The sequence below is a fragment of the Bubalus kerabau genome, chromosome 1, assembly GCF_029407905.1.
Source record: "Bubalus kerabau isolate K-KA32 ecotype Philippines breed swamp buffalo chromosome 1, PCC_UOA_SB_1v2, whole genome shotgun sequence".
NCBI lineage: Eukaryota > Metazoa > Chordata > Mammalia > Artiodactyla > Bovidae > Bubalus > Bubalus kerabau.
In genome coordinates, this window is record NC_073624.1 from 21116238 (window position 1) to 21260416 (window position 144179).

Genomic DNA, 144179 nt, shown 5'->3' on the forward strand with positions numbered 1-144179 from the left:
CAGTGATGCCATCCAACCATCTCATTCTCTGTCGTTCCCTTCTCCTCCTACCTTCAATCTTTCTCAGCAGAAGAGTCTTTTCCAGTGAGTCAGTTCTGTGCATCAGATGGCCAAAATATTGGAGCTTCAGTTTCAGCATCAGTCCTTCCAATGAAAATTCAGTACTGATTTCCTTTAGGATTGACTGGTTTGATCTCCTTGCAGTCCAGGGGATTCTCGAAAGTCTTCCCCAACACCACAGTTCAAGAGCATCAAGTCTTCTGTGCTCAGCTTTCTTTATGGTCCAACTCTCACACCCATATATGACTACTAGAAAAACCATAGCTTTGACTAGACGGACCTTTGTCGACAAAGTAATGTCTCTACTTTTTAATATGCTTTTAATCTGTTTTTAAATACGTCATAGCTTTTCTTTCTTCCAAGGAGCAAGAGTCTTTTAATTTCATGGCTGCAGTCACCATCTGCAGTGATTTTAGAGCCCAAGAAAATAAACTCTGTCACTGTTTTCAAGTTTCAGAGGTTCTTAAAAGTTTAAACCAAAACACTAATTTGAAAAGATATATCCACCCTCATGTTCACTTCAGCATTATTTACAATAGCTAAATTATGGATTCAATCTAAATGTCCATTGATAGATAAATGGCTAAAGAAGGGCATATTACTTGGCTAAAAGAAAAAATGAAATCTTGCCATTTTGACAACATGAGTGAACTTAGATGTATTATGCTAAGTGAAATAAATCAGACAGAGAAAGACAAACACTGTATGATCTTATATGTGTGTATTTTGTTGCTCAGTTGTGTCCGACTCTTTGTGACCCCGTGGACTTAAGCCTACGAGGCTCCTCTGTCCATGGGTATTCTCCTGGCAAGAATACTGGAGTGGGTTGCCAATTCCTTCTCCAGGGCATCTTCCTGACCCAGGAATCAAACCCAGGTCTCCCATATTGCAGGCAGATTCTTTATTGTCTGAGCCACCAGGGCCAATCCAACTTGTATGAGGAATCTAAAAACTCATAAATACAGAGAGCAAACTGGTGGTTGCCAGAAGGGTGGGTGGGGGGTTGGGCGAAACAGGTGAAGGAAGTTAAGAGGTACAAAACAGGTTATAAAATAAATGTCATGGGGATGTAATACATAGCATAAGGAACATAGTCAATAATACTGTAATAATTTTGTATGGTAACAGATGGTTATGAGACTTACTGTGGTGATCATTTTATATTTAAATGCCAACACATTATGATGTATATGTGAAACTAACATAATATTGCACATCAATTATACTTCAATTAAAAAAGGAAGATTTTCAGCAATACTTCTGCTTTGTATTAAATACTGATAAACATTCTTTGAAAGGCTGTACTAGAGCAGATTAAAATCTATAAATCAGTCTTTTTACCCACAGTTGCATTGAAGTCTAGCAATATTCATGACTCATAGATTTATTAATTTATATCATGAATTATTTTATTTTCTGGAGCGGGTTGCCATTTCCTCTTCCATGGGATTTTCTTGACCCAGGGATCAAACCCTTGTCTCCTTCATGTCCTGCATTAGCAGATGAATTCTTACCACTGAGTCACCTGGGAAGCTGGCAAATTTTGCCTCAAGTCCTAATAAATAACCAAAATTCCTTCTTATTTCTCTGACTTTGGAAAAGTATGAAAATCTGTTTTATATATTTGTGAAACAGTAAGCAATTCATCAGGTTTGAGTGAAAATAATCTTTCTGGCTCATTTTCTCTACTGGTATGTCCTAAAACCTTTGCATTATTCTATTTCTCCTCTATCTCTCTGCTTGAGGGAATATGCTCGCTCAACACTGACCCATTTTTTTCACTGTCTACTATATTCCCAGAACTGTGTTGGGTGAACAGGAGGCAGACATGATTAAGATACATGTCTGGCTTTCAAAGAGCTCTGACTGTACAGAAGATGGGGAAAAAAATTTTTTTTAAGGTGTGGAATTGTACAAGTCAAAAGAGAGATATTTGTGCTAAACCATCAGAAGCATGAAAAGAGAACAGTTCTGCACAAATGACTCTACCAGAAATCAGAAAGATCAGAAAAAAACTTGCTTTCTTTTTCCTGCCATGGCCTAAAAGATGGGCTACCTATAATACAACTCTGAAATAATTCTCCTTTTAAAAACCTTTCAGTGGTTTTCATAAAAAAATGACAATTATTGTTCTAGTCTTTACTTATTTTGTAATTTTATTTTTGCCCTTATCTTTTAATTTGTCTATTTGTATACATTTTATCAGGTTTCCCAGATGGCGCTAGTGGTAAAGAACCCGCCTGCCAATGCAAAAGACATAAGAGATGAAGGTTCGATCCCTGGGTCGAGAAGATCCCCTGGAGGAGGGCATGGTATCCTACTCCACTATTCTTGGCTGGGAAATCCCATGGACAGAGGAACCTGGCAGGCTAGGGTCCACAGGGTTGCAAAGAGTCAGACATGACTGAGGGAACTTAAGCACACATGCATGCATACATTTTATTATTCTTTCAACTTATTTTTGCTATTTATGCCCATGAAATTAATCTTTAATTTTCATGTTGTAGTTCTGTCCAAATTCAGAAATTAAGTCCGAATTAGAATTCACTTCTTGTGAGTTGAATAAATGAAGATAAAATGTGTCTGACTAAGGAAGCCTAAATATTGTAAAAAAAAAAATTGACATTCATAATCATTATACATTTATTTGTATTCAGTGAATCTCCAGATAATGCCCAATGTGACTATAGGGATAATTCACATCATAAAAAAATTTCAAAATTTTACCTGGAATAAATGATAAGCTTAGTATTGCAAAGAAAAGGTGAGAACTGAACAGCTGAATAATTACAACATTTCATTTAGCCACATTGATTCAAATATTTTAGTATGTATGAAAGAATAAACTGGTTAATCAGTGAAATAGAATAAATCATTTAGAAACAAATCTAAAATATATAATTTAATTTGTGATAAAGGAGTCACTTCTTATTAGCAGGGAAATATTGAATTGGTTAATAAATGATAATGGGACTATTAGAAGGCTACATAAGTGAGAAAAAAGTCAATTTAGGTATCAACTCATATAGCACACAATAGACAACAAAACAACTTGAGATGGAATTAAATGTAAAAATTCAAACCAGGACTTTTGCTTCCACACATGCAGGATTTCTTCAGCACAAAGGTCTCTCTAATGCAATCCCTTTGTAAGTCACACCCCTTTTCCCATTTCCCTAGCACCCATAGCCCCTGGAAACCACTCATTTATCTTCCATTTCCATGGTTTTGTCATTTCAAGAATGTTTTATGAAAGGAGTCATACAGTATGACCTTTTGAGATTGTACTTCTTTTCACTCAATGTAAAGTTTTCGAGATCCATCCAAGTTGTTGTTTGTATCAGTGCTTTGTCTGTCTTTATTCATGAGTAGTATTCCATGGTATGGATGTACCACAGCTAGTTTGATGGACATTTTGGTTGTTTCCAATATTTAGAAATATTGTTTTCTTTCTCTCATCTTCTGGGAAAGCAGATTTTGGAATTTAATTTTTAATTATCTGCAGATTTTTTGGTGTACCTCTTTGTGTAGTTTTTCTGTATTTTTAAAAACACTATAGGGACTTCCCTGGGGTCCAGTGGTTAACATACTGTGCTTCCACTGCGTGGGGCAAGGGTTAGATCCCTGGTTGGGGAACTAAGACCCTGCACGCCATGCGGAGTGGCCAAAAAAAAGCCCCAACAAAACACTGTGGAGAATAGATACATAAGAAGGAAAATATAATATTGATAAAAGAGTTATAAATGTCATAAATTTATTCAACATGCAAATTTAGCATACTTCCAATTCCTGTCCCTTCTTTCTCCCACTGGCCTCTCTTCTGATAAGTCTTTGTTCTTTGTTTCTGGAGCAGTTCATCTGATGAGGTCCACAAGTTACCATCTTCAATCATTTCCACGTTCAGATTCTAAACAGTAAAGAAAAGATAGAAATATTAGGAAAATTTTGTGATCTAATAAATGAATAATTTTTCATATTTTAATGATAAATGTTTGAACTTAGTATGCTTATTTATTTTTATTGATAAGGCTATTCTCAGTTTTTCCATGTTTTAAAGTGGAGAGTGGAAAGTCCCATAGCAAGTGTTGTATTGTCAAAGATGAACCCTGTCGATCAGCCAAAAGGAACATCTTATAGATCACATGTCTTGTGCAGTATTATATGGACAATTTTAGAGTGAAAAGTTGCCTGACTTTAACTTGTGTAAGTTTAGAAACATCTCAGAAAGGCCATGGGTGATAAATATATCACCACTGAGCACAGAAATGTAAACTAAATATTAAATGATTTAGCTTTTATATGTGGCAAATATGTGATTCATCCTCAAACAAGTCAACCTAGATACATGTAATTATATTTTACTTACATTTTTTCCTACTGTGAAAGTCTATAATACATCTGAGATAGTTCAATTCATAAATGATTCACCAAGCAGTTTTATAATATGGTAAGGGAATGCTCAAGAAGCAGCTTTACTCAAACAACAAATGTTTATTTATTTTCTTTTCATTGGCATCAGATTTTACTGTCTATGCTTTACCAGCACTGCAGGGAACACTGTACTCTTCAATGGTGAATTCCTCTGAAATGCAAAAAGAATGAGACAGAGTGAAGACAAGCATGCAGTAATAGGCACATGAGTAGTTAACTGTAAATAAACTGTGTAAGCTATGAAAGAAAGTATAAAGCATAGTTATAGAGCCAATAAAAGGACTTCTTTTGTACTAAGCTACTTGGGATTGTTTGGTGGGAAGTAACAGAAGGTTGGGCTTGGATACAAAGTTCACAAATGGATAACTGTCTTTCTGTAGGACACTGTATAGCTCTTTTTCACAATTATGTTTTTCTTATTGGAGTTGTACCTTCTGCTGTGAACCTTTTCTTTTCTAAGAAAGAGTTAAGTTGGAACACCACCAGCATGCTAAGATGCTGGTAAGTTTCTAGTTCAAAGTCATGAGCAAATCAAATAATTTCCTGATATTATTACACAGTTTCCTAAAATTTGTGACTCTCCAAGGCCCAGGTGAAAAATAGATCAAATTTTGGGTCTCATAGCACACATTAGTACTGAGAAGTATTTTTTTTTAAGTTATTGCTGCTCTTCTTTCCTTTCTAGAATAATTCAGTGTAGAACAAACAACTTCATAGGAGAATTTAGAAAGAACTGATCCCCTTATTGCTTTATGATCAGTTTATAAGAATGACTCTAATACTTGTTTGGGGACAAGTATTATGAATAAGATTATCCTGTGATCATAAACTCACTCTTTCTTCCAGTGAGAGATTGTGGAGTTTTCTTTCAGTTATGGTGACACTATCCTAGGTAGTCATCTTTTTCCTTTCAAGGCTTGGCATGTCTGACTCTCACTCACCTGTCTCATAGTAATCATATGCCTTTACAGTAGCTGGTTTTAAATTCTTTACTGCGATGTCTTGTTCCACTGAGAAGAAGAAACTCAGGATATGATGGGTCAGCTGGAGAGATAGGAAAACTGAATTGGAATCAAAGATTAACTTTGTCTCTCTTTCTTTAAGATATTATCAAACACTGTACTTATGCTATTCTCTGTACCAAAACCTATGGAGAGAACGAGATGGCTTTGGACTTGTATAATACATTCAAGGACAGATAAAAGAAGGGCAAGAAGACAATTCTACAGACAGTTAAATGTAGTAAATCAAGCCTGTTGACTTGGCCAGGATTCATTTTCCTCTATAGCTATTTTCTCCCCTTTCATAAATGAAATACCAGGGAGTTTTATAATACGGGCTTCCCTGGAGGCTCAGATGGTAAAGAATCTGCCTTACAATGTGGGAGACCCGGCTTCAATCCCTGGGTCAGGAAGATTCCTCTGGAGAAGGGAATGGCAACCCACTCCAGTATTCTTCCCTGAATTATAGTTAGTTAGTCACGACTGAGTGACTAACACTTATACCAGAGACTTTTGTAATATGGTAAGCTGTGTATGTGAAGTACATTCTTTGGAACCTGGGTTGGCTTGTTAGAACCTCTAATGGCTCTCCTGGATCTAGCAGAGTTACAGAGAATCTTACCTCTTCAAAGTAAATCAGGACATGGTTGGTGCTCACTTCAGTCCTCTGAATCTGAGCCATTTCCTGGAGCTGTAGACGCAGAGGATAAACCAAAGGGAATGAGATGAGGGACTTTTAGGCTGAGACAGTCTTCAGATATTTATGTTCTAAATGGCTTCTCGGAGACATCACACTCTAATTTGATCTCCTCAAGAATAATAGCAATAGTAATAAAAATAACATTGACTCAACACCCTCCCTATCTATTATCTACATATAGAGACAGGGAATTATCTTCTAACTATATTTTAAAAAAAAGTGGGGGGAGGTTAAAAGACATTTCTCCCCATCTTTTGAATCTAGCATAATTTTGATACCAGAAGCCAGTAAGAATAATGTAAGAAACAAAAAATATAGCCCAGTGTCAGTCACTGGAATAACGTCAGTCACTGGGAGAAGGAGACAACAGAGGATGAGATGGTTGGATGGCATCACTGACTCAATGGACATGAGTTTGGGTAAACTCCAGGAGTTGGTGATGGACAGGGAGGCCTGGCATGCTGCTGTTCATGGGGTCGCAAAGTGTCGGACACAACTGAGTGACTGAACTGAACTGAGTGTCAGTCATGATATTAAAAAAAAAAACAAAACACAACCATCTATAAGCAAATAGAATCCAGAAGTTTATTTTAAAAAATAAACACAATGACCAGGTCCCATTAGTCCTAAGAATGTAAAGTTGCTTCAGAATTTAAAAGACCAATGTGATTTATTATACTAATTAAAAATAAAATCACTGTCATCTAAAATACAGAAAAAGATTTGAACTAAAGCACAGGGCCCATTTGCTACAATAACTTTTGTAAATTATAATTGGAAACTTCCTTGAACCAATAACTCTAAAGCAAACATTTGTTCAATGATGAAGAGATAAAAAACCTTCTCTTCTATTTCAAGGAAAAGCTCAGAAAAAAAATTTAAAAATGAAGAATATATGTACATACATACATATGATGTAGTCTCCCTTTTCCTTTTTATACATAATGGAAAGATAATTCAATGCACTGTGCATTCCTAGAAGTCTCAAGGCTAAACATTATTAACCATGTTTATGATTTATATCTTATAGTTGAGGCCATATAACTAGGATGCCCACTGTTTGAATAATGGAAACACACACTAGAGACACAAGTTTGAGAGACCTCTTGAAGAACTGAATCAAAAAAATAAAATTTACAACATTTATTTGCCATGACTTTGCTATCTGTGAGGGATTTAGGGCTTACCTTTCTCACCGATGATTTCACAGGTATGAAGCCTGATACCATCTTCACATCAACAATGACCATGTTGGAGCTGGGTCGTTCCCCAGTGTAACTATGAAGTCAAGGTGTACGGACAAGGCAGTCAAACAAAATCCTTTGGACTTCATTCAAGACAGAAGTCTCTCCTTTTTTATTTCTAGTGTTTCCTATCCCTGGCTACCATTCAACTTCACCATCTACTCTATTTGCTTCTGTTATAGTTGTCTGGGGGGCTTCCCAGGTGGCACTAGTGGTAAAGAATCTGCCAGCCAATGCAGGAGACTAGTAAAGAATCTGCCAGCCAATGCAGCCAGTGTTTGATCCCTGGCTTGGCAACAAGACCCCCCTCGGGTAGGAAGGAAGTGGCAACCCACTCCAGTATTCTTGCCTGGAAAACTCCATGGACAGAGGAGCCTGGCGGGCTACAATCCATGGGGTTGCTAAAGAGTGGGACATGACTAACAGCTGAGCATGTAGTTGTTTGGAAAACTCATAAGAAGTCATACTCTGCAGGTATAGTGACATCATATTCTCAACATTAAGGCTTTTTGGTTAAGAGTGAAGAAAATTTTCTTTTGAATAAATATTGCAAGAATTTCTTATTCATTATGTATGACCCTGGACAGTGAAGATCCTCTGCATCGGAAAATCAATTCCACCATATTCTACAAAAGGTCAGGTATCAATTTACAATTTACCTAATATTGATGTGAATCTGGACTTTCCTGTGAGTGCTGACTCCATCACAGTTCTTGGGGAGAGTTTCAACTTTCAGAGAAAAGGGAGCTCTTCCTTCTTTCTTGGGCAGGATATTATATCTCAAGGATGTCTAAAACGAATGGGGGAAAAAAGCCTTTATTTTTGCACTCAATCTATTGCTTCTAGGTAATTTATATTTCCCCTTGGTACACGTTTCTTTCTCTGTTTTGGACTTCAGATCTACTTCTTGAGACTTGATCTCCGACTTGTGACACTTCTGGAACCCTGGCGAGTCTCACCTGGACGTACACACATCCCGACCCTGTCACGGCTGTGCTGTACTTCCCCGGGATCTCTGGCAAAGCCACCTCCTGCAGCAGTAGACGTTTGGCTTCATCTACTTGGAATTCTTCAGAGAAGGTCCCCGCAGACTTGACGGTGACAGTAGCTGCTTTCTCCCCTTTAACGAAAGTTGCTGCTCCATATTTGGAGAGTGCCTGGAGAGCCACCACTGTGTCCTGAAAAAAGATGGGTGCAGAAATTATAGGAGAGGAAGGTGGCCAAATCATACTGGATATAAACCATATCCATGCTACTCTCAGAGTTACCTAGTCATAAACATTGTTCATTCACTGAATTTCAAGTCTATTCAGAGCTCGTTATTCATCATGAACTATTCTAGGTTCTTTGTGTGTGTTAGTCACTCCATCATGTCCTACCCTGCGATCCCATGGACTGTAGCCCACAAGGCTTCTCTGTCCATGGAATTCTGTAGGCAAGAATACTGGAGTGGATAGCTATTCCCTTCTCCAGGGGATCTTCCCAACCCAGGGATTGAATCCAAGTCTCCCACATTGCAGGCAGATTCTTTACCATTTGAGCCATCTGGAAACCCTTAGGTACTTTGGGGAAATGCAGTTTCTTCATTCAAGTAGTTTACAATGTACATATGGGACGAAGACTCAAATAGTTGACATAAAGTAGAACACATTTCAATAATCTATACAGTTCTGTGTATTTCTATGAGCTTCACAGGTGGCAGAGTGGTAAATAATCTGCCTGCCAATGCAGGAGATGCAAGAGACTTGGGTTTGATCCTTGGGTCAGGAAGATCCCTGAAGGAGGAAATGGCAACCTACTCCAGTATTCTTGCCTGGAGAATCCCAAAGACAGAGGAGTCTCATGGGCTACAGTCCATGGGGTCACAAAGAGTCAGACATGACTGAGCATGGACACATGTAATATATACATTTCTATAACAATATTTGTTAGGAAAATTCAGAGAAAGAAGGAGTTGGAGCTAGTATACATAATAAGAGAAGGCTGTGAAGAAGATGAGAAATAAGATTATCTGTGAATAGTGAGAAAGACTTATGCAGACAGAAAAGAGGCATCAGGCAGTAATAGGGAGGGACATATTGGAAGTTAAGACCTGGAGAAGAGTGAGCCAATTTAAGGAAAAGTGAAGAGATCAGCCTTATTAGACAAGATTATTCATGTTTACTGAGGAGAGGAAATATTTTGGGCAAATTAATTTTAGGCTTTGGATGAAAAATTCCACAAAGCATGTGGGATCTTTGTTCCCCCACCGACCAGGGATGGAACCTGAGCCCCCTGCAGTGGAAGCACAGAGTCTGGACCACCAGGAAAGACCCTAAAGGAAGTAATCATATGAAAACACTACTTTAGGAAGATTGGTTACTTTATAGAAGAGGATCCACTAAGAAGAGAAAATATGAGAGATTGTATAGAGGACAGAGAAATAATCCAAGTATAAAATAATGAGGCTGAAACCTTTTTGGTGATGCAAGAATAAAATATAAATTAGAAACACTATTCACTTACTCAACTCTTAGAATATGGTTGTGTCTACATAGGTATTAGTACATTTATTTTTCTTCCTAGAGTCTTTTCACAGACCTGAGTGGAGCAGAAGCCCCCATTGGGGTTCTGTTGCTTGGTGAGCCATTTTACAATCTGTGTAGCCACAGACAGATCTTCTGAAGATGGGGCAGGCTGGGCAGTAAGATGGGCAAGGAGGCAGTAAGATGTCATTTCCACATCAACAGAAGGAGCCCGGTGTGGACTGTAGAGTTCATTAACTTCTTGAGGCTTTCTAGGACGTTGCCAGTGGATTGAGTCCTCTTAGAAATAAAAAAGGATATCATCTTCAGCTTAGAGAACATTTTCAAAAATCTAATTCATGAATGATCCCTGTAATTACAGCTCACCCAGTGAATGGACATACATGAAGTGAAGTAAAAGCCTCTCAGTTGTGTCTGATTTTTTGTGACCCTATGGACTATACAGTCCATGGAATTCTCCAGGAGAGAATACTGGAGTCGGTAGACTTTCCTTTCTCCAGGGGATCTTCCCAACCCCAGGGATTGAACCCAGGTCTCCCGCATTGCAGGCAGATTCTTTACCAGCTGAGCCTCCAGGGAAGCCCAAGATTACTAGAGTGGGTAGTCTTTCCTTTCTCCAGTGGATCTTCCCGACCTAGGAATTGAACTGGGGTCTCCTGCATTGTGGGCAGATTCTTTACCAACTGAGCTATCAGGGAAGCCCAGACATACATGAAGTGAAAGTATTATGTAATCACCAATAAACCTAATCTTTGCCAAGAAAGTACATTGAGGTTCCAGTAAATCACCTCGTATCTTTGTTTATTACATCCTTGTGTGATATTAGAAACTGGACTGTTTCGAGGCTTATAATGTGTGAATTGATAAAATCATCCATGTTACCTAGAGATGTTAGGTCAGTAATAATTAATCTTCTTATAATAATAAAATGGATATAATATAATATAAGCATGATGTGAAAGTGAAAAGTGAAAGTTGTTCAGTCATTTCCAACTCTGCAACCCCATGGACTGATTATATACAGTTCATGGATTTCTCCAGGTGAGAACACTGGAGTGGGTAGCCATTCCCTTCTCCAGTGGATCTTCCCAAACCAGGGATAGAACCCAGGTCTCCTGCATTGCAGGCAGATACAAGCTGAGCCACCAGGGAAGCCCAAGAATGCTGGAGTGGGTAGCCTATCCCTTCTCCAGGGGATCTTCCTGACCCAGGAATTGAACCGGGGTCTCCTGCATTGCAGGTGGATTCTTTACCAGCTGAGCTACCAGGGAAGCCCAAAATAGATGTGAATAAAATAGGGTCTCTCCCTTTGATCATTGGTGATTTTGGGAAGTCAATTCTTACCTTCTTTTACAGCCTCTTTGTCTAGTGACTCAAGCAGTTCCTTTCGTTTGGCTTGGTCTCCTGCTAGTGCGAAGGCATAGGCCAGTAATGCCTTGGTATAGACAAAACTTCCTTGGGCCTCTGAGGCAGATTGCCAGGCCCTTTCCAGGCAGAAGAGAGCATTGCGGACAACTGAGTGCTATAAAGAAGATAAAGACCCTGCTTCTGTTTTCCCTTGTTCCAGCCATTTACTTATTTATTTAATTGGGGGGGGGGTGGGGGTGGCAGGGAGGGTATAGCTGCTTTACAACGTTGTGTTAGTTTCTGCTGTACAGCTAAGTGAATCAGCTCTCCGTATACATATATCCTCTCCCTTTTGGATTTCCTTCCCATTTAGGTCACCACAGAGCACTGAGTAGAGTTCCCTGTGCTATACAGCAGGTTCCCGTTAGTTATCTATTTTATACATAGTAGTGTGTATATGTCAATCCACATCTCCCAGTTCATCCCACCTCCACCTTTCCCCTTTGGTATCCATATGTTCTCATTTTCCACATCAATCCTGTTTCTGCCTTGCAAAGAGATTCATCTGTACCACTTTTCTAGATTCCACATATATGCATTAATATATGAAATTTGTTTTTCTCTTTCTGACTTATTGAAAATGAAGGAAGACCTTAGGCTAGCTGAACCAGGCTAATGAACTGTCCCCTGGCTAGCCACAGATTAAATGCCCCAATGTGCTTGCCCAACACCACAGTTCTGACCAGAGGGTAATTTTCTTTGCAGCTTCCCAAGGGATCTATTGTCCTTTATGCTCCAGTGAAATATACTAATATTAAATAATGTGAAAATAACAACTCATTTTCCTCAGAGATTCATAGCTCCACGAGTTTCATCCTTACGTTAGAGGGAAGTACAGGTTGGGAGTGGCAGTACATACGGTGACAAGCAGCGGCATCTCCAGTAGAGCGATGGTGATATAGGCAGAGAGCGTTACCTCATCATCGACCCCACCCTGTAGGATCAGAGGCAGAGACACTCAAACACTCCAACAGCCATCACCCAGAGTCAGCTAACTCTAATTTCCCCCTTGGTTATCTTCACCAGAATGTATCTTTTCTAGGGCAATATTATTGTTTCCTCCGCTTCCTCCTTCATCCCCAAATTCTGAAATCTGTCCCAAATCACTTTCCCTCATTTTTAGTGACATAGTGGAGTTTTTTGGACATGCTGTTTTCTTAACCATAAGAAACACCTAATTTATTGTTAGGTTTCAAAAGCTTTTGCTTCTGCTGTCCTTCTCAAAGTTATATCACCAGGACTTGAGGAATCCATAGGAGCATCACAACTCATACATTTCACTCTTCTCAGGGACCAGAACAAATTTAAAGGCATCACCTTAATAGCATTGTTTAGCAATGATCCAGAGCGCTGGAAACAACCATTTTCCTTCTGCTTCCGTGAGAGCCAGGTAAGGGAGTCTGTGATGTGCGAGTCCTCCACAAAGATGTGTGACTGGGCTTGAGAAAAAGACTTGAGCACAAATGCAGTAAGCCTGTTCAGCAAAGAAGAGGAGGAGACCTGAGGATCATCTCCTTTTGAAAGCTCATTGTGTGTCACTGCCTCCAGATAGCTTCACAGTTCCGTGGAGAAAATTGGTGGTGAGATGACCCTTGAATACTGAATATACTCTTATTTGTCCAACAAACTTCTGAATCTATTTAAAAATCTCTCAACTTTATTGGTTTCTCCAGAGTTGATACTTTTTTTCTCATAAAATGTTTGTTGGAGACTCCAAGCCTTCCCACCACCCAAATTGCCATTTTCTGAATGATTTTACTACATCACAGTGTCTTTCTGTTCTTCGCCTCCTCTCCTTCCTGAATGCACAATATAGAAACTTCTTCCTCTCTCATTTCATATTGTGACAACTTATGCCTTATATTTCTGCTTGAGGGGACCCTAATTTTACTATTATCTATTGTAGTATCTGCCTGCAATGCAGGAGACACAGGTTCTATCCTTGGGTCTGGAAGATCCCCTGGAGAAGGAAATGGCAACCCACTCCAGTATTCTTGCCTGGGAAATCCCATGGACAGAGAAGCCAGGTGGGCTACAGTCCATGGGGTCCCAAAAGAGTCGGACATGACTTAGTGACTAAACAACAACTGTACCATCAGAACTGTACTATCAGAACATTTCATACATGAAATGGTGAGATCTTCCACTAGCAATGATGCGCATGTGGGTTTTAAAAGGATAACAAATTTCTACACAGTAAGTCCAGGTATCAGATAAGAGCTATTTCCAGTTATCTGAAACATCTTGGATCTACAGAGAGCATATGGAAATAATTATCTTACCAAGTGTTTCCCTGACTTCTACCATCACGATCCCCAAAGGTGCTGTAAGAACCATCACTGTGCTTATAGTTCAACTGTCTTTGGTAACCTGAAGAAGAAGAATGTTTGCATAGATTTAGGAAATAATAGAGACACTGGAGAAGGAATCAGGCTTTTCCTTAAAACTCATTGAGGAATCACAGGGAAGCTACTATTTTACTACAAAGTCTCCAAGATTTGATGATGCCATTTAATTCTGTGGTTGTATTGTGAAACATCTTGTTGGATGTCACAGCAAAGGTAATTACTAAATCTTAATTGAAGGGATGTAGATTTGAGTTCAATGGCGGAGATATTTAGGAAATCAACTAATGTTTTTCCTTTGGGGGTAATCTCTCACCACTGATGAGGTAGCTGATGGCTTTGGACTTGATCTTCTCAGTCAGCAGTCCTGTCTCATTTAGATAGTTCAGAACATAGATGTTAGGGGTGAAAAGGACCATATTCTGTTCTCCACAACCATAGGGCATCCGGAGAAGATTCTGAAGATTTTGCATTGCAGAGCCTAGTATATCACCTGAGGAATGAAATACAGAAAAAAGTTTAGAGGAACTCAGCTGATTGATGTTAGGGTAGGAAAATAGATGCCTAGCTAAGTGAGAAGCCAAATCATGTATAAAGGGGAGGATCAGAAAGCATAAGAGGTGAAGAAAAACAAGAATAGAAAGAGAAATGTGGGAACAATAAAGTAGATGTTCAAAGATGGGAAAACATAGTAAAAGACCAAAATGGCAGGATATACCTTTCTGATGAGTCACACATCTGGTAAAAAAGGATTAGTTTCATCTCTAGTAGAAAGCATCATTATCTAGCCAATATCTTGAAGGTGAGAGCACAAAGAGATGACTCTCCTTACTCTTTAGAGTATATCAAGGTTTAAGATGTAGCACAGCATCGATTCAGCCCCTCTTTCCCATTAGTACACAGTGTGGTTCTTGGTGCTTTCTCTCAGTCCAATGCCTAGACACAGGGACTTCATTAGGAAGTGATGATGAGACCCCATGCACTAGAGTTAAAGGGATGGACAGATGCTTCTTTTGGGATGGGAGACTCACCCAAAACTGAATATGTCGCCCTGGCAGAACCTTCAACCACATTTGAAGGAAGTTTTAATGACAACTTTTCAAATCCTCCAGTTTCTAATGAAACAAGACAAATACACAGAAGGGAGGGAAAAATGAGAGAAATGTTCTAGCTCTGTTTGCATTTTTTCCCGTCTCTATGATCAAGATCCAACATCACGTTTTTCTTAGTTATTATTTAATTTCTTTGATGCAATCCAAGTTTCTGCTAGAGCCACAATTCATCTCACAGTGAAGTTCATATTAATCATATATATTTGTGCTAAATCTCTATAGATCTCTGTATAAGCATATACCTTATGTTATACTTATTTCCTTCTTTTTATTGTTTATCTTAACTTATACTATAGCTAGTGGTTGTAAAAAAAATCATATTTACTCCATAAATATGTATTAAGTATGTGCTATGTACCAGCTTCTGTATTAAGTGCAGTGATATAGCAATTTTTGGAAGACATTTCCTGACATCATAATAAGTTCATTTTGATGGGAGTAATAAAATAACGAATTTTTAGTATGCTAGATACTGATAAGTTCTATACAAAAAATAAAGCAGAGTGTTTATATGAGTGAGCTAGTGAGGCAAGGTAAACCAGGAAGTGTAGGGTGTGGGGATAAAGTTGCCATCTAAATACTCGTTGATTAAAAAATCAGGTACTTCCCTGGTGGTTCAGTGGCTAAAACTCCATGCTCTCAAATCAGGGGGCCTGGGTTCAATCCCTGGTCAGGGAACTAGATCCACTTGCCCCAACTAAGACCTGGTATAGCCAAAATCAGAAAGGAACAGGGAATGTTAGGTCTGTGAATTAAGGTAAATTAGAAGTGGTCAAACAGGAGATGACAAGAGTGAATATTGACATTTTAGGAATCAATGAATTAAAATGGACTGGAATGGGCAAATTTAATTCAGATGACCATTGTATCTACTACTGTGGGCAAGAATCCCTTAGAAGAAATGGAGTAGCCTTCATAGTCAACAAGAGTCCAAAATGCAGTACTTGGGTGCAATCTCAAAAATAACAGAATGATCTCTGTTCATTTCCAAGGGAAGCCATTCAGTATTACAGTAATCCAAGTCTATGCCCCAACCAGTAATGCCGAGGAAGCTGAAGTTGAATGGTTCTCTGAAGACCTACCAGATCTTCTAGAACTAACACTCAATAAAGATGTCTTTTTCATCATAGGGGACTGGAATACAAAAGTAGGAAGTCAAGAGATACCTGGAGTAACAGGCAAATTTGGCCTTGGAGTACAAAATGAAGCAGGGCAAAGGCTAAGTTTTGCCAAGAAATTGCACTGGTCATAAAAAACACCCTCTTCCAACAACACAAGAGAAGACTGTACACATGGACATCACCAGATGGTCAATACCGAAATCAGATTGATTATATTATTTGCAGCCAAAGATGAAGAAGCTCTATATAGTCAGCAAAATAAGACCAGGAGCTGACTGTGGCTCAGATCATGAACTCTTTATTGCAAAATTCAGACTTAAATTGAACAAAGTAGGGAAAGCCACTAGACCATTCAGGTATGATATAATTCCTTACAATTATACAGTGGAACTGACAAATAAATTCCAGGGATTAAATCTGATAGACAGAGTGCCTGAAGAACTATGGACAGAGGTTTGTGACATTGTACAGGAGACAGGGAGCAAGACCATCCCTAAGAAAAAGAAATGCAAAAAGGCAAGATGGCTGTCTGAGGAGGCTTTACAAATAGCTGAGAAAAGAAGAAAAAGACAAAGGAGAAAAGGAAAGCTATACCCATTTGAATACAGAGTTCCAAAGAATAGCAAGGAGAGATAAGAAAGCCTTCCTCAGTGATCAATGCAAAGAAATAGAGGAAAACAATAGAATGAGAAAGATTGAAGATCTCTTCAAGAAAATTACAAGGGAACATTTCATGGAAAGATGGGCACAATAAAGGACAGAAATGGTATGGACCTAACAGAAGCAGAAGATATTAAGAAGAGGTGGCAAGAATACACAGAACTATACAAAAAAGATCTTCATGACCCAACTGCAATGGCGTGATCACTGACCTAGAGCCAGACATCCTGGAATGTGGAGTCAAGTGGGCCTTAGGAAGCATCACTGTGAACAAAGCTAGTAGAGGTAATGAGATTCCAGTTGAGCTATTTCAGACCATAAAAGATGATGCTGTGAAAGTGCTGTACTCAATATGCTAGAAAATTTAGAAAACTCAGCAGTGGCCACAGGACTGGAAAAGGTCAGTTTTCACTCCAATCCCAAAGAAAGGCAGTGCCAAGGAATGTTCAAACTACCGCACAATTGCACTCATCTCACACACTAGCAAAGTAATGCTCAAAATTCTCCAAGCCAGGCTTCAACAGTACATGAACCATGAACTTCACATCTTCAAGCTGGATTTAGAAAAGGGAGAGGAACCAGAGGTCAAATTGCCAACATCCATTCTATCATTGAAAAAGCAAGAGAATATCAGAAAAACATCTACTTCTACTTTATTAATTATGCCACAATCTTTGACTGTGGGATCACAACAAACTGTGGAAAATTCTGAAAGAGATGGGAATACCAGACCACCTTACCTGCCTCTTGAGAAATATCTATGCAGGTCAAGAAGCAACAGTTTGAACTGGACATGGAAGAACAGACTGGTTCCAAATTGGGAAAGGAGTATGTCAAGGCTGAAAATTGTCACCTTGCTTATATGCAGAGTACATCATGCAAAATGCTGGGCTAGATGAAACACTACTTGGAATCAATATTGCCAGGAGAACTATCAATAACCTCAGATACACAGATGACACCACCCTTATGGCAGAAAATGATGAAGAAATAAAGAGCCTCTTGATGAAAGTGAAAAGGGAGAGTGAAAAAGCTGGCTTAAAACTCAACATTCAAAAAACAAAGATCATGGCATCTGGTCCCATCACTTCATGGCAAATAGATGGGCAAACAATGGAGACAGTGAGACACTTTATATTTTTGGGCTCCAAAATCACTGCAGATGGTGGCTGCAGCCCTGAAATTAAAAGGCGCTTGCTCTTTGGAAGAAAAACTAAGACCAACCTGGACAGCATATTAAAAAGCAGAGACATTACTTTGCCAATAAAGGTCTGTCTAGTCAAAGCTATAGTTTTTTCAGTAGTCATGTATGGATGTGAGAGTTGGACCATAAAGAAAGCTGAGTTCCGAAGAATTGATGGTTTTGAAATTTGGTGTTGGAGAAAAATCTTGAGAGTCCCTTGGACTGCAAGGAGATCCAACCAGTCCATGCTAAAGGAAATCAGTCCTGAATATTCACTGGAAGGAGTGATGCCAAAGCTGAAACTGCAATACTTTGGCCAACTGATGCAAAGAACTGACTTGTTCGAAAAGACCCTGATGCTAGGAACGATTGAAGGCAGGAGGAGAAGGGGATGACAGAGGATGAGATGGTTGGATGGCATCACCGACTCAATGGACATGAGTTTGAGCAAACTCTGGGAGTTGGTGATGGACAGGGAAGCCTGGTAGGCTGCAGTCCATGGGGTCACAAAGAGTCAGACATGACTGAGTGACTGAACTGAACTGAATAGCCAAAATAAATAAATATATAAATAGTTTTAAAAAATCATAAGTGATGAAGACTAAGTAAATCAGGGAGTAAAAAGCAACACTTAGAACTGGACATGGAACAACAGACTGGTTCCAAATAGGAAAAGGAGTACGTCAAGTAGGTCACTAACATATAGAGAAAAACAATCTTTAATGAACCCTTAGAATTACCATCTAAACTTTCATCCATTCATTTAGAAAATGACTATTAAAATGTTTGCAGCCAAAGATGAAGAAGCTCTATATAGTCAGCAAAATAAGACCAGGAGCTGACTGTGGCTCAGATCATGAACTCTTTATTGCAAAATTCAGACTTAAATTGAAGAAGGTAGGGAAAGCCACTAGACCATTCAGGTATGATATAATTCCTTACAATTATACAGTGGAACTGACAAATAAATTCCAGGGATTAGATCTGATAGACAGAGTGCCTGAAGTAAAATAAACCCTGCTTATTTAACTTATATGCAGAGTACATCATGAGAAACGCTGGGCTGGAAGAAGCACAAACTGGAATCAAGATTGCCGGGAGAAATATCAATCACCTCAGATATGCAGATGACACCACCCTTATGGCAGAAAGTGAAGAAGAACTAAAAAGCCTCCTGATGAAAGTGAAAGTGGAGAGTGAAAAAGTTGGCTTGAAGCTCAACATTCAGAAAATGAAGATCATGGCATCCGGTCCCATCACTTCAAGGGAAATAGATGGGGAAACAATGGGAACAGTGTCAGACTTTATTTTTCTGGGCTCCAAAATCACTGCAGATGGTGACTGCAGCCATGAAATTAAAAGACACTTACTCCTTGGAAGGAAAGTTATGACCAACCTAGATAGCATATTCAAAAGCAGAGATATTACTTTGCCAACAAAGGTTCGTCTAGTCAAGGCTATGGTTTTTCCTGTGGTCATGTATGGATGTGAGAGTTGGACTGTGAAGAAGGCTGAGCACCGAAGAATTGATGCTTTTGAACTGTGGTGTTGGAGAAGACTCTTCAGAGTCCCTTGGACTGCGAGGACATCCAACCAGTCCATTCTGAAGGAGATCAGTCCTGGGTGTTCTTTGGAAGGACTGATGCTAAAGCTGAAACTCCAATACTTTGGCCACCTCATGCGAAGAGTTGACTCATTGGAAAAGACTCTGATGCTGGGAGGGATTGGGGGCAAGAGGAGAAGGGGATGACAGAGGATGAGATGGCTAGATGGCATCACTGACTTGATGGACATGAGTCTGAGTGAACTCCGGGAGTTGGTGATGGACAGGGAGGCCTGTTGTGCTGCTATTCATGGGTCGCAAAGAGTCAAACACGACTGAGTGACTGATCTGATCTGATCTGATCTGAAGGGAAGAGACTTGCTGGAAGAAGGAACAAAACATGAAAAGACACCAAAGATGAGAGCATGCTGGATGTGTTCCAAGATAGATTAGGAGACCAGTGTGATGAGACTAGGAAGAGCAGGGTGAGTAGAGGACAGGGTAAGAAGGTATGAAGTCACAAGGGTAGAAAGGCTTGGTAGGTGAGGTTGGAGACATGCTCTAACTTTGAGGGACATGGGAGACTCTTGGAATATTCTGAACAGAGGAGGGGCATGGTGTGAAATATGCTTTGCAATGATTCTTTTGCTATAGAAGAACAAGGGGAGATGACCAGGAGACCGGTTAGGAGGTGGCTGAGATGATCCAAGAGAGAAAGGTCTAGAGCAGGAGTGGACATGGTGAGAAGTGGGAAAATTCTGAATAATATTTAAAGGTAGAAACAACTAGATTTGGAATTGAATGGGTGTGGAGTAAAAGAGAAAGAATATAATTAAAGGACAACTCCAAAATTTTTATCTCCAGCAAGCAGAAGAATAGGATTTGCATTGCAGCAGCAGCATCTGAGATGAAGAAAACTGTAGGAGAAGCAGCGAGTCCTGCAGGGGTTCAGTTTTGAGGAAGCTAGTTTTGAGAGACCTCTTAGACCTTCAAGCCTACAAGTGGAGATGATAAGTGAACAGTTGAATACATGAGTCTCAGTTCAGGAAAGAGGTATGGACCGAAGATATATACATTTTGTTGTCTCTGATACAAAGTTATTAAAGTTCTGTGACTAGCTGAGATTATCAGGGGATACTTAAATAGAGAAGAGAGGCCATCTGTACACTAAGCATTGTTCTCAAGATGATTTTAGATAGTGCAGAGTTGAACATTTTAATAGTCATTTTCTAAATGAATGGATGAAAGTTTAGATGGTAATTCTAAGGGTTCATTAAAGATTGTTTTTCTCTATATGTTAGTGACCTAAAATTCTTCAAATAATTTCTTTAAACAAAAACATGAATACACTTAAACTATTAACTGAATAACCAGTAATACTAGTGCCACAAAGATATTTCAATATTTGGAAAATTGTGTAGGAAGAAGTTTGGGAAGCAAGGTGTATTGGAAAGAATCCTGTCCGATAGTCATCAGCTTTAGTCCTCATTATTGGCCAAGAATTTTTAGGTGAATCTCTTTAACTTTTCGATGCTCTCATCAGGAAAAGATTGTTCTCTATCAAATGTTCTTTGATTTGCACATGGGATAATATACTTCTTTCCTTTTTTTTCCCACCAGAGAAAACGTGCCTCCAAGGGCATTTCACGTCATATACTTTGGCAAGTGGCTTAACATAAAAATTTTATCTATTTCTGACACTTACCTGATGCACAGAGAAGTGTGTTGAAAGTTTCTTCTCTTTCTATTCCTTCAGGCTTTGTATTGAAAGAAGAAAATTAAGAAGAAAAGTTATCTGTATATATATGGAATCTAGAAAAATGGTACTGAGGAACCTATTTACAGGGAAGGAATAGAGAACAAACTTGTGGATACAGGAAGGAAGGAGAGGGTGGGGCGAATTGAGAGAGTAGTATTGACATATATATATTACTGTGTGTGAAATAGATAACTAGTGAGAAGCTGCTGTATAGCATAGGGAGCTCAGCTCAGTGCTCTGTAATGACTTAGAGGGATGGGATTTGGGAGGTGAGTGGAAGGGAGGATTCAGAAGGAGGGGATACATGTATACATATAGCTGATTCACATTGTTATGCAGTAGAAGCTAATACAACATTGTAAAGCAATTATTCTCCAATTAAAAAATGAATTAAAAAAAAGAGAAGTGATAATGTATCAGAGAAGAAGCAATCACTTTAGAAGAGAAAATGTTAGTGAAAGCTTGAGTTGTGGATATATTCATATTCATGGGAATGAAATGTCACTGCCACATACATGTTAGATAATGTGATTTCCATAATAAAGCTTCTGAGACTCAGAGAAATTAGACCTTCATACCTCAACTAGTAAAGGCTTGATAACGGTGTCCTTCTGTCCAACTTCTGGGAAGTGAGGCACCTTATTGCCACATAGTTCCTGAGACCGCAAGGCTTCTGCAGTAGCTGTGAAATTCACCTCTCCTGGGGAATAAAATTCTTAAGGAGTTAACAGTGATCCTATATTGAATGGTTTCTTTTTTTTAAGCCTCTCCAATATATATAATTGTTTTCCTTCCATTGATCATTGTCAAAGGAGGAGAGAAAAGCATGCATCTGAGTGGGAATGGAAAGCAATCATTACAACAAAAGAAGTAGGATTTGTGAACACCATTATCACTCACCCAGTGACTTTGGGGTCACAGCCCAGGACATGGTTCTCTGCTTGTTTCCACAGACACAGTGAGATTCTTCATTCTTTTCTACTGGGATGGCCAAGAAGGCAGAAGAGGCCTCCAGCTGTATGCTCACCTGTCCCCCATTCCCACCCACAAGTTGGACAAAGAACACAGGGAAAAGGTCAGTAATGGAGTGTCAGGGCAGGAGGAGGGAAAGACGCTTAAAGGAACAATGCATACTAATGAGAGGCTTTGAGAAGCTGTTCAGCCAAGGTAAATGCTGTCAGTATTTTGTAGTTTAGATGTTTGCCATAAGGACATTGAAAAACTGACGGAAATCAGGATAAATACTCAGGATTTAGGCTTGTGTCAACACAAGGAAGAAATATTTGGCAAATCTAATACAGTTATGTAAAGTTTAAAAATAAAATAAAATTAAAAAAAAAAAAAAAAAAAAAGAAATATTTTTCTTTTGTTAGGGTGAAAAAATAATCAGGTGGGAGTAATATCTGAATTCAGGAATACACAAACAAAATAGAGTCCTGGATGACTATAACCTTACCACCTTGGATCTGTTGGGGAGCTTTGTTCTTAGCACTTGAAAGTGAAAGTCTCATTCACTCAGTTGTGTCTGACTCTTTGCGACTCCCTGGACTGTAGCCCGCCAGGCTCCTCTGTCCTTGGGGATTCTCCAGGCGAGAATACTGGAGTGGGTTGACATTACCTTCTTCAGGGGATCTTCCCAACCCAGGGATTGAACCCAGGTCTCCCACACTGCAGACAGATTCTTTACTATCTGAGTCACTAGGGAAGCCCGGATGGTTGTAACCTTACCACCTTGGACCTATTGGGGAGCTTTGTTCTTAGCACCTATTCTAGTCCAAAATTAGGCCACATTGTATTCAATTATGATTTACTAGGAGATGACATGGGGGAGATTTAAGAAATGAATGGTGTGTTCCTTCCTCCTACCTTCACTTACATCCAGACAAGTGCCCTTACCCGAATGCAATGAGACAGATAGTTGAACACAGTGGCTTTGAGTGTGAAGGCTTCTCCTCGAACCACAGAATAGGGAAGAGTGAGTTCCAGGAAGAAGGGCTGGAAGGCTGTGAGAGAGACGGTGGGTGAGAGTCCAAGCCCTGCTGTTCCAGACAAGCAGAGGGCACTGGCCTTCCACTCCGTGATGGTGTCAGGGACCTTGATTGCCAACTCATGTTTGCCCCACATACTAGAGAGGGGAAAAAAGAAGATGAGAGTAAATGAATTCCTTTTCTTAAAAGCATGGACCACAGCTGACTCTAGAGCATGACACTTTAGAAACCCAGTGTGATAAATGCTAAACTTGATATAAAGTTTGGTGCTCCTAGAGAGGTCTCTGAAATTTTTTTTTTTTCTTTTTAGGGTCAAGCGTGGCTTTCTATTGTTTTAAGTATCTCAGGACTAAATTAGAAAAACAAAATTGCATTGTTTAGCTATGAGATAAATGAACTATGAATCTACACATCTATCAGAAAAGAGTGGGGCAGAACAGAAAGGACTGGGAGCCCTACGATTACACCAGAATCGTAGAGGAGGATTCAAATTCTCAGTTCCAAGCAGCACACAACTTACTCGAGTGGCATCAACTCCCAGATCCAGGTCTCAGGAAAATACTTCCGGATTGTTTCTTTCACTTTCATGGCTGAAGAGTCTTCGCTCGCACTCAATGGATAAACTCCCCTTGCATCTATACCTGCTGGAGGAGCAGCCATTCCATGTATGGGGACTGGTAGGCCTTGTGAACCTGCTAGACCTGGAGCTGTGGAGAGACAACAAGAGGGCTTAATGTAAGCCTGAGTTTTATCATCAATTTCTCAGAGCTGCCTTGTGTATCAAGTAGAACAAGGCCATACGCTCAGGGAATGTCTTTTATTAGAACAATTTACCCTACCACCTTCTTACTTTGTTTACTCATCTAGTTGTCTTATTGGAAGGTTAATCCTGCTGCTTCATCAAATAGTTTAGAGGCAAATGTATTTTTCTCTAGAAATGAAAACAAATGTAACTATCCCTAAGCTGATTTTTCAACTGGTGAAAGGAAGAATAAAGAGTAGTTTAACACCCCTATACCACTCAGATGGTAAAGAATCCGCCTGCAATGTGGGAGACCTGAGTTTGATCCCTGGGTCGGGAAGACCCCCTGGAGGAGGGCACGGCAACCCACTCCAGTATTCTTGCCTGGAGAATCCCCATGGACAGAGGAGCCTGGCAGGCTACAGTCTATGGGGTTGCAAAGAGTCAGATATGACTAAGTGACTAAGAACAGCACAGCACATATTGCTTATGGGCTTCCCAGGTGTCACTAGTGGTAAAGAACCTGCCTGCCAATGTAGGAGACATAAGAGACATGAGTTCAATCCCTGGGTCAGGAAGATGCCATGGAGGCGGGCTTGGCAACCCACTTCAATATTCAAGAATCTCATGGACAGAGGAGCCTGGCAGGCTACAGTTTATAGGCTCACAAAGAGTTGGACACGACTGAAGCGACGTAGCTCAGCACACAGCACAGGGGGAAACAGGATTTGTAGGCATCTCAGCATGCCTAGAGAAATGTCTCTGTTAGCAGCAGAAGAGAAAATAAAATCTTTTTGACTTTTCCTCTTTTCTATGTATACTTGAGATACACAAGGAGACTAACAGTATGTCTTCCAAAAGCTGAATTATTCTATTCTATTATTCAACTTGTCAGAATCACTGATTTCCATAAAAGAATGACAGAGCCAAATAATATCCATATAATCGTTCACATTTCTCAGATCCCTTGCAGGTAGGGCACTGTGATTTGTGCCACTTCCACAGCTCGCTGTAAAGTCATGTGCATATCTACTCCTTCTCCCCCAAGATAGTAATCTTGAAAGGCATGCTGGAGATGGAGTCACAAGAGGAAAGCTGAATGAATCTCCTTGACAATGATTGGTCAGTGTTCTGACCAATGGAGGTGTTTTGAACAGCTCCTGGTCTCACAAGAAGTTTTTGTGAGAGCATTAAAATAAACTGTTAGGTGCTTAGACTCTGAGATGTGGAGGTTTGTTTGCTAAGACGGTATAATTTATCTTATCTTGACTAATTCAGATACTGAAGGCACAGTAGATAAAGAGGATTTAAAGTACCAAGACTGTATTTAATTTTGATCAGAGAGAGATAGAGAAATTATAATGTTTCATTTTTTTTTTTTCTAGAGAAAAAAGTTATTTGAGGAAATTTTACCAAGAAATTGCTGCAGAGTCATAACATTCAGTACTTAAAAAATTGGGTTTTTATCCCAACCTAGCAAAATGTTATTTTTTTATTATTTTAGCGGATAAATAACTTTCACCCTTACCTCCATAGTTGATAGACATTCCTGGATATGGAAGCGGCTGACAAAAATGTGGCTTGTGGATTTTTGAGTTGGTAAAAATACTTAATCCTACAGACTGGAAGAAAAATAATTATTAAAGCATATTGGCAATCCAGTCTGGAGACTGGGATATTTTCTTACATCTGTATTATACCCTTAGTATTATACATAGAACTCATAGGATTATCGTGAAAATTCCACCCAATGGAGAAGAGAGGTATTTTATAAAAATGAAAATGGGGTCACAGAGAGTTCAGATCGTCCAGTTGATGAATGGGAGTTGGGATTAGAATCTACTTCTGATTCCTATTTCTGAATTTTGTCTCCTATATGCTTGGTGCCCCTTTAATTATCTTTTGCTTCCAAGAAACTGAGTGTTTTAGCTTTGGATGTTTTTCTTGCCTTCCTCCCCCTGCCTCAAACCACACATTAACTTTGTTGCAGAGAACAGTTTTCTGTTTCTTTTCATTTGAAATTGTAGGGTTGCATATTGGAGATTTTTCTTCATAGTCATTACACTTTGCTTTGTTTTTATTGGGAAATATGCCTTTGCCTGAATATCTGTGTTCAACTCATCCCTTTTGTGATTTATCCTTTCGTTTTTTTCTTTCTCAGTTTTAAGTATACTGAAACTCTGCATGCAAAACACCCATTCAGACATCCACAGTAGCTTGATTCCTTGATTTCTGCTACAGACTTCCTCCTTCTTCAATATTAGTCACAGTTAAATACTACTTGCTGTGCTCTAGAGCGCTCGGGAAGCTGTGGGACTCTGAGGCACCGTTGTCAGTGGTGCCAGTGGTATGGAACAGGGAGAAAGAAGTCAGAAAGCAACATTTAACAGTTAATAAAGAGCCTTCTTTTTCTCCCTCCACCACCAACTGATTGCGGAAGCTCCAGAAAAGGGTGGTTTAAACTGCTCTCAGCTAAGCTGCAGACCTCCACAGCAGTAGGACGCATGGCTTCCTCAAGGTATAGCGAGTGTTTTCAGTCCTTTTTGGTGGAGCTAAGATTTAATCTCACAACCCGGAAAAACGTCCTTTTCATAATTCTGCCTAACTGTAGTTAAAGATACACATTTGCTCTAACGTACCTAAGGCATGCTAATGTTTCTACTCCAAGTTTCGCAAATTCTTCTCTATGAACAGCTACTTTCAATTCACCTGAAATTTTACTGCACTGAAACTGTTGGCCGCAGTATTTTACTTTATGTATTCAGTCATTTGCGGATTCATTTATTGTGAAATGACTGTTACCGTGGTTGCCAACAGAGTATTCACTTTTTTTAAGGATGTCAGAGGCTCTGTGGGAAATGTTTGCTTTGTTTTTCTCACATATTGGAACCTCTGAGAATCACTGAGAGGATATATCATGGTGACAACTAGCTTTGGGATCAACTTGGTTAAAGTTGTGGGCCCTGAAAGTACACCCCTTGCTCTTAAAGTGCCAGAGAAATTCATGACTGACTGTCTGTGTGTGTACAAAGCTCTCCATGCCTCTGACCTTTCAATATTTTTCTGTTAATCATAGCTTTGTCTTTTGGTGGTTGAGAGGAAGATCAGATTCTAGAGCTTAGAAATCCATTTCTTCTCCATCTTGATGATGAGGTAGAGATCAATTTAGGTTGTGTTTTTAGGAAGAGGAATTACCTCAAAGATACTGTAAGCATCGTCATCACTGATGACCTGCTTTGGAATGTAAATGATTCCATTGTGAGTTATGTCTTCCGCGTTGATGCATTTTTCCCCATCTTCATTCATGGGGCCTCTATATCCCATGCTAAAGATTCTCTTTACTGATAGCAAATTATACACCTGCAAAGTAGAACAAAGGAAAAACTGTTATTTATTTTATAAAGTGAGATAATGTTCAATCTGGAGTTTAAGAGATCTTGGTGTTTATTTAACACTCCCATAGCAACATTATAAAACATGACACAGAAATCATGGAGCGATATCAAAGGTTATGGATCCCAATCCTGTTGTTGTACGAAAGAAAATAATGTATAAAGAAATCAAATTCATTGATGAAAGACTCAGAGGTCATTTAGCTTGAGTAAGTCTAAAACTCAAGTTTCTTTGTCTCCCAGCCCAAATGCCTACTTTTTTTTTTTGAATTTATCTTTTGAATTTTATTTATATTTATTGGTGTATAATTGCTTTACAATGGGGTGTTAGCTTCTGCTGTACAACAAAGCGAATCAGCTATATGTATATATGTATCCCCTCCCTCTTGGAACATCCTCCCACCTCACGTCCCATCCCACCCCTCTAGGTCATAGCAGAGCACCAAGCTGAGCTTCCTCTGCTTTACAACAGGTTCCCGCTAACCATCTATTTTACACATGGTAATGTATATATGTCAGTCCTAATTTCCCAATTTGTCCCACTTTCCCCTTCGCCACCCTGTCTGTCTTCGTCTCTATTCCTGCCCTGGAAATAAGTTCATCAGTTCCATTTGTCCAGACTCTACATATATGGGTTAAGATATTTGGTTTTCTCTTTCTGACATACTGCACTCTGTTGACAGACCCTAGGTCCAACTTTTAAAAGAAAGCAAAAAGATAGAGAGTACAGAGAAGCATTATGAAACAATAGAAGTCCTTCATATCCATCACCTAGAAACAACCTCTGTAAATACTTAATATATTTCCTTTTCCCACTTTATGTGATTACATTCTTACCAAGTGTTTTTTTTTTTTTTTTTCCCCAGTCTACTGCTTTAGGACCAAGTTTAACTCAGGAGGAAACTAGATGCAAAGGTAACCTAGAAATAAATTCATTCTAGTTCAGTTTTTGCCTAGTGCGTGCGTGCTAAGTTGCTTCAGAGGTGTTGGATTCTTTGTGACCCTATGGACTGTAGCCCACCAGGCTCTTCTGTCCATGGAATTCTCCAGGCAAGAATACTGGAGTGGGTTGCCATGCCCTCCTCCAGGGGATCTTCCCATTCCAGGGATAGAAGCCGCATCTCTTATGTCTTCTACATTGGCAGGCAGGTTCTTTACCTAGGAAGCCCCATCATAAGGCCACCTTCTCAGTCGTACAGTATTCAGGCTGTTAAAGACACACTGACTCCATGCGGACCTGTTGTCATTTCTTATCTAAGCTGCTACCATAGCCTCCTATTTCCACGCTTTCATTCTTGCTCCCATACTCTGAACAGCAAACAGGATCTTCATAACTAGGTAAATCTAAATCGTCGCTCTCCTGCTTTAAAGTCCTCACTGATATATCACTGCCTTTGCTGTAAATTCAATTCCTGGGTCGGGAGGATCCCCTGGAGAAGGAAATGGCAACCCGCTCCAAGTACTCTTGCTTGGAAAATCCCATGGACGGAGGATCCTGGTAGGCTACAGTCCATGGGATCACAAAAGAGTTAGACACGACTGAGCGACTTCACTTTCACGTTTCACTTTGCTGTCAATGCCTAATTCCACTCCAAGTTCACAGTCCTCCTCATGATTTTCCTGACTTTTCATTCCACCTAATGCCTGTACCATCCTTTTCTCTCACCACTTTATGTAAGGTCATTACCATTTCCTTTGGAAACACTGTTGTTCTGGCCTCAGGACTTTCATGCTGCTTTCATTCTTTGCATTCCCTGCCCCTGCCCCTGTTATCTGACAATGCAAGAAGATATCCTCAATCACTACATTAAAACTTGTTCAACTGTTTTCTTCATCTCAACATCCTGTTTATTCCTTAAATGATACTTACCAACACTTAGAACTACTATATGTTGATATGTTTTTGTTGCTTGCTTGATTAACACATGAGACTATGAATCTAAAATGGTCAAAGACCACATCTATTTTTCACCATTAGAGCTCTTATTCTCAGAGCACTATGTTGTAGTCAAGATGCCGTGGATATTTGTTAAATAAATATATGGACAATGAAGACTGTAAAACTACTGAACTCTTTTACAAGTTTTTCATTATAAGAAATGGCTTTTTTTTTTTTTTTTTTTTTTTTTAGCTGTGCTGCGCAGCATATGGGATCTTAATTGCCGGAGCAGGGATCTGAGATCCCCACAGTAGAAGCAGAGTCTGATCTATTGGACCACCAGGGAAGTCCCAAGAAACATGTTTAAAAGACAAGTTTGACTGGAATCTCTTTTGTCCATACTTAAAACAAGTTAAGTGCCTGGACTTTGAAGAAGATTTAAAAATTTGACATTTCACATACTATCTGGAATTGTGGTGTGTTAGACATAGCACTGAATAAAATTTGGTTCAAGTTCTACCTTTAAAATATATTTTTTGGTGCATTGTTTCTATAGTTGCTTAATCTAACTCTGCTGTGTTTTCTTATTTCATAAAATGAAGGTAATAATGCTCTCCTTAAGGAATTATTCATTTCTTTACTCATTAAAAATGTGTTGAGCATCTTTTACATGTGAGGACTGTGCCAGGCACAGATGAGCAAGACAGCTCAGTCTTTGATACATTGTAGCAGACAATGAAGTGAGATTATCTATGGAAAGCATCTTGTGCAATGTCTTTTTCAGAAACAAGTAGAATTCAAACTCTTATGTGACTTAGTGCACTATTCATGACACTCTAAAGAACTTGTCCTTTGCAGGTATAACTTTCAGCTTCCAGAAATGGTCATATCATGTGTGCGTTTTCTGATATCCGAGATTGAGATGGGACTCACTGACTGAGGTGAGAACTCAGCTTCAGGCTTCATTAGTAGGACACTCTTGTCCACAGCTCGGAGGCCACAGAGAGAGTAAGGAGCGGCTGTGATCTTCAGGCTGGTGTTTGAGGCTGGAAGGCCTTGGGCTGAGGAGAAGCTCAGATTTACCTGTAAGGAGGATATAATTATAGCAATGAATTTTCCAATTGTTTCAATCTTAAGACACTCTTCTACCCCAGGCTTCCCATGTGGTGCTAGTGATCAAGAATCTACCTGCAATGCAGGTAAGAGATGCGGGTTTGATCCCTGGACCAGAAAGATCCCCTGGAGGAGGGCATGGCAACCCACTCCAGTATTCATGCCTGGAGAATCCCATGGACAGAGAAGCCTGGTGGGCTATGGTCCATAGGGTCACAAAGAGTTGGATATGAGTGAAGCAATTTAGCACACAGCACACACCCCAGGAAAGTCCCTAGAATATATTTTGAATTCCTCATGAATTTTCAGATAAAACAAGAGACTTGCAAGAAATCGTGCTAATGGCCACCTGCTTTGAACTTCTCCATTAGACTGCTCAGGTTTTGTTATCATTCTCTGCTGTTAGAGATCCTTTGGCAGAAAGTTTTAGAAGCACTACCTAACAGTCTGTTAATGACCACAAGTTCCTTATTTTCCATCCTTCAAAAAGAGGCGATGAAGAAAAGGACTGGGCTTAAACAAAACACCCACCTTATTGGCAAAACAGTTTTCAATGTCGAGCTCCTCAGTATCTGCGATAACTTCTCCATTAGGTAAAATGGTATAAACAAGTAACTGGGCTATAGGAGCAATGTCCGATTCCACTCGGAAGGAGAAGGAAAATACCCCTTTTACTACAAAGTAAAGAAAGTTCAAGATAATAGATTAGGAAGAGGGAAGAGCTTCAGTTTTATAAAGAGGAGCCTCTCAAATTATTTTACTTATTTACATGTGGAGTGTACTAAAGTTACAAAAAGACTTGCCTTTATGCCCTTGTGCTTGCAGTGAAAGTGAAAGTGTTAGTCTCTCAGTCATGTCTGACTATGTGACTCCATGGACTGTAGCCCTCCAGGCTCCTCTGTCCATGGAATTCTTCAGGCAAGACTACTGGAGTGGGTTGCCATTCCCTTTTCCAGGGGATTTTCCCCACCTAGGGATCGAACGTGGATTTCCTGTATTGCAGGCAGATTCTATGCAGTAGTATTCAGTAAACATATGCTGAACCACTGATACTAATATTTTCCTTAAAGATGTAGATTACATTGTTAATTTCCTCTGCTTAAGAAGGAAAGAACAGTTCTATTTTCAGTTTTTTAAGGAATCTCCACACTGTTCTCCATAGTGGCTGTACTAGTTTGCATTCCCACCAACAGTGTAAGAGGGTTCCTTTTTCTCCACACCCTCTCCAGCATTTATTGCTTGTAGACTTTTGGATCGCAGCCATTCTGACTGGTGTGAAATGGTACCTCATGATCCAGCAATCCCACTGCTGGGCATACACACTGAGGAAACCAGAAGGGAAAGAGACACGTGTACCCCAATGTTCATCGCAGCACTGTTTATAATAGCCAGGACATGGAAGCAACCTAGATGTCCATTAGCAGATGAATGGATAAGAAAGCAGTGGTACATATACACAATGGAGTACTACTCAGCCATTAAAAAGAACACATTTGAATCAGTTCTAATGAGGTGGATGAAACTGGAGCCTATTATACAGAGTGAAGTAAGCCAGAAAGAAAAACACCAATACAGTATACTAATGCATATATATGGAATTTAGAAAGATGGTAACAATAACCCTGTGTACGAGACAGCAAAAGAGACACTGATGTATAGAACAGTCTTATGGACTCTGTGGGAGAGGGAGAGGGTGGGAAGATTTTGGAGAATGACATTGAAACATGTGTAATATCTTGTATGAAACGAGTTGCCAGTCCAGGTTTGATGCACGATACTGGATGCTTGGGGCTGGTGCACTGGGACGACATAGAGGGATGGTGTGGGGAGGGAGGAGGGAGGAGGGAGGAGGGTTCAGGATGGGGAGCACATGTATACCTGTGGCGGATTCGTTTTGATGTTTGGCAAAACTAATACAGTGTTTGAGGTTTAAAAATAAAATAAAATTAAAAAAAAAAAGAAGGAAAGAACATTTAGTAAGTCTCTATTTTTAAATTAAAAAAAAAGACATTAAGAAGTCAAGATAGAAGAACTTCCAGACATCGTTAATGATCTCTATGATCCAGTAAGCACAAGTTTTGTCATATGAATGTGCTTAGTCGCTCAGTCATGTCCAGGGAAGCCTGTCATATGCATGAGGGGAAGTCAAAGAATGCAACACAGTCTTTACCTTCAGGCCATTTACAATAGAGCAGAGATACAGGTTCAGCTGGTAAAGAATTGGCCTGCAAAGCAGGAGACCCTGGTTCAATTCATGGGTGGGGAAGATTTCCTGGAGAAGGGATAGGCTACCCACTCCAGTATTCTTGGGCATCCCTAGTGGCTCAGCTGGTAAAGAATCCGCCTGCAATGCAGGAGAACTGGGTTCAACCCCTGAGTTGGGAAGACACCCTGAAGGAGGTCATGGCAACCCATTCCAGTATTCTTGCCTGAAGAATCTCCATGGACAGAGGAACCTGGCAGGCTACAGTCCCTGGGATTGAAAAGAGTCGGACATGACTGAGTGACTAAGCACAAGCACAGGTACACATAATCATATACAAAATATAGTATGCCTCTGATTTTTATAATGCATCTGTTTTAGTTGTTTTCTGTGTGAATTACATAGTGTTTAATTCACACACCTTTAATCTTGTTCTGTCTGATCTTTGTAGCTTAAATTTATTTTAAAGCTATTGTCCTATACATCTATAGAATATTTGAGGGCAACTTGTGGACAAAATACACAAAACAGCAGGGTTAAAATAAACGTGAACTATTGGCTGATTCATGTTGTTGTATGGCAGAAACCAATACACCATTGTAAAGCAATTATCCTCCAATTAAAAATAAATTTAGAAAATGAATTAGTAAAAAAAAATTGAAGTAGTAAAACTAAAACCATATGAAATTGAATTTCTGAAGCAGGGTTAAACATAGGCAGGAATTAATTATTAAGAGGCCATAACGAATGCTTAAACAATAGAGTTCTTAAATTTAACAGTTTCCCAGAAATCCAAGACAAATGGAAAAACAACCATTTACATAGCTATTGTTAAAATAAAGTATGCTTTATCTTACGGAAAGAGACACTTCCTTCTCCCCATTTCACCTCTCAAGATACTTAATATACTATGTAGGATTTGCCTAAGGGTCCCATGGATGGAGGAGCCTGGTGGGCTGCAGTCCATAGGGTCACTGGGAGTCAGACGGGACTGAGTGACTTCACTTTCACTTTTCACTTTCATGCTTTGGAGAAGGAAATGGCAACCCACTCCAGTCTTCTTGCCTGGAGAATCCCAGAGACGGGGGAGCCTGGTGGGCTGCCTTCTACGGGATCGCACAGAGTCAGACATGACTGAAGCGACTTAGCTGTAGCAGCAGTGAAAGTTAAAGTCTCTCAGTTGTGCCCGACTCTCTGCGACCCTATGGACTATACAGTTTATGAAATTCTCCAGGCCAGAATACTGAGAGGGTAGCTTTTCCCTTCTCTAGGGGATTTTCCTAACCCAGGGATCAAACTTAGGTCTCCTGCATTGCAGGCAGATTCTTTACCAGCTGAGCCACAGGGGAAGCAGGAACTAATTTTGAAGAAATTTCCTCATGAGGAAATTTGGTTTTTGATATGCTATTGGGAGCAAACTTACCTGCTCTAGAAAAACCAATATAATGTTCAGTCCCATAAAAATCCATGATAAATGGAAAATTAGAGGGACTGTTCCATATTTGAGTACCTGAATTCAATTTTTTTAAGCAATAAAAAAATTTAGTAAGAGAGATTTTTATGTAGATAAGACATTTTATGGACCTAAGGAGAATCTATGGTGAGCAGGGTTTAGAGTGGTATGTCTTCATTATGGCCTTGGTTGTCTCATGCTGCTGGGAAAATGGATAGACTAGGAAAAAAAAAAAAGCTTTCATTTAGTGATACAGTTAGTAGAAATTTAATAACAAATGAATTTGAAATTCAAAGAATCACAAGATTTTAAGCACAATCTAAAAGTCATGAGTAATTATAAAGGTCTTTTTAATCCAGCTTTTTATGATTAGTTCAACAAAGGTGGTGAATAGTAGAGTTAGGAGATTAAATAAAAATCAATCTTCATTTGGAAAATTCTGAAGAATGTTGAAGTGCAATGCTGGCTTTGTGTTGTGTTGAACTGCTTAAATAAAAAGAGATAAAGGGCCACTAGAGAAATAGAGTGAAAAGAGACCCTTCTTGGCACACTAGTTTATCTTAAGCAAATTGAGACTTTTTTTTTTTTGGCTAGCAATTTTTCTACTTTACAAAATAAAGAAATAGTACTTAATTCTAAGTTCTTCCATTAGAATTTTTAATAAAGCATGGGATTTATTCAAACACATAGGCAGAAGAGTGTATAAAAATACAGCATCTTGAGGGCAATGACCATGTTTTATTAATGTTTTTATGCAAAGCTCCTATTATGAGCTATATCAAGATAGAAAGATAGACTCTCTTGAAGTATAGTTTTGATGGGGAAACTTTTTTTCCAAAAAATTTAACAGTTGTAAATCATAAAGAAATATCTTAACTTTCATTTATGAATTAGTTTAAGAATATGTATTGTGGGGGAGGAGCCAAGATGGCGGAGGAGTAGGACGGGGAGAACACTTTCTCCCCCACAAATTCATCAAAAGAGCATTTAAACGTTGAGTAAATTCCACAAAACAACTTCTGAATGCCGGCAGAGGACATCAGGCACTCAGAAAAGCAACCCAACTCTTCGAAAGGAGGTAGGAAAAAATATAAAAGACAAAAAAAGAGACAAAAGAGGGAGGGACGGAGTTCTGTCCCAGGAAGGGAGTCTTAAAAAGAGAGAAGTTTCCAAACACCAGGAAACCTTCTCACTGCCGAATCTGTGCCGAGCTTTGGAAGCACAGAGGGCAACATAAAAGGGAGAAAAAAAAAAAAAACAATTAAAAATCGCAGATTGTGAGCCCTACGGTAACTCCCCCAGCGGAGAAGCAGCGCAGACGCCTGCACACAGCATTAGCAAGCCGGGGCTGGGCAGGGAAGCGCGGCGCGGGCTGTGTCCCTTAGAGTAAGAATCCGGCCGAATGTCCTGAGCGCTATCTGAGCGAAATAATTTGGGCTAGCAAACCAGACTGTGGGATATCTACCACGTGAAAAGCCAGCCCTAACCTAAGACACCTCCAGACCCGCGCACAGAACAAAGGACTGAACAGAGATAGCCGGCTGCAGACCTTCCCCCTCCGGTGACAGGCAGCCAGAGCCGGAAGTTGGCAATCGCAGCCCCAGAGAGACACTATCTATAAAACTGTAAGCAGGCTTCTTTGCTAACTAAAACTTCATGGGGGTCTGGACGGTCAACATATGCCTGAGAAGGTGCGCTGGTTTTACACCCAGATAACCGAGTGGCGGGGAGGCGATAAGTTGCAGCATTGGCGCTCGCCAAACACCTCATCACCTGAGCTGCTCGGATCTGGGAAGAGCACAAAACGCAGGCCCAACCGAGTCTGCGCCTCTGAGGACTACCCGAGTGCCTGAACCTGAGCGGCTTGGACCTGGGAGCTCAGCCCAGGGCCGGCCTCTGATTGTTCCCGCGGAACAACCTAGAGCCCGAGCAGTGTGGGCAGGGAGGCTACACGCGCTGTGAGCGGGGGCAGACCCAGTGTGGCTGAGGCACTGCGAGCGCACGCCAGTGTTATCTGTTTGCAGCATCCCTCCCTCCCTCCCCACAGTGCGGCTGAACAAGTGAGCCAAAAAAAAAAAAAAAAAAAAATAGTGTCCTCCAGTGTCCCCTTTGTGTCAGGGCGGGAACCAGACACTGAAGAGATCAGCAAACAGAAGAAGCTATAACAGAGGGAAACGCCTTGGAAGCTACAGGCCATAGATTAAAACCCTGTGGTTACTACGGACTACATAGGAAGGGGCCTATAGATCTTGAGAAATATAAGTCGGACCAAGGAACTAGCCAAAAATGAACTGAACCCACAATACTCACAACAAAACCAGAGAAAGACCTAGATATATTTTTACTATTTTTACGATCAATCTTTCTTTTCTTTTTTTTAAATTTTAAGTCCTCTATTGTCCTTTAATTTTCACTTTTATAACTATTACTTTGCAAAAAAAAAAAAAAAAAGACCCTATTTTTTTTTTCTTCTTCAGCAAACTTCATATATATATTTTATAATTTTTTGACCGTGTTTTTTTTCTTTTTCTTCTTTTCTTTAACATTGTAGTTTTGAAATTCTAAACTCTACTCTAGATTTCTAATTTTAGCCTTTTGGTATATGTTATCAATTTTGTACCTATAGGTTTTTTTTAATAATTTCTGTGACTTTTTTTTTTCTTTTTTCCCCCTCTGTTTCTTTCTCTTCTTCTTTTATATAACATCGTATATCTGCAATTCCAAACTCTACTCAAGATTTTTAATTTATGCTTTTTGGTATTTGATATCAATTTTGTACCTGTATTTTCTTTATAATTTTTGCGACATTGTTTTTGTTGGTTTGTTTGTTTTCTCTCTTTATTTTTCTTCTTCTTTTTTTTTTAACATTGTATTTTTGAAATTCCAAACTCTACTCTAGATTTTTAATTTCTGCTTTTTGGTATTAGTTATCAATTTTGTACCTGTAGTTTCTTTATAATTTTCACGACCTTGTTTGTTTTTCTTTGTTCGTTTTTTCTCTCTTTCTTTTCCTTCTTCTTTTCATTAACATCGCATTTTTGAAAATCCAAACTCTACTCTAGATTTTTAATTTTTGCTTTTATGTATTTGTTACCAATTTTGTACCTTTAAGAACCCAATCTTCAGGACCCATTTTTCACTAGGGAACGAGATTACTGGCTTGACTGCTCTCTCTCCCTTTGGACTCTCCGTTTTCTCCACCAGGTCGCCTGTATCTCCTCCCTAACCCCTCTCTACTCTACCCAACTCTGTGAATTTCTGTGTGTTCCAGACGGTGGAGAACACTTAGGGAACTGATTACTGGCTGGATCTGTCTCCCTCCTTTTCATTTCCCCCTTTTATTCTTCTGGCCACCTCTGTCTCCTGCCTCCTTCTTCTCTTCTCTGTATAACTCCGTGAACATCTCTGAGCAGTCCAGTTGTGGAGTGCACATAAGGAAGTGACTACTGGCTAGCCCACTCTCTCCACTATTGATTCCACCTCATCTCATTTGGGTCACCTCTAACTCCCTCCTCCCTCATCTCTTCTCCATGTAACGCTGTGAACCTCTCTGAGTGACCCTCACAGTAGAGAAACTTTTCATCTTTAACGTAGATGTTTTATCAATGGTGCTGTATAGAAGGAGAAGTTTTGAAACTACCGTAAAAATAAGACCGATAACTGGAAGCAGGAGGCTTAAGTCCAAACCCTGACTCCAGGGAACTCCTGACTCCAAGGAACATTAATTGACAGGAGCTCATCAAACGCCTCCATACCGACACTGAAACCAAGCACCACACAAGGGCCAACAAGTTCCAGGGAAAGACATACCAAGCAAATTCTCCAGCAACAAAGGAACACAGCCCTGAGCTTCAAGATACAGGCTGCCCAAAGTCACCCCAAAACCATAGACATCTCATAACTCATTACTGGACATTTCATTACACTCCAGAGAGAAGAAATACAGCTCCATCCACCAGAACATCGACACAAGCTTCCCTAACCAGGAAACCTTGACAAGCCACCTGTACAAACCCACACAGAGTGAGGAAACGCCACAATAGAGAACTCCACAAACTGCCAGAATACAGAAAGGACACCCCAAACTCAGCAATTTAAACAAGATGAAGAGACAGAGGAATAGCCAGCAGATAAAGGAACAGGATAAATGCCCAACAAACCAAACAAAAGAGGAAGAGATAGGGAATCTACCTGATAAAGAATTCCGAATAATGATAGTGAAATTGATCCAAAATCTTGAAATTAAAATGGAATCACAGATAAATAGCCTGGAGACAAGGATTGAGAAGATGCAAGAAAGGTTTAACAAGGACTTAGAAGAAATAAAAAAGAGTCAATATATAATGAATAATGCAATAAGTGAAATTAAAAACACTCTGGAGGCAACAATAGTAGAATAACAGAGGCAGAAGACAGGATTAGTGAATTAGAAGATAGAATGGTAGAAATAAATGAATCAGAGAGGACAAAAGAAAAACGAATTAAAAGAAATGAGGACAATCTCAGAGACCTCCAGGACAATATTAAATGCTACAACATTCGAATCATAGGGGTCCCAGAAGAAGAAGACAAAAAGAAAGACCATGAGAAAATACTTGAGGAGATAATAGTTGAAAACTTCCCTAAAATGGGGAAGGAAATAATCACTCAAGTCCAAGAAACCCAGAGAGTCCCAAACAGGATAAACCCAAGGTGAAACACCCCAAGACACATAGTAATCACATTAACAAAGATCAAACACAAAGAACAAATATTAAAAGGGAAAAACAACAAATAACACACAAGGAAATTCCCATAAGGATAACAGCTTATCTTTCAATAGAAACTCTTCAAGCCAGGAGGGAATGGCAAGACATACTTAAAGCGATGAAAGAAAATAACCTACAGCCCAGATTACTGTACCAGGCAAGGATCTCATTCAAATATGAAGGAGAAATCAAAAGCTTTTCAGACAAGCAAAAGCCTAGAGAATTCTGCACCACCAAACCAGCTCTCCAACAAATACTAAAGGATATTCTCTAGACAGGAAACACAAAAACGGTGTATAAGTTCGAACCCAAAACAATAAAGTAAATGGCAACGGGATCATATTTATCAGTAATTACCTTAAATGTAAATGGGTTGAATGCCCCAACCAAAAGACAAAGACTGGCTGAATGGATACAAAAACAAGACCCCTACATATGTTGTCTACAAGAGACCCACCTCAAAACAGAGGACACATACTGACTGAAAGTGAAGGGCTGGAAAAAGATTTTCCATGCAAATAGGGACCAAAAGAAAGCAGGAGTAGCAATACTCATATCAGATAAAATAGACTTTAAAACAAAGACTGTGAAAAGAGACAAAGATGGTCACTACATAATGATCAAAGGATCAATCCAAGAAGAAGATATAACAATTATAAATATATATGCACCCAACACAGGAGCACCGCAGTATGTAAGACAAATGCTAACAAGTATGAAAGGAGAAATTAACAATAACACAATAATAGTGGGAGACTTTAATACCCCACTCACACCTATGGATAGATCAACTAAACAGAAAATTAACAAGGAAACACAAACTTTAAATGATACAATAGACCAGTTAGACCTAATTGATATCTATAGGACATTTCATCCCAAAACAATGAATTTCACCTTTTTCTCAAGCGCACATGGAACCTTCTCCAGGATAGATCACATCCTGGGCCATAAAGCTAGCCTTGGTAAATTCAAAAAAATAGAAATCATTCCAAGCATCTTTTCTGACCACAATGCAGTAAGATTAGATCTCAATTACAAGAGAAAAACTATTAAAAATTCCAACATATGGAGGCTGAACAACACGCTGCTGAATAACCAACAAATCACAGAAGAAATCAAAAAAGAAATCAAAATTTGCATAGAAACGAATGAAAATGAAAACACAACAACCCAAAACCTGTGGGACACGGTAAAAGCAGTCCTAAGGGGAAAGTTCATAGCAATACAGGCACACCTCAAGAAACAAGAAAAAAGTCAAATAAATAACCTAACTCTACACCTAAAGCAACTAGAAAAGGAAGAAATGAAGAACCCCAGGGTTAGTAGAAGGAAAGAAATCTTAAAGCTTAGAGCAGAAATAAATGCAAAAGAAACAAAAGAGATCATAGCAAAAATCAACAAAACCAAAAGCTGGCTTTTTGAAAGGATAAATAAAATTGACAAACCATTAGCCAGACTCATCAAGAAACAAAGGGAGAAAAATCAAATCAATAAAATTAGAAATGAAAATGGAGAGATCACAACAGACAACACAGAAATACAAAGGATCATAAGAGAGTACTATCAACAATTATATGCCAATAAGATGGACAACGTGGAAGAAATGGACAAATTCTTAGAAAAGTACAACTTTCCAAAACTAGATCAGGAAGAAATAGAAAATCTTAACAGACCCATCACAAGCACGGAAATTGAAACTGTAATCAAAAATCTTCCAGCAAACAAAAGCCCAGGTCCAGACAGCTTCACAGCTGAATTCTACCAAAATTTTAGAGAAGAGCTAACACCTATCCTGCTCAAACTCTTCCAGAAAATTGCAAAGGATGGTAAACTTCCAAACTCATTCTATGAGGCCACCACCACCCTAATACCAAAACCTGACAAAGATCCCACAAAAAAAGAAAACTACAGGCCAATATCACTGATGAACATAGATGCAAAAATCCTTAACAAAATTCTAGCAATCAGAATCCAACAACACATTAAAAAGATCATACACCATGACCAAGTGGGCTTTATCCCAGGGATGCAAGGATTCTTCAATATCCGCAAATCAATCAATGTAATACACCACATTAACAAATTGAAAAATAAAAACCATATGATTATCTCAATAGATGCAGAGAAAGCCTTTGACAAAATTCAACATCCATTTATGATCAAAACTCTCCAGAAAGCAGGAATAGAAGGAACATACCTCAACATAATCAAAGCTATATATGACAAACCCACAGCAAACATTATCCTCAATGGTGAAAAACTGAAAGCATTTCCTCTAAAGTCAGGAACAAGACAAGGGTGCCCACTTTCACCATTACTATTCAACATAGTTTTGGAAGTTTGGGCCACAGCAATCAGAGCAGAAAAAGAAATAAAAGGAATCCAAATTGGAAAAGAAGAAGTAAAGCTCTCACTGTTTGCAGATGACATGATCCTCTACATAGAAAACCCTAAAGACTCCACCAGAAAATTACTAGAACTAATCAATGACTATAGTAAAGTTGCAGGATATAAAATCAACACACAGAAATCCCTTGCATTCCTATACACTAATAATGAGAAAACAGAAAGAGAAATTAAGGAAACAATTCCATTCACCTTTGCAATGGAAAGAATAAAATACTTAGGAATATATCTACCTAAAGAAACTAAAGACCTACATATAGAAAACTATAAAACACTGGTGAAAGAAATCAAAGAGGACACTAACAGATGGAGAAATATACCATGTTCATGGATTGGAAGAATCAATATAGTGAAAATGAGTATACTACCCAAAGCAATCTATAGATTCAATGCAATCCCTATCAAGCTACCAACAGCATTCTTCACAGAGCTAGAACAAATAATTTCACAATTTGTATGGAAATACAAAAAACCTCGAACAGCCAAAGCGATCTTGAGAAAGAAGAATGGAACTGGAGGAATCAACCTACCTGACTGCAGGCTCTACTACAAAGCCACAGTTATCAAGACAGTATGGTACTTGCACAAAGACAGAAATATAGATCAATGGAACAAAATAGAAAGCCCAGAGATAAATCCACGCACATATGGACACCTTATCTTTGACAAAGGAGGCAAGAATATACAATGGATTAAAGACAATTCTTTAACAAGTGGTGCTGGGAAATCTGGTCAACCACTTGTAAAAGAATGAAACTAGAACACTTTCTAACACCATACACAAAAATAAACTCAAAATGGATTAAAGATATCAACATAAGACCAGAAACTATACAACTCCTAGAGGAGAACATAGGCAAAACACTCTCTGACATACATCACAGCAGGATCCTTTATGACCCACCTCCCAGAATATTGGAAATAAAAGCAAAAATAAACAAATGGGACCTAATTAACCTTAAAAGCTTCTGCACATCAAAGGAAACTATTAGCAAGGTGAAAAGACAGCCTTCAGAATAGGAGAAGATAATAGCAAATGAAGCAACTGACAAACAACTAATCTCGAGAATATACAAGCAACTCCTACAGCTCAACTCCAGAAAAATAAATGACCCAATCAAAAAGTGGGCCAAAGAACTAAATAGACATTTCTCCAAAGAAGACATACAGATGGCTAACAAACACATGAAAAGATGCTCAGTATCACTCATTATCAGAGAAATGCAAATCAAAACCACTATGAGGTACCATTTCACACCAGTCAGAATGGCTGCGATCCAAAAGTCTACAAGTAATAATTGCTGGAGAGGGTGTGGAGAAAAGGGAACCCTCTTACACTGTTGGTGGGAATGCAAACTAGTACAGCCACTATGGAGAACAGTGTGGAGATTCCTTAAAAAACTGGAAATAGAACTGCCTTATGATCCAGCAATCCCACTGCTGGGCATACACACTGAGGAAACCAGAAGGGAAAGAGACATGTGTACCCCAATGTTCATCGCAGCACTGTTTATAATAGCCAGGACATGGAAGCAACCTAGATGCCCATCAGCAGATGAATGGATAAGAAAGCAGTGGTACATATACACAATGGAGTATTACTCAGCCATTAAAAAGAATACATTTGAATCAGTTCTAATGAGGTGGATGAAACTGGAGCCTATTATACAGAGTGAAGTAAGCCAGAAAGAAAAACACCAATACAGTATACTAACGCATATATACGGAATTTAGAAAGATGGTAACAATAACCCTGTGTACGAGACAGCAAAAGAGACACTGATGTATAGAACAGTCTTATGGACTCTGTGAGAGAGGGAGAGGGTGGGAAGATTTGGGAGAATGGCATTGAAACATGTAAAATATCATGTATGAAACGAGTTGACAGCCTAGGTTCGATGCACGATCCTGGATGCTTGGGGCTGGTGCACTGGGACGACCCAGAGGGATGGAATGGGGAGGGAGGAGGGAGGAGGGTTCAGGATGGGGAACACATGTATACCTGTGGCAGATTCATTTTGATATTTGGCAAAACTAATACAATTATGTAAAGTTTAAAAATAAAATTAAAAAAAAAATATGTATTGCATACCCACTGTGTGTCAGGTACTAATGTGAGAAATGGTGTGTCAAAAATAAAAGACAAATATGTTCTCATCTTTATAATATGTATTCTTTATTTTTCTTGAAAATATTCACTCACCTTGGGTGAATGGACTTTTTTATCTTTCCAAATATGCTTTTGGTAATAAAAATTGCTTTAGTAAACTGATAGCCTATAATTCAAATGAACAGGAAAAAAGGGATGCTACTTATGAGATTTAGCCTGGGGATATGTAACAAAGAGACTAAACATACGTATCTTTGGTAATAGAGTATTTCTTGAAAAGTTAATTAACAGATATCAATGGATATTTATGATTCAAGAAAACCCAGAAGGAAAGTATGATCTAAAAGAGAGAGGTAGGAAGACAAGTGAGAGACTTGAAGATGATGTGTTGCTAGCATTTAAGATAGAAGAGGCCATAAACTAAGGAACGCAGGTCTTTAGAAGCTGCCAAAGGTGAGGAAACAGGTAATCCTCTAGAGTTCCAGAAGGAATTTCATTCTGCTGACACCTTGATGTTAGCCCAGTAAGACTTCTTTCTACAGAGCTACAAGATAGTAAATTTGTGTGGTTTTTAGCCAGTCAGCTTCCTACAGAAGCAATAAGAAACTAATACAAAATCATACAGAGTGAAATATTTCTTTGGTGATTATTTTCATTTTTCAGTTATTTTCTGCATTAAAAAAATTTAATAATAAAATGAATATATTTTACTTTAGAAATAAAATTTAAAATATAGAAACACTATAAAAAGGATTTTAAAAAGTACTAAAATGAACCAAGTATTCTTATTTTTAAAATCAGCTTCCCCATCTTTGGTTGATGGAAGAAAGTTGGTAGCCATTTGCTCTGATGTAAGAAATAGCTAAAGTGTTTAGGGCAATTTAAGAGAAAAAAAAAAAAAGAAATCCTGAAAATACTTACACTCTCCTTGTTTAATGGATAACACATGAGTTCCTGATTGAGCGATGCTTCCTCTTGCTTTGATCTGAAGACAGAGGGAAATACATTTATTATCATTTTAAAGGGTAGTTATTAAACTTACATATTTATAATATACAAATAACATATTTATAATTTACAAACAACAAGAATCTCACTAGTTCAACCCAAAAGTTACTTCTGTTTACTAAATTTCTCTTCCAATATTTTCCAGTTTGTGTAGTTTAAGTAATAAACTTCAAACAATATACTTTAAATAACAAACATGTAATTTTACAATGTTTTAGAATTTTCTTACTATTTACTACTTATCTTGGATATTAATATTTTAAATTTACATATTCTTTCAACATATATTTTAAGCATCTATTATATGCAAAGCAATACATAGTGAAGGGAGGTATAAAATATATGTAAGTATTATCTATTGCTGCCTTTATTTAAAAAAACAGCAAAAAATTAAAAGTATTTACACTCTCCATGTGTCTGGTACTGAAGTAAATAATTTTAAGATTTTTCTTTTTTTCTGGCAATAACTCTATGTTGTTGTTATTCAGTTGCTCAGTTGTGTCTGACTGTTTGCAACCCCATGGACTGCAGCACGCCAGGCTTCCCTGTCCTTCACCATCTCACAGAGTTTGCTCAAACTCACGTCCATTAAGTCGATGATGCCATCCAATCATCTCATCCTCTGTTGCCCTCTTTTCCTCCTGCCCTCAATCTTTCCCAGCATCAAGGTTTTTTCCAATGAGTCAGCTCTTTGCATCAGGTGGCCAAAGTATAGTAGCCTCAGCTTCAGCATCAGTCTTTCCAATCAATATTCAGGGTTGATTTCCTTTAGGACTGACCAATTTGATCTCCATGTTGTCTAAGGGACTTTCAAGAGTCTTCTCTAGCACAATAGCTTGAAGGTATCAATTCTTTGGCGCTTAGCCTTCTTTATGGTCCACCTCTCAAATCCGTACATGACTACTGGAAAAACTAGAGCTTTGACTATATGCACCTTTGTAGGCAAAGTGATGTCTCTGCTTTTTAATACACTGTCTAGGTTTGTCATAGCTTTTCTTCCAGGAGCAAGCGTCTTTTAATTTCATGGCTGCAGTCACTCACCTGCAGTGATTTTGGAGCCCAAGAAAATAAAGCCTGTCACTGTTTTCATTATTTCCCCATCTGTTTGCCATGAAGTGATGGGACTGGCTGCCATGATTTTAGTTTTTTGAATGTTGAGTTTTAAGCCAGCTTTCTCACTCTCCTCTTTCAGCTTCATCAAGAGGTTCTTTAGTTCCTCTTTGCTTTCTTCCATTAGGGTGGTGTCATCTGCATATCTGAAGTTGTTGATATTTCTCTCAACAATCTGGATTCCAGCTGGCACTTCATCCACGTTGGCACTTCACATGATGTACTCTGCATAGAAGTTAAATGAGCAGGGTGACAATATACGGCCTTAACATACTCTTTTTCCAATTTTGAACCAGTCCATTGTTTCATGTCTGGTTCTAACTGTTGCTTCTTGACCTGCATACAGGTTTCTCAGGAGGCAGATAAGCTGATCTTGTATTCCCATCTCTTTCAGAATTTTCCACAGTTTGTTGTGGAAAACTGTGTCAAAGGCTTCAGTGTAGTCAGTGAAGCATAAGTATTCAAGAAAATTAAATACACTAAAAAGCCTCTTGATGAAAGTGAAAGAGGAGAGTGAAAAAGTTGGCTTAAAGCTCAATATTCAGAAAACGAAGATCATGGCATCCTGTCCCATCACTTCATGGCAAATAGATGGGGAAATAATGGAAACAGTGACAGGCTTTATTTTCTTGGGCTCCAAAATCACTGCAGGTGGGTGACTGCAGCCATGAAATTAAAAGACACTTACTCCTTGGAAGGAAAGTTATGTCCAACCTAGATAGCATATTAAAAAGCAGAGACATTACTTTGTCATCAAAGGTCCATCTAGTCAAGGCTATGGTTTTTCCAGTGGTCATGTATGGATGAGAGAGTTGGACTGTGAAGAAAGCTGAGTGCCAAAGAATTGATGCTTTTGAACTGTGGTGTTGGAGAAGACTCTTCAGAGTCTTTTGGACTGCAAGGAGATCCAACCAGTCCATTCTGAAGGAGATCAGCCCTGGGATTTCTTTGGAAGGAATGATACTAAAGCTGAAACTCCAGTACTTTGGCCACCTCACGTGAAGAGTTGACACATTGGAAAAGATTCTGATGCCGGGAGGGATTGGGGGCAGGAGGAGAAGGGGACGACAGAGGATGAGATGGCTGGATGGCATCACTGACTCTATGGACGTGAGTCTGAGTGAACTCCGGGAGTTGGTGATGGACAGGGAGGCCTGGTATGCTGCAATTCATGGGGTCACAAAGAGTCGGACACGACTGAGTGACTGAACTGAACTGAACTGAACTGAAGGTAGCATTTCATGCAAAGATGGGCACAATAAAGGAAAGAAATGGTGTGAATCTAACAGAAGCAGAGGATGTTAAGAAGAGGTGGCAAGAATATACAGAAAGTGAAAGGAAAGTGAAGTTGCTCAGTCGTGTCCGACTCTTTGCAACCCCATGGACTATAGCATACAAGGCTCCTCTGTCCATGGGATTTTCCCGGCAAGGGTACTGGAGTGGGTTGCCATTTCCTTCTCCAGAGGATCTTCCCAACCCAGGGATTGAACCCGGCTCTCCCACATTGCAGGCAGATGTTTTACCATCTGAGCCACCAGGAAAGCCTCTAGAATATACAGAAGAACTGTATAAAAAAGGGCTTCAGTTCAGTTCAGTTCAGTTCAGTTGCTCAGTCGTGTCCAACTCTTTGCAACTCCATGAACCGCAGCACACCAGGCCTCCCTGTCCATCACCAACTCCCAGAGTTTACCCAAACTCATGTCCATTGAGTGTGATGCTATTCAACCATCTCATCCTCTGTCGTCCCCTTCTCCTCCTGCCTGACCTGGATAACCACAATGGTGTAATCATTCACCTAGAATCAGACAACATGGAGTGTGAAGTCAAGTGGGACTTAGGATGTGTTACTATGAACAAAGCTAGTGGAGGTGATGAAATTCCAGCTGAGCTATTTTAAATCCAAAATATGATGCTGTGAAAGTGCTGCACTCAATATGCCAGCAAATTTGGAAAACTCAGCAGTGGCCACAGGACTGGAAAAGATCAGTTTTCATTCCAATCCCAAAGAAAGGCAATGCCAAAGAATGTTCAAACTACACCACACAGTTGCACTCATTACACATGCTAGCAAGGTTATTCTCAAAATCCTTCAAGCAAGACTTCAGCAGTATGTGAACCGAGAACTTCCAGATGTTCAAGCTGGATTTAGAAAAGGCAGAGGAACCGGACATCAAATTGCCAACATCCACTGGATCATTGAAAAAGCAAGAGAATTCCAGAAATACATCTACTTCTGCTTCATTGACTATGTTAAAGCATAAATACTATCTTCAGTATTCAGGTGAAATGATTGACATTATTCTTTACAGATGAGATTAAGTAAATTACCTGAGGTCACATAACTAGGAAGCAATAAAACTAGGATTCTAACTTACTGTCAATTATTTTACTTTTTTTAGAATTACAAAAGTACTATATATAGTTTATGTTCCTATTCAGAATTTTCTACACATAAGGTTTTTTTTTGTTCAAAAGTCTTACTTGGGTAACTACCAGCTTTGAATATTTCTAATTTTTTGACATAAATAGGTATACTGACCCCAAAAGTATCATACCAATTTATAATATGCCTGTCAATATACGTTTCCCTATAGTCACACACAAGTTCTTGAACTTGTAAATTATTTAGAACTTTTATAGGAGTAAAAAGCTACTGCTTTATTTTTAAAATTTTCACTTCTCCCAATTAATGTAAAATTCAACATTTTTTCCTAAAGATTGTTTATACATTTTATTTCCTATTGACTGTTTTGATTTTTATCTTTTGTCTATTGATCTACTGAGTTCTATGATAAAACATTCTTTTTGACTAAATGTCGCCTAAGCGCTTTCCTCTTCTGTTCAATAATTTTCCAATGGAACTCAGAAAAAAATGAAAAAAACTTAAAGTTTCAGGGGAGACTAGACCATGAATGAAAAATTAAGGCATTAATTTGTTAGGAAGCAACTTCTTTTCACTCATAAACACAGAAACAAATTATATTGATATAAAGGGCATTATTTAGATACAAATTCTATCTTTTTAGTTGAAACTTCCCTGGTGGCTCAGTGGAAAAGAATCCACTTGCAGGCAGGAGACCTGGGTTCGATCCTGAATTGGGAAGATCCCCTGGAGAAGGACATGGCAACCCATTCCATTATTCTTACCTGGGAAATCCCAGTTACAGAGAGTCCGGCATGACTTGGCAACTAAATAGCAATCTTTTAGGGTTTATAGACTTAGGAAAAGCTACAGTGGCTTTTAGTCTTACCAAATAATAAAAGGTTAATTCCCTTTCATCTGTCAGAATCTGTCCATTCAGGATGTAGTACACCCGAATCTCCTGTGTTTGCCCACAGATCACAGTATCAGCCACAGGTTCAAGCTGAATGTAACTCTTGCTTGGGGAGAAAATATGACTTGCAGTGTGCATTGCTGGTATGTGAGATTCATCAAGCCACCTGCTATCAAAACAGTGGCTATTCTGTTTGTAAATGACCTAATGGATAGAATAAAGATCTTAAGTAAGTTATTTTTAGTAACATTATATATATATATATATATATATATAAACATTTTATATATATATAAAGTCACTCTGTCATTAGATGAAGATTTTTTAAGATCCACGCTTCCTTGATTTCATTATAGGCTGCCTTCCAAAATAAAACATAATCTATAAACAACTTTCCGTTAAGTTTATTTAAAGTTACACTGTATGAATTTAGTCACATTCACTCATAATTAAGATCAATAACTTTTTCTTAATACCCTTATGGTTGTACATTGCATAAGGACATTAGAATATTTCACACAAAATGAAAATAGTGGCTTACCAAAGAAACAATTAAAATCTAGTTTGTAATAAAGCTATAAAAATGTTGGATTTTCAAGGGACTATCAAGATGGTTTAATAAATGTCTCCTGAAACTAGATCATGTCATAAAGTCGAAAATGAAAGTTTTCTGACAGAGAATTTTTTGTGTCTTATTTTGTATTTAGATTTCCACTTACCCCAACTGAAATGAAAGAAGATGTGAAGTTACTGGTATCAATGGAAAAGTTCACCAAACCGTGCTCATTTGTAGTAAATCTGGCACTATACTGAAACATATCCACATTGACCACTACAGTCTCATTGGGGATTGGCTGATCCTTCTCATTGACTAGAAGAACCTAGAAGTAGAAAAGAGAAATAAGAAAGTGAAAACTGATTTCAGGTGTTATATTGCTATAACATTTTCCACTCTATTGTGTTCACTTCTTGACACCTTTTGTCCATTGTCATCTAATGAAGATCTTAGAATATAAAAGTAAGATTTATTTTCTGGGCTCTAAAATATTTTTCTTTTTAACATTTCTGTTTAGATAACTTATGAGCGTTTAATTGAGAACTGCCAACAGTAGATTCACGGTGTTACCTTCCCCAGTTTTCTTCATCTTTGTTGTTCTGTATCTCATTATAAGGCTTCTTTTTGTTTTTGTTGTCACTGTTTAGTTGCTCAGTTGTGTACGACCTTTTGCGACCCCATGGACTGTAACTTGCCAGGCTCCTCTGTCCATGGGATCTCCTGGAGTGGGTTACCATTTCCTTCTCCAGGAATTTTCCCGACTCAGGGATCAAACCTAGGTCTCCTGCTTGGCAGGTAGAGTCTTTACTGCTGAGCCACCAGTGAAGCCCTATATAAGGTATTTGCCTTTTAAGTTTTTATAATTTCTTTACTCACTCTAAATAAATGTTTGTTTTTATAATAAATTTTGCTTTTGTATAATAAAAGAATTTTGATGAATTTAAAAGATAAGTTTTGATATAAAAATTGGTTTTCCTAGAAGTCATATGCCCCCAAATATGTTTACATTGAAAAGAAACTTTACCTGCCCAAAGAAAGGAAGCCCACGTCTGTAATGTGAATTCACTTTCGTAAATTTCAGTTTGCTTAAGGTGTTTGTGATTTCACTTGATCCATGTCCGGTTAATTCCAACCCTGAAGAATAATTCAGAGAAGTTGAACTGTTCTGTATGTTCTATTCACCTCACCTCCTATCCCATCCCAGCTTCACTCCATTGTAACAAAAAAACGTCCATATACTCTTATTCTTTCATTGAGATCTATAATTCCTCAATTCTCTGGTTTCACAAATATCCTGCTTGTTCCATCCATGTTCTTGAGGAGATTTTCTCCTCATTTCCTCAGAGATCTTGCTCTGTCTTGCTCCTCCCCAGCAACCATATGGGAACAACTTCATTCTTCACACTGGCCTAAAAATATTCTTAAATTTCTGTCACAAACCCCTTCCCCAGCAAAAGCCTTCTTTTCAGCACATGGCGAGAAGTACAGCCAATACCCAGGACTTTTTCATTCAGTGAAGTGTGATCTGTATATTATCTCCATTATCGAAAGCCTTCCTTCTGTCAAAAGAAACCACTTTTTCATTCCCCCCAACTCTAACCCTATGTGTGCTCAATCACCTAGTCATATCCAGCTCTTTGTGATCCCACGGGCTGTGGCCTGCCAGGCTCCTCTGTCCTTGGGATTCTCCAGGCAAGAATACCAGAGTGGGTTGCCATTTCCTTCTCTAACCCTATGTCTTCTAGTTTTATTCTACCTATTTACCTAATCTTCTGACTGTAGTTGTTTCAGTTTTTGAGCCCCTCCTTGTCCACCTCTAGCCTCAATTTAGCAATGATAATTAACTTACTTTCAGAACACTTGCTTTTTCTCTTAGGACGATCTGAATACAGTAAGAATGGTTTCAGATTTACATTTTGAATCCTGATTTTGCTCAGACTTTTCTTTCGAGATTGTCCATCGAGTGAATCAACTGACATTTTGATATTCCAAGCTATGATGAATTGTCTTAGACAAATCCTCATCACCATAATTCTTTCTCATCTTTTCCTTATCTTGGTTAATGATATTTTCATTTCCCAGACCCCTAAAATTGTAGTCTTTGGGGTCTTTTTGGATAGTATTCTGATTTAACACATTGTAACATATTTTTCATCTAGCCTGTCCTTTTCATGCCTGCTAAAATTAACTTTTTTCCTGTTCTTATATATTTTTTAAATTGAAATAACAATAAAAAAATAAAAGTGACTATTTTAATCAAGTTTTTACTTTAAAAATATAAAAATATAACCAAAGCCCTCTTTTGCATTGTAAAATTATAATATATGCCATGTTCTTTTCTCTGAGTAGTCTAAGTAGTGTATGTTCTATATAAAACTACTAAATAGCAATTGGAAAATATTCAATAGCTTGAGGGGAAAAAACTAAAAAGTTTTACTCAAATGTTTTAAATCACATTTAGGATTGACATCCCTTTGAAGAAAAGTGAAATTTGTGTTTTTTTCTATGTAATGAAAACATGATTTTTAAAAAGTGGATAATATTCAAAATAGCATTATGATAATTCTGGGTATGAACTCATACTTTTAATAGCATTAACAGATTTTTTTTTTTTACTTTTTATCATTGCCTTCCCTTGTAATTAGCATTGTATGGTTCAGTTGCTATTTTTTTATATTTAAGAGTTCTGTTAAGTTAGCATTTTATTTGGAATTAACAATTATTGTATTTATATGAATAGTTTTTTTGGAATTAACTTAAAAAATAGTTTATTAGGTCATTCTCCTTAAATATAGCTGAAGATATCCAATGATTTCATAATAAAGTCTAATCTCTCTAGTATACAATTTACTTTTCTAAACACCTTAGCACCAGCCTACTTTTAAAGATTCCTTTGGGGCTGAAGACATTTGTTTTATGCTTATTATGCTTTTCTGGTGAACTGTTTCAAAGCGGGCTTCCCTGGCGGCTCAGATGGTAAAGCCTCTGCCTGCAGTGCGGGAGACCCGGGTTCGATCTCTGGGTTGGGAAGATCCCCTGGAGAAGGAAATGGCAACCTACTCCAGTATTCTTGCCTGGAAAAGTCCATGGACTGAGAGGCTCCTCAGAGCCTGGTAGGCTACAGTCCATGGGGTCGCAAAGAGTTGGGCAGGACTGAGTGACTTCACTTTCACTGTTTCGAAATACAATCCATTCTATTCAAATCTGTTTAAATGCTACCTTTTAGAAGTTTTTTTTTGGTCTATATTAGAATAACCTATCTCTCTTCACACTCATTGTGCCCTTATTTATTAACACTTCCTGTGAAAACTTTATGGTGCGTGCCAAGTCGCTTCAGTTGTGTCTGACTCCTTGCGACCCTATGGACCACAGCCCGCCAAGTTCCTCTGTTGATGGGATTCTCCAGGCAAGAGTCCTGGAGTGGGTTGCCATGCCCTCCTCCAGGGGATCTGGCAGGCGGTTTCTTTATCACTAGCGCTACCTGGGAAGCCTCCAAATTTTATTATGGTTATATATAATACATAGATACATATATACATAGCCATTTATATGTATAATTTCTTTTTAGATTCCTAATTCCTTGAGGGGAGAGACCATATCACTAACACAGACCCCCAAACTAGAAAGTATTTTACATGGATTGAATATTTGATAAATGTTCAACAAGTTAATACACATTTAATAATAATACAAACCTGTTCCCTCCTCTCTGACCTTGGCTTCCACTTGTAATGTACTCTCATATCCTTTTTGTTTCAGCTGAAGTGATTTAGCATTTACCAGTTGTGTGAAACAACCTTCATCATCTGCCTGAAAAGAAAGGAAGAGAAATCCTGGGTTCTCTGATTTGTGATTTAAAAAAGTCAGTTTTCAACCAATGACGATTTTGTGTTGGCCACAGAAGAAAATTTTACAGATGTTTTGTTCACTTTTTGGGTTCTTATCTTTTCCCCCAGGTGATTTGTTCACTAATCATTGCATCAAATCATTGCCAACCTTTGCTTTCTCCCCTCGCTTCTGAAAGTCTATCCCATTTCTGTCATATTAAACTTTTCTTCCTATGTGGCGCTAGTGATAAAGAACCTGCCTGCCAATGCAGGAGACACAGGAGATGCAGGTTCAATTACTGGATTGGTAAGATCCCCTGGAGGAGGTCATGGCAACCGACTCCAATATTCTTGCCTGGGAAAGCCCTTGGACAGAGGAGCCTGGTGGGCTATAGTCCATAGAGTTGGAAAGAGTTGGACACGACTAATGCAATGTATGACCAACTGAGAGAGTCATTTCCTAGGCAGGTTGATAGGGAGTCTAGGGGTCCCCAAGGAGAGAGGGGTCTGGAATTCTCAAGGAGGAAGAAAGGACAAACTTTTTTCTTTCTCCACATTCCTTAGGATTATATAACAATAATGTATCCTGCCTAAGGACAGTCTCTGGATTAAACCTTCTGTTATCTTAAAATGTAAATTATGGGAGTAGGTCTGATGAGGTCTTTACAACCTCCAGACATTCTTTGGATTCATTGGAGAGTACATAACTTCATTGCTAACACTAGCAAGCATGTACTCTTTCTGCCCCCTTCTGATGCCTATGTCAGAAGCTTTCTCTATCTCCTTTATACTTTAATAAAAGTTTATTACACAAAAGCTCTGAGCGATCAAGCCTTGTCTCTGGCCCTGGATTGAATTCTTCTCCTCCGGGGGCCAAGAATCCCGGTGTCTTCGCGTGATTCAACAACAACCTTTCACAACCTAGATAGCATATTAAAAAGCAGAGACATTACTTTGCCAACAAAGGTCCGTCTAGTCAAGGCTATGGTTTTTCCAGTAGTCATGCATGGATGTGAGAGTCAGACTGTGAAGAAAGCTGAGCGCTGAAGAATTGATGCTTTTGAACTATGGTGTTTGAGAAGACTCTTGAGAGTCCCTTGGACTGCGAGGAGATCCAACCAGTCCATTCTAAAGGAAATCAGTCCTAGGTGTTCATTGGAAGGACTGATGCTAAAGCTGAAACTGCAGGACTTTGGTCACCTCATGCGAAGATTTGACTCATTGGAAAAGACTCTGATGCTGGGAGAGATTGGGGGCAGGAGGAGAAGGGGACGACAGAGGATGAGATGGCTGGATGGCATCACTGACTCGATGGACATGAGTTTGAGTGAACTCCGGGAGCTGGTGATGGACAGGGAGGCCTGGTGTGCTTTGATTCATGGGGTGGCAAAGAGTAGGACACAACTGAGTGACTGAACTGAACTGAACTGAAGGCAACGTAGCTCAGTGTTTCCCAACATGCCATGGTATTTTGTAATTTTATCTCTTTGTGTACGTTGTTCCTTAAATATCTTTTCTTGCTTCCACTCTCATTGTGGCCAACAGTTACAGCTCTTCTAAACACAACTCAGATATAATATGTTCTAAGAATCCTCTGTAATGATCTCCACCTGAATATTGACTGTAGTTGTTCAGTGGGTCAGTTGTATCTGACTCTTTTGCCACCCCACAGACTGTAGATCGCCATTCTTCTCTGTCCATGGGATTCTCCAGGCAAGAATACCAGGTTGCATTTCCTTCTCCAGGGGATCTTCCTGACCCAAGATCGAACCCACATCTCTTGCATTGCAGGCAGATTCTTCACTGCTGAGTCATCAGGCCAGCCTAAATATTGACTAGGGATTGTTAACTGTGTTTTCTTGATATCTAGGACATTAATGAAAGCACATATATTTATTGACTAGATGATTTATTATAGAAATTAGATTTTGAAACTAAACATTGGGATCCATATTATAATAAAGATTTGTTTTCATTTTTTACTTGTTTGCATGATATTTATTGCACAGTAAAATTTAGTCGCACTTAATTTGGGCTTCCCTGGTGGCTCAGAGGGTAAATAGTTTGCCTGCAATGCAGAAGACCAAGGTTCCATTCCTGGGTTCAGAAGATTCCCTGGAGAAGGGAATGGTTACCCATTCCAGTATTCTTGCCTGGAAATATTTATTGCACAATAAATAAATATTTATTGCACAACTTTAATCAATTTAATTTACTTACATACAGATGTCATGACTCATTTGAAAATGAAAATGAATCTTAGTCTCCCTGATTTGATAAAGATTTTGACAGCTATATTTCTCTCATGTTTATCTTGCTTATCAGTATTCATCTTGACTTTCATCATCATGTTTACCACCTTAGCCTTTCATTCTGCAACTTAAACTTATAACTTGCTTTTCCACACCTGACAATGTCTGCTCACACTGCCTCACCCTGACCTTTTTTGTATTCTTCCTCTGAAATTAGTAATTCATACATTTCATTTCTTTTTTTTTTTTTACATTTCATTTCTTAATACATGTCCTTCTGCTGTTTCCTTTACATCTCTGATATAATCAAGGACTCTCATCCATCTTTTCACTTGGTCCCCCTCTCTTCAACCTGATGCTGATCTCATAGACTCCCACATGCAGGTTAGATTCCACAGTGTCATTTGATTATCCACTGGCCCAATTCTTAACATTTGCCATATTTTTCTTCTGTTTTCTGTTTGATTAAAGTCAACTTTGGAGACTTCCACATCCTTTTATGCCTGGACACCTGGCATTTTGATTGCTATCAGAAGGAAATTGCAAAACTGGCCAAATAAATACGATCATAAATCCATGAGCCCTGTCTTCAAGTGGGTTCTGATTATTGCCAGGCAATCTTAAAATATTTCCCTTATTCCACAGTTTTCCTAGGTGACTAATTCAAACACTACTCTCATATTGCATTGTATTATGTTGCATTGTATTGTGTTCTTTATTGTATTATCAGTTGCAAGAAAGCAAGATCTGGTGTTAGTGTCCTGGGGAGAGTGGTTTCCATATACCTGTTGACTGAATTCTTCACAGATGCTTTTTGGATATTTTCCATAGCAGGGAGAACTGTAGGGTAAATATTTTCTGCATACATTAATCGTCACTAGGCCACGGACAGGCTTTCCATATGTGTATCTGTAACAATAAAGTGGTCATACAAAAAGATATTTAACATAAATAACTTACATTTCCTACACATGATTTGATCCATTCATCTTACTCATCTACAGCAATTGCATTTCCTTTCATAGCATTAGCACTTTAGAAGTACTTATTCTGAAACTGTCTTATCTATACCTCTAAAAGAACATACTTATGAGTACTGAATTGTTTTTTGAAACACCTCCAAATGGAAAAGTAACAGTGTGGTTTTTCTCGGATCTTACCTTCCTCTCAGTTGAGGTTTGACTATAAAACTGCCTATTTCCTTCTTTCTCTGCTGTCATATTATCTAGGTTATGATTCTAACTTTGTCAGTACCTCCAAAGTTGTCTTAGGGAAAAAAATTAGGGAAATATAGAGAGTGTATTTCTTTTGTTTGTTTGCTGGTTTTATTTTTTAAGATTTTTTGTTGTTGTTGTGGACTTAAAAACCTTTCCCGAATTTGTTATAATATTGCTTCTGTTGTTTGTTTTTTTTGGCAGCAAAACATGTGGGATCTTATCTCCCTAACCAGGGATTGAATCTGCACCCCCTGCCTTGGAAGGCAAATTTTTAGCCACTGGACCATCAAGGAAGTCCCAAGAGTGTATTTCTAAGTCCTCCCTAACTTTTATATGTTTTAAGAGGATAAGTGAGGAATTAAATGGGAAAGCACTAGCTACAGAACAAAAATATTACAAATGAACTGTATCATGATAGTCGCTGCTGCTGCTGCTAAGTTGCTTCAGTCGTGTCCGACTCTCTGTGACCCCATAGACGGAAGCCCACCCAGGCTCCCCCGTCCCTGGGATTCTCCAGGCAAGAACACTGGAGTGGGTTGCCATTTCCTTCTCCAATGCATGAAACTGAAAAGTGAAAGGGAAGTTGGATTCTGCCAAATCTGATGGAAGGATGTGATGTATGGCCTGAATATTATGTCACCTTGAAATTCATGTTGAAATTCTAAATCCCAAAGGCTGATAGTTTAGGAGGTGAGAGTTTTGGGAGGAGGGTGAAGTTCTCATGAATGGGTGAGTGCTTTCATAAAAGAGGCTCCAGAGAGATCTTTTATCCCTCCTTCCATGTGAGGACATAAGAAGATGCTCTGAACCAGAAAGAGGACCTTCACCAGAATGTGACCATGCAGGCACCTGATCTTGGATTTCCCAGCCTCTGGGACTGTGAACAGGAGGAGAAGGGGCCGACAGAGGACGAGGTTGTTGGATGGCATCACTGAATCAGTGGACATGAATTCTAGCGAGCTCTGGGAGACGGTGAAGGACAGGGAAGCCTGGTGTCTGCCATCCATGGGGTCACAAAGAGTTGGACACGACTGAGCGACAGAACAACAGTAGAACTGTGAACAGTGCAGTTCTGTTGTTAACAAGCTCCTCAGTCTGTGGTATTTTGTTATGATAGCCTGAACAGACTAAGGCGTGATGTGAAGCTGAACTCAGTATATTGTTTCTTAAAGTATGCTTTCTGGACAACCTCCATGGACATTCCCTGAGACATGCAGTGAGATTCAGAGTACCAAATACTTCCTCAGATTTAGAGGTGGGGCCAAGGAATCTACATTTGAAATAAGCACCTCCATAGATTCTGATGCATACTTAAGTTTGAGACCCTGTCCAAACTGTTAAGTAGGTGAAGTTTGGTCTCAGAAACCCTAAGCTTCCTCTTTTTAGTGTCTCCTCCCCTTCAAATTTCTATACGTGCTGATAAAGTAATACATTATTTACTAAATTTAGTCACTTTGTTGAATCTTCTCTTTAAATATGAAGCAAAAGTCTTTCTCCCTGATGAAAAAATGTAAAGCATCAAAGCTGGTGAGAAGGAGGAAAACACATGTTTTTCATGTTGTTTTTAAAAGCAAGCAGTAAATCCAACCTCCTTGATGTAACTGGAGGGGGCTTTATTGCCCAAAGGCAATCAGGGAAGAAATAAATAGCATGCATTTTGTTTATTTCTTTATTAAAATTTCATTAAACCAGAGTATAGTTGTTTTACAATATTGTGTTAGTTTCTGCTGTACAACAAAGTGAGTCAGCTATACAGAAACATATATCCCCTCTCTTTTGGATTTCCTTGCCATTTAGGTTAGCACAGAGCAGTGAGTAGAGTTTCCTGCACTATCCAGCATGTTCTCATTAGTTATCTATTTTAAGCATAGTATCAGTACTGTATACATGTCAATCCCAATCTCCCAATTCATCCCACACCCCTTTCCCCTTTTGGTGTCCCTACATTTGTTCTCTATGTCTGTATCTCTATTTCTACTTTGCAAAAAAGTTAAATGACATGCATTTTTAATTCTATATTAATATATCCAGCATTTAAGATAGAGGGTCTGCTTAACTTCTTTCTAGCTTCCCAGAGTTTAAAAAATTGGGGACAATACAAAATAGGAGATAATAAGACATAGAATAACATGGAAGCTATGGGCTCCAGAATTAGATGGTTTGGGTTCACTTTAGCCCAGTGTCTGGGATATAGAAATGCTTCATGGAGCTATATGTATTTTTTTTTTTACTTGCCAAGGCAATATAGAATTATGGAGAAAGGTTCAGGGTCTGGAGCCAGACTGTTGGATTTAAATTCCAGTCTGCCATTTATTGTCTGTAGGAACTTGAACAAGTTAGTTTATTCTTTATATGTTATAGTTTCCTCATTTGTAAAATGAGAATTATTATCCTCATCTCACAAGGTTAGTGTAAGAACAAAAACACAAATAAGTGCAAGGCCCTTTGAACATTGCCTGGCACATTTTAAATGCTCAGTTAATAATTTTACTAACAGTAGTAAACATATTGCATGCTATCACCCCTGCTCCTTGGTCTAAGCTCAGATAAGTTGGAGAGACTCGTTCCTTCTTTAATTAAAATAGTTGGAAGGTCAGTAATCGTTATGTGCAATACAAACAGGGTAGGGAAATAGAAATAAGATAAAAAATGTAACTCACAGGCTGCAGACAGAAACCTCAAATTCATCCTCTAGGAAACTAATCTTCTTGGGCATTTTCACTTGGACCTCAAATTTGGGCAAAACTGTTATCAATAAAAGAAAAAAAAAAAAAACAAGTGTGAGAGCAGGCAGAAAGTCTTGCAAGAGTATTAGTAATGATTCTATTACAGAATCTTGTAACAAAGAGTCACATGAAGTGATTTCAATTACAATAAGGAGCAGCAGGTCACTACTGGCAAAAAAGTGATGCCATTCATACCCATGGGCAGTTAGCACCATGGTAACTTAGGCTGATATTATAGTTCCTAGACTCTCCTCAGAATTTGTCCAAGATTTCAAAGGTGAGAGGGAAACAGCTCCATTAGTCTCTGAAGGTCACCATGATTAGACAATATTGCATAGGAACCTGGAATGTCGGGTCCATGAATCAAGGCAAATTGGAAGTGGTCAAACAAGAGATGGCAAGAGTGAATGTCAACATTCTAGGAATCAGCGAACTGAAATGGACTGGAATGGGTGAATTTAACTCAGATGACCATTATCTCTACTACTGCGGGCAGGAATCCCTCAGAAGAAATGGAGTGGCCATCATGGTCAACAAAAGAGTCCAAAATGCAGTACTTGGATGCAATCTCAAAAACGACAGAATGATCTCTCTTCATTTCCTAGGCAAACCATTCAATATCACAGTAATCCAAGTCTATGCCCCAACCAGTAATGCTGAAGAAGCTGAAGTTGAATGGTTCTATGAAGACCTACAAGACCTTTTAGAACTAACACCCAAAAAAGATGTCCTTTTCATTATAGGGGACTGGAATGCAAAAGTAGGAAGTCCAGAAACACCTGGAGTAACAGGCAAATTTGGCCTTGGAATACAGAATGAAGCAGGGCAAAGACTAATAGAGTTTTGCCAAGAAAATGCACTGGTCATAACAAACACCCTCTTCCAACAACACAAGAGAAGACCCTACAGAAGGACATCACCAGATGGTCAACACCGAAATCAGATTGATTATATTCTTTGCAGCCAAAGATGGAGAAGCTCTATACAGTCAGCAAAAAGAAGACCAGGAGCTGACTGCGGCTCAGACCATGAACTCCTTATTGCCAAATTCAGGCTGAAATTGAAGAAAGTAGGGAAAACCACTAGACCATTCAGGTATGACCTAAATCAAATCCCTTATGATTATACAGTGGAAGTGAGAAATAGATTTAAGGGCCTAGATCTGATAGAGTGCCTGATGAGCTATGGAATGAGGTTCTTGACATTGTACAGGAGACAGGGATCAAGACCATCCCCATGGAAAAGAAATGCAAAAAAGCAAAATGGCTGTCTGGGGAGGCCTTACAAACAGCTGTGAAAAGAAGAGAAGTGAAAAGCAAGGAGAAAAGGAAAGATATAAACATCTGAATGCAGAGTTCCAAAGAATAGCAAGAAGAGATAAGAAAGCCTTCTTCAGCTATCAATGCAAAGAAATAGAGGAAAACAATAGAATGGGGAAGACTAGGGATCTCTTCAAGAAAATCTGAGATACCAAAGGAACATTTCATGCAAAGATGGGCTCGATAAAGGACAGAAATGGTATGGACCTAACAGAAGCAGAAGATATTAAGAAGAGATGGCAAGAATACACAGAAGAACTGTACAAAAAAGATCTTCACAACCCAGATAATCACGATGGTGTGATCACTGACCTAGAGCCAGACATCCTGGAATGCGAAGTCAAGGGGGCCTTAGAAAGCATCACTATGAACAAAGCTAGTCGAGGTGATGGAATTCCAGTTGAGCTATTCCAAATCCTGAAAGATGATGCTGTTAAAGTGCTGTATTCAATATGCCAGCAAATTTGGAAAACTCAGCAGTGCCCACAGGACTGGAAAAGGTCAGTTTTCATTCTGATCCCAAAGAAAGGCAATGCCAAAGAATGCTCAAACTACCGCACAATTGCACTCATCTCACACGCTAGTAAAGTAATGGTCAAAATTCTCCAAGCCAGGCTTCAGCAATATGTGAACCGTGAACTTCCTGATGTTCAGGAAAGGGTTTAAAATCTTTTAAAACCAGGTTTTCTTCCTGGTTTTAGAAAAGGCAGAGGAACCAGAGATCAAATTGCCAACATCCACTGGATCATGGAAAAAGCAAGAGAGTTCCAGAAAAACATCTATTTCTGCTTTATTGACTATGCCACAGCCTTTGACTGTGTGGATCACAATAAACTGGAAAATTCTGAAAGAGATGGGAATACCAGACCACCTGATCTGCCTCTTGAGAAATTTGTATGCAGGTCAGGAAGCAACAGTTAGAACTGGACATGGAACAACAGACTGGTTCCCAATAGGAAAAGGAGTTCATCAAGGCTGTATATTGTCACCCTGTTTATTTAACTTATATGCATAGTACATCATGAGAAACGCTGGACTGGAAGAAACACAAGCTGGAATCAAGATTGCCGGGAGAAATATCAATCACCTCAGATATGCAGATGACACCACCCTTATGGCAGAAAGTGAAGAGGAACTCAAAAGCCTCTTGATGAAAGTGAAAGTGAAGAGTGAAAAAGTTGGCTTAAAGCTCAACATTCAGAAAATGAAGATCATGGCATCCGGTCCCATCACTTCATGGGAAATAGATGGAGAAACAGTGGAAACAGTGCCAGACTTTATTTTTCTGGGCTCCAAAATCACTGCAGATGGTGACTGCAGCCATGAAATTAAAAGACGCTTACTCCTTGGAAGGAAAGTTATGACCAACCTAGATAGCATATTCAAAAGCAGAGATATTACTTTGCCAACAAAGGTTCGTCTAGTCAAGGCTATGGTTTTTCCTGTGGTCATGTATGGATGTGAGAGTTGGACTGTGAAGAAGGCTGAGCGCTGAAGAATTGATGCTTTTGAACTGTGGTGTTGGAGAAGACTTTTGAGAGTCCCTTGGACTACAAGGAGATCCAACCAGTCCATTCTGAAGGAGATCAGCCCTGGGGTTTCTTTGGAAGGGATGATGCTAAAGATGAAACTCCAATACTTTGTCCACCTCATGCAAAGAGTTGACTCACTGGAAAAGACTCTGATGCTGGGAGGGATTGGGGGCAAGAGGAGAAGGGGACGACAGAGGATGAGATGGCTGGATGGCATCACTGACTCGATGGACATGAGTCTGAGTGAACTCCGGGAGTTGGTGATGGACAGGGAGGCCTGGCATGCTGCAATTCATGGGGTCGCAAAGAGTCGGACACGACTGAGCGACTGATCTGATCTGATGATTAGACATGGTCACAGGTACAGAGGGGCCAGAAACTTTCAGTTTGTCCTTATTTTTTTCCCTGTCTGTTCTAGCTCTTTTTCCTAACTTCTAACCCTGCTGACTCACAGAAACCCTGGGCCCACTACCAGACACCTGGTTATAGAAATACAAAGTGGGATGAGGGAGAGCTAACATCCTCCCATTGATTCTTCTACCAGTTTCCTCAGTGGTCCATTCTGGAATCTGAATGTGCCCTTGTAAGTTCTGATCTGTACATCCTCACCCTTGCTGCAGGAGGCCTGGCTAGTAATTTCCTCAGATCCACCAACTCCTCCTGCGGGACTCTGACTTTTCCAGTCTCTCCCACACAGTTGTATATAAGGTTAGTCGTTCCTATAATTAATCCCTGTTCCATAATTCTCATGGCGGTTCTGGTGAGACTGGAGAATCCGGTTTTTGTGATAAGTCTCCTATTCATGGCAAACAGACGGAGAAAAAGTGGAAGTAGTGGCAGATTTTATATTCTTGGGCTTCAAAATCACTTCAGATGGTGACTGTAGCCATGAAATTAAAAGCTGCTTGCTCCTTAGAAGAAAAGCTATGAAAAACCTAGACAGAGTATTAAAACGCAGAGACATCACTTTGCTGACAAAGGCCTGTATAGTCAAAGCTATGGTATTTCCAGTAGTCATGTATGGGTTTGAGAGTTGGAGCACAAAGAAGGCTGAGCACGGAAGCACTGATGCTTTCAAACTGTGGTATTAGAGAAGACTCTTGAGAGTCCCTTGGACAGCAAGGAGATCAAATCATTCCATCCTAAAAGAAATCAAACCTGAATATTCATTGGAAGGACTGATGCTGAAGCTGAAACTGCAATGCTTTGTCTACCTGATGTGAAGAGCTGACTCATTGGAAAAGGCTGTGATGCTGGGAAAGATTGAGGACAGGAGGATAAGAGCGGGCATAGGATGAGATAGTTGGATGGCATGACTGACTCAATGGACATGAGTCTGAGTGAGCTCCAGGAGATAGTGAAGGACAGGGAAGCCTGGCATGCTGCAGTCCATTGGGTTACAAAGAGTTGGACATGACTTAGCAGTAGAACAACAACAACTCCTTATCCACAGCATGATGTATTTAACTTACATTAGAAATTCTACATAATTGATAACTAATAAGATGGTTTCAATGTCTGAGAACTATTATTAGCGTAAATTACATGTAGGTTACAGACAGCAAGGATGCAATCCCAGAAAATACATCCTGTTATAAGATATAGATCAAGAGATGCATGTACATAACACAATATATTGGTTAATAATTTATGTTTGAATAGGGTCAGTTGGAACTATTAAAATCTCTTATGCTTCTTGGCTCCATGATTTTGGTAAATTTTTAACTTCTCTAGTATCAATATACTCATTTGTAAAATAGAGATGGTATAGTATCTGCCTCAGAGGGCTATTGTAAGGAATTAATGAGATAGTGCATGAAGTGTTTGGCAAATATTTAGATAAATAAAAATTCTTGCTACTTTTTGATTGTTATATGCTAGATTTTTGCTTGTCACTACATATAAAAATGATCCAATCTTGTATTCTTTAATGTCATACATGTGTTTGACATGTGTAGAATTCTTACCGTATTCATCAACTTCAAAAGAGTGCTCTATTCTTTTCCCAGGCTCCTTCAGCAGTACCACCTTGTAGGGACCCAGTGCAGGCTCCACTGAGAGTGGGAAAGAGAGCTGACTGAGTCCCCCTTGCAATTTGAAACTGGGCCATTGGAAAATCCGGTTCCTTTTGGGGTTCTATATGTAAAAGCATCACAAGTATATTGAAGCAATTGAAATATATAGTTTTGAGTAGAAGAACAGCTTTTCAGGGAGGATGACATGGGAAGCAGGCTAATTAGCTGGTTGGTAAATTGGCACCAGAGGTATTAGCAAAGGTTTCTAAGAATTCTAGACTGAGAAAAGGGCAACTTGCCCAGCTGAGATATGACAGGTGATAGTACCTCTTTTTGTGATTATGCATACCTATCTCGGTCAGAAATATTGGAAGAGCCACTACGTTGCATCATCTCAGGGTATTTTGTTATTTCATTGACATCTTATCCACTCTCCCCAGGATTTATGAGAGACAGGGAAAACAGTATTTATTTAGTTCTGAAGCAGTGCCAGTGGGGAAGGAGAAAGTGGAAAGAGGAAAGTTAATATAACTCACAGTGAGTCCTCATCCCAAGAGAGAGACACAAGATATTACCTACCTCAATATAAACCACCAGGAACTGAAAAGAAAACAAATAGCGTGAGTGTGAGACCGAGTATAGAAAGACAAAACTGTGACACCAGCATTAAAACAGTATTTGGACCAGAAGGAAGTGAGCCTATTCAGTTCTTGTCTGGATGAGGAAATGTGGCCCTGTTTGAGTCATAACACTTCATATGTTTGGTCTGGGACATAGTCTCTGAAGAAATGACGGGGGCTTCCCTGATGGCTCAGTGGTAAAGAATCCACCTGCCAGTGAAGGCGACAGTTTCTATCCCTTATTTGGGAAGATCCTCACATGCTGTGAGGCAACTAAACCTGTGTGCACCAACTATTGAGTCTGTGCTCTAGAGCCTGGGAACCATAACTACTAAGCCCATGCACCTTAAAGCCTGTGCTCTGCGCTGTGCACTGCGGCTAGAGAGTAGCCCCTGCTCTCCACAACTAGAGAAAAGTCTGAGCAGCAACAAAGACCTAGCATAGCCAAACATGGATAATCTTATTTTTTTTTAAGAGAAGGAAAAAAAATTCTTAAAAAAAAAGAACAAACAGAAAAGAAATCATGATTTCCTTTTATGAAGTAATGTAACCTAGATTTGTGTAAAAAGGTCCAAATAATGAGTTTTATTTGGCAGTTGACTTTCATCTGTGAGAAATTCTCCATTTCTCTTAAGAGAGATATCAAATGCATTTATTTTCTTTTGTTCATTTAGAATAATTGAGTCTTTAAGGAGATAATTTCAACCGAATATTTAATTAACTTTAAGAATGTAGTTGATGAACTTATCTCCCTTATCCTCCAGTAGCCATATGCTTTGGAGAACTTTCTGTGGTAAGTTTAAGTATCTCATATTAGTTTCAGGTTCTCCAAAGAACAGATTTTACATTTTGGCTTTTTTTTTCCTGCCAGTCTTACTGCTGGGAAAGATGGAAGGCAAAGAGAAGAGGGCGACAGAGTAGGAGATGGTTAGATAGCATCACTTACTCAAAGGACATGAACTTGAGCAAACTCTGGGAGTTAGTGCAGGACAGGGAAGCCGGTGTGAGGCAGTTCATGGGGTTGCAAAGAGTCAGACACAACTTGGCGACTGAACAACAACAAAATAGCCATTGCTATGAGACTCACCGTTTCATTCAAAGGGTGAAAGTTGACATCCACAGAGACAATGCGGAATTGCACTGAAACACAAGAGATTTTTCTCATGAAAGCCACCAATGGAAATTCAGGGTGGTAACACAAATAACAATGTGCCAGGATTTCCAAAAGGTAACAGAGAACTACACCTCCAACCCTTCAGATTGCCTTTGCTTGTTTAGTTCCTTATACCTGTTTGTCCTGGCTTGTAGATGGGTTTGTCTGTGTGGACAAAGACTAGGCTTTCTGCTTTTGTAATGTATATCTGCTTCTTCTTTATGAAGTTCTGGGTTGGTCCTTGCACCTGCACGGTTATGAATGCGAAGGGAAAAGAATCCGGAATCTGTAAAACAGAAATGAGCTGAAGAATCTGCCCAGATCCACTTCTGAATGTCTCAGCTTTTGTGACTTTCTCATTTCTCTAGTTAGTCCCATGGGAATTAGTAAGAGCTAGGCTTCCTTGGTGGTTCAGATGGTAAAGAATCCACCTGCAATGCAGGAGACCCAGGTTTGATCCCTGGGTCAGGAAGATCCCCTGAAGAAGGGAATGGCTATCCACTCTAAGATTCTTGCCTGGAGAATTCCATGGACAGAGGAGCCTGGTGGGCTACAGACCACAGGGTCACAAAGAGTCAGTTGGACATGACTGAGAAACAGATACTTTCGCTTTCATTTTTTCAGGGTCAAATGGAATGTCCCCTGCTTTATAGATTAATATGAGTGTGTAACATGAAGGCAGCAATTTATTGAATTGATTAAAGGAGAAATGTCATTGCAATAAAAATGAAATAATTCTTCAACTAGTCATGACAATGAAGGAAATAACAAGTTCTCATTTTGACAGTAATATGGTAGTATTAAAATAATTTTTAAAATTTATTTTCTAACAGTCAAAAGTAGCACTGTATATTATCATTGGTAGTAAGCTGGTATGATTAACTATTTAATACTTTAAGTTAGTAAAAGGTTACAAGGACAGTACATTAACCATCAACCATCTGGGAGATCTTAGATAAGTCACTAAACTTTATGAATCTGTGTTTATATCTATAAAGGCATGAACATGATTTACCTTCAAAGTTTGCTTTAAGAACAAACAAAATCCTTCTTATAACCATTCTTATCTTTTGTATATTGTACCAGTTCTGTTTGTAAATATTATGAACGTATATTCAGTAGAAATTTTATCTTTAGACTTGTTTGAAATTCACTCTGTACTCCTCATTTGTCTTTTTTGTATTTTATTTTTTATTGGAGTATAATTGTTTGATGATGTTGTGTTAGTTTCTGTTGGGCAACAAAGTTAATCAACTATATATATACATATATCCCCTCCCTCTTGGACCTCCTTCCCACCTCTATCCCACCCATCAAGGTCATCACAGAGCACCAAGCTGAGGTTTTTTAATTGTTGGGGGTCAGAACCTAAGGCATCAACTAATGTGCTCTCTCTGTAATGATTTCCCTTCCCCCAAGGAGGAATGCTGACCGTGAAGGAGCTGCAGTAGAAGGAGTTTTTCGCCTCCAGGTCTGTGAGGAGATTCCTGCCCTGCGTCTCATATTCCAAAGTTACTGTCAATGCCACTGTCTCATTCAGGTGATTCAGCAGGACACAGACCTTCTCAGGAACACCAGCATACAGCTGTGATGGGACCAGCACCAGGTACTGCCTGTGGAGAAGAGGGGTCTGGGTCAGCCATGGAGGGGTTATTGTGGTTGTTTTCTAGATAATCTTTGCTATCTTCATCAGTCACAGAACCAAGTTAGATTTCAGCAGGAGTGGCAAGGAGTATATTCCTCAAAGGCCAATCCAGAGACCTTAGAAACTCAGAAACCCCCTACCAAGTTAAACACCCATACATTTCTCCAGTATTGTGGAAATAGTCACCCTTACAACATTAGTAAACCTATTCGTAAGCTATGGATAAGCACTCCATGAGTTGTTATACATTTTGGATAGAGGTACTTTTCTAAATTAGAAATTTTCAATGAACCAAGAAAATGTGATCACACATACACACACACACACATGAATATTATTCAACCTTAAAAAAAGGAGGAAATCCTGCCCTTTGTGACAACATAGATGGCCCTTGAGGGCACAGTGCTAGGTGAAATAAACCAGAGAAAGACAATTATGCCTGGTATCACTTACATGAGGAATCTTTTTTTTTTTAAGTCAAACTTAGAAACATAGAGTAGAAAAGTGCTTTCCAGTGGCTGGGAGGTAGAGGGAAATAGGAATATGTTGGTAAAAGGGCATACACTTTCATTTATGAGGTAATAAGAGCTGAAGATATAATATCTAACATGGTGACTATGGCTGATAACTGTATTATATAACTGCAATTTGCTCAGAGATCAGAAATTAAATGTTCTTACCTCTCCCTCAAAAGTAGATAGCTGAGAGACAGATGTGCTAGATAAATCATTAGATTAATCTATGTGATAGATTAGTTAGGTCAATGGGGAAAATCCTTTCACAATATATATGTGTGTTGTACACTTCAATACAACTTTAATTCTCAGTTATATGTCAACAGCCCTCTCAAAACACTTTGCCATTTCTTTCTCCATTTAATTTATTAACAAATGATATTATTAATTAATTAATTAATTATTGCAACCAGTAAGAGAATCTGTCTGTATGTGGTCTTGGGTTTCGTATGATGGTATCACAGGTCACTTTGTTTCAGGAAACATTAAAGAGATAACAATTCATGGAGAGGAACTGAATCTATTTTCAATACTGTTTTGGATGCAACCTTAGCTCTTTTCTTTCTTCCACTCTCTGCAGATAGAAGACAAACTAGGCTAATCATCAGACGTGTTACCACGTACACCCAGAAGAAAATATCATCCCTCTGTTGCTGTTTATCTATCATTTAGAAAAGCCCAAACATACTGAACTCTGTGATGCTCTGGTGGCTCATGCTTGTTGGTCTATCTGAAGTGTCCTGGTCTAGCTGGAAAACTTCTATTTGCTTCATAAGACTCATCTCAAAAACAACTTTGGTGATGCCCCTTCCTTTATATACGTTCCCATGATGAGTTAGGTATTATTTGTCAGTATTCCCACAGAGGGCTTCCCTAGTGACTCAGGAGATGAGGGTTTGTTCCCTGATCCAGGAAGATCCCCTGGAGGAGGAAATGGCAACCCAGTCCAGTATTCTTTCCTGGAAATCCCCTTGGACAGAGGATGTTGGCGGGCTACAGTCCATGGGGTCGCAGAGTTGGATACAACTTAGCAACTGAACAACAACAATTCCCACAGAATCCTGGTTCTGTTTTTGCATTTTATTTCATTCTCTGTGCACCATCTCTCTCTCTCTCTCTCTCTCTTTTATACTATGAGGTACTGAGGTCACAGCCCACATTTTGTTGATCTGTATGTTCTCAAAGTCTAATGCTAGCCTTTAAAGATTTGGTGAAGGATTGAGTGACTTGACACACAAATCCTGGCTTGTCTTTAGGTCTAATCCATCTTGGGAACCCATGACTTGGAGGAGACAAAGATACTATGTCACTTTGCAATGGCAAAGACAAGACACTGCAGCCTTTTTCATTAGCCAATAAAGAATTTATCTCTTTTTTTGGTAGGAATTATATATTTTTATTTGGTGAATATTGTAGAATTCCATCATCTTGGATGATGGAATATTTGTTTCACAAATATTTCACAAATATTATTACCTTGTGTTTCTGAGTTTTCTAGAACTGGAGTATACCTTTTACCACCTGTGGTAATCATTTTTCAATGCTTTTCAACAGCAGATAATTTCATAGAGAATTAAGGAATAAAAAGGCAGACATCAAGAAATGGATAACAGAATGGGAGAGAGGAAAGGAATAGAATTTTCTGGAAATGTTGCTTACGGTTTGGAGGTAGCTGAAGCATCTCTGGGAAGGAGCAAGAAAAGCAGAATCAAGACTGGATTAGGCAGTTGATGTCCCCTCATGGTGTAGAGAGGAACAGGAAAGAATGGGAGTCTGAGTCCTTGATTCCTTGAACTCTGTTCTTATTCCAGAATCCTTGGTTTTTATTTTACCTGATGGGTAGTGAAAGTAAACGGCCAACCATTTATTTTTGTAACATATTAACTACTTCCAGTATAAAAAAATCAATTGCAGATCACTTCAATCCACTTGCTCAGATTTTCAAAGGGCATGAAAAATAGCATGTTGAGACTACATTAGTTGTGGTCATTAATCAGCAACTTTAAACATCTTTAAGAAAATACATCAAAATAAATGATATAATTTGATGAAATTAAGAGCTACTTATGTAAATACATAACACAGATCTTTTCCTGGAAGTCCAGGGAACAGCACACATTCCCTGAGCATCAACCGATAGAGTTCATTAACAAAACAAAGGAAAATTTATCCCAGAATTTTAAACAAAATAAATATAAAGATAATCTCTCCATTGTTTGAAAGCTTAGTTTTCACTTTTTATAGCTATCTTTATATTTATTTATAAAGAAAATGAACCCATGTAATACATTATTATAGTTTCTTAGTTCATTTAACGTCTAGAATATAAAGCCAATCAATTAATTTTATCTTCTAAGAAAAATAACCTTTAGAATCTTTAAAAAGATGGTACAAATGAACTCATTTACAAAACAGAAATAGAATCACAGATGTAGAAAACAAAGTTACTAAGGGGGACAGCACAGGGGGAGGGGGAAGGGATCAATTGGGAAATTGGGATTGACATACACACTACTGTATATAAAACAGGTACTAATAAGAACCCACAGTGTAGCACAGGGAACTCTACTCAGTACTCTGTAATGATCCATGAGGGAAAAAAAAAATCTAAAAAACAGTGGATATATGTATATATAAAATTGATTCACTTTTGCTGTAAACAGAAACTAAGACAACATTATGAATCAACTATACTCCAATAAAGATTAATTTAAAAAATATAATTCCAATGATGATAATAAACTATTAGTGATATAATGCTAGGTTAAATAAACTGTAATAATACATTGTGTGAGGCCTTGGTACCTGGCAAATGCTTGCTGAATGAAGATAAAATGCTTTAGCTTCATTTGGTTTCTTTTCTCATTAGAAACTATGCTCTTCCCACTTCCATCCTGCATTCCTACACTGCCATAAATAAATATCTTCATTCTCTGCCAGCTTAATATGGAATAAAGTAACTTACAATAGATAATAAATGATTTTTAAGAAGGCTCCAAGTAACTTTTCATAGGCATAATTATACTTTTTTGGATATATACCAATCCCTTACTTTGGCCAAATGCCTAACGACTAAGTATAAAAATCTGCATTTTGATGAAGCAAAATCACCATTACAGTTTAAATTTCTAGAGTAGAAGAATAAATCTGAAGTATTATAAAACTTTATTGTTGTGATTTTTAATTGAAAATGATAGTAGATACATTTAAAATATTTATCATAGAGCATAAACAGTATGTTCTCTACATTCTCTGCTAATGCTTATATTACATATTTTTGTGGTCTTCAATCTTTTTCCTCCTTATATTCCCAAAAGAATTTTATTAAGCACGTAACCTTTCACACATGCTTAGCTTCTAAAACTTCTCATCATGAGTAAGATAACAAAAAATATAAATACTGATATTTTAAAAATAAAGGGAAATACCATTTTGAAAATGTATTCAGTGAAATGTAAATACTGCAGTCATTTATTGCCTACCATTATCCATTTAAAACAACATGATCTATTCTTTTAAAAGTTGGAAATTTTAGCATCATTCTTGTTTCTGTTCAATCTTGTATTTCCATTCTTATTTCCCATATAATTTTACCTTGTTATTTTATGCTTCAATATATTTTATTTTTTAAAAGATTTTTTTTTGATGTGGATCATTTTTAAAGTCTTTATTGAATTTTTTATAATATTACTTCTGTTTTATACATTTTTCTGGCCTCGAGACGTGTGGGATCTTAGCTCCCTGGCCTGGGCTTGAACCTGCACCCCCTGTGTTAGAAGGTGAAGTCTTAACCACTGGACCACTGGGGAAGTACTGCTTCAGTATATTTTAAAGATCACTCTATCATACATTTCTGAAACTAAAGATAATCAAAACTATAAAAGAGGTTCTTGTACCTATCCAGTTCTGAATAGTAATAGATTTTTCTAGATCAAGCTATCATTATAAGTATGGTCAATATATTCTTCATCAAAACTATATATAGCTACTATAATTTCAATAATATTAAACACAAGAAAAATTTTGTTTGAAAGTCATTTCTAAAAAATGAAATTAATTGTATATTCTATCCATCTGGGTCCTCCAATCAGATCATGTGTCCTTGGTTGAATATGACTTACTGCTAGATTGACACACATCTCACCTATCCTCTTGCTATGTTTTCTATTCTCCTATGTTCTACTCTCTTATATTTCTATTCTATAATATTCCTATTCTACTTATTCTATAGATGCAAGCACCAAGAAGTCTTGTTCACATAAAGAGAGATAGAGGTCTTCCTTGGTGGTCTGGTGGCTAAGACTCCATCCTCCCAATACAGGGGGCCCAGATTCCATCCCTGGTCAGGGAACTAAGATCCCACATGCTGCAACTAAGATCCAGTGCAACCAAATAAAATAAATATTTTTCTAAAATAGGAAAAAAACACAAGAAGTTCTGTTATAATATCATCATTTGAATATTTAGTTATCTAAGTTATAAGCCAAAGGTCACATTGTAATCATCATTGAAAAAGAATTTTAATTACCTGTGCTGTGCTGTGCTTAGTTGCTTCAGTTGTGTCCAACTCTTTTCGACTGCATGGACTGCAGCCCGCCAGGCTCCTCTGTCCATTGGATTCTCCAGGCAAGAATACTGCAGCTTAATTACCTATCAGCTGATGAATCAAGTATGACTTCCTTAATTCTATTGAAAGCACACCACTGGGAACTAGGTCAATTGCAAAAGGATTTGGATTAGTTATTAGTCATTCTCGTTCTCATTGTCTAGAAACATTGCAAAAAAGGCACTTATAAATGGTTACTAATTGCTATAGTTCTACTTAGAATCACCTGATATAACTTTGGCAAAATTGAAATATTATTAATTTAAATATCCTTTTATCAATATAAAACCTCAAAGTGCTTTTTATTATTGTCAAAACTATGACTTGCATAATTATATTTCTAGAAAGTGCCTACAAATAATCTGATTTTCAAAGCTAGGCCTCATTGTCAAGATAAGCAGTCAAGTTAGATTTATGACTGATAGCAAAAATATTATTTCACTTTTAATTCTAATAAACTCACAAATGTACATTTGTATGACAATAATCCCACTTCCGAATTCTAAGATAAGTTGAAATCCCATTTCTGAATTCTAAGATCAAGAGTTTTGCTGGGTATTTGTCTCCTGGATTCAGTGTTTCTTTCTATGCTCTCTCCTTTATTCTTATGCAACTCTCAGGGGCAATATAAACACTGACAAGAGTTGAGGAAGAAAGAGGTGAGGTTTAAAAATGAAAACTTTTATTATTTTTACCTCCCACCACTATAATAAATGAGTACAGAAAATTTCAAAATGAGTCAAAAGTACCCATTTTAAATGGCATACATTTTTAATACCAGAAATATATTTAAGACAGTTGGATGTATGAGGGCTTATGAGCTACAATGGGTTCATGATTCCTTGATTTAAGAGACTTTGTGCAAATATCAATATTTTGGATTTGTTTTTGTGAAAGACAAACAAGTTTTTCACTCTAAGATATATCTAAAACACATATTATAACTAAATATCATAATATTAAAATAAACCCACAGATCATGTGTCTTGATTGAATTATCAACATTATGATAGAGATTTTATGGAATTATTACCTACAAAGATCATAAGTTTATTGGTCATGCACAATTTCAGGGGTTTCAAAATGATGTTGAAATACATTGAGGCCAAAACCGAACCTTATGGCAGATTCTGTCTAGCCAAATGTCAAAGCCAAAGATCAATGTTATAGTATTCCAACTTTTAATAATAGGTAGCCACTTAACTCACATGAATGAAAATAGAGTAATGAAATAGAGTAATGAAGTCATCAGTTTAATAGACAGTAAATATTTGTTGAGTGAAAGAATAAATAAAATAAGCTGGTAAACTTTCTTGGCTAAAGTATTGTTGTATAAGCAGGAAAAGCATTTGGAAAGAAATAATCTGAAAATACAATATAAGAATATTCTAACTGACCTCAAAGCAGGATGACAAAGTACTTAAGAGAATAGACTCAATTGTCAAACTCCTTGGAAAGAATCCCAGGTTCCTGTTACCTCTTGAACAAATTACTTAACTTCTCAGGGCTTCAGTTTATCTATAAAGTTGCTTAAGAGTAGCTCCCCAAGGATTAGATTTAGTTTGACATACTTAAAAGTACTTAGAAAGTGTCTGGCATAGAGTGAAAGCTATATAAATGTTTGTTATTATTATTAATAGTAAAACTGTCTTTCCAGGTTTTCTTTTAAATCTTAGAAACTCTTTTTTCTTTTGTGCAGAGAACAATTTGTTTTACATAACTGATATGTAAGATTCATAGTTTCGAACTCCAAGTGTAATTGACTCATCCAAGAAATTCCCATACAAAGAGTAAAATTGCACACACCTATCCAATCACTCTTGGCTTCCCTGGTGGCTCAGATGGTAAAGCGTCTGCCTGCAGTGCGGGAGACCCGGGTTTGATCCCTGGGTTGGGAAGATCCCCTGGAGAAGGAAATGGCAACCCACTCCAGTACTCTTGCCTGGAAAATTCCATGGACTGAGGAGCCTGGTAGGCTACAGATCACGGGGTCGCAAAGAGTCGGACATGACTGAGCGACTTTACTTCACTTTACTTCACCCAATCACTCACTAAGGGCTTCCCAGGTGGAGCTAGTGGTAAAGAACCTGCCTCTCAAGGAAATGGGAATTTGATCCCTGGGTCGGGAAGATCTCCTGAAGAAGGGCATGGCAATCCACTCCAGTATTCTTGCCTGGAGAATCCCATGGACAAAGGAGCCTGGCAGGCTATACGGTCCATGGCATTGCAAAGAGTTGGATCTGACTGACCTGGCATTTCCTCTAATCATTCACTAAAGCAAAAATTAATATTCATAAAACTTCAGATGAAGTGCAATGTTTGATAACTGAAGACACATGCTATATATTGCCTTGGTAGAATCTATCTTACACACCCACCAAAATAGGAAGACCTTATCACAACATAAAATCTTTAATTACTTACTGTTAGGTGAAAAGGACCAAAAGCTAACTTTAGACTATAATAATAGCATTAAATTTTGACATAAACTAGGAAGAGAGGTGAACACATAGATGTGAAAAAAGTTAACTTTGTAATTGCTGATAATTCTCATGCTAATGGTATGGAAAACAGATTTTTTTAAATCTCAAAGTTATTTTTTAAAAAAAAACCTATGAAAGACATTATAACCTTTGGACATATTTCTAAACTGCTACTTCCAATGAAAAATATGTTTACAGAACATTGAGCAACTGTGAGTGGGTGAGAGTAGAGGTGTCCTTGTCACTTAGTGTACACTGGGGGAGGTGCTGTTAGAATCACTGGCATAAGCAGAATGAAATGAAAATTCACATGAACAGAAATGGGACATTCAGAGCAATATTTTTTAAAACTGTATTTTTAATTGGAGGAAAATTGCTTTACCAAATTGTGTTGGTTTCTGTACAACAACGAGAGTCAGCCATAATTGCACATATTTTCCCTCCTTCTTGAGCCTCCTTCCCCTCTCCCCATCCCATCCCCTCTAGATCATCACAGTGGGCCACGCTGGGCTCCCTGTTATACAGCAACTTCTCACCAGCTATCCATTTTACACATGGTAATGTACATATGTCAAGGCTACCTTCTCCATTCATCCTACTTGCTCCTTCCCCCACTGTATCCACAAGTCCCTTCTCTATGTCTGCATCTCCATTCCTTCCCTGTAGAGAGATTCATCAATATCATTTTTATAGATTCCATGTATATACATTAATATTTGTTTTTCTCTTTCTGACTTATTGCATTCTTATACTTTGTTTTTAAAAGCAACAGGAAGCCCAGAGATAAATCCACCCACCTATGGACACCTTCAGAGAAGGCAATGGCACCCCACTCCAGTACTCTTGCCTGGAAAATCCCATGGATGGAGGAGCCTGGTGGGCTGCAGTCCATGGGGTCGCTAAGAGTCGGACACGACTGAGCGACTTCCCTTTCACTTTTCACTTTCATGCATTGGAGAAGGAAATGGCAACCTACTCCACTATTCTTGCCTGGAGAATCCCAGGGACGACGGAGCCTGGTGGGCTGCCGTCTATGGGGTCGCACAGAGTCGGACGCGACTGAAGTGACTTAGCAGCGTGGACACCTTATCTTTGACAAAGGAGGCAAAACTATACAATGAAGAATAGACAATATCTTTAACAAGTGGTGCTGGGAAAACTGGTCAACCACTTGTAAAAGAATGAAACTAGAACACTTTCTAACACCATACACAAAAATAAACTCAAAATGGATTAAAGATCTAAACGTAAGACCAGAAACTATAAAACTCCTAGAGGAGAACATAGGCAAAACACTCTTTGACATAAATCACAGGAGGATCCTCTATGACCCACCTACCAGAATATTGGAAATAAAAGCAAAAATAAACAAATGGGACCTAGTTAAACTTAAAAGCTTCTGCACAACAAAGGAAACTATAAGCAAGGTGAAAAGACAGCCTTCAGAATGGGAGAAAATAATAGCAAATGAAGCAACTGACAAAGAATTAATCTCAAATATATACAAGCAACTCCTGCAGCTCAATTCCAGAAAAATAAACTACTCAATCAAAAAGTGGGCCAAAGAACTAAAAGACATACAGATGGCTAACAAACACATGAAAAGATGCTCAACATCACTCATTATCAGAGAAATGCAAATCAAAACCACATTGAGGTACCATTTCACGCCAGTCAGAATGGCTGTTATCCAAAAGTCTACAAGCAATAAATACTGGAGAGGGTGCAGAGAAAAGGGAACCCTCTTACACTGTTGGTGGGAATGCAAACTAGTACAGCCACTATGGAGAACAGTGTGAAGATTCCTTAAAAAACTGGAAAAAGAACTGCCTTATGACCCAGCAATCCCACTACTGGGCATACACACTGAGGAAACCAGAATTGAAAGAGACACGTGTACCCCAATGTTCATCGCAGCACTGTTTATAATAGCCAGGACATGGAAGCAACCTAGATGTCCATCAGCAGATGAATGGATAAGAAAGCTGTGGTACATATACACAATGGAGTATTCAGTTCAGTTCAGTTCAGTCACTCAGTCGTGTCCGACTCTTTGCGACCCCATGAATCGCAGCACACCAGGCCTCCCTGTCCATCACCAACTCCCGGAGTTCACTCAGACTCACGTCCATCAAGTCAGTGATACCATCCAGCCATCTCATCCTCTGTCATCCCCTTCTTCTCCTGCCCCAATCCCTCCCAGCATCAGAGTCTTTTCCAATGAGTCAACTCCTCGCATGAGGTGGACAAAGTACTGGAGTTTCAGCTTTAGCATCATTCCTTCCAAAGAAATCCCAGGGCTGACCTCCTTTAGAATGGACTGGTTGGATCTCCTTGCAGTCCAAGTGACCCTCAAGAATCTTCTCCAACACCACAGTTCAAAAGCATCAATTCTTCGGTGCTCAGCCTTCTTCACAGTCCAACTCTCACATCCATACATGACCACTGGAAAAACCATAGCCTTGACTAGACAGACCTTTGTTGGCAAAGTAATGTCTCTGCTTTTCAATATGCTATCTAGGTTGGTCATAACTTTTCTTCCAAGGAGTAAGCGTCTTTTAATTTCATGGCTGCAGTCACCATCTGCAGGGATTTTGGAGTATTACTCAGCCATTAGAAGGAATACATTTGAATCAGTTCTAATGAGCTGGATGAAACTGGAGCCTATTATACAGAGTGAAGTAAGCCAGAAAGAAAAACACCAATACAGTATACTAACGCATATATATGGAATTTAGAAAGATGGTAACAATAACCCTGTATGTGAGACAGCAAAAGAGACACAGATGTATAGAACAGTCTTTTGGACTCTGTGGGAGAGGGAGAGGGTGCGATGATTTGGGAGAATGGCATTAAAACATGTATAATATCATATATGAAACGAATTGCCAGTCCAGGTTCGATGCAGGATACAGGATGCTTGGGGCTGGTGCACTGGGATGACCCAGAGGGATGGTATGGGGAGGGACGTGGGGAGGGGGTTCAGGATGGGGAACACGTGTACACCCGTGGTGGATTCATGTCAATGTATGGCAAAACCAATACAATATTGTAAAGTAATTAACCTCCAATTAAAATAAATACATTAAAAATAATAAAATAAATACAAGCAACAGGACGCTGGGAAAACTATGACTATTTTAAGCATTATATCTTAGACACTAATGATCAACTCTTTTGAAAACTGAATACCCTCAATTGTGTGACACTCATTCATCTTTTTTGCTACTAAAAACCACTTCCCAGCATCGTAAGTCCTCTATTAGAAAACATATGGGATGAGAGAAAAGAAAAAACCCACCTCGTTTTAATTAAATTTTCATGTTTCTGGGCTGTTGGAAGTAGTAGCAGGCTTTTAAACCTCTGCCTTCTTTAGCTCTTCTTAGTGAGAATTTCAGAAATCTTCCAATTTTGTCCATAGTCTTATTTCTTGAAATATTTCCTATCAGGAAATAAATTATTAGTTAATAATGTCAGTTGCTAAGGCTGATCTTCTTGAGAGTCCCTTGGACTGCAAGGAGATCCAACCAGTCCATTCTAAAGGAGATCAGCCCTGGGTGTTCTTTGGAAGGAACAATGCTGAAGCTGAAACTCCAGTACTTTGGCCACCTCATGTGAAGAATTGACTCATTGGAAAAGACTCTGATGCTGGGGGGCAGGAGGAGAAGGGGACGACAGAGGGTGAGATGGCTGGGTGGCATCACCGACTCGATGGACATGAGTTTGGGCGAACTCCGGGAGATGGTGATGGACAGGGAGGCCTGGCGTGCTGTGATTCATGGGGTCGCAGAGAGTCGGACACAATTGAGCTACTGAACTGAACTGAAGGCTGATCTTCAGGCTGTTTTCGTCATGGTATAATTCCCTATCTACAGAAAACAGCTCTTCAGTTCCATAGCTCTGACTTTCCTGTAACTCTTCTATTCACTTGAACTTATTTCCCTCCCTGCTGCAAATAAGTCTATTCAACTCTCATCTTAAGGCGTGATTTTGAATTAATTCCACCTCTGTGCTTTCTCATGTGCCATTCATCTCGTCAGAAATGTCTTCTTTTGAGACATTTCTGTAGTAACCTCTGCCTAAGAACTGCTTCTTGACCACGGAGATGAGGAGAGATTTCTCAGCTAAATTCCCCATGTCATGCTGATCATTCTATCACTGGGCAATTCTCTACTCACTAGGGTTCTCTTACTAGTTCTTGATATACTTTTTTTTTTTATTTTTCTTTTCTGTTTTTTAACTTTACAATATTGTATTGGTTTTGCCATACATCAACATGAATCCACCACATTGATATACTTTATTGCTGTTTTACTTACAGTTCAGCTGTTAGCTTATACATTTATACAAACTGTCAGTGATTTTAAAACTTGATTATTATTAGAATCACCTAAGGAGCTCTTTAAAAATACAGTTTCCAAGGTCTCCCACTCCATACTTACTGAAACTAAATATTTTGCCTTTATGATGCATAATCTATATTTTCAAGTTCCTTTTTTTAAAGTATGATTGACATGAAGAATGCCATATATTTAATGTATAGAAAAGAAGCATATATCTGTGAAAAAATGAAATGTTTCATGAATTTGTGTGTTCTCCTTATCTAGGGGTCATGCTAATCTTCTCTGTATTGTTCTAATTTTAGTATGAGTGAGTCAGAGTTGTTCAGTCATGTCTAACTCTTTGCAACCCCGTGGACAGTAGCTTGTCAGGCTCCTCTGTCCATGTGATTCTCCAGGCAAGATACTGGAGTGGGATGCCCATTCCTTTCTCCAGGGGATCTTCCCAATCCAGGGATCGAACCTGGGTCTCTCACATTGCAGGCAGATTCTTTACTGTCTGAACCACCAGGGAAGACCCAAATCTGGGCTTTAGAGGGGCACACCCAGATTTTAGTGTACATGCTGCTGAAGTGAGCACTTTAATCTATATTTTTATTTTATATTTTAAGCAACCTTTCTAATGGATTTTAATATGACTGATTTGCTAAGCATGTATTGGTGGTGGTGGTTTAGTCACTGAGTTATATCTGACTCTTGCGACCTCATGGACTGTAGCCCTCCAGACTCCTCTGTCCATGGAATTCTCCAGGCAAGAATACTGGAGTAGCTTGCCATTTCTTTCACCAAAGGTTCTTCCCAACCCAGGGCTCAGAGCCAGGTCTCCTGCATTGCAGGTGAATTCTTTACCAACTGAGCCATCAGGGAAGCCCCAAGCATGTATTGAGTACCATTAATTTAGATATCCTATAAATGATAGTAGCTGAGCATAATAAAACTTAGATACACTCAGTTTCTGCCCAAGCTTGTAGATGGATACCTGTCTGCACAAGGACCATGTTTTCTCTGGGCCTGATTGCTATTGATCTTTCCTTCTGGTTGAGAGTTGCTCTTTTAGCAAAGAATGTAATGAAAGCTGGTCTGGTCTGGAGAGCCTAGGGGACAAATAAATACGAGATAGCTGTCTTATCAAAAAATCCCTCCCTGGGGAGAAGGGGGCTTTGGGGTGACAGCAAATGGGTATAGATTTTTGGAGGGGATAATGAAAATATTCCTGTGGTGATGGTTACAAAACTCTGGATATACTAAAAGTCACTGACTTATACTCTAAATGGATGAATTTTCTAGTGTGTAAACTATATCTTGATAAAGCTGTTAAAAAAATCCCTCCTACTAACTAGGTGTTGGCATCACTCAAAATTTTAATTTATCACTTGTCATATCTTTTCCTGGAAAAGCCAATCTTGTTTATTTCTTTCATTTTGTCACTTTCTTATATCATCATTTAAATTCTTTTTTTTTTTTTTCCTTTCTTAAAACTTTCCTTCTCTGTATGGGAATGTTTCCTTTTATTTATCTTATTCCATTTAACAAATTTCTGTCCTCATTCCCTTGTCAGCATTTATGACTGTACTTACATCATCATAAACTGAGGACTATGTTATTCATTTAAAAATTAAAAGACATTTACATACACTGTAAAATAATCTGATATCTGTCCATAGAAAGTCAGTTATATGGGTACCTTTTGTGAGCCTGCAATATTCTTATCTCTACAAACTAGAATGAAATATTTAATTCAAAACTAATGCATTTGAAGAAATCCTGTCCAGTAACATTTCTCTTCAAATATTTTGGTCTGGATCTCACTATAGTTGAGAGAGACAGTCAAGAAAACAGATTCTGTTTTGTAGATTGAAAAGCTTTGCATAAGCTTTAGCTAAAGAGCTTTCTAATAGAATGAAGGGATGAATAGAGCATACTGCTTACAAAATTTAAGCCATTAAGCATTAAAATTGAAAGCATCAAAGCAATACTTAGCTACTTAGCAATCATTTTGATAACTGAAGGATTTTGGAGTTTAAGAAAATTGCAATACATCAAAAGACTGAATCTGAGGAATTAATGTAACAGAAAGATGCTGGCCTGTGTATCAAACTTTGTAGCCCCAACAAAGGAAACCTCAATAACAGAGAAGCAATTAATTAAAGTAATTAGTTCTATAAAGGCTAGCAAAGTCAGTATCTTCATTACAATGCTTTGCCTCCAAATTGATACAACAAATTTCATTTCAAATTTTCCCACTCTTAGTCCAGCTTCTTTCCTCAGCTTCCCATTGATGCCTCTTCTTTAATATGGATACAACAGTGTTAGAGCTCTTGATTACATTCTGGATATTTACTAGGCAAACATGATGGTGCCATTCAAATTTGGAATTTACTGTATGAATTAATGGGCTTCCCAGGTAGTGCAGTGGTAAAGAATCCACCTGCCAATGCAGGAGATGTAAGAGACTTGGGTTCAATCCTTGGGTCAGGAAGATCCCCTGGAGAAGGAAATGGCAATCCACTCCGGTATTCTTGCCTGGATAATTAGATGAACAGAGGAACCTGATGGGGTACAGTCCATGGGGTCTCAAAAAGTGGGAGATGACTAATTATGCTGCTGCTGCTAAGTCGCTTCAGTCGTGTCCGACCCTGTGTGACCCCATAGACAGCAGCCCACCAGGCTCCCACGTCCCCGAGATTCTCCAGGCAAAAACAATGGCATGGGTTGCCATTTCCTTCTCCAATGCCTGAAAGTGAAAAGTGAAAGGGAAGTCTCTCAGTCCTGTCCGACTCTTCGAGACCCCATGGACTGCAGCCTACCAGGCTCCTCTGTCCATGGGATTTTCCAGGCAAGAGTACTGGAGTGGGGTGCCATTGCCTTCTCTGTGACTAACTATACATTTCCTCTAATCATTCACTAAAGCAAAAAAAAAAAAAAAAAAAAAAAGATATTCATGATCTTTTCTTTCTCTTGCTGTATTTTTACCCACCCCTTTCTACAAGGACAACCTGGTATTGTGTGTTTCTTTACTGCAAAGGTTTTGGCCAAATCTAAAGAAAATTGTCTCTGTCATTTGACCGAGACTGTGTCTTTATGCCTTTAATTAATATGTCTCTACATCACAAATGGAAAACAATGTCATAGTGGTGATCACTTACCTTATCCTTTATGAAAAGCAACAACAAAAATCTACTTCTCTCCATGCTTCTCCTTTACTGATTCCATGGAGTTTCTTTGTCCCTTGTCATAACACTCACTTCAAGGTGTGACCCTAAAACAATCACTTAATATTTGAAGAACATTCAAATAGTTATATACTTACACTTAGAACATCTTTGTTAATCAAAATGTAGAACATAAATTTACCAGAAATGAGCATACCTGGAAGTCAAATGTTTTCTAAGACTTTATTAACATGATACAACTTGGAAGCCTAAATCTAATATTAACAAAAGGAAGTGTAACATGAGGAATTTCAAAAACACAAATTAATTGTTATACATGTTGAAATTTGGTAAGTGGGAGAAGCAACTTGCATTAACACTCCTTTTTACTAAGATGAATTGAATTTATATTTTCAAACAAATGTACTCCGATTTATCTGATTAGGAGGAGACAAACATAAATATTTGAATACATATCCCTCTGATACATATACTTATATATGTGCTGTGCTTAGTTTCTCAGTCATGTCCAATGCTTTGTGACCCCAGGACTGTAGCTTGTCAGGCACCTCTGTCGATGGACTTCTCCAGGCAAGAATGCTGGAGTGGGTTGCCATGCCTTTTTCCAGGGGAATCTTCCCAACCCAGAGATCGAACTCAGGTCTCCTGCATTGCAGTAGGATTCTTTACCATCTGAGCCACCAGGGAAGCCTATATATATATATATATATATATATATATATACATACTTTAAGTTCGTTAAGTTGACTCATCCATTTGAGAATTCTCTAGATTGTCAATTAGCAGCTAGAATTTGTTGTATCTATCCTTAGAATTCTATATCTAGTTCTCATGTTTGGAATTTATATATTTGAAGTTAATACTCATACTTTAATACATAAAACACTTTATATCCAGATAATTTTGTCTATGATGAAAAAGTGATTGAAAATTATATAGGCAATATATACTCTTAAAAAGTAAATAGGTATCACATGCTGATGAAAAGTAAAAATAAGAAAGAGAAAAAATAAATTATTTTCAGTCTTGTGAAAATACATCCAAAATTCCAAAGTCAAATTTGGAGTATAACTTCAGTATAGTTCTATATCTTTATCCTCTTTCAGGCTTCACTTTCTTTGAGGTATGGTTCCTTGGGAAGTAGTTATAATTCATTGTTAAATTAATTTTTTAAACTTTTTATTTTTTATTGGGGTATAGCCAATTAACAATGTTGTGATAAGTTTTAGGTAAAGAGTGAAGGGGCTCAGCCATACGTAGACATGTAACTATTCTCCCCCAAACTCCCCTCCCATCCAGGCTGCCACATAATATTGAGCAGCATTTCATGTGCTAAACAGTAGGTCCTTAATTATCCATTTAAAATATAACAGTGTGTACATGTTCATCCCAACCTCCCTAACAATCTCTTCCTCCCACCCTTCCCTCCCTGCAACATAATTTTTAATATTAAGAAAGTAGAAAACTTCTGGAAAGAACCCTAACCCTTTCACAATCTTTGATGATAATCACTTTGATGATAGGGACATTGCTTTGCACAATATTCAGTGTTATGCAATTATTTCCTCTTAGATAAAGGCTTAGGGCAAAGGGAAAATGTGCCAGGAATCTATCAGGACTAGTGTCATGAATGAGAACTTGTTCCTTCCTCAGAACATGTTCTTGATGAGAATTCTACCCACAACCCCACAGGCAGTCACGTCCTGCAGCAGATGGTAAGCACGGTGCCTCTGTCTTCTCCCTTCAAACCCTTCTTTGTGTGAATGCTCACAGGATTATGCACCTGGAGTAGGGCTGAGGGAGAGCAAGCTCACAGTGTTCTCTTTGGAATTACCATTACCTCAAATAATAAGGTTTCTGTCAACTTGTTTTGGTTTTGGCAAGTCATAAAATTTTCCAGGCTCTTTTTGCCTTGAGAAGTGGACTTTCTTTTAGGCAGAGTGAGTCTGGGAACCAATGGATCCTGCTGGGAAATGGGTGCAGCCGGTGCAGCCCCTTTGCATCCAGTGGCTTAAGACTCTGAGAGACCAAAGCAGGGGGCACAGGTTCGATCCCTGGTTGGGGAACTAGATTCGACATGCAGCAACTAAGACCCAGGGCAGCCAAATATTTTAAAAATGAAAGCTTTCCCTCAAAAAAAAATTTTCTTTTTTTAAAATTTTGTTGTTGTCAAAAAGAAACTACATTTACTCACCCAGTACTTTAAATATCATTATATTAAGAATGGGGTTTGTATGTAGAATTTTCTTTCCTTTTCCTGGGTGGAAACTCATAGCCCTTGTTTGGATTCTGCTTCTATGACTTAGAGACAAATAGCCTCTGATGAGTCACTGAAATTCCCGATGCTTCTCTTTCTTTGTCTATGAATGGGAATAATTATAACAGCAATGATTTATAAGGTTATTGTGGGAATTAGGCGGTGCTGGAGTGGTGAGCAGTGGCTGTGTGGCTCTGGAGGGGCAAACGGCAGAGAAGAGATACCCCACGTCCAAGGTCAGAAAAGCCCCAGTAAGACGATAGGTACTGGAGCAGCTGTGAGGAGTTACTCCACGTTCAAGGGCAAAGGAGAAGCACCAGAAAGACGGTAGGAGGGGCGAATTCGCGTTTAGAATCAAACCTCGGTTCCACCAGAGATGCTCAGAGGGCTCAAACAAACCTTGTGCGCACCAGGACCCAGGGACCACACAGAGACAGAGACAGAACTGTGTTTGAGCGTCTCTGGTGGAAGTACGGGTTGGCAGTGGTCTGCTGCAGGGACAGGGGCTCTGGGTGTGGGTATGGCATAAACCCTCTAGGAAGAGGTCACCATTAACCCCACTATAGAGCTGCCAGAACTTACATGGGACTGTGAAATAGACCCTTGGAGGGCACAACAGAACCTTGTGCAGCTGGACCCAGGAGAAAGGAACAGTGACCCCACAGGAGACTTGCCTGTGGGTGTCCGGGAGTCTCCTGCAAAGGCATGGGTCGGTGATGGCCTGCTGCAGGGTTGGGGGCATGGAGTGTAGCAGTATGTGCCTGGGTTCTTTTGAGACAGGTGACCACTATCTTCATTAGATCAGATCAGATCAGTCGCTCAGTCGTGTCCGACTCTTTGCGACCCCATGAATCGCAGCACGCCAGGCCTCACTGTCCACCACCAACTCCCAGAGTTCACTCAGACTCATGTCCATCGAGTCAGTGATGCCATCCAGCCATCTCATCCTCTGTCGTCCCCTTCTCCTCCTGCCCTCAATCCCTCACAGCATCAGAGTCTTTTCCAATGAGTCAACTCTTTGCATGAGGTGGCCAAAGTACTGGAGTTTCAGCTTTAGCATCATTCCTTCCAAAGAAATCCCAGGGCTGATCTCCTTCAGAATGGACTGGTTGGATCTCCTTGCAGTCCAAGTGACTCTCAAGAGTCTTCTCCAACACCACAGTTCAAAAGCATCAATTCTTCGGCACTCAGCCTTCTTCACAGTCCAACTCTCACATCCATACATGACCACAGGAAAAACCATAGCCTTGACTAGATGAACCTTTGTTGGCAAAGTAATGTCTCTGGTTTTGAATATGCTATCTAGTTTCCTCCAGTTCGAGTGAGTGAGTGAGTGAAGTTGTTCAGTTGTGTCCGACTCTTTGCGACCCCATGGACTGTAGCCAGGGATCGAACCCAGGTCTCCCGCATTGTAGACAGACGCTTTACCATCTGAGCCACCAGGGAAAGTGATAAAGGTGAAGTTGCTCAGTCGTGTCCGACTCTTTGCGACCCCATGGGCAGTAGCCTGCACCAGGCTCCTCTGTCCATGGGATTTTCTAGGCAAGAGTACTGGAGTGGGTTGCCATTTCCTTCTCCAGGAATCTTCCCGACCCAGGGATCGAACCCAGGTCTCCTGGATTGTAGACAGACGCTTTACCATCTGAGCCACCAGGGAAGTCCCAGGTAAATAGCAGGAAGGGAACACAGCTCCACCTATAAACAGAAAATTGGATTAAAGATTTACTGAGCATGGCCCTGCCCATAAGAGCAAGACCCAGTTTCCTCCTCAGTCAGTCTATCCCATCAGGAAGCTTTCATAAGCCTCTTATCCTTCTCCATCAGAGGGCTGCTCCTGCTGATAAGTCACTTCAGTCGTGTCCGACTCTTAGCGGCCTATGGACAGCAGCCTACCAGGCTCCTCCGTCCATGAGATTTTCCAGGCAAGAGTACTGGAGTGGGGTGCAATTGCCCTCTCTGCCATCAGAGGGCAGATAGACCAAAAACCACTATCACAGAAAACTAACCAATCTAATCACATGGACCACAGCCTTGTCTAACTCAATAAAACTGTGAGCCATGGCATGTAGGGCCACCCAAGACGGATGGGTCGTGGTGGAGAGTTCTGACAAAATGTGGTCCACTGGAGCAGGGAATGGAAAACCACTTTAGTATTCCTGCCTTGAGAACCCCATGAACAGTATGAAAAGAAAAAAAGATAGGACACTGAAAGGTGAACTCCCCAGTTTGGTAGGTGCCCAATATACTACTGGAGATCACTGGAGAAATAACTCCAGATAGAATGAAGAGATGGAGCCAAAGCAAAAACACACCCAGTTGTGGATGTGACCGGTGATGGAAGCAAGGTCCAATGCTGTAAAGAGCAATATTGCATAGGAACCTGAAATGTTAGATACATGAATCAAGGCAAATTGGAAGTGGTCAAACAGGAGATGGAAAGAGCTAACGTCGACATTTTAGGAATCAGGGAACTAAAATGGACTGGAATCGGTGAATGTAATTCTGATGACCATTATATCTACTACTGTGGGCAAGAATCCCTTAGAAGAAATGGAGTAACCATCCTAGTCAATGAAAGAGTCAAAATGGAGTACTTGGATGCAATCTCAAAAATGAAAGAATGATCTCTGTTCACTTCCGAGGGAAACCATCCAATATCACGGCTATCCAAGTCTATGCCCAGACCAGTAATGCTGAAGAAGCTGAAGTTGAACAGTTCTATGAAGACCTACAAGACCTTCTAGAATTAACACCAAAAAAAGATGTCCTTTTCATTATGGGGGCCTGGAATGCAAAAGTAGGAAGTCAAGAAACACTTGGAGTAACAGGCAAATTTGGCCTTGGAGTATGGAATGAAGCAGGGCAAAGGCTAATTTGCCAAAAGAACGCACTGGTCATAGCAAACACCCTCTTCCAACAACACAAGAAAAGACTGTACACATGGACATTACCAGATGGTCAACACTGAAATTAGATTGATTATATTCTTTGTAGCCAAAGAAAACGAAGCTGTATACAGTCAGCAAAAACAAGACCAGGATCTGACTATGGCTCAGATCATGAACTCCTTATTGCCAAATTCAGACTGAAATTGGAGAAAGTGGGGAAAACCACTAGACCATTCAGGTATGACCTAAATCAAATCCCTTATGATTATACAGTGGAAGTGAGAAATAGATTTAAGGGACTAGATCTCATAGACAGAGTGCCTGATGAACTATGGACGAAGTTCATGACATTGTACAGGAGACAGGGATCAAGACCATCCCCATGGAAAAGAAATGCAAAAAAGCAAAATGGCTGTCTGGAGAGGCCTTAACAAATAGCTGTGAAAAGAAGAGAAGTGAAAAGCAAAGGAGAAAAGGAAAGATATAAGCATCTGAATGCAGAGTTCTGAAGAATAGCAAGAAGAGATAAGAAAGCCTTCCTCAGCGATCAATGCAAAGAAATAGAGGAAAACAACAGAATGAGAAAGACTAGAGATCTCCAAGAAAATTAGAGATACCAAGGGAACATTTTATGGAAAGATGGGCTCGATAAAGGACAGAAATGGTATGGACCTAACAGAAGCAAAAGACATTTAGAAGAGATGGCAAGAATACACAGAAGAACTGTACAAAAAAGAACTTCATGACCCAGATAATCATGATGGTGTGATCACTCATCTAGAGCCAGACATCCTGGAATGTGAAGTCAAGTGGGCCTTAGAAAGCATCACTATGAACAAAGCTAGTGGAGGTGATGGAATTCCAGTTGAGCTATTTAAAATCCTAAAAAATGATGCTGTGAAAGTGCTGCATTCAATATGCCAGCAAATTTGGAAAACTCAGCAGTGGCCACAGAACTGGAAAAGGTCAGTTTTCATTCCAATCCCAAAGAAAGGCAATGCCAAAGAATGCTCAAACTACCACACAACTGTGTTCATTTCACATGCTAGCAAAGTAATGATCAAAAATTTTCAAGCCAGGCTTCAGCAATATGTGAACCGTGAACTTCCAGATGTCCAAGCTGGTTTTAGAAAAGGCAGAGGAACCAGAGATCAAATTGCCAACATCTACTGGATCATCAAAAAAGCAAGAGAGTTCCAGAAAAACATCGATTTCTGCTTTATTGACTATGCCAAAGCCTCTGACTGTGTAGATCACAATAAAGTGTGGAAAATTCTGAAGGAGATGGGAATTCCAGACCACCTTACCTGCCTCTTGAGAAATCTGTATGCAGGTTAGGAAGAAACAGTTACAACTGTATGTGGAACAACAAACTGGTTCCAAATAGGAAAGGTAGTATGTCAGGGCTGTTTATTATCACCCTGCTTATTTAACTTATATGCAGAGTGCATCATGAGAAATGCTGGGCTGGATGAAACACTAATTGAAATCAGTATTGCTGGGAGAACTATCAATAACCTCAGATATGCAGATGACACCACTCTTACGGCAGAAAGTGAAGAAGAACTAAAGAGCCTCTTGATGAAAGTGAAAGAGGAGAGTGAAAAAGCTGGCTTAAACCTCAACATTCAGAACACTAAGATCATGGCATCCGGTTAATCACTTCATGGCAAATAGATGGAGAAACTGGAAACAGTGGCAGACTTTATTTTTTGGGGCTCCCAAATCACTGCAGATGGTGACTGCAGCCATGAAATAAAAAGACTCTTAGTTCTTGGAAGAAAAGTTATGACCAATCTAGACAGCATATTAAAAAGCAGAGACATTACTTTGTCAACAAAGGTCCGTCTAGTCAAGGCTATGATTTTTCCATCAGTCTTGTATGGATGTGAGAGTTGGACTATAAAGAAAGCTGATCACCAAGGAATTGATGCTTTTGAACTGTGGTGTTGGAGAAGACTCTTGAGAGTCCTTTGAACTTCAAGGAGATCCAACCAGTCCATCCTAAAGGAAATAACTCCTAAATATTCATTGGAAGGACTGATGTTGAAGGTGAAATTCCAATACTTTGGCCACCTGATGTGAAGAACTCACTCATTGGAAAAGACCCTCATGCTGGGAAAGATTGAAGGCAAGAGGAGAAGAGGATGACTAGGATGAGGTGGTTGGATGGCATCACTGACTGAATGGACATGAGTTTGAGCAAACTCAGGGAGTTGGTGATGGACACAGAGGCCTGGCGTGCTGCAATCCATGGGGTTGCAAAGAGTCAGACCCGACTGAGCGACTGAACTGAACCGAACTGTGGGAATTACATTGTTGTTGTCTAGTTGCTAAGTTTGTCCAACTCTTTGCGACCCTGTGAACTACAGCACACCAGGCTTCCCTGTCCATCACCAACTCCCTGAGTTTGCTCAAACTCATGTTCATTGAGTCAAGTGATGCCATCCAACCATCTCATCCTCTGTCACCCCCTTCTCCTCTTGCCCTCCACCTTTGCTACTATCAGAATCTTTTCCAATGAGTCAATTAGTATACTTAAAGTGATCAGCACAGTGCCTGACATGTAGAAAACATTGGATAGGTCCCTTTTAAGACTAAATATTACACACACACACACACACACCTTCAAAGTCCTACTCATGGAGACTATTACTGTGAGCACTGGATGTTTCATGTCAGCCAAGCACCTATACTGATCCCTCCAAATGAATTTTCCTGGGATTAATAATCAGAAAGAACTTTAAAAAGGAGGCATCACAAGTTCTATATGAAGAGGAGACAGGAAAACAGAGGCAAAGAATTGGGGAAAAAATGAATGATAAGGAAATTTATCAGTGGCAAGTAAAAGAATGTCTTACTAGCAGAGATTTAAAAATACCAAACATTTATTATCTCATTTGGCACAAATTCTGAGGAATGTGGAACCAGCATTAATTCAGCAGCTCACCAATGCCATCAAGAAGTTTCTTCCATTGTTTTTGCTTTACTTCTTAGGTTTATCAGTATCATTTGCCTTTTTTGCCACAGTTTGTCTCCTAAAGTACCAAAAATGATTTCTTCCCAACAATATCCCAATCTGGGGAAGAAAGGAGTCAGTAAAAAACAAAATTTTCTGCTCCAGAATCTCTCTCTTTCTTTTCCTTTCTTTTTTTCTCTCTGTCTGCTTCTTTCTCTCTTGTCTACCAGAGAGCAAAATCACTTTGGTTGCTGTATCAGGAGACACCCCTGCATAGGTCCTTAGTCAGATTCAATTTCAATTTCTCATTGTTAGATCAAAGTATAGTAATCGGAGGTGTGCTCCTTAGAAATTCTACTCCATGGCTGAAGTACTTGTAACTGCTGGGAATCTGGGTGGCTGTTAGTTCTTGAATGAATTCACACCGAGAATTTCCGTGAATATCAGAAAGACTTTTTACACAACTCCCTTCTTCTTCCTCCTCTTCCTTAGAGGCATCTCTGTATTCAGTAATGTTTGCTGTAATAGTATAAATACAGTCCATGGGGTCACAGAGTCGATCCCATGGACTGAGCACATGATACTTATGTGGAAAGTTAATTGTGATAATTAGGAAGTATGTAAATAACTGTTTTTTTGTGTGTCTCTTATTTATCCATGATGATATGAAGACTTGGCTCCCTTGCCTTGAAGTGCATGTGCATGCTCAGTTGCTCAATCGTGTCTGAGTCTTTGCAGCTCCATGGACTGTAGCCCACCAGGCTCCTCTGTCCATGGAATTTTCCAGGTGAGAATACTGAAGTGGGTTGCCATTTCCTTTCCAGGGGATATTACCGACCTAGGGATTGAACCTGGATGTCCTGCATCTCCTGCATCAGCAGGTGAATTCTTTACCACTACACCACTTGGAAGTCCCTTGCCTTAAAGTAGGAGAAGCTCTAAAAGACCACCCCAGCATCAAAGCTCACTATGGGCTCAAACTTTTATTGTGACCCATTGCAGCTCAACTCTTCCATTTGTACAATCCTGATCCTTTATCCTGTACTGGTGTTGATCTTCAAAGTTGTCCCCAGTAAACACCCTCACACATATCTCCATCCAGGGTTTGCGTTCCAGGGAACCTGACCTGTGAAAACCAGTCACTGTCAGAGGAGACTGTGATAATGTGATTGGCTTAAAGGATTATGCTCCATCCAAAAGTACCCTGAGGCCAGAGTTTTCATTTTACTCCTCTGGTTTCTCCTTCAGTCTCCTTTATTCGTTCTTCCTCAACCTCCTCCTGCCTTGTGTTTTAATATCTGAATGCCTCACAGTAAAGTCCTTGACTTTCTTCTCCATACAGACTCACTGCCTGAGTGAACTCCTCCCTCCATGATCTGTGTGCCAGCACCACCCACATTTATATATTTTTTTAACCCTGAGCTCTCTCTCAAATTTCTAACAATTTTTTGTTGTTGTTATTGTTCAACTTCCAACCTATTATCTCCATTTGAGTGCATAAAATCACAAGCTCCCTACATCCAAAGACAAATTCCTACTTTCCCATTCAAGCTTGCAGCAGCTCAGGGAATCTATTTTTCAGTAGTTCAACTGGTAAGCATGGGAATAATCTCTGTGTCCAACTCTTTGCGACCCCATGGACTATAGCCTGCCAGGTTCCTCAGTCCATGGGATTCTCCAAGCAACAATACTGGAGTGGGTTGCCATTCCCTCCTGCAGGGGATCTTCCCAACTTGAGGATCAAACCCACGTCTCTAAAGTCTTTTGCGTTAGCAGGCGGGTTCTTTACCACTAGCACCACCTAGGAAGCCCCCATTTTCCTCATTCCTTGTATCCAATCCATCAGGAAATTCTACTGATTTTACCTTCAAAATATACATGGAACTTGATATCTTCTATGTTCACCGTTGCAACCCTGGTCCAAGTCCCTGAATGGGATCCTTGAATATAATATGTATAGATTCTGGGGTGTGTGTGTTTGCTGCTGCTACTGCTGCTAAGTCGCTTTAGTCATGTCCGAATCTGTGCAACCCCGTAGATGGCAGCCTACCAGGCTCCTCTGTCCCTGGGATTCTCCAGGCAAGAACACTGGAGTGGGCTGCAATTTCCTTCTCCAGTGCATGAAAGTGAAAAGTGAAAGTGAAGTTGTTCAGTCGTGCCCAACTTAGCGGCACCATGGACTGCAGCCTACCAGGCTCCTCTGTCCATGGGATTTTCCAGACAAGAGTACTGGAGTGGGCTGCCATTGCCTTCTCTGGTGTGTGTTTCAGATTAGATCAAATCAGTCACTCAGTCATGTCCGACTCTTTGTGACCCCATGAACCGCAGCACGCCAGACCTCCCTGTCCATCACCAACTCCCGGAGTTCACTCAGACTCATGTCCATAGAATCAGTGATGCCATCCAGCCATCTCATCCTCTGTCATCCCCTTCTCCTCTTGCCCCCAATCCCTCCCAGCATCAGAGTCTTTTCCAATGAGTCAACTCTTCGCATGAGGTGGCCAAAGTACTGGAGTTTCAGCTTTAGTCACATTCCTTCCAAAGAAATCCCAGGGCTGATCTCCTTTAGAATGGGCTGGTTGGATCTCCTTGTGGTCCAAGGGACTCTCAAGAGTCTTCTCCAACACCACAGTTCAAAAGCATCAATTCTTCAGTGCTCAGCCTTCTTCACAGTCCAACTCTCACATCCATACATGACCACAGGAAAAACCATAGCCTTGACTAGATGAACCTTTGTTGGCAAAGTAATGTCTCTGCTTTTAAATATGCTATCTAGGTTGGTCATAACTTTCCTTCCAAGGAGTAAGCGTCTTTTAATTTCATGGCTGCAGTCACCATCTGCAGTGATTTTGGAGCCCCCCAAAATAAAGTCAGCTACTGTTTCCACTGTTTCCCCATCTATTTCCCATGAAGTGATGGGACCGGATGCCATGATCTTCGTTTTCTGAATGTTGAGCTTTAAGCCAACTTTTTCACTCTCCACTTTCACTTTCATCAAGAGGCTTTTGAGTTCCTCTTCACTTTCTGCCATAAGGGTGGTGTCATCTGCATATCTGAGGTTATTGATGTTTCTCCCAGGAATCTTGATTCCAGCTTGTGTTTCTTCCAGTCCAGCGTTTCTCATGATGTACTCTGCATATAAGTTAAATAAGCAGAGTGACAATATACACCCTTGATATACTCCTTTTCCTATTTGGAACCAGTCTGTTGTTCCATGTCCAGTTTTAACTGTTGCTTCCTGCCTGCATACAGATTTCTCAAGAGGCAGATCAGGTGGTCTGGTATTCCCATCTCTTTCAGAATTTTCCACAGTTTATTGTGATCCACACAGTCAGAGGCTTTGGCATAGTCAATAAAGCAGAAATAGATATTTTTTCTGGAACTCTCTTGCTTTTTCCATGATCCAGCGGATATTGGCAACCTGATCTCTGGTTCCTCTGCCTTTTCTAAAACCAGCTTGAACATCAGGAAGTTTACGGTTCACATATTGCTGAAGCCTGGCTTCGAGAATTTTAAGCATATTATCTACATATGTGACATACGATGTTTTGGAAAACTAGGTATAAAGGAATTCTTAACACAGTGAAATAAGCTTTTGTAGTCCTTCACATGGGCTGACATAAGCAGTTTATCCAGGATGATTCAATAAATAAACATTTATTAAGGGCCCAGTTGTAGCTTAGGTACTATTTTTGGGGTACATTGGGCAGAGAGAGTATAAAATAAATAAGCCTAACCATCTTTTACTGTCACTCTATTATTAATTTAATACTGATAGACCCTGGGACACTTTGTTTCCAATATTTTGAACTCCACAACTGGAGAATTTATCTCTAGCTTCTTCCTGTCTGTAACAGAGTCTCAGCAGAGTCAAGGCCTGCATCAAAATCGGTAGAGAAATGAATTCATTTCCACCCCTCTTTCCTCCAATTTTGCCCTGCCTCCATCTTCTCAATATTAATTCATTGCTTCAACCATAGTGTTAGGTAAAGGGTAGACAATGAGTATTCCTTTTCAGGCGTAAGTGATAAGCTCAGATCAATAAAATAATTTTTAGAGAAATAAACTGTCCTTGGATTACCCTCTTGATCATGTGTGTGAATTCAATAAATCCATCAGTTAATTTGTGACTAAGTATACTCTGCCCTCCACACATGCTTTGTTATTTTATTGGGAAGAGTGTTTTATGTCTCCTGTGTTTCTTTTTATATCATCAAGCTCACGTGAAGTCCTCTTAAACGTGGTCTCCTCCTCTGCCCCTCCAGGAATCTGGGCTCTCGCTTTCCCTGGATGCTGGAAGATTTCATATTTAGTACTCTGAATTCTGTCTAAGAACTTGAATTCAGAATTGACAACAGTAAAGCAAAATTGTTAGCATTGGTATCAAACAAAACCTTGAGTTTTCTAGGATGAAAATGACGAATGATGTAATGAAAAAAAGAAAATCAGAGACTCGGATGCAAAAATCACAGCATTTATTGAAACGAACTCTGATAAGAACTCATAGCAGAGTGAACTCTATTCAGAATGTGAGGTGGTTCATGGATTTCTTCCAGGTTTGAGACAGGAGAATGAGTTCATTCAAAGTAAATTGTTTTCTACCTGGGATTTAAAAACAGTTCAAACAATAAATAAATGTGTGTATGTACATATAAATACATACATAGAGGTAGAAAAACAAATACATATTTACAGACATCCACAAATACACATTAGCATACACATGATGTGTATAAAATATGTACATGCATATAAATAACATATCAATTCATAAAACAAACATGAGAGTTTTTAAAAATGAAACATTTATGAAAAGCACATATATAGTTTCAAATTCTTTAAAGTTATTTTAAAGACATTAATAAAAATCTTAATGCTGTCCTATCAGAGTACTTACCTAATGTGCATAATTGTACAGACTGTGTGAAGCAGCAGAGACTTCTCTTTGCTTCATCTATTGTTTTATCTTCTTAGGTTTTCATTTTCTCACCAGATATGTTTTTAATAACTCACAATGCATATGATTTCCTTACCTTTTTTGTGTATTTTGTTTTGTCTCACTGAGAAACAGGAACACTGTTGATATTGTAAGAAGCATGGGCATATTCATCTGGAAAATAAAAAGAAAGTTCATCCTTATTACATCTCCAACTTTCTATAACCAGATGATGTCAGATATAATTACACTAGGTCTAACCCTTCCAGTAATTCTGCAAGATAGTCAATTCCTTCTATTTTCTAAATCCAGGAACATCGTATTAAAGTTTAAGGCACTTGACAAAGTACATTCAATTAGTAAATGACAGAGTCAGAATTCAAAGACTGCTTTACAGGGGTTTCCCTGTGATCCAGTGGTTAAGAATCTACCTTCAAATGCAGAGGACGCAAGATTGATCTCTGGTGGGGGAACCAGGATCCCACATGCTGTAGGGTTATTGAGTTTTCGTCCTGCCACGAAGACCCAGCACAGCCAAAAAAAACAAAAGAATGACAAAAAACCCCACCCAAAATCCCCAAAGACTTGTTGACAAACTTCTCATGACATTCAGCAAGAAATTAATAGCACTAACCTTCCAGGGAACTTTTTTAAAATCTTCTGAACGGCATCTTAGTAACTGCTTTGAAACCTAATCTATCAAGATTTGCCTATAACGTTTCAGAATATTTCTCACTCTTCCTCTCAAATTAAAGTCCATAGATGTAGCATGGAATGGTTAGTCTCGGCCATTAACAACAAAAACAACAGCAACAAGACCTGGAAGCTTAGCTGGTTTGTATTTCAAATTAAGGGAGTGCCTTTTCATTATATCCAAAGGATTCTAGGTGTTGAAAAATTCTGGCAAATAGAAAAAGGCCCAGTAAGAAGTTTATATATATATATTATATATATATATATATAATGGAATAAAAAAAACAATATGTAAAGTAAACCCAGATATTGAAGACCAAGGATGATTTTTGAAAATTAAGTAGTTCAGGGAATCCTAGATACAGATATAACTTCCAGTAGTTTTAAAGCATGGTTGTTGCCCACCTACCTTTTTCATAATAATCGTAGACAATGACTGGGGCTGGCTGAATGTTTGCCACATGGTTGATTTCCTCAACAGAGAAGGTGAAACTCTTTGCTGTATCTGAAACCTATAAAGATACAGATTATAAATACACCAGAGCAGGCCTGCAAAAAATAAAACCACAGGGCAAATTATTTCCAGAAGTTTATGATAAATCCAGGGTGTCATGATCTTACATAATGGCAAAATAATGAGTTGCTGCTGCTGCTGCTAAGTCACTTCAGTCATGTCCGACTCTGACGGCTCCCCCGTCCCTGGGATTCTCCAGGCAAGAACACTGGAGTGGGTTGCCATTTCCTTCTCCAATGCAGGAAAGTAAAAAGTGAAAGTGAAGTCGCTCAGTCGTGTCCGACTCTAGCAACCCCATGGATGGCAGCCCACCAGGCTCCTTGGGATTTTCCAGGCAAGAGTACTGGAGTGGGGTGCCATTGCCTTCTCCAAAATAATGAGTTAAGTAACATTAAATTGTGTAAAATGTTTCACCGATTATATTGAAGTACAAGAAAGTTGAAAATGTTACAAAAATGTAGGCATTTGTGTGGATGTTAATGATGTATACATAGAAAGGATGAGTCTGAAACTCGTCCCAGCCTCTGCTGGAGTTCAAGTCAAATTATAAAAGAATTGAACATCTTTGACCAGACTATGTTAGAAGCTGTGAGGAATAAAAGAATGGGGAAATGATGCTTCTAAACTTGAGAATCATCCAGTTAGCCAAGGTATGTATGAAATAGCATAGTATTTAAGAGGGAAAAGACAATTAGTGGGGTGGAAGTACACTGATCACCTTTAACATCTCACAAAGTTTTGACAAACCCTATCATGTATATTTAGGAGAAATTGAAGCATCCAGTTACCCTCAGAAGAAAAAGAAAGCCTTGGAGAAAAAAATTATTGTCAACTTACATTTTCCAGGTAGAAAAGAACATGGTCATTCTTGAATTCACTCTTCATTACTTGGCCATTGTTTTCAAGCTTTAAGAAAATTGGCAGGGAGGGATAAATATGAAAGAGCATCATTCCAGAAGTGAATGTTTCATGCTTTTTCTCTAATCAGTATCAAGAAGTTATTTTACGCAACATTCCCTTGTGCCGTGATGTTTTCATAAACACAAGTCAGAACTAAATTTACAAAATAGGTTACAAACTATTGGAAATAATGACTTCTAATTGCTATAAATCAAGAATCCATTCCACCACTGTTTTAGCAAAAATATGAGTGTGAACTGTGAATGTTTGTTTAAGTGAAGAATTACGCAGCTTGGCTTTGCTAACCAACTGTTTCATCAACACACTAGTGCTTTCTGGAGATTGAAAGACTGGGCTTCTCTTACTTGCCTCTTCAATGGATGACATGACTGGAGTAAATCCTGATAGCATTTTTACATCAACAAGGACCATGTTGGAGTTACTGTGAGTTCCCGTATATCTGAAATTTAAAAACAAAACACTGACTTAGACATCATTTTAGAAGAGTGACTTAACCTTATGGCAAAGATATGAGTACATTGATGCCAATTGGCTCTAAGCCTGGAGGAGAGGCAAAAGCTGGAGAAAAAACATCTGAAGATAGTCATTCTCACACATCTGGAAACAAGCACAATTAGAGTGATCGTGGCTGAGGTGATTCAAAGCAACATAAATTGGAGTAAAGAATGAATGGACCTAACCTCTCCAAATCCTGCTTTTAAACTTACTTGAGGCTTTAAAGTCAGAACTTATAGACAAAACTTTTAAACTTATATTACATATATGGTGGCTCAGTGGGTAAAAATATGCCTGTAATGCTGGAGAAACAAGGGATGCAGATTCCATCCTTGGGTCAGGAAGATCACCTAGAGAAGGGCATGGCAACCCACTCCAGTATTCTTGCCTGAAGAATCCCGAGGATGGAGGAGCCTCGTGGACTGCAGGCCACAAGGGTGCAAAGAGTTGGATATGACTGAAGCGACTGAGCACAGCACACATACTTATGTCAGCTTTAGATTCTGTGCAACACTTAGAAAAGACTCATATCTAAAAAGCAGGATGTTGGCAAAATCATACAACAGACATGCCCCCAAGAGATCTTCTAGGTTATACCCACAACTTGGGATAAAATTGTTGGGACATGAATTTGAGGCCTGTGTATTATATTATTAGCATTAGTGTTCAACAGATTTTCATTTTGAAATCCTGAGAAAAATCCCCAAAACTAATTTTACTCAATGTTTCTCCACACATTAACCAAGACTAAAACTCATCGGTGCCTGTAAATTATATTTTAATTCAAGAGAATTACTTTGCTTTTATACACTGAAAAACATCTAAAATTTTGCTTTGTATACAGTTATATTAATGATTAAATAAATGTTAGCAGGTTTTCTCTTTTTGGCCCACCCATGCTTGTCTTTAGAAAGAAAATTGTATCTCTGTTGTGCAAAACTGACACACAAAAAGGTGGAAGCACTGCTGAAGGATTAATGTGGCAGAAGCTTTCAAACTGCAAATCAGTACAGATTATATTTGCATAACTCTAACTTTGATTTAGTTGAAAATGTACTAAATTTGATGTGGGCACAGAGAGTACCATCAACATGTGATTATTGACAATAATATATAAATATCTTTTATACAATTTAAAGATTACTTTCCATTTATAGTTATTACAAAATATTGGCTATATCCCCCAGGGCTGTACAATACATCCTTGGGTCTATCTTACACCCTCCATGGTTTGTCCCTCCCACTCCCCCACCTCAGACTCCCCCTCCCCCTTCTCCCCACTGGTAATCATTAGTTTGTTCTTTATTTCTGTAAGTCCACCTCTTTTTTGTTAAATTCACTAGTTCATTGTATTTTTTAGATTCCATATGTAAGTGATATCGTACAGTATTTGTCCTTCTCTGTCTGACTTATTTCACTTAGCATGTGCTTTGTGCTTAGTCTCCCAGATATGCCCGCCAGGCTCCTTTGTCCATGGGATTCTCTAGGCAAGAATACTGGAGTGGGTTGCCATGCCCTCCTCCAGGGGATCTTCCCAACCCAGGGACTGAACACAGGTCTCCCACATTGCAGGCGGATTCTTTACTGTCTGAGCCAGCAAGGAAGCCCTTCATTAGGCCCTCCAAGTCCATCTATGGGCTTCTTTATCCATTCTTTCGCTGATGTACACTTAGGTTGCTTTCATGTCTTGGTGATTGTAAATAATGCTACTATGAACATTGGAGTACATGTGTCTTTTCAAATTAGTGCTTTTGATATTTTGTTAGTGTTTAAAATAATTCTTTTCTGATGCACCACTTTCTGTCTAACCTGAGAGTTGACATCAAAATGGGACACTTACCTGAGGGTTACTGTCAGGTCAAAATTACTCTGGAATACATCCGAAGAGTTTTTCTTTACTATTTGTAAGGAAAGGGAAAATCCAGATTCTTTTTTAGGTAGTAGCACATTATACTTCATGGTAGCCTAGAAAGGATGAGATCAGATCAGTTGCTCAGTCGTGTCCGACTCTTTGCAAAGTGTAAAAAAAAAAATGCATCTATCTATCCTGTAGTAAAAATTGAAGCACTTATTGTTTTTTCTTATTTCCATTATTGCTGTTGTTGTTTAGTCACTAAATTGTGTCTGACTCTTTGCAACCCCATGGACTATAGCTCACTGAGCTCCTTTGTCCATGGGATTTTCTAGGCAAGAATACTGGAGTTGATTGCCATTTCCTTCTCCAGGGGATCTTCCTGAACCAGGGATTGAACCCCTGCCTATCCTGCATTAGCAGGTGGATTCTTTACCACTGAGCCACCAGGGAAGCCCTCATTTCCATTATTAATGCACTTTATTTTATAACTTCATTATCAGGGAATAAGGCTAAATCTAATCATTTGATTGTCAGAAGACACAAGAATCTTTAACAATGTAATCTAATTAAAATATTAGAACACCCTCAAACACTGACATTCCTCAAGAAACTTCTCAGTTATCTTTAAGAATAGGTAGCCTTTTACAAAATAACTTTAGTTTTCAGCTGTTGAGTGGAAAATATCAATGAAGGAAAGTGTAATCATGAAAACATGCAAGAGTAAAATAGTACTTCGTACATAACTGAAAAGATAGTCTGTGTTTTTTACTGGCAAACACTCATCTTCCTCACAGAATTCCATTACCTGGATAAATGCACAACCTCGTCCTTCCACATCTACTGTGTATTGTCCACCTGCTTTTGTTAGTTCTGAACGTTGAACCAGTAATTGATTATCACCATTAACCTGGAAAATCTTGTTGAATTCTTCACTGCTTAAGCTGACAGTGACTTGATCATCAGAGAAGATTAAATTCATGTAGCGGGTTATGGCAAGAAGGCAAACGGGCGTATCCTGCACAGAACAGTACAAGCAGCATTCCAAGCTCTGTTATGATGCAATATTAGTCATCATGTGGCCATGAACTTTAAATCAACCCATAGAAATATTTCTGACATGTCAACAGAACACCAAGAAGCAGTATTCTAAACAACAGGAAAAACATACTTGCTTGTGCTAATTGTTGTCACTTTCTTCAGCAGATCTTAATTAGATCTAAAAATCTTCTCAATAATTTTATAATATCCATGTGAAATAGTGCTCAATCTTTTCTAAAAATTAAGGTGTTATGTAATTTGGTTGCCATAGATAATGTTTATGTTCAACTGTCTTCAAAGATGGGAAGTCAGAATTCAGAAAGGATGTTGGGAGATTCACTAACATATGGTTTTACTCAGAAACTAAGACTGAAAAAAAGAAAGTAAGGAAGGAAATGATTTTCCTTGTGGGAATAAAACTTGCATTTCTTTGCATTAAATTTTTTTGCCTATTAAGGAAGGACATAAGCCATTGTTTTTGATACCCATTTCTTTGGCTATTCATTCATTTGCTTTTTCCAATGTATAGACCACAGAAGTAGGGAGAAATATTACTTCTTGGCTGACGTGAAATAATGGTTTGACCAAAGTATTCTTATTGTCAGGGCTCTTGTGTTTATAACAACCATCCTTTCTAGACTTTCGTTCTATTTTTACTGTGTAAATGAAGATATAAATCAGGCATACATTCCCTGAGAAGGGATTTTATTTTATTCATTTGTACACAGAAAATTCCTAGTAGAGTTCCTGGTATACAAGAACTGCCCAATGAATGCTTGTTGACTAAATATTGGGTCACCTGTAGAGACGTGGATGGACCTAGAGACTATCATACACAGTGAAGTAAGTCAGAAAGAAAAAACCCAAATATTGTATATTAATGCATACATGTGGTATCTCGAAAAATGGTACAGATCAACCTATGTGCAGGGCAGGAATAGACACACAGATGTGGAGAATGGATGAGTGGACATGGGGTGGAGGAAGAAGTGGTGGAATGAATTGGGAGATTTGGATTGGCATATATACACTACCATGTATAAAATAGATAGCTAGTAGCACAGGGAGTTTACTCAAACTCATGTCCATCGAGTCAGTGATGCCATCCAGCCATCTGTGATTCATGGGGTTGCAAGGAGTTGGACACGACTAAGCGACTGAACTGAACTGAGCACAGGGAGATCAGCTCGGTGCTCTGTGATGACTTAAAGGGGTGGACTGGGGTAGGGGTAGGCGGGAGGTCCAAGAGGGAGGGGCTATATGTATACATATAGCTGATTTGCTTCATTACACAGCAGAAACCAATCCATTGTAAAGCAACTAAACCCCAATAAAGATGACTTATAATAGCAAATATTCCTTGTCTCAGAAGGTATTTCTTACCTTTGGCATTTTTATTATATATATCTATATAATATATTATCTACATTATTATAGAGTGGCATCTTTTGCATTGAACATATTGTGGTTATGTCAGTAGATCCACATCAATCACCTGAGGGGAGGAGAAGCCTCCGTGAGAATTCATCTGTTGGGCAAGCCACTGAACAATCTTACTAGCGTAGGTCAGGTCAGGGTTTTTCTGGGAAATGATAGCTAACAGCACATAGCAAGTCTTCTCCATCTCAGCAGAAGGTGCCCAAGGAATAAAGAGTGGAGGTGCCTCTGTCTTGAGTTTCTTTGCTTTTCCCCAATATATCACATTATCTGGGAAGAAAAGAAGAATTTTCACACAATCCCTATGAAAAGAAAGATGCAAATGCCATCCTTGACCTCTGTTATGGGTTCATTGTGCCTCTCAAAATCCATATGTTCAACGCCCTACTCCCTAGAACCTCAGAATGGAACTGTATTTGGATATAGGGCTTTTAAAGGGGTGAATAAGTTAAAATGAAGCCATTTAGATGGGTCTTAGTACTTAGCAACTAAACAACAACAACAACAAATGTATCCTTATCAGAAGAGATAATTTGGACTCATGAAGGGGGCACCAGGAACGCATGTACATGGGAAAAGACATGTGAAGATGGTTAGAGAAGATGGCCATCTACAAACTAAGCAGAATGGCCTCAGAAGACATCATACCCGCTGACACTTTGATCTTGGAATTCCAGCTCTAGAACCATGAGGAAAATAAATCTCTGTCATTTAAACCACCCAGCACAGAGTATTTTATTGGGCTGGTCAAAAAGTTCGTTCAGGTTTTTATGGAAAAACTCAAATGAACTTTTTGGCCAACCCAATATTATGGCAGTCCTAGCAAACTAATGCAACTTCAGATAGCAACTTCCTAAGGTCAAAGTTTTTGACCTTAAGTTCAAGGCCAAAGTTTCATAAGCAGTTTTTATTATCTGCAGTCACTCCACTTGATTTTCTTTACTTCACTCACTTGAGAAGAAATGAGCAGAAAAGAAAAAGAGGAAACTAGAAAATATATAATGTTTTGTTTTTTAAAAAAGTCACTCAGAAATTTCATAAGATAAATAGAAATATTCTAGAAAAGAGAGGGTTCCTATGTGATTGCTCAGTTTCATCAGTTTATTCTTAGGGTCATCTCCATTAACAAAGAAGTGAAGTGAATTGAAGTGAAAGTTGCTCAGTCGTGTCTGACTCTTGGTGATGCCATGGACTGTAGCCCATGAGGTTCCTCTGTCCATGGGATTCTCCAGGCAAGAAAACTGGAGTGGGTTGCCATTTCCTCCTCCAGGGGATCTTTCCCACCCAGGGATCAAACCCTGGCTCCTGCATTTCAGGCAGATTATTTGCCTGAAAGCCCCTCCATTAGCAAAAATGAATAATAATACTTACTTAATTTTGTAGCAGATTGATCCAGGGTCCGGAGTAAGGATTCCACTTTCTCCTCTTTTCCAGCCAATGCAAAAGCATAAGCTAGAACTGCAAGGTTGTAGCCATTTTTGACACCATTTTCCAAGGCCTCTTCTAAGCAAAAGAGCCCATTTCGTAGAGCGGGAAACTAGTCAAGAAGAACAATTCATTTTAAGATGATGCTTGAATACTTACTTGTAAACTTGACTGTTTAAACTAATCATTTTTATAATGCATATAATATACCCTTGAAGTATATTTTACATGCAAACCTGTTCATTTCTGTACATGTGAATTATATTTTATAAATATCATTAAAATTCATTTTTAATGGATTATCAGTATTTGAAAAAATTTAAGTAGTATGAAAATGGCAATCTCAGTCTGGCTGTATTTTAGTTGATGATGTAAATGTTTTCTATGTGTCAAAGTATACATATTTATTTTTAGATCTAAGATATTTTACACTAATGCCCAAAATAGGAGCTTGTATTTCTAAAGATGGTTTTTGAGGTATACCAATGACCCTGGAAATTCCTAGGATCTTATTTCAAGAATAGGTTTTGCAACTGGATGATCTGAACTTTGGATTGAGAGGCAGCCAAGATGAACCACACTTAAGCTGAAAATGTTTACATACTGAGTTGGTTAGACAAACAGAATATCAGGTTATAGTTATACTTGGAATAAGAGTTCTTAATCTGAAATTAATAGCTGAACTTCAGGAGATATATGGATACTGAAATGGTATGGAACACTTGTATAAGTGTGCATATGTATATCTTCTCTAGGGAAAAACTCAATAGTGTTCATCAACGGTTTCTATGAATCAAAAAGGTCATGCTAGTGGTAAAGAACCTGTCTGCCAATGCAGGAGACCTAAGAGATGTGAGTTTAATCCCTGGGTCTGGAAAATCCCCTGGAGGAGGAAATAGCAACCCACTCCAGTATTTTTGCCTGGAAAATCCCATGGACAGAAGAGCCTGGCAGGCTACAGTCTATAGGGTCTCAAAGAGTTGGACATGACTGAAGCAACTTAGCATGCATGAATAAAAAAATTTTGGGAGTGTTAATTTAAAGAGTGTTAGTGAATTAATTATTCTCTTGATGTTTCACCCAGTCCAGGAATTTTAAATCACTCTGAATTGATAGTCAAATTCATGTGCATTCAGCTGACTGATACTAAAAGACAGTGGGACCCATACAGTGAAATTGAGTCCAGCTTCAAGGAATGCAGCAACGATATAGGCAGTGAGTACAATGTCCTCTTCATCTCCAACCTAAACACAAAGGAACCATGAGTCATATAGGACAGCAGAGCACAAAAGAACAGCTATCCTTCTGAAGGGAAACTAGATAGCAAAGAAACACTGGGACAAATATCATTAAATTTTTTTTTTTTTTGGCCACGGTGCAGCATATGGAGAATACCAAGTGATATATCTAAATATGGACAGGAAAAGGGAAAGAATAGGTCTATCAAGGACAGACTTCATTCCATTTGCATTTTGACCTGAGGCAAGTGAGGTCCTCATGCTTTGATTTAAGGAGGTATTGGATCAGTGCTTCATTGAAACAATATAAATTATGAGATTCTCTTCCTGAACTGGCTTACCATCCATAAATAGAAATAAATAATGTTTGCTTCAAATTTATAAACTGTTTCCTCTCTAGGTTATTTTTCAGTCCCCTCTCTCCTATTCTCAGTTTATCTACTCAAGGAGACTGGTTCTAAGAAAGGACTGAGAACAGTAAGACAAATAATAGATTTAAGAGGAATTCAGTGTAGGCTGAGGGTAACATACAGGCAGCAGTAATAATGGCTTTGATCTACACATCACAAGCCTATCAAGGCAGCAGAAGGAGTAATATTCATAAGGAGTGTACTCATGGTCTCAAGAGCTGGATAAGGCAGGTAATGCAAAGGAGAAAGGAAAGCTTACTTGTGTGAATCACTCACCTCCCAGGCATTGCTGAAAAGCTTGCCATCACTTTTAAAGCAGCCATCTATTTTCTGTTTGCTTGCAAGCCAGATCAAGGTCTCCCTTTGAACCAGTTCATCAATGAAGACATATTTCTTCATTCCCGCAAATGTCTTAAAAGTAAGAGCACTGAGCCTGTAAAGCCAATCGTCAGTTAGACAGAAGTTAGATAAGAAAGAAATGATGTCAGCTTCCCATCAGGTCCATCATCACTGATTGCTTTGGGTCATGGGTGGATCTGATCTGGCTGAGAGCGACTGTAACAAGTCTTGATTGACAGCAGTTCTTTCCTTTGGGCCAGTAAAGTGTTATGAACAGCAATATGTGAAAGTAAGAGCATGTAATTTCCAGCACGTTTATGCACAAATTTCTATAGGATCCATCAGATTGTCCATACACGAAGAAAGAATGGAATGGGTGTAATTAGGTGCTTTGGAGCCTTTTAGTTTTACTTTCCTCAGTCTACATGGGGCCGAGAGAGGCAGACTAAGATGAGCCATTTACCACAGACTGTGGAAGTATTAGTGGGGGTGTCATTAAACGACCAGACATCTAAGCAATCTATTATGAGACTTTCAGTACATTGTTGCTTTAAAGTTGGAATAATCAAATATTTTAGTTTTATCTGATTCACCTCTAGGAATTCACTTTGAAACACAAAAGTGTTGCTTTCAAATCCCCACCAAACACAATTCCCCTCAGCCCCTCACATGTCCTCCTCAGATCATTCTTGTATTATTTAAAATAAAATTTCATCTCTTACCGTATGCTTCCTTCCTGATTCCTCTGCCAAAACACACTATAGGAACCATCCAAGTTTTTGAAAGACAACTGCTTCTGATAACCTAAAATACAACATGGTAGGAAATTATTCTTTAAGAAAGTTAGAAGAAAAATAATGGTGTAGTAACAGCCCCGTGTTTTGGTATTAGATGGACATAAATGACTAGATGATCATTTCAATTTTAATTTCTGAAACTCAGGTTCTCCATCCATAGGGAGAAAAGATAGCTTCTACCTTATAGGGTTTTAATGACAAGTAAGATATTCCATGTCACTACATCTAACTCAATAGTTGTCTGATATTGCTAATTGTTTAGTTTTTTTCTTGGGGTTATTTTATTTCAGTGTTATTTTTCTGAAAAAAAGAATAAAATAAATTATACTCCTGAACTTTTCTTTGATATCACATTTACAAGATCTTTCTAAATACAAAATGAATCACTTCATCTCAATGGAATGCAATTGAGCAAACAAATACAGAAGTTGATAAATGAACTGTTTATAGCTACCATTAATAACAATAACAAAACCCACTAACAAAGTAGCTTAGCAAAATATTAGGCATTAAAAAAAACCCTGAGCTCATAATGCGAAACAGTACAGGTCTGAATTGTGAAGCCAAATGACCATACAGATATTGAATTCCAAAAAAGCCCCCAAACAAACAAAAACACCCAAAATAGAGCTAGGACTCAGAGTGACTCAGTTCTTCAGATATACTTTTTCCCCATGAGACTACCTCATAATAGCAGCTTTATGACATCTTGATATTAGTAATAATTTATTTAATCTATTATAGGCAGAAATTACTTCAATCTTCTCACCATTAGATAAGAAGAATAAAGCTTTAGATTTAACTTGCTCTGTCAGTTGTTTAGTAGATTTCAGATAGTCTAGGATGTAGGTATCAGATGCTAGCAGGGCAATATTCTGTTCTCCACCTCCATAGGGCATTTGAAAAAGATTCTCCAGATTCTGTATTGCAAGTCCTAGAATATCCCCTAAAAACATGACAAACAATGTTACTGCTTGTTAAACTTGGCATCTCAGCATTAATGACAATAGGTGAAAGAGGCATAGTGGAAGGAAAGAACATTTTAAAATAGGTCTAAAAGGTGGAAACAAGGAATGTTTTCATGAAGTAATTCTAAAGAGGGTGAAGCGAAAGAGGTTTCTGGTATGAAAAATGTTTTGGAAAATCTCCTATTACCACAGAGAGAAAGAATTTAAGAAAGTGTGTTTGTTCACTTGATTGCTTGCTGGTTTGGTTTTTTGAGAAGCTGACCCTGTGAATTATATAATGTAATCTATTTCTTTCCCCCAAATGTAGATGTTAATAATAGACAAAGAAAGCTGACTTCTCTGGAACAGTTTTCTCCTTTACTGAGGAAATTTCCAGCATTTCTAACAAAGTGTATTTTGATCTCCAAAGGTATATTTAATATTTCAGATGGACAGGCTGTAATAGGACTCTTTATTTTCTAAACACCAATTATCATTCAGCAGAAAAAATATCTTCTAGGGACATAGATTTAAAAAAATTTTTTTTAATTGAAGTATAACTGCTTTACAATGTTGTGTTACACGAATCAGCTCTTAATACATGTATACATATATCCCCTCCCTCTTGAGCTTCCCTCCTACCCACTCCCCCATCTGACCTTTCTAGGTCATCACAGAGTACTGAGCCGAACACTCTGTGCTGTACAGCAGGTTCCCACTAGCTATCTATTTTACCCATGGTTGTCTATACTCTCTCAGTTCATCGCACAGGGACATGGATTTAAAAATGGTGCTGTAAGTCCTTCAGATCCCATGCAGAAACAAACATAGGAGATCATCCTCAACAATAATTCCCTCCAATTGATACTGTAATAAAAATATCTCCATCCTTTGAAGTTGTTTTTTTTTTTTTACCACCTCAACTAAGATTTTCAAATCACTGTGAAACAAAAAATGTAACCAACTTACCCACAACAGTGAAAAAGGCCCTGGTTGATCCTTCTACGGCATCATTTGTCAAATTCAAATCTACCTGCCTGGAGACTTTGGTGCCTGGAAAGAAAAAATATCAATAAAACAAATAATGTTTGGCTTTCTTTCATAAACAATAGCAGCAGGTTTGTGGGACAAACATATTAGGAAATATATTCCATTATTTGTATTTATTTTATAAGTTGCTTGTTTGAAGAGATGAACTTGAGGTTTTGATCTAGTTTAGAATAACAATACATTTAGAAAATGGTATATAAATCTGCAAGTTAGAGGTGGCCTCTATTATCTATCAGTTTAGTGCCTGAACTACTTATGTATGAAAAAAAAAGTAAAAACTACTGATTATGACATATGGAACATTACACACAAAAGGTAAAACTTGGAGACTCTTACTAGGCATTAAAATAAAATCATCAGGAAATCCTCTGGCAGTCCAGTGGTTAGGACTCAGTGCTTTTACTGCTAAGACCTGATTCAATCCCTGGCTAGGGACTAAGATCCTGCAAGATGTGCCGTGTGGCCAAAAAAAAAAAAAAAAAAGAAAAAAATTATGTTAATAAGAAATTAAAAAAAAATCAAATCATCATCGACCACATAAAGCAATACTCATGAGGCCCATAAAACTGGCTATTGAAGGTCAGTGATTTTCTATGGTTGTTTCATCCCAGGAGTACAGAAGCAAATGTTACATTATGGACTGCTTACATTATGTGCTGTTTGGGCATAATCTTGACTTCCCTCTGCCCAAAATTGTGCCACATTCACATGCAAGATGAGCTCCACCCACCCCACCCCCCAAAAAATTCACAAGATGGAAGAAGTAGGCTGAGACAGATCGATGTCATAGATGGACAACAAAAAATAACCTCATAAATGTCCTTTATATTTACTAAAACTATACAATGAAGACTGGGCCTGAAATGAAATAATCCTCCATTGGATATTCAGAATAAAGTCACCGAAGTCCTCAGTATAGCAATAAAGTAGAAGAAGAGGAAATAAATAGACCTGTGGATACATTTCCTTTAGGACTATTTTGACCGTATAGAAGATCCTACAGCACATGGGAATCTGCTCAATGTTACATGGCAGCCTGGATGATGGGAATTTGGAGGAGAATGGATACATGTATATGTATGGCTGAATCCGTCTCTTCGCTGTTCTCCCAAAACTATCACAATGTTGTTAATTTGCTATTAGTTCAGTTCAGTTGCTCAGTCGTGTCCGACTCTTTGCAACCCCATGAATTGCAGCACGCCAGGCCTCCCTGTCCATCACCAACTCCCAGAGTTCACCCAAACTCATGTGAATCAAGTCGGTGATGCGATTCAGCCATCTCATCCTCTGTCATCCTCTTCTCCTGCCCCCAATCTCTCCCAGCATCAGAGTCTTTTCCAATGAGTCAACTCTTCGCATGAGGTGGCCAAAGTATTGGAGTTTCAGCCTCAGCATCAGTCCTTCCAATGAACACCCAGGACTGATCTCCTTTAGGATGGACTGGTTGGATCTCCTTGCAGTCCAAGGGACTCTCAAGAATCTTCTCCAACACTACAGTTCAAAAGCATCAATTCTTTGGCACTCAGCTTTCTTCACAGTCCATCTCTCACATCCATACAGGACTACTGGAAAAACCATAGCCTTGACTAGATGGACCTTTGTTGGCAAAGTAATATCTCTACTTTTGAATATGCTATCTAGGTTGGTCATACCTTTCCTTCCAAGGAGTAAGCGTCTTTTAATCTCATGGCTGCAATCACAATCTGCAGTGATTTTAGAGCCCCCAAAAATAAAGTCTGACACTGTTTCCCCATCTATTTCCCATGAAGTGATGGGATCAGATGACAAGATCTTTGTTTTCTGAATGTTGAGCTTTAAGCCAATTTTTTCACTCTCTTCTTTCACTTTCATCAAGAGGCTTTTTACTTCCTCTTCATTTTTGCCATAAGGGTGGTGTCATCTGCATATCTGAGGTTATTGATATTTCTCCCAGCAATCTTGATTCCAGCTTATGCTTCTTCCAGCTCAGCGTTTCCATGATGTACTCTGCATATAAGTTAATTGGCTATACCCCAGTACAAGATAAAAAAGTTTAAAAAGAAAAGATCCTCTTACCTTGTGTACAGATAAGGAAACTTTGAGTCATCTCTTTTTCCATACCTTCAGGCTATCAAAGAGTAAAGTAAACAGAAAGAAGCATAAAGTCAGGGGTCTGGGTCATCTTTCCACACAGAAAAAGCAACCACGTGTCAGCTCACATAGGCATGGCTGGCTCATGGTTGTTGCTGGAGAAGATCCATTCATTGTCCCCTTCTGTTTATATCTGCAAGTCACTGTATGTTACCAACACCCACTTTGGCTCTGTGTTCCCATAGTTCTTTGAGGGACGGAGGTAACTTCAGTGTCTTAGTGAAACAAACTCAGTTTCCCTGGCACTGTCCAGCTTCTCTAGTAGACAAACAAAAGTGTTTTGCAAAGTAAGAACATGCCAAAAGGTGAGGTGAGAGGATGCCGTTGACAAGCAGTGATTCTTTTAGAGGATGATGAGGCCTGCACAGGCATGTAGATTTGTCTCTTGGATTTGAGAGTCAGTTAAAGGAAGGGAGGGAAGAGGATCAGGTGTATAGGAAGCATCATGAGTCAGGAGCAAACAAAAAATCTAAGCCTGTTTCACGAGTTACACTTTTCTATCCTGGGTTAAGCGTTGACTAAAGAATGGATGAATTTTATTGCCATTTTAATTTATTTAAAATGGCATATCTTGTGTCAATAGTGAGAGTGAAAGTGTTAGTTGCTCAGTCATGTCCAACTGTTTGTCAACAGCAATTATGGTCAATTAAGTCTCTTCACAGAGTATGTCCTTTATTATTTAACCTATTGCGTGCATGCTAAGTCACTTCTCGTGTCCATCTCTTGTGACCCTATGGACTGTAGGGTAGCCTGCCAGGCTCCTCTGTCATTGGGATTCTTCAGGCAAGAACACTGGAGTGGGTTGCCATTTCCTCCTCCAGGAGATCTTCTCAACCCAGGGATGGAACATGAGTCTCTTACATCTCCTGCATTGGCAGGTGGGTTCTTTCCCATTAGCACCACCCGGGAAGCCCATGATACTCTCTATTTTGTATGTGGAAGGGATTGATAGCTTTGCATGTACTTACCTGTACCAACAGACTTTTGATCACAGTGTCTTTCCAGTTCAGGTTCTGCCTCTCAGGTGCTTCATTTGGGCAAGCACTATTTTGCTTGGACTCAGCAACTATGGTGATATTCACTTTACCTGAAAAACATTCCCAAATATAAATTACATTGACCACTGGCCCCTTCTGTGAAAGGAAATGATTAAAAGTCTATAAATCACTTCTTGAATCACACAAACTGATTCTTATCATCATATTTATGCTTGGACCAAAATAACTCATTCTTTCTCCTGCTTGGAGATAATATGATGTCCTTTTCTATCTCTTTCAAGATTCCTTACATGAAGTAATTGATTCACTTACCTAACTAGAACTTAAGAAAATGTGGAAAATGTTGGCTTTGCAGAATATTCTCTTTTTTTCCACACAAAAAAAAAAGAGAATATTTTTTTGTGGAAAAAAAGAGAATATTCTGCAAAGCCAACTGAGCAAATTCCTTGATATGGATTGCTTTTAAAGTTTACATATGACAATATAGGGGCATAAAATCAGAAAACTAGGCCTTTTAACTTATTTTTCGAGATTGAACAAACAAAAACAGTAAACTATAACATAGTGGAAAGGGCACTGAATTAAAATCAAATGTTAACAGGGCATCTATTGTTTTTAACTCCCTGTGGCTTAGACGGTAAAGTGTCTGTCTACAATGCGGGAGACCTGGGTTCGATCCCTGGGTCAGGAATATCCCCTGGAGAAGGAAATGGCAATCCACTCCAGTACTATTGCCTGGAAAATCCCATGGACAGAGGAGCCTGGTAGGCTACAGTCCATGGGGTCGCAAAGATTTGGACACGACTGAGCGACTTCACTTTCCTTTCCTTACATCATACGTGTGTGCATGCTAAGTCAGTTCAGTCGTGTCCACCTCTTTGTGCCCGCCATGGACTGTGTAGCCCACCAGGCTCCTCTGTCCATGGAATTTTCCAGGCAAGAATACTGGAGTGGATTGCCATTTCCTTCTTCAGAGATATTCCTGACCCAAGGATAGAACTTACCTCTCTTATGTCTCCTGCATTGGCAAGTGGATTCGTTATCACTAGCACCACCAAGGAAGCCCTATCTGGGAAGCCATCTGGGGAGTCACTGGGAAGTATATCATAGGTCATAATTGAAATGGATCTCCAATTTTCTTGTGAAAATTAGAGAAATAAAAAATATAATACTTTTAGTTTCATATTATCTGTATGCCTATTGTGAAGTCGCTCAGTCGTGTCCAACTCTTTGCGATCCCATAGACTGTAGCCTACCACGCTCCTCTGTCTATGGGATTTTCCAGGCAAGAGTCCTGGAGTGGGTTGCCATTATATACCTATGCATAACCAATACACTGTTCTTATTTTTTGTTAGTGTGTTTTGTTTCTTTTTTAAGATAGATTTTTGACACTCCACTCTTAGAACTGTGTCCTCCTCTTAAAGCCATAAAACCATACAAGTCAGTACAGTATTCTATCTCAATTGCCAGCAGAAGATTTTTTAAAACCTTGTATAGCTAGAGAAATTGAGAAACTTAAAATCTAATAGGAAAACTAGTCTTATGCAGACCAATGTCAGGTGATTTAAAGTGATCTCATAAATTACTCTGTATTGCTAAAGGAATATAATAAATATAGGATATGAAATAAAGGAAATTTTACTTTTTGATATTAGTGATAATGAGAATGTGTCTACTACATCTATAATTCTTGTTTACTAGATTCTTTTTAACTTTTCCCTTCCCTTGTATTTTTAACAAGATATTGTCAAATTTAGTTTTCTATATTGCAGATAATCTATGCATTGAGACTGTACTCTTCTGTGTTTAATTCCCATCTGAGTGTTCAGTGTTTTGGTTGTCTCATAACACATCTAGTAGATTTACAAATCCTGGCAATCATTGAGACTGAGGAGCAATTTTTGTTTAGGTAACATGAATTCCTGATGGCAAGTGAAGAAGCAAATGAGAAGTGAAGAAACTGAGCAGCATTAATGAAAATATGGTTTTCACTTGGGTTATGATACATGGACTTGATGGGTAATGCAAATTAGCCTTTGCATTGTATTTCAATCACATTCTGCTTTTAAACAAATGGAGGATGGGTTTGCTCCACATAAGCATTAGAAAAACCAGAAATTAGATTATAAAAACAGGATTTTAATTGAGACCCTAAAAAAATGAGAATTTTTAGAAACAGAAATTTCAAATGTGAGGGATAAAGTTATCTCTGCATAGAGGATTTAAGGGAAACAGCTGCTGCTGCTGCTGCTAAGTCGCTTCAGCTATGTCCGACTCTGTGCGGCCCCATAGACGGCAGCCCACCAGGCTCCGCCTTCCCTGGGATTCTCCAGGCAAGAACACTAGAGTGGGTTGCCATTTCCTTCTCCAATGCATGAAAGTGAAAAGTGAAAGTGAAGTCGCTCAGTCCTGTCCGACTCTTAGTGACCCCATGGACTACAGCCTACCAGGCTCCTCTGTGCATGGGATTTTCCAGGCAAGAGTACTGGAGTGGGTTTCCATTGCCTTCTCTTGGGCAATAAAAATAGACTGGTTTTTCAGGAGAGGTTGGCATGGACACATAGTTACTTACCCAGCTTCTTAGGAGTAACAGTCCAGACATAGGTCTTTTTCTCTGAAGCTTGGATAATCTCACTGCTGTTGTCTTTAGGGGTACTGATATCTGCCTCAAAATCCTGAGATGCTTCTAGTTGAGTGAAAATCTAAAATAACAGTCATGAAGTGAGAGCAGCACTTTAAATATTTTGCTATCACTATTCCTCCTCCAATCTTGAGAAAATTCTACTTTACTTGTTTTATATCATCAAAAATAAATGATACAAATGACTCCTCTCATAAGAAGATAAATCTGGCATAACACTATAAAATGACTTTCTTAGAGCGGTATTTAAATCACTGCTGTGAATTAAAGCAAATTTTTGTTTGCTTTTCAAAGATTTTTTTTTTTTGATGTGGACCATTTTTTGAAAGTCTTTATCGAATTTGTTACAATATTGCTTCTGTTTTATGTTTTGTTTTTTTGGCCATGAATCATGTGGGATCTTCTCTCACCGACCAGGAACTGAACTCTTACCTCCTGCATTGGAAGGCAAAACCTTAACTACTAGACTGCCAGGGAAACCCTAGCAACTGTTTTTGTTTGAGGAAAAATCTTATGACTCTATAGTACCATTTTGTATTTGAGAATAAAAAGAATATGGCAACATTCAAGAAATCTCTTGGCCTTGTTAGATTTTGACTCCAGATCAAAGGGAATAATTTACCTCTACACAGGTATTCAGGTAGCTGAAGACACTGACAATCAGATCAGACCGTTCGTTCCGAACAACTGAAGAGGGGGAGGTTATTTCAACAAAGAAAGGTTGGGAGGCTTCCAGAGAAGCTATTGATGAAATGCCAAATCCAGCCTCACCGTTCACACAGAAGCCACTTGCTTCCCATTGGGTTATAGTATCAGGGATGGTGAATGAAAGATTTGCTGAACCGGAGGAGCTACAAAGGGAGATTATAGGTAAAATGCATCCTTTGTCTAAACCAGGAACCTAAATTTAATCCAGAGCAAACAAAAAAGTATTAACTGAAGGTTAAAAATGAGCCATAGATCAGTATCATTAGATCTTTGTCAGGGCGTTAGATCACTATTTTGAGAGCTGGTTTTCTAAATCCAGCTAAAATTTAATCTTAAAAAGGTCACATTTCTCTAAACACATTATTTTTTCTAATTCATGCAGCTTGCATCTATCTGCATGAAATGAACAGACAAGAAACAGTACTAGAGGAAAAGTAAAATAAAATATGTGGTCAGTACATGCAAGTGAATGGTGTTTTGTATTTTACCGACATGGTTCTTCTTCATATACTCAGAAATAAAGTTTAGGAAATAAAGACAAAAAGAAAATAGAAATAAAGATATATAGGAAAGAAAACTTAAAAGCTTACTCAATGCTGACCAGGTCCCAAATCCATGTTTCCGGAAAGTTTGTTCTTACTGTTTCAATTATAACCCGTTCTATGGAGTCAAAATTCTCCCTTGTGACTTCACCAGCTAAAAGAAAAGAGAAATGTTTTAAAGAGAGAGAATAAAAAACGTTCCAATGACACATCCATAAGCTATGTCTCTGATCACACATGCTTAGTGGGACATGATATAGGGGTTGCTGCTGGGGCTCAGTGTCAATAAACTTTCATCTCAGTCTAGGTGTCAGTGTTTTGATGCTCAAATCAGTCCCATTACTAAAATAAGAGCAACACATACACACATACACACACACACACACACACACGCACAAATCATCCTACATTGTTCCTCCAGAGTCAAATTTAGAGAAAGTCATGTCTATTTATTGAATGGTGTTTCTTGTCTGACATTCTGGTGTCTGCCAGGAAACAATTTGGTATTGGCCAATTCCATCATCCTAATGACTAAAGTTTCTAATGACATTAACATTGCTAATTTCTTTTTTTAATTTATTTTTTTTATTGAAGGATATGTGCTTTATAGAATTTTGCTGTTTTCTGTCAAATCTCAACATGAATCAGCCATAGGTATACATATATCCCCTCCCTTTTGAACCTCCCTCTCATTTCCCTCCCCATCCCACCACTCTAGGTTGATACAGAGCCCCTGTTTGAGTTTCCTGAGCCATACAGCAAATTCCCATTGTCTATCTATTTCACATATGGTAATATAAGTTTCCATGTTACTCTTTCCATCCATCTCACCCTCTCCTTCCCTCTCCCCGTATCCATAAGTCTATTTTCCATGTCTGCTTCTCCACTGCTGCCCTGTAAACAAATTATTCAGTACCTTTTTTCTAGATTCTGTAAATATGTGTTAGAATATGATATTTATCTTTCTCTTTCTGACTCACTTTATTCCGTATAATAGATTCTAGATTCATCCACCTCATCAGAACTGACTCAAATGTGTTTCTTTCTATGGCTTAGTAATATTCCATTCTGTATATGTACCACAACTTCTTTATCCATTTATCTATCGATGGACATCTAGGTTGCTTCCATGTTCTAGCTATCGTAAATAGTGCTACAATGAACAATGGGATACATGTGTCTTTTTCGATTTTGGTTTCCTCAGAGTATATGCTTAGGATTGGGATTGCTGTTTCATATGGTGGTTTTATTCCTAGTTTTTAAAGGAATCTCCATACCGTCTTCCATAGTGGCTGTATCAATTTACATTCCCACCAACAATAACATTGCTAATTTCTGAAGAACATTTTCTTTTGTTTCCTTGGCCTCTGGGCTATATTTGGCATTAAAAAAACTTCTCTTTTTAAATTGAAGTATAGTTGATTAACAATGCTGGGTTACTTTCTTCTATACAATAAACTGACTCTTTTATACACACACACACACACACACATACATTCTTTTTTATATTTGGCATTCTTTTTTCCTATTTTTTGGCCATGCCACATGGCTTATGGGATCTTAGTTCCCCCATCAGGGATTGAATACATACCCCCTGCATCACCAGGGAAGCCAAAAATGGATGGGTATTTGAACACATTTCTCTGATGCCTGCTGTTTGGTCATCTGAGAATCAAAATGCTCTCTGCCTTGAACTATGTATTCTGATCTACACATAATAAGGGCATCTCCTCCTATCATTATGATTGCCCTCCTGTACATTTCTGCTGTTGTGTTCTACCATAAAAATAAACTTCCTCTTATATCTGAAGTGAATTCTTCCTTTTAGCTAATACCATTCCCACTTACCTTATTCTGCTTTATTCAGCTGCAGGATGTATGTGAAGCAAAGTCGCTCAGTCGTGCCCGACTCTTTGCGACCCCATGGACAGTAGCCTGCACCAAGCTCCTCTGCCCACGGGGTTTTCCAGGCAAGAGTACTGGAGTGGGTTGCCATTTCCTTCTCCAGGGAATCTTCCTGACCCAGGGATCAAACCCAGGTCTCCCGCATTGTAGACAGACGCTTTACCGTCTGAGCCACCAGGGAAGTCGGATGTATAGTCATAGACAAACACATGACATACTGCACATGTAAAAATCTCAGTTTTGGATAGTCATACAAAATACAACCAATTCCATGAATCCTTTTAACCATCATCCCCCACACAATTCCAGGTTACCCACATGCAATTTTCAATGGGGCACTGTACATGGGTCCATATCCTCCCGATTCTAGATAGAGTGGCCCACGGTATGGCATGCTTTTCTCCGTTGAACATACTTCTGGTTTCCGGTAATGGAGATTGGTGAAGACTTTCAGACCCATATCCTTCAAAGAAATAAATAGCAAAGGAAAAGTTGAGCAGTCTCTTTATACAAGACCTTAAAAAAAGTCATCAACTATATTATAATTAAAAAAAATATGATAAATATACATGTTTTCTTTGCTAGCAAGCAAGGGTCTGGTATATTACAAGTCAAGTCACCTGTCTATGATGTGTGAAGTCTCTAAAATTGGAGGAAAAATGATAATAATTATGATTATTCAACACTTGTGTTCTGTAATTTTGCTAAGGGTTTTACATTATTCTCCATTTGATTTTAAGGGAAAAATATTTATGAGATGTTATCATTGCCTTAATTAACATCATACACACACATGAACATATGTGTATGAGACACAGCCAGTAAATTGGAGCTCTGGGACTTGAAAGAAAACGTCTGATTCTATTCCCCTTTCTTTCTATAGCTGTGATGGCAATCCACGCCAGTATTCTTGCCTGGAGAATCCCAGGGATAGAGGAGTCTGGTGGGCTGCCGTCTATGGGATCGCAAAGAATTGGACACGACTGAAGAGACTTAGCAGCAGCCCCAGCAGACTTCAATCATAAAGATTTCTTTAGGGAATTCCCCAGTGATCCAGTGGTTAAGACTTCGCCTTCCAATGCAGGGGGTGTCAGTTTGATCCCTGGTCGAAGAGCTAAGATCCCATATGCCTTGTAGCCGAAAAACCAAAACATAAAACAGAAGCAGTATTGTAACAAATTCCATAAAGACTAAAAAAAAGGTCCACATTAAAAAAAAATCTTTTAAAAAATACCCTTTTAGGAAGCCTCAGAATATTCCAGTAATAGCCTTTGTATAAATGGAGCTGAGGCTCTATGTTAGCCTCCTGATTTGATGATTTCTGCATAAAATTTATTACAATACCTTGAAGGTTGTCTCATTGCTTCTAACATCAAGTTTTAACTTTAACATCAACATCATCATTTCAGCCACCCCATAATTTTTTTTCCACAGAGAAAAAAAATCAACAAAAATGAATATCTTCTTTATGAGACAATTTCTGAGTGATTTAAAGCACATTACTGACCTCAATCTCAAAGAAAAGGAGGTGTTAGTCACTTGGTCATGTCTGACTTTTTGGGACCCCGCCCTGGACTGTAGCCCACCAAGCTTTTCTGTCCATTCTCCAGGCAAGAATACTGGAGTGTGTTGCCATTCCCTTCTCCAGGGGATCTTCCCAACCCAAGGATCAAACCCAGGTCTCCTGCATTGCAGGCAGATTCTTTACTGCACAAATAATAAAACATAGATTTGCATTTGGTGCATACATACATAGCCATGTCTGACTCTTTTGTGACCCCATGGCCTGTAACCCACCAGGCTCTTCTGTCCACAGAATTTTCCAGGCAAGAATATTGGAGTGGGTTGTCATTTCCTTCTCCAAGATATGCATTAGGAAAACTAAGATTAAAATTGACGTGCAATAATTTTTTTAAACTATTTTTTTCATGTGGACTATTTTAAAAGTCTTTATGTACTTTGTTACAATATTGCTTCTGCTTTATGTTTTGGAGTTTTTTTGGCCTCAAGGCATTTGGGATCTTAGCTTTTCAACCAGGGATTGAACCCACACCTCTGGCTTTGAAAGGTGAAGTCTTAACCACTGGACCACCAGGGAAGTCCCAGCATGCAGCAATTTTAAAGCCTAAAATGATCTTACCTTGACAATATCATAGGTGTCTCCATCCCCATGGTTGCTTACAGGTATATAATACAAGCCATTGTAAAACATATCTTTCTGAGGAATGCAAGGGTCTAGCTTGCCATCATCAAGGTTGAGACCACGATAGAAATAACCATACAGTTCTGTATTTGGGAGCATATTGTACACCTGGAAGAAAAATATCATGGTTTCTAATTATTTGAAATATTCTTTTTGTAGTGGCAAAATTGGCAACTTTTTGTGCTATAACCATTTATTCTTCATTTAAAAATACATCAACACATAATTATTTTATAATCCTTATACATTTTAATTTATTTTCAGTTTTATATTTTGATATGGTTTAAGGGAAAAAGAGTCCATTTAAAAATTTATTTACTAACAACAAATAAAAAATTTAAAATCAAGTAAAATGAAGTAAATAAACATGTAAAACAGACAGGTTGCTATGTTTCCATGAATAAGCATAGTATCAAATCTGAATCTGTTTCCAGGCAGCCAAGGCAAAAAAGAAACATTATTCAATATGTAAATCTCATTATCAAAAATAGAAAAGCATATATTCTAGTTACACATAATATATAATTGCTCATATATGATTAAAAATTTTTTTTAATTGGAGTATAGTTAATTTACAATATTGTGTTAGTTTCAGGTATATAACAAGTGATTAAGTTACACATATACCTATATTCACTTTTTTTTCAGATTCTTTTCCAATATAGGCCATTACAGAGCATTGTGATGCGTTTCCTGTGCTATACACCAGGGTCTTATAAATTACCTATTTTATATATAGTAGTGTGTATATTGAACCGTGAACTTCCAGATGTTCAAGCTGGTTTTAGAAAAGGCAGAGGAACCAGAGATCAAATTGCCCACATCTGCTGGATCATTGAAAAAGCATGAGAGTTCCAGAAAAACATCTATTTCTGCTTTATTGACTATGCCAAAGCCTTTGACTGTGTAGATCACAATAAACTGTGGAAAATTTTGAAAGAGATGGGAATACCAGACCACCTGAACTGCCACTTGTGAAACCTATATGCAGGTCAGGAAGCAACAGTTAGAACTGGACTTGGAACAACAGACTGGTTCCAAATAGGAAAAGGAGGACGTCAAGGCTGTATATTTTCACCCTGATTATTTAACTTCTATGCAGAGTACATCATGAGAAACGCTGGGCTGGAAGAAGCACAAGCTGGAATCAAGATTGCCGGGAGAAATATCAATAACCTCGGATATGCAGATGACACCACCCTTATGGCAGAGAGTGAAGAGGAACTAAAGAGCCTCTTGATGAAAGTGAAAGAGGAGAGTGAAAAAGTTGGCTTGAAGCTCAACATTCAGAAAACTAAGATCATGGCATCTGGTCCCATCACTTCATGGCATATAGATGGGGAAACATTGAAAACACTGTCAGACTTGATTGTTTTGGGCTCCAAAATCACTGCAGATGGTGATTGCACCCATGAAATTAAAAGACGCTTACTCCTTGAAAGGAAAGTTATGACCAACCTAGATTGCATATTGAAAAGCAGAGACATTACTTTGCCAACAAAGGTCTGTCTAGTCAAGGCTATGGTTTTTCCAGTGGTTATGTATGGATGTGAGAGTTGGACTGTGAAGAAAGCTGAGCTCTGAAGTATTGATGCTTTTGAACTGTGGTGTTGGTGAAGACTCTTGAGAGTCCCTTGGACTGCAAGGAGATCCAACCAGTCCATTCTGAAGGAGATCAGCCCTGGGATTTCTTTGGAAGGAATGAGGGTAAAGCTGAAACTCCAGTATTTTGGCCACCTCATGTGAAGAGTGGACTCATTGGAAAAGACTCTGATGCTGGGAAGGATTGGGGGCAGGAGGAGAAAAGGATGACAGAGGATGAGATGGCTGGATGGACGTGAGTCTGAGTGAACTCTGGGAGTTGGTGATGGACAGGGAGGCCTGGCGTGCTGCGATTCATGGGGTGGCAAAGAGTCAGACACGACTGAGCGACTGAACTGAACTGAGTGTGTATATGTGAGTTCCAATCTCCCAGTTTATTCCCCCCACCCCCGTAAAACCATTTATCCTTGTGCTTTTCTTTATAGCTGTAGTATTTCATCTAACACTTTTGAGTCAGCTCATTCTAAGAGAGGAAGCCTTTAATTTTGTTTTATGTGGTTCACAGAAATTTTTAGTTTTACTTCAGGATTTAAGATAGAGTGTAAGTAAGAGATGCCTGAAGATCTATGGATGATTCCAAGGCTGAGAGCACATATAATTCGTGATTATCTGTGAATGCCTAGATCTGGAGGAAAATAATAGCAGCCTGATTCTAAATCTTCTCAAGTACCCTTCCAAAAAGAACATAAAAAAAAAGAGAACAAGTAATCACTAGCATGAGTGTGATACAGATAATACCATGACCTTCAAATTACTTATTAGCAGAAATACCAAAGGGCTTACCTGGTGGCTCAGAGCAAAGAATCTACCAGCAATGTAGGAGGCATGGGTTCTTTCCCTTTGTGAGGAAGAGTCCCTGGGTGGGGAAGATCCCCTGGAGAAGGAAATGGCAACCCACCCCAGTATACTTGCCTGGAAAATCCCATGGACAGAGGAACCTGAGGGGGCTACAGTTCACAAGGTCACAAGAGTCAGACACAGCAACTAAAAAACAACAACAAGAAATATCAATACCATATTCCAACAGAGCTCCTACTGTTGAGAAGTTGGAGAAGGAAATTTTAAGAAACTACATGAAGGAAAGAAAAGACTAGTATGGAGAAATTGGAGGATACACACACTAGTCAACTCCAGATGAAAGAAAGTACAACATTGTCAAAGCATGAATCATGGCCTTTGGATTTAATAAGAGAGGGGCTTAAAATAAATGGGCCTGGAAGTGACAGCTTCCAAACCTTGCGGTTGATGGGACATAATCAGATCTTTAGAGGAAGGAAAAGATGCAACTTCAAAATGTGGGAATGTACTTGCAGGGCAAGAATAGAAACACAGACAGAGAGAACTGGGATGAATCAAGAGAGCTGCACTGACAGATATATGCTACCATGTGTAAAACAGAGAGCTAGTGGGAAGATTCTGCACAGTCCAGGGAGCTCAGCTCAGTGCTCTGTGAGGGATGCTCTGTAGAGGGATGGGATGGGGACACCAGGGAGGGAGTACGTGTACACATATAGCTGGTTCACCTTGTTGTGCAGTGGAAACTAACATAATATTGTAAAGCAATTCTCTTTCAATTAAAAATAAATTTTAAAAAAGAGGGATGGGAAATATGTATACATATAACTGATTCACTTTGTTGTATAGTAAAAACTAATATAACATTATAGAGCAATTATACTCCAATTAAAAAAAAAGTAAAAACAAATGAAAGAAAATGGGAAATTAAAATATCCAATAGTTTTTAATTGAGATGGCTTTGATGAAATATTCTGAAATTGCTGGTTTGGAAATGCTTATGAAAATATAAGATCTATTAACAGATAACAGAATGTCCAAGCATACTCTTTGATACTGAGATTTAACTCTAGGTTTTCCTATATATGGTTACATCTACAGTTGTATAATCCCTAACCCATTATAATTATCCATAGAATTCTTTATTGTTGTGAGTCCTGAGCCATCCAAGAAAAATAATTAAATGTGCAATCCATGGAAAGACAAAGAAAGATAATGTTTGACATTTTTAACCTGATCCATTTCAAATAAAAACATAATCTGGAGCATAAGACTTGAGGAAATCTGAGAACTTACACTTTCCGCCGACAGCTGTTGTTCTGACTTCAGTAGGAGAACGCTTTTATCCACAGCCCGGAGGGCACAGACCGAGTCAGGGGATGCCTGAAGATGGAGACCAGTGCTGGAGCCCGGTAGTCCCTGCTCCTTCGAGAACTTTATGCTAACCTAAAATTAAGGAAGAAAAGGAATGAGTAAGATTATTTTACATGAAAATGTTGGGTTCGCCAAGCATTTCATTCATGGTTTTCCATAGCATCTTATAGAAAACCCAAACAAATTTTTTGGCCAACCCAGTGGTTGGACTATGTCTGATCTTTTCCAAGTAAATCTTTATAGATTTCTGTACCTTATTTCTCTTGCCCACTCTCCCCCTTAATTCTCCATCCTCACAGGGACACCGCCTTCACCAACCCTCGTGCCATCTCAGGATTGGCACTGCGGTCAAAAGTGGTTCATTCTGTTTGATGGTTCATCACCTAATAACTGAGCTGTGCCAATGCTGATTGTGAGATGACCGTGTAAAGGTTATAAGCAGTCAAAAAACAAGGAGACACCAGGGAGTAAACTGCCCACCCCTCTCACTCAGAACATGCAAGAAATAGAAGAGACCTCACCTTGTTTTTAAAGCATTTTTCCACCTGGAATTTGACACTGTCAGCTACGATTTCCCCACTGGGGTGAAGAGTGTAGACAAGCATGACAGCCACAGGAGCCAGATCAGCACTGACATTGATGGGGAAGGAGATGTTTCCCTTCCAGGCTGTGTAAATATGAGAGATGAGCAGCAGACACAGTACCAGAAGTTTCCTGACTCACTGGGTACACTTAGATAAAAAAGAATGGCTTATGGATACAAAGAGCAAATCGGACTTTATTTTAAAGGCAGATCAATTAATCAATAAATTGTGTGCATTCTCAGTTGCTAAGTCATGTCCAACTCTTTGCGACGCCATAGACTGTAACCCGCTAGGTTTCTCTGTCCATGGGATTTTCCAGGCAAGAATGCTGGAGTGGGTAGCCATTTTCTCCTCCAGGGAATCTTCCCAACACAGGGATCGAACCCACATCTCCTACATTGACAGGTGGATTCTTCACTATTGAGCCATCTGGGAAGCCCCAATCAATCAATGAATGAGAAGTATATATATGAAGGAAGACTGCATAATTTAGACAATAGCAATGTTTGAGTTTTGGACATCACTTTTTCCATATTGTACCTGGTGGCCTAGCAATCATTGAAACAGGTTGAAATCTCTTTCACTGAAATATTTAGCAGGTTACCCTGGGCCTCTATCCACAAATTGTAATGCTAAGTGCCCTTCCTAACTGCTTGACTAGAATCACAGTAACATTTCTTTAAAAGACAGAAAAATGAAGGTAGAGCGCATGTTTAAAAAAAAATTCAATGCTTTATATACACCTTTGTTTCTGATCTCCTTCTGTCCACTGAGGAAGATTGCTCCTTTCACCATAACCTGTGCAGAACAAAGAAAACACAGCATGTGAAAGCATGTTAGATAATATGGTATGTGGACTTAAAAAAATATTCAAAACCTAAAAGTTGAGGGTTATACCTTATTCACTGGGAATTTTTAGGATTTCAATCCTGGGAGAAAGCATTTCAAGTAAAACTGAGAGACCTGCTCCGAGGAGCCGAGGGAAATATTGCAACAAAATGCAGGTACATCAAAAGGTTATTGTTAATTAATGAGAACCAGATATCCCAAGTTAAGGAATTTAGCACTTTTCGATGTATGGGAAGATGCAAGATCTGGGCTCACTGAAATCATTCCTCTGATAAGTACCCAGCTATCTGGGTCTAATATCCTGTATTTTCATTTCTCAGGTTTCCTCAGGGCTCACTCACTTCCTCAGTCACTTCCTGCAGTGCGTGGCTACAGTCTGGTGGCTTCTCAGTTCAGTTCAGTCGCTCAGTCGTGTCCGACTCTTTGCAACCCCATGGACTGCAGCACGCCAGGCCTCCCTGTCCATCACCAACTCCCGGTATTTTTTCTTTACTAAGTCCCCTCAGGGCTCACCAGCTCACTAACTATGGTGGCTACAGCTGCTCATGACTGTGACATTTTTTGTTTACTGATATGGCAGGAAATATTCAATTGCTCAGGTATCATGTTATTATTATATAATGAATGACCTAATCATAATTCTATTCTATAAGATAAAGTAGTTTTTACAAACAAATATGAAAAACGAGCTCTTTCACAATTTGGGAAGGAACAGAGCAAGTGACCACAGTTGACTGAGAGCTGATTATGTGCTGGAAACTTGGTGAGTGATATGCCAGTCACCATGGAGGGGTGAATAAAGCCCTGAAACCGTTGAGACTAACTGGTTTCAAATAAGCCAAGTCGTTTCACCTCTTTGCCCCTGTTCTCTTATTTATAAAAAGAAGATACTCATACGGCTAATTGATGAGTTAATTAAAAAAAAAAAAACCCTTATAACACTGCCTGACATGTAATACTTACCCTTGGAGCAAAGTCTTTTGTTTTTCCTTCCAGTGACAAATATATAGCTGGGGAAGTTAAGGTTTAGAGAGTTTAAACAATCTGCCAAAGATCAACTAGCTCACCTAATACATAGGAGAGGGGAGAGGATTCCAGTCAGGAGTCCTAATTTCCAAGTTTGTAGCTTTTCACCTTTCCATAACCTTATAGAGACAAAATGGATAGGGCCAGAACCAAAAGGGCTAATTCTTTTATTGCTCATCAAAGTCAGCCTCCTACTTCACTCTCTGGTAGCTGTAGTAGCTATCTAATACTTCATTTTCCTGAAGGGTATGTATATACTTAATGTGAGTTAGAACTGAATGCATAAAATAGCAGACTCTGAGTAATAAAATTTTCCAGGAACAGATTCACAGACTTAAAGAATGAATTTATGGTTGCCCTGGAAGGGGGAAATGTTGGGGGGAAAGGGATAATTAGGGAGTTTGGGACGGACATGTACACATCGCTGTATTTAAAATGGATAACCAACAAACACTTACTGTACAGCATAGCAAACTCTGCTCCATGTTATGTGGCAATCTGGATCGGAAGAGGATTTGGGGAGAATGGATACATGTATATGTATGGCTGAGTCCTTTCGCTGTTCACACGAAACTATCACAACATTGTTAATCAGCCATCAGTCAGTTCAGTTCAGTTCAGTCGCTCAGTCGTGTCTGACTCTTTGCCACCCCATGAATCGCAGCATGCCAGGCCTCCCTGTCCATCACCAACTCCCGGAGTTCACTCAGACTCACATCCATCCAGTCAGTGATGCCATCCAGCCATCTCATCCTCTGTCGTCCGCTTCTCCTCCTGCCCCCAATCCCTCCCAGCATCAGAGTCTTTTCCAATGAGTCAACTCTTTGCATGAGGTGGCCAAAATACTGGAGTTTCAGCTTCAACATCATTCCCTCCAAAGAAATCCCAGGGCTAATCTCCTTCAGAATGGATTGGTTGGATCTCCTTGCAGTCCAAGGGACTCTCAAGAGTCTTCTCCAACACCACAGTTCAAAAGCATCAATTCTTCAGAACTCAGCTTTCTTCACAGACCAACTCTCACATCCATACATGACCACTGGAAAAACCGTAGCCTTGACTAGACAAACCTTTGTTGGCAAAGTAATGTCTCTGCTTTTGAATATGCTATCTAGGTTGGTCATAACTTTCCTTCCAAGGAGTAAGCACCTTTTAATTTCATGGGTGCAGTCACCATCTGCAGTGATTTTGGAGCCCAAAAAAATAAAGTCTGACACTGTTTCCCCATCTATTTCCCATGAAGTGATATGACCAGATGCCATGATCTTTGTTTTAAAGAAAAAGTTTAAAATAAATAAATAATTAAGCTTTTCGACCTTGGAAAAACTGAAATGACCTTGGATATTTTTATGTGTTTATTTCTGGGTTTGTTCTTCGTGGACCCAGTGGTACTCACCAGCAAAAGAAGAAGCTTGGTTCAATCTGATTAACATGGCCCAACTGACGTACAGGTTCTGAGCTGTACTGGGCTAAGCAGACAATTAGACAAGATCCATGAATCGACCCACTGAGACTTACCAAATAGAAGAAGTTGATGTTTGAATCATCCCTGTATGCTTCACTGTTTAGAGAGTAATGTATAGTAACAATCTTCTCTTGATTGCATCTAAGTTCCTTGGGTTCAGGCTCAATCATTAGGAAGCTGCTGGTTCGTGAGTAGAAGCGTTGGACTGAGAAATGGCCATCCATGTACTCTGGAATTAACCAGCTTGGAAGGTAGCAGCTTTGTGGTCTGATATATATGGCCTGAGAAGATAAAAGAAAGCAAATGGGTTGTAGAGGTATAAAGATCTTCCCGGGACAGTCATTATTATAGAATGGAAAGCTTCTTATCTCTTCAGGACAGGGAAGAATCTTAGCTTGTGGTTAATATTTCAGAGTTGTTACTGGCAGTAAAATAATAAGAGCACTCCCCTTTTTTCATATATAAAACATGACCTTAGTTGTATGTCTATTTCATCAGGCCTACAATGAGTTGTTTCTCTCACTTTGTCATTGAAGTCAACATTAGGCCTTGTGCCTTTCAGCTACATTTGAACACTAACCAATTGTTTAAATGCAAAATTCTGTTTAAACAGAAGAGGAGAAATCATAGTATCTCTCTTATCTATGCACAAAATGGTAAAAGGAAAGAAGACAGATCATCTTTATGAGCTATTTCTATTTTCTCAGAGGAAAATATTGGTTATTGGAGAATTTATAATAATAGTAATTGGCTGTTATCTTGAATAAGTATTCTTATGTATTATTTAATGAACAAACATAAAATACACTAAATGTTAAAGTGTATTAAAATGTATTTTCAATGCAAGGTATCTTTTAAGAGATTTCTAATCTCCAAAATTCCTAACATTCATTTCTTCTGTGGGATCTCATCCACTCTGATGTCTTACTTTCAGACGAAACTCCGGATCAAATATATCAGAAGTATCAATGGAAAACTGAGCTTCACCATTCTCATCTGTGGTGTAGTTTCCTATCAATCTGTCATTGAGCTCCAACTGCAATAACTTGTTCACCATTGGAACATTATTAGGGCCGGAAAATTTAAGCTGCACACACACAAAAAAGAAGCATTAATTTTTTAAATTAAAATGTCCTATTTCTACCAAGAAAGCATTTTCTATTTGCAAATGTGATTGTTTATTTGTAATTATCTTAAATTCCATTAGGCAGAAAGACGTTCTATTAAAAAATATATGATACAGAGATACCTATAATTGTATCTATTGCTTTCTTTCAGCCTAGGACTTTTTCCAATATATCATATGCAGTCATGCTACACATGAGTTCTGAAAGCAGGAAAAAAGTGTTCAGAAATTTTCAAAAGGCAACCTATGACCCAAGAAAATGAAATGAAAACACTTTTTTTTTCAAACCCACAGTTCCAAAATAAGAAATTCCTCTTCTATAGAAAGGGTCCATGTTCTCGAAGCTCACACTTCCAAGCACTGGAGTGATAAAAATAGAAGACTTTTCGCTGATCTGCACACCTGCAAGAAATGAAAAGCAGTGTTATGGGAAATACATCATTTGATCAAGAATTTCAGAAGAACAAATAACTTCGATTTTGTTTGTATATGTGCAAATGCATATACACAAAATTATATTCTTGTTCTACATTGAAAAGGAGGTGTGGGTGCTAGGAGCAGGCTACAGAGTACTATTAGGTTATATAATTCATCAAGCTGAATAATGTAATAAGCATGAAAATATTTGAATCAGAAACAGGAGAGAACACTCAATGTCCTTCCTCCTACCATTCTAGTCATTTCTGGCTTGGAACTCTTCTTATGATGGAGAATACCATAGAAATTTCAAAAATAAGGCTTTCACTTCCAAAATTATTATTAGCCTGCAAGGTAACTGTTTTCATATTTTTTCCAGATTCAAAAAAATATATCTGATAGCAAAGTAAGTAGAAATGTGTTGTGATACCAAAAAAGCATGTCATAAACAGAGGCAAGCATATGTAAGTTACAATATAAATGAGTCAAGCATCTATTATGAAGACCATTATAATATTTATCAAGTAGATTCACACAAAGAAGTTTATAAATAATATTATCTCAATCATTTTTAGGAGAAGGCAATGGCATCCCACTGCAGTACTCTTGCCTGGAAAATCCCATGGACAGAGGAGCCTGGTAGGCTGTAGTCCATGGGGTCACTAAGAGTCAGACAGGACTGAGCGACTTCACTTTCACTTTTCACTTTCATGCATTGGAGAAGGAAATGGCAACCCACTCCAGCGTTCTTGCCTGGAGAATCCCAGGGATGGCGGAGCCTGGTGGGCTGCCATCTATGGGGTCCCACAGAGTCGGACACGACTGAAGTGACTTAGCAGCAGCAGCAATCATTTTTAAGTAACAAGAAATAGTTAGTAACTGAATCTGGTTTTACTACCTCAAATTAAATCTCGCATTCCTCTTTTTCTGTTTCATTTTTTAAACAAATATTTATTGTACACTCACTATGTGTAGATTTTTCACTAATAATTTTTGCCTTTGCAAATGTATCCAGTTGTATTAAATTGGAAGTTGGCAAAGTTCTATAAAGGTTCTGATAGTTATTATTCTAAGCCCACGATTCACAAGCCCCTCTCACAGATACTCAATTTTGTTGTCACTCTTATGCAAGGTGAGTAAATATGGTCGTATTCCAATATAATTTTATTTACGTAAACAGGCAAAGAGCTGGATTTGACTTACTAGATGTAGATTGTGAAATATGCATTAAATAAAAAACTAGGCCCTGGCAGTTGACTGTCACACAAAATTATAAACAGATACCTAATTTTTTCACCTGTCAAGCCTCTCTGTCTCACTGATGCAAGCACAGATGAGATATAAACATAGAGCATTTACTTAATAATTTTAAGTATTATTAGGAAAATCTTATTCAAAAGCAACACTCAAGTTGACCTATTGGCAATGTACTCCACATGTTGAACAATTATTGATCTGTATTTCGTGAACATTGTTAACTCAGTAAACATCTCTCAGGAAGCTGCATATAGCCCCAGATTGCCCATAAAACACGAGCATTACCTGTCCCAATTTCCGTAACAGTTGTGGTGATATAAAATGACATGAAAAGTCCAGAACGGTAGAGTTGGAAGACTTTTGTATTTACAATTTGAGAAACACAACCATTTTTCAACTGAAAAGAAGAGAAAGTGTAATAAAAAGGTTAGGGATTCAAAAGTCTCTAAAAAAATACGGAGTTTCAGCACAGATATATAGCTCCCTCAATTGCTCCATGGCTCCATCTCACAAACTTGGTGAAATGACCAAGAATTACAAAACAAGGAGGAGGAGGTTGGGGGGAGTTTCATCAGTAATGAAAACAAAGTGGAAGTAATGCACATTTTACAGATTTCAGGGATATTCTCCTGGAGACATTGATGGGAACAAATTCAAGAATGAAAAATGGAACTGAATAATATTTTAGGATTGAGAAATTAAAATCTCCTTAATACTTGAAAAGTATTAAGAACAGATGGAGTAGAAGCACTCTTCAAATATGTGACACCAAAACACTTCAAGGTAAATTGTTCATAAAAAAGGAAAAATCTGGTGTATGTATACAATGAAATATTATTCAGCCACAAAAAGAAGGAAATAATGCCATATTCAGCAACATGGATGGACCAGGAGATTATCATACTAAGTGACGGAAGTTAGAAAAAAGATGAATATGTGATTTCATGTGGAATCTAAAAAAGAGAATACAAATGAACTTATTTATGAAATAGAAACAGACTCACAGACATAGAAAATAAACTTGTGATTATTAAAGGGGAAGGGGGGAGGGATAAGAGGTTTGGGATTACAATATATACACTACTTATATACAGATAGTTAATCAACAAGGACCTTCTGCACAGTATAGGAAACTATACTCAGTATGTTACAATAACCTATAAGGGAAAAGAATGTAAAAGAAGAATAAAAAAGAAATAATACATGTATTTATATATATGTGTGCAAGTGAATCACTTTGCTGTACATATGAAATTAGCATGACATGGTAAATCAACTATATTTCAATAAAGATTTTAAAATTGCTACCAGTGTAAAATGAAATGAAATAAAGAAAAATCTGTAGATAATCTTTCAGTAGTGACAAGAGTAATTAGAGAGATACAGATTTAATTCTATTTTAAAATATAGTGTTTATTAATTTCAAATGTAAAACATTAGAGGGATATATCAATTCATTGAACCTCAGAACCATGATATGAACAAGTCACTATTATCATCTCCTTTATATGGATAAGTGAATGAAGCCCACATTGGCTATATAATCTGCCCAATGTCACACAGTTGGGAGGTGGTGGAGCTAACCAGGCATTCTGATTCCAGAATATGTGGTGCTCTTAACTATCAGCTATAAAATCAACAACAACAAAAAAGGTCAAGTTTGTCTGTTTAAAATACAAATGAAAAAGAAATAATAAAAAGTAATCAGAAGAACTTTAATTGCTTTGAAATTAAGAGAAAAAAATTTTCAGTCATCCCTGAGTCAAAGAGACCATGTGAAGTAAATCAATAATAATCTAGATGTTACCATTGTCAAGGGACGAATACTTTGCATCAAAATCTTTGCTGTTATGTTGTGATTAACTGAAAATGTAAAAACACTGAATGTTTTTTTTTTTTAAACAAGAAGCAACTAACATTTTTTGAACTAATAAAATAAACTAAAATTTTAAGGAAAAGAGTAACATGAAAATGAAAATAATTTATACAGAAACAGAAAGTAATGTTAGGAAAAAGGTGAAAGCAGACGTTAAAGACCAACAAAATAGATGAACATTTTTATGAGATGATTTAGGAGGGCAAAACCGTACAAGAGGTAGATACTAACACAGATGAAAATCCACCTGGAAGAAAAGAAAATTATTTTAGAACTTAATAAAAATTATATGTTGATTAGATACATTTTTAAAATCTTATAATAGATAGCTACATGTATAATAAAATGGCAGGTAAGATATTTTTCTAGGGCTGAGAGCCCATAAACATTAGGAGCTCTGGTATTTCAAAAATACCACAAATATTTAAATAAAAACTTGAAAAAATTTTGCTTTGAGACTAGAGGGCACTTTTTTTTTGGCTGCACTGGATCTGTCTTGTGGCACGCAGGTTCTTCGTTGCTGTGTGCAGGCTTTTTCTAGTTCTGGCAAGAGGGTTAGAGGGCAATATTCATAAAACAAGAAAGTTTCCATTTCACAGCAACAGGAAAAACAGGTGTAATTAAGAGTTCTCAAACAAAAAGTCCAAACTGATAACAAAAATATGAAAATATGCTCAAACTCACGAGTTATTGCTGTTGTTGATTAGTCTCAGTCATGTCTGACTCTTTTCAGGCTCCTCTGTCCACGGGATTTTCCAGGCAAGAACACTGGAGTGGGTTGCCATTTCCTTCTCCAGGGGATCTTCCTGCCCAGGAATGGAACCCACATCTCCTGAATTAGCAGGTTGGTTCTTAACCACTGAGCCACCAGGGAAGCCCAAAACTCACTAGTAATGCAAGTTAAAACAAGCTAAATTTTTGTCTACCAAAATGGCAAAACATTTTAAATTCATGTATTGTTGGCAGTAATATTTTTAAAAATTAAATCTATATATGATTATATCTATCCACCTCTCTATTTATCTACTTTGACTCAGGAAATCTCCTCCAAGAGATCTATTTCAAATAAATAAAACTTTTCATACATAAAGTTATTTTTAAAAGATTATTTATTGTTGCATTTTTCACACCGGGGAAAAATTAAACACTACTTGAATGAAACCCCCATCACTTGGGTAAAATGGCTGACAAAATTATATTAAAACCACACCATAGAATAATGTTCTCTGATGTGAAAGAATTCCATTCAGTCTTTTTTAGTCTGCAATCCCTACCTAAAATATAGGTTTCTGTCTGTATTAACCAAATATTGATATTCACCAAAAAGACTTTAAGTAATTTTCTGTTCAAAAATTCAGTGAGATTAGGACAAACAGAATTAAAATACAAAGTGTATGGTGTAAACACATTTCACTTTTGAAGTCTAAAGGTGATCCTCAAAGAGATGCTCACAATCATTAATGTTATGATACTATAAACTGAAAAAGCAAATGGTGGCTTCAAAAGTGAACTTCAAATCTAAGGTAATAAAATGGATACTCTGAATTGCAGCTATTTGCAAGTGAACTTTTTTCATAAGGACAATTCTAGGTGGCATGGTGAGTGCCATCAGGGATTCATTTATGTAAAGGATAGTTTATGATACTCCAAAGAAAGATCAGAGAGGTCACCTAAACAGTATAAACAAAAAAGACAATAAGATCTTTCAAATTCTAAAAATTCTATGAATATATAGGTGAAGAGCCATGAACTTGGCCTAGAGAATGAATTATACCTTGAATTTTCTTCTCATTCTTTACTTCACCTATGTACAACCTCCATTATCCACAACATGAAAATAGTGTTGTTCAGTCTCTTTTATAAATGGAATCAAAGAAAGAATAATATTGAAAATGAGCAAGAATTAATTTTTTGAAGTAAAGATCATGATCTGTACCTGTGCAACAAACTGTTCACATATTTCATTCTTGTCTTTCTCACAAGCCACAGAGGAAAAAAATCCCCTGCACACCTGGACTTGGACTTTCCCATGTACAGGTTGGCCAAAGGTATACCTAGGAGGAGAAGATATACTGGTAATACGAACAATACCACGGTCATATTTCATGGTCTCTTATTCGTACGTTATATATGAAATCTCTAAGCTATGTCTACCCAACAACCAAATTCAATTAGGAAGCTCATCTATTTGCACTCTTCCTCTCCACTGAATTTAGATTAAATTAGACATTTAATCTGTTAGGAGGATTCAGTTGTTTTTTTAAAAAATAAAATTCAAAGTAATGTAAAATTCAAAATCTCAGTGACTTGGACTTAATGATCAAATTGAGTTTCAAAAGTTATATTTTAATCTGATAAAAATATTTAAAAAATTGCTTGCAACACTTGCTCTAGCACAAAAGATATATACACATAAATAAATTACTCAGGATCATGAAGTACTTCTTGATTAATATTTTAAATAACACTTCTCATTTCTCACTCAGTAAATATAAAAGGATTGGCATATACTGGATATGCTCTGACCAAAAGTATAATGTCTTTTGGGTGCATGTGTTGGCACCCCACTCCAGTACTTTTGCCTGGAAGATCCCATGAAAGGAGGAGCCTGGTAGGCTGCAATCCATGTGGTCGCTAGAGTGGGACACGACTGAGCAACTTCACTTTCACTTTTCATTTTCATGCACTGGAGAAGGAAATGGCAACCCACTCCAGTGTTCTTGCCTGGAGAATCCCAGGGACGGGGAAGCCTGGTGGGCTGCCGTTTGTGGGATTGCACAGAGTCAGACACGACTGAGGCGACTTAGCAGCAGCAGTCCGACTCGTAGCAACTCTAGGGACTGCAGCCTGCCAAGCTCCTCTGTCCATGGGGATTCTCCAGGCAGGAATCTCCAGGAGTGGGTTGCCATGCCCTCCTTCATGGGATCTTCCCAACCCAGAGACTGAACCCAGGTCTCCCACATTGCAGGCAGGTTCTTTACTGTCTGAGCCACTAGGGAAGTCTGTCTTTTGGGGTGGGATTAAATAAATATTTCATTTTCTCCCCAAACACACAAAAGACTATAATACAAGCTTTTTAAAGACTCAAAGGCAAATACGTTGATTGTTTGAGCTTTGTCTTATTTAAGGATCCCTTCTACTAGTATTTAGAAAAACAAATCTAAAATCAGTATACAGTGAAACTGAATATTATTAAATGTATTGATTATAATATTTTTTCTAGCAGTTGGACATTGGTGTTTACATATATCATTTATTTTTTCCAGTGATCCTAAGATGTAAGTGTGTTATCTCATTTAATGGATTAGTAAATTGAGATCTAGTATCTCTCTTCTCCACATTGTAACTGAAGGAATTAAAATTCAAACTCAGATATTCTTCAGGCCACAATCCATGTTCTTTATTGTCCACTAATCTATTTAAAAATTCTCAATGCTTCTGATATTTTAACTCAATCCAACTCACTATAATCTGTCAACTCTAAATATCAATTACAAGTAAAATAGAGTCAAGACTCTAAACAGGTCACAAATGTTATACCCCAGCATATGTTATTTCCTTCTTCTTATTGTCTTTTATTTATCAGATAAAACTTATCACATTATCACCTACAAGTTGACATATACCCACAAGATATGTAGCTTAAGTTTACATACAGATCAGAATAAACATTTTCCTTTTATAATCTGAAAAGTTTTTGGTGAATACTAATGCAGTTTATTAAAATACTTTTGCCTGTGGGCGATTTTCTTCCTTCTTAAAAGCTTAATTCATCTCTGAGGTGGTTTGCTAAAATAATCTAATTTGTTGTTGTTTCCTCTGGCTGTTCCAAGCTAAGTCCCAGAGAATGGTTAAGAAACAATGATTCAGTATTGTGCAATCTTAATTGTTGGCAACTCAGTCACTGATGTTATTTTCTGGACACAGTGATTCATTCATCATGTTCTCTTAGCCTGCACAGAAATAACTACGGAGCAAGCTTAGCTCTGCTCTCAACTCTCTAGTCCTGTTGCAGGATTTGATTATTGCTGATACTGACACATTGTTTAATGTCAGATCTGAGTATAATATAACATTAAGGAAGTTTTAATAAATCCTAATTCCATATCAACATTTCAATAAATCCCAACTCCATGTCAATAAATAAATAAATCTCAATTCCATATCAGCATTTAGCTTTTAGGAAGTCTTTGGAAGGTGATACTTGATAAATATTTTGACTACCCCAATAAAGTGCATTGCACTTTTTCAATATACCATTCAGCAGATAAATTATAGATGTTAATCCCACTGACAATTCTGGTTTTCTGTAGGATTTTTCTAGTGAAACCAGTTTAGGATCCTTATATTGATTATCCCATTATTTTTAACACAGATAATCTATACTATCTCATACATTACATTTACAAAATTCTGGCACATGATCAGCTATTCTTCACTTAAACTCAGAAAAATATGATTGTTTTCCTAGAGTCTAAAGAACATTTTTTTTTAAAGACTAGAAACTGTTTCTAAGATTTGTTATGGTATTCTCAGCAAAATCCCCATGTTTCTACCAGGCTGCCCTTTACCAATGTATCTTTAATATACTACTGAAAATATTCAAAGGCAAGTACTTTTCATGTCATTAGTTAGATAAACAATGTTTAACAAATATGGCAAATATTAACATTTTCAATTGTTTATATAAAGTATAATAGAGGTCTTGGTTAGGAGAGAAACTGAACTTAGATAGCCTAGGTCTAAATTGTAGTTCTTCCATCAAAAAACCCCATTAATGTTGATAAGTTATTTAAATTCTCTGTCTCATTATCTTTCTTTATAACATTGAGTTGATAATAGCTCCTTTCTCACAGTGACATGGTGAGAAAGTTAACAAATGTAATGCTTAGCACATTCATTGGCATTCAATAAATATTAGCTCTTTTTTTAAACTATAATTAGAAATTTGAGGAAAGGCAAGGCATTAGAAATAATCCCCTCAAAAGAAAATAACAATTTCTCAAATCATATAGGAATTCCTTTTTTTACATCAAGTGGATTCAAATTAGTTAAAATTAAATTGATAAAATGCCTTTTTCTCCACTATGATATTTTCAATATTTCTTTCTTTTCTTTATTTTTTTTTTTTTTAGTGAAAACATCCACTGATGCTGAAGATTCAATGAGGCAAGGTGCTTTAAACAAGCTGTCGGAATCGTCCTTGGGCACAACATACTTAGTGATCAATATGGCAGTCAAAAAACTAAAAGAATGTTGCACATTTGTCAGAGTATTGTTACACTCTTGTTGTAGTGAATCCAATTCTGGAAATTTTTCTTATGTAAATAATTTTTAATTAAAATGCTATATTTTATACACAAGGACATTACTATAACTTTATTTGTCACTGGGAAAACAAAATCAAACAGGCTGCATGTCATATAATAAAAGAGTGGTTAGATAAATTTGGTATAGCCACATAGAGATATGTTTATGCAGAGAGGAATTGGAATACATGAAAAGCCTGGCATTATATAGTGACTGGTTTTCTTAACTGGAGAGGGTAAAAAAGAATAATTGTTGAAAGTACTCATGAAAGACCAGAGAAAAATAAAGTGTTAATGGCAGTTAATATAATTAATTTTAGGTAATATCTCACATTTTTCAATATTTTTCAAATATTCTACAGTGACAATCCATTACTTCTTTAATACTTTTAATATAAGCAGATACATAAATTTATATGGTTGATCTCATTTTTTTGTTTCCTCTAAGCCTTGTATTGACAGGTGGAGTTAAATCTCTTGAATACTTACTTAGCACATGCACTGACTTGGAATTCATCATCTGAAATAGTTATTGTTTGTGGTGCACTGACCTTAACTTCAAACTTGGGCAACACTGGAAACAAAGAGAAATATAATGTGACTTCAGCTCTCACACACTGCTGAGCACAAATGACTACAACCATATAAATGTGTTTCCACACATGACATTTTTCTATGTATGCCTCTGTATAGATCATGGTTCAACGCCTCCAAATTCCATCAGTGGGTGATGGTGTCTCATTAATTAATAATTCCCCTTTCCTTTCTTTGCCTTATTCCTGGAACTTCACATTTTGTTTGCTGTAGTCCTTTAGATCCTTTCTAGATGGTTGTCTTTATTCTATAAAAAATGGGATACTTCCTTAGGAGAAAAGGAAGGCATCAGAATAAGGATACAGGCAATGAATGATGAGCAAGAAAGCAGAGACAATAAAACATAGAAGGACAAGAAAGGGAAATGGCAGAAAACTAAGTCAAACTTGATGTAATTTGTCTAATTGTAACATAAAAGTTATTTTGTTGAACAGTTCTTTGGACACTTCAATTATATAAAACAATCATAATTAGCAATTGGTTACCATTTCTATTAACAGTAAATTGGTGTGTCAATGTCTTTCCTGATTTTTCTTTCACGACAATAGAGTAATCTCCAAACACTGGTTCTAAAATCAATTGGAATGAGAGTTCGGTAATATTTTGAGAAGAGGTCACATTTTGCCATTGAAAAATCCTATTGTTGTGAGGATCCTAGAAAATAAAGAAGAAATAAAAGCACAGGATGTATGAGAATATTATCCTTTTCTTTTTAATTTGTGATCCTTTATATAGTTGGGGCTTCCCTAATGGCTCAGAGGGTAAAGGATCTGCCTGCAGTGTGGGAGACCTGGGTTTGATCCTTGGGTTTGGAAGATTCCCTGGAGGAGAGCATGGCAACCCACTCCAGCATTCTTGCCTGGAGAATCCCATGGACAGAGGAGCCTGCTGGGCTGAAATCCATGAGGTCACAAAGAGTCAGACATGACTGAGCGACTAAGCACAACATAGCAAGGTGATGCTAATAGTAAAGAATCTGCCTGCCAATACAGGAGATGCAGAAGACATGGGCTCGATCCCTGGGGCAGGAAGATCCCCTGGAATAAGAAATGGCAACTCGCTCCAGTATTCTTGTCTAGAATATTCCACTTACAGAGGAGCCTGGTGGGCTACAGTCTATGGGGATACAAAGGGTCAGACATGATCGAGTGACTGAACACATGTAGTTCAGGGAAGTAAAGAAAGTTCTATCATTTTATTGCACTTGTATCTCAAATTGTGAAAACAATTACAGACTGTTAAATGGAAGTCCCACAATAAGAAAGCATCCTTCAAGCAACACTTCCTCCGTCATTTGCTTTTAGCAGCTTGTGTGAGCCTGCTTCAATAAATGTATTGATATTATCCAGCCATAATTAAAGAAATTATGGGTTGGAAGCCTCCAAGCCAGGCTTCAGCAATACACGAACCGTGAACTTCCAGATGTTCAAGCTGGTTTTAGAAAAGGCAGAGGAACCAGAGATCAAGTTGCCAACATCTGCTGGATCATCAAAAAAGCAAGAGAGTTCCAGAAAAACATCTATTTCTGCTTTATTGACTATGCCAAAGCCTTTGACTGTGTGGATCACAATAAACTGTGGAAAATTCTGAAAGAGATGGGAATATGAGACCACCTGACCTGCCTCTTGAGAAACCTGTATGCAGGTCAGGAAGCAACAGTTAGAACTGGACATGGGAACAACAGACTGGTTCCAAATAGGAAAAGGAGTACATCAAGGCTGTATATTGTCACCATGCTTATTTAATTTATATGCAGAGTACATCATGAGAAATGCTGCTGGTCTGCAAGAAGCACAAGCTGGAATCAAGATTGCCAGGAGAAATAATCTTGGATATACAGATGACACCACCCTTATGGCAGAAAGTGAAAAGGAGCTAAAGAGCCTGTTGATGAAAGTGAAAGAGGAGAGTGAAAAGGTTAGCTTAAAGCTCAACATTCAGAAAATGAAGATCATGGCATCTGGTCCCATCACTTCATGGGAAGTAGATGGGTAAACAGTGGAAACAGTGTCAGACTTTATTTTTTTAGCTCCAAAATCACTGCAGATGGTGATTGCACCCATGAAATTAAAAGACACTTACTCCTTGGAAGAAAAGTTATGACCAACCTAGATAGCATATTAAAAAGCAGAGACATTACTTTGCCAACAAAGGTCCATCTAGTCAAGGCTATGGTTTTTCCAGTAGTTATGTATGGATGTGAGAGTTGGACTGTGAAGAAAGCTGAGTGCTGAAGAATTCATGCTTTTGAACTGTGGTGTTGAGAAAGACTCTTGAGAGTCCCTTGGACTGCAAGGAGATCCAACCAGTTCATCCTGAAGGAGATCAATCCTGGGTGTTCATTGGAAGGACTGATGCTAAAGCTGAAACTCCAATACTTTGGCCACCTCATGCAAAGAGTTGACTCATTGGAAAAGACTCTGATGCTGGGAGGGATTGGGGGCAGGAGGAGAGGGCACAACAGCAGAAGAGATGACTGGATGGCATCACCGACTCGATGGACATAAGTTTGAGTAAACTCTGGGAGTTGGTGATGGACAGGGAGGCCTGGTGTGCTGCGATTCATGGGGTCGCAAAGAGTCAGACACGACTGAGCGACTGAATTGAACTGAACTGAGTTAAAGATATCCAGATAAAAAGATATCTACAAAGGCACAGAAACATTTCTCACTACTCATCTTTTTTGTTATTTTTTTTGCTTTCCTCCACAGTAAAATCTAGAAAGTTAAATTAATTTTGTAAACTTCCTTTCAGTAAGGATTACTCATGTGATTGAGTGTTGGCTGATGACACGTAAATAGAAGTCACTGGGTAGAGAAGAATCAAACTCAGATGCCACTGAAAATAAAGCAAGATATTGAGGATGACATAGAGGTTAAATAGAAGTCTATAAAGCAGCTTCAGCTGCATGCATCAAATTCTGGGAAATTCTCTTTCATTTTTATTCTATTATAAATATTTTCTAATTTTCCTTGCTATGGCTTCTTAGATACATCCATCATTTAAAAGTGGACATTTAATTTTCAAATACATGGGATTTTAAAAGTATCTTGATAATTAATTTCTCATTTAAATGCTTGCTTCTCTGCAAACACCTGCTGTGTTCTATTAGTCTTCCAATTTTATCGAGGCTTTCAATGGCTAAGTCAAAGATCTCTCTTGGTAAATGTCACATTGCACTTGAAAATATATGGGTTTTCAAATATCTTTTGATGTTGATTTCTAACATCATTCCACAGTGGTAAGGAAAAAGACTCTGTATGATTTCAGTTCCTTTAAATCATGAAATTTTTGCACCTTGTTCTACATCCCTGTGTATGTTTCAGTGTCTCCTAGTTCATAGTCTATGAGAACTTGAATAGAGTGTGTATCCTACTGTTGTGTCAAAACTGCATAAATCTTAACTATGTTGAATTGGTTCATGGTGCTTTTCAGGTTTCCTATAATCTTCTACTTTTCTGTATATTCATTTTATTAATTTTGAGAGTTTGATATTGAAACTCCAACTAAAAATCTTAATTTATCTTCTTAAAAAATAATTGCACTATATGTAACTTTGTTCTGCATTTTCCAAGTCTCCTGTAAATGTATTATCATACTTTTAAAATTTAAAAAATAAAAAAGAAAGAAGAAAGAGTAAATAGAAGAAGCCTTAGCAACATTGTGCTATTACTGCCCTAACCTTGACCTTAGTACACTCAGGGGTAGTAGTTTCTGAAAACAATAAATCTTTTCCTCATTTAAAGCGATGTTACTTAAGTTTGCTATTGCTTTCCATGGAACACAACATTATCTGCATGAAATGTTTAAATGTGGAGATAATATTATTTACAGGTTACTAATAGTGCAGAAAACATAAAATGGCCAACTTTATTTATCCCACTAGAAGGACAAGTTGTCACCAATATAACAAAATCAAAATCATTTATAGACTATATTTACATACATGATCATTAATGAAGAACTAAATCTCAATGTATTAACCTTTAGAACTAATTAGTCATGGTACCTATTATATGTAGAGATTAAAATACATACTGTTGGAGTTGATTGATACATACATGCAGTTGATTGATACAAGCTATTTATTGACAGGCATGCAATTTCAATTAAATTTGAAAGCCACATTACACTACACTAGGGATTTGAACTGGTAGAAGGAGATGCAAACTGGTTTCTGAAAGTGGAGTCCATTTTATAATATCACCTTCCGTGTATTCCTACATTTTTAGATGCTTATGATTTCTATTCTCTTAAAACAAAATGTGGCTAAATTAAAACTGAGAAGAGCCAGCAGACAAAATCAAGCAATTTGAAACATAAATCTCCCTTAGAAAGAGCCGGTGTGTGTTGCATGTTCAGTTGCTTCAGTCGTGTCTGACTCTTTGTGACCCTATAGGCTGTAGTCCTCCAGGCTTCTCTGTCCAGGGGATTCGCCAGGCAAGAATACTGGAGTGGGTTGCAATGCCTTTCTCCAGGAGATCTTCCCAACCCAGGGATCGAACTGGTGTCTTTTGAGTCTCCTGCATTGCAGGTGGATTCTTTACCTCTGAGCCACTGGGGAAGCCCCTACAAAGAGCCTAATCTTATGTTTTTCCATGAGGATCCACCATTGCCCCATTTGGCCCACAGCAGACACTAAAAGTGGCAGCCCTTTCTTTCGTTCTTCACATGGTGCCTTACACAAATGCATGTACAAATTTCTCTTCCCCCATATTTCAGTTATCTTAATTTCTCACTGTGCGTAATGAAAACTACACACATATCACTATTTATCTAAACATTTTAAATGATGGGTTTGAAAAAGATCTCTTACCTGAAGTGTGATCAAGGGATACTGAAAGAAGAAAGAAAAATTCAAGTTAATATTAAAACAGCTCATTTTGGTGCCAGATATTGCATTATAAAGATTATCTGACTTAAATGTTGACTTATTCTCCCCTGTTCCAGATGGCAAAGTTTCTAGAGCCAAAGATGCCAGGAAAACTAAATCTGAAACAGACTCAAACTTTCCTCTGGGAAGTAAAAAGCAACTTCTATGTAAGTCATTTTTTCTAATAGGATGAAAAGACCTAGAGAAGTAAAAATCCATTAACTGTATAGGAAAGTTTTTTGTTTAATATTGAGGTTTATCTTTGAAACTGTAGTTACATGTATCTCCATAGTTATGGAAAACTTCCCAGTGACACCTTATAGAGCAATGGAGTAATTTGTTTAGATTTCATCGTGCCTTTGAAATGACTGAACTCACCACATCGTTGATAGGTAGGAACTTAGTATCAAGTGTCACAATGCGAAGTTTAACTAAAAGAGGAAGAGGGAACAATAATATTTTCTTATTATTTATTAATGATTAATTTTCTTATAGCTATTAATAAGAATTATTACTCTTGTTATTTTCTCTCCCAGATATGATTGCTTATAAATAGTGAAATTAATTGCCTTGATTTCATAGAACACTGCACTTCCTTCTCCTCTAGCTCTGATTTAGACCTTTGAGATCTGGGTTCTTTTTGGAAATATTTTTTTATTGCACATTTATAATTCCTCTGTTGATCATGACCTGGTGTTACCAAAGCTGGCATGAGCTTCTGCCACCACTAGAAACTTTTTCCATAACAGCCCATAGGGAAGTCTCAAAACTTGGTGGCAGAATTAATCATAGAAGGACAAGTGTGAAATACGTATGGTAAGAGTTACATATGAACTTCTGATGTGGCACTAGTGGTCAAAAAGCTGTCTGCCAATGCAGGAGACACTAGAGACTTGGGTTTGATCCCTGGATCAGGAAGAGCCCCTGGAAGAGAAATGGCAACCCACTCCAGTATTCTTGCATGGGAAATCCCATGGACAGAGGAGGCTGGTGGGCTACAGTTCATGGGGTTGCAAAGAGTCAGACCCAACTGCCCACATGCACATACATACACACACATGCACATGAGTTATATGTAATTTTTATGGAAAAATATATTAATGTTGGCAAATATTGATTTTAGCAGAATTCCAAAAAAGCCATATTAGCTATTTTTGCACCTATAACTGTCATCATAGTATTTTAATACATCCAGAAGAGAAAACATA

At 38.5% G+C, this 144179-nt stretch overlaps 2 protein-coding genes and 1 non-coding gene across 3 annotated transcripts in view; all 3 read right to left on the bottom strand.

The window, feature by feature from the left end:
* Nucleotides 1–3846: 3846 nt before the first annotated feature.
* LOC129641370 (pregnancy zone protein-like) lies at nucleotides 3847–69640 on the bottom strand. Its single transcript, XM_055566100.1, has 36 exons — nucleotides 69558–69640; nucleotides 67171–67351; nucleotides 65874–66024; nucleotides 65673–65725; nucleotides 64545–64565; nucleotides 63918–64086; nucleotides 59034–59118; nucleotides 55942–56065; nucleotides 52773–52887; nucleotides 50102–50211; nucleotides 49241–49402; nucleotides 48498–48725; nucleotides 44050–44113; nucleotides 30737–30879; nucleotides 30026–30175; nucleotides 27017–27181; nucleotides 25344–25443; nucleotides 23600–23771; nucleotides 22988–23216; nucleotides 21992–22118; nucleotides 21670–21791; nucleotides 21038–21089; nucleotides 14745–14828; nucleotides 14030–14206; nucleotides 13651–13738; nucleotides 12686–12842; nucleotides 12228–12302; nucleotides 11306–11483; nucleotides 10017–10240; nucleotides 8396–8614; nucleotides 8096–8226; nucleotides 7380–7470; nucleotides 6115–6183; nucleotides 5433–5535; nucleotides 4427–4642; nucleotides 3847–3967 (listed from the first exon to the last, which is right to left on the bottom strand). Exons 1-35 carry the CDS (start codon nucleotides 69638–69640, stop codon nucleotides 4590–4592), a joined length of 4455 nt encoding a protein of 1484 aa, XP_055422075.1. The 3' UTR covers nucleotides 3847–3967; nucleotides 4427–4589.
* A 9909-nt stretch (nucleotides 69641–79549) lies between these two features.
* LOC129642527 (U6 spliceosomal RNA) lies at nucleotides 79550–79656 on the bottom strand. Its single transcript, XR_008709794.1, has one exon. It is a non-coding gene; the product is annotated as a U6 spliceosomal RNA (small nuclear RNA).
* A 15415-nt stretch (nucleotides 79657–95071) lies between these two features.
* LOC129641371 (ovostatin homolog 2-like) overlaps nucleotides 95072–144179 on the bottom strand; it is a 52028-nt gene continuing 2920 nt past the window's right edge. Inside the window, 32 exon segments of the mRNA XM_055566101.1 lie at nucleotides 95072–95206; nucleotides 95638–95714; nucleotides 96643–96745; nucleotides 97585–97653; nucleotides 98017–98107; nucleotides 100004–100128; nucleotides 100824–101033; nucleotides 102552–102763; nucleotides 103865–104030; nucleotides 105088–105162; nucleotides 105843–105999; nucleotides 106628–106709; nucleotides 107472–107648; nucleotides 108619–108702; nucleotides 110755–110806; nucleotides 111798–111916; nucleotides 114401–114530; nucleotides 115092–115320; nucleotides 115768–115857; nucleotides 117939–118087; nucleotides 119765–119935; nucleotides 123521–123670; nucleotides 124120–124275; nucleotides 124278–124320; nucleotides 127559–127800; nucleotides 128448–128606; nucleotides 128938–129047; nucleotides 130605–130716; nucleotides 134132–134249; nucleotides 137994–138078; nucleotides 138584–138752; nucleotides 141396–141427. Of these exon segments, the coding sequence (XP_055422076.1) occupies nucleotides 95662–95714; nucleotides 96643–96745; nucleotides 97585–97653; nucleotides 98017–98107; nucleotides 100004–100128; nucleotides 100824–101033; nucleotides 102552–102763; nucleotides 103865–104030; nucleotides 105088–105162; nucleotides 105843–105999; nucleotides 106628–106709; nucleotides 107472–107648; nucleotides 108619–108702; nucleotides 110755–110806; nucleotides 111798–111916; nucleotides 114401–114530; nucleotides 115092–115320; nucleotides 115768–115857; nucleotides 117939–118087; nucleotides 119765–119935; nucleotides 123521–123670; nucleotides 124120–124275; nucleotides 124278–124320; nucleotides 127559–127800; nucleotides 128448–128606; nucleotides 128938–129047; nucleotides 130605–130716; nucleotides 134132–134249; nucleotides 137994–138078; nucleotides 138584–138752; nucleotides 141396–141427 (3920 nt within the window). The 3' untranslated portion in view covers nucleotides 95072–95206; nucleotides 95638–95661.

Bases quoted from the DNA above. Each gene is read 5' to 3' on its own strand.
- LOC129641370 (XM_055566100.1), bottom strand. From the start codon at position 69,640: ATGAGGGGACATCAACTGCCTAATCCAGTCTTGATTCTGCTTTTCTTG. The intron at 30,176-30,736 runs GTGGGTGTTTTG...TCCTCCTTACAG, and splicing joins AAAACTGTTTTGCCAATAAG to GTAAATCTGAGCTTCTCCTC. The intron at 8,615-10,016 runs GTCTGTGAAAAG...ATCTTTTTTCAG, and splicing joins GGGGCTTCTGCTCCACTCAG to GACACAGTGGTGGCTCTCCA.